At 41.5% G+C, this 144,179-nt stretch overlaps 1 long non-coding RNA gene and 1 pseudogene across 1 annotated transcript; both read right to left on the bottom strand.

The window, feature by feature from the left end:
* Positions 1–55,524: 55,524 nt before the first annotated feature.
* Positions 55,525–141,678, bottom strand: LOC149863619 (uncharacterized). Its single transcript, XR_016442730.1, has 3 exons — positions 140,754–141,678; positions 70,041–70,117; positions 55,525–55,705 (listed from the first exon to the last, which is right to left on the bottom strand). It is a non-coding gene; the product is annotated as an uncharacterized LOC149863619 (long non-coding RNA).
* LOC149863620 (U2 spliceosomal RNA) lies at positions 124,496–124,723 on the bottom strand (annotated as a pseudogene).
* Positions 141,679–144,179: the final 2,501 nt, after the last annotated feature.

The raw sequence follows: 144,179 nt of genomic DNA, 5'->3' as shown, positions 1-144,179 counted from the left end.
GCTTTATACAACATACAGATTATATTCAAAAGGGGTATTTACTTCCTTCATGCATTCCTAGCCCAACTCCAGGAGATGGGCTAGGGAGCATTCTCTGGGCAGAAAGCCCTAATCTCAGCTGTTCTCAGAGGACACACTAAGAGATTCAACTCTTTGCTATGCTACCCCAGGATCCCAGCAGCTCACTCTTGGAGCCAGGCAGCCAATAGCTCCAGCTCCGCTTCATTTGGAATGGGGGCAGAACCTGTACATTTCCCATACATTTTGATTGCACTGGATGTCTGGTTACAAATCCGCTAATTTCTGAGAAAAAACACACAATTCTGACCTATACTCCACTGCCTCCCCAAAATCACTGAGCCTCAGATAATTCCAGAAAGACTTCTATCTGCAGGTGCAGAATCTTGAAGAGACGTGTACTTCCCTTTTTGCTCCTTTTTTCTTTAGGTTTTGGATCTTTTGCCCCTATTTTCCAGCTCCTTTGTTTCTATCTGTGCCTCAGACCAGAAGGGAACATCTAGCTGTGCATGATTAATGTTTGTGCCCTCTAATATCCTGCATGCTTAGGAAGGCCTCAGATCATTTAATCTATGTAAGCCTTCACTTGCCAGTTCAATGCTAGTGCTGTAACTATGAACACTTCCTAAACATCCTGCAGACAAATGCCACTTTGTCTTTAGACATGAGAGTGCATCCCGTGAGGTCAAGATCCAGAGCCAAACCATTTTTGATAGTGAGCTGAATACTGGATAAAAATAAAAATTACCAGCTAACTCCAAAAGGTCAAACTAGATGAGCTGGATATGAACAGTTGTAATTATATAGGGCTACAAGGCAGAACTTCATGTCCATTTTTTAGATTCATGTTAGGAATCATGGTTCAAGAGCAGCCTCTTAGGTTTATGCAGCTTCAGATGTAAATCACTAAGAGACCAATAAACCAAGTAAATATAAACACTTAGTAATACACGTATTTCATAGCAGAAGAATCATTGGCAACCCTAAGATGTACTCTTTTATGCAGCAAAACTATAATTAAATGAGAATTTCATCACACATTGGCCAGACAAGTAATCTTCAAGTTTTTTCTAACAAGTTTTCAGTAAATAACTGATTATCTGAGGAGGAAATCATCCTTGGACAGCGTATTCTTATTTGATGAAAATGAAACCAACCGCTCAATTTCATAAATAAATGTAGCTCACATGGACATTAACGAGCTGAGTGCGTATGTACTATCAAGCCATGTACAGACACCTAAATATATGTGGATAAACAGAATTGTATTACAGTAAACAAAGTTTAAGGTAAAGTAATGTATTTTCATTATGGATTAGACAGGGATTAATGTAATTTGATATAGATATTGTATGATGAGGTGAGAATGTTTTCTAAGTGAAAATCCTGTGAGAAGGATTAGATTCTCATTCTAAAAGTTCAGGATGTTTCAGATAAGACTATATTTTCACTAATGCTGAATCTGTAGAAAGTTCTTCTGGATATCCATGCTGACCAGACTGATAACAAGTGACACACAAACTTTATAAGTGTCCTTTGGATTAATGGATGCTAAAGCGTCATTGTATGAATTCCTAACTTTTTGGATTCCATTGCAGTTCACAAGTATGAAAACTGTGGCATTGTATCCCTGAAACATTTTGCAGTGCTATCAAGTTCCTTAACTATATGAAATTGATCATTATATCAGAGATCCCAATGAGAGAAAAAATTTAGATGATGCACGTTTAATTTCATAGCTCTTGCATTGGAAATAAACTCAGTGTGATTGTTTGTAAAGATAAAATGCAGAGAACAAAATTCATGTAAGCAGAAAACTAAAAATAGTAAATGGTCCCATATTTATATCTCAGTAGTCAGAATACAAATAAACATCCTTGGTGAAAACACATCAATGCTTCCAATTAAGGCAATATAATTGCATGCTTTGAAGTGGAACAATGGAAAAATCTGACAATCCATTGTATTAATATGAAACACAGACTTCAGAGACATATAAAAATAACATTTAATCTGTATAAGGCATCTGCTACTATATACTTTTTGCATAACATTTATGCATTGTGTATAAACACATACATTAGATAGATAAATAGATATCTAGATAGATAAACATATGTTATGGAGCTAAATGAAACCTGCCATAGTCTTTTCATGTATTTTAGAAACCTAGCTTTTTTAACATAAATTTAAATTCTTTTAATCTTAAATTTTAAATCATTTTCTTTGTCCCTTTAAAGAGTGCTAAAGTGACAGAATTTGAAATAATGTCCTTTACTTATCACCAAAAAGAAAGCTAGTTTAGACAGCACCAGCGTTTAGACATAAGTCACTATGCCATCACCCAAAAACTTGTCCTAAAGTTACTTATAGATTACATTTTAGAATTAAAAACCCAGTCTCTGCACATTCAGTTCTTGTCTTCTCTTCAAAGGCTCATACAAACATAGGGTTGGAAGGGACCTTGAGGTTTATCCAGTCTGCCAGAAATTACACATAAACTGATGTAAGTGATCGGAAACCCATTCAAATCTGTAACACAACAGAAGTTCAGTTCACATAAACCACTTTCAAAATGGTCAAAACTGATTTAAAATAAATCTGGATGGATTTAGTATTGGATTTAATTGATTAAGGTTAAATCAATATATTGAGCTCCTGTCCCAGATCCCCTCCAAACTCAAGTTAACTCTCAGTCTCCCAGCATCACAGGATGCTTTGCACCTCCCCTGCAAACCCCCGCTTCACAGGGTTTGGGCTAGCCTTGGGTGGGCTAGCTTTGGCCCAAGCTGTCTGCTCCAGCAGAGCAAGGAGGCATACTCTAGCACCCCCTGGCTTCTGGCCTGGGCCATTGCAGGCATGTGGTTGTATTTCTGAAAAACTGAATGTCTGTTCAGTTGCTCATCAGTTCAATGTATGCAGTTTAGACTAACCTGTGAAGATTGAATCGATTCAGCCTCAGGCTTTTTGACTGGCTGTACTTAACCCCAGTGAGTAAGATTTCATACCTTACTATTTCTCTAGGCAGCTGATTCCATTATCCTATTGTTCTTCTGCTTAGATTTTTGTTTTCCTGAGATTCAGTCTAAATCTGCTGTGCTGAAATTTAAATTCATTGTTTCATATCTTGCCCTCTCTGGCAGGGACAAACAGCTTTTTCTCTATCTGGTTGAAAGAGGGGACATGATAGCAGTTTTCAAATATTTACAGGATTACCATAATCTCCTTTCTCCAAACTAAATGTACCTAGCTCCTTTAACTGTTCCTTGAATGGTTTGCTTTTAAGCCCTATCTAACTCACGTTTCTCCTGTTTATCTACGTGTATGTCAGGTGGGACTGTATCAAAAGCCTTACCAAGTCCAACCATATCATATCCCTTGCACTCCATTTCCATACCCATTCAGATCTACCAAGAAAGGATTTCTTCTTAACAAGTCAGCATACTGGTAATGACCACTCCTTCCTCCAGGTTTTCACAAATTTACTTATTTAAAATAATGTGCTCTAACAATTTCCCCGGTATTTCAGTCAGGCTGATTAGCCTAATTCTCCCAGCCCCCCTTTTCTTCTTTTTAAAGGTGGACACTGTATTGGCCTCTTGAACCTCACATACAATCTATGACTTTGTAAAGATATTACTGATGCTCCTAAGAAATTTTTAGGCACTTCCTTCAGTACTCTGAGATGAATTTAGTCAGGCTCTGCTCGTATGAGTTCATTCAAATTTGTCAAAAACTTGGAGATACTTATCATGATCAACCATCCTTATCCTTTTTGTCCCTGTGAAATTTGGTAACCAGAGGGTCATGGTAGAGAGAGCTGTTTTTTGAGGCGGGGGGGTTAGTGTGAAGACTGAGTTAAAGTTGTTTGTCATTGAGCAGCTCTGCCTTTTCCATTAGCTCAGTCCCACTATTGAGTAGTATTGAACAGTTTCCTTGGTCTTATTCTGTCTGACTTATTTATAGAACCCCATGTTGTTGTCTTTAACATTCCTTGCCAGTTGTATCTCGTTTTTTGTTTTTGCTTTCCTGATTTTGTCTCTTCAAGTTCTTGCTGTTCCTTGGTATATTTTCTTGCTTGCCCTTCTTTCTGTTGACTGTATGTTTTTCTTTTGATAATGAGGTAGTTGAAAAGCTCCTTATGTTGCCACATTTGTCTCCTGCAGTTCTTCTGATCTTCCCACCATGTTGGAATAGCTTCTTGTTGAACCTCCAATATTACATCCTTTACAAAAAGCTAGCCCTCCTGGCAAGAATGAAAATTGTGGTAGTGGCTGTTGTGACAAAGACACTTGTCTGCTAGGTAGTGTGCTGAGAACACAAATTTAATACAGGTTTGTATAGATACGGATAAATATGCCATGTTTATACATTTATAGGTATTTCTATGGAATTTTCTGTATGGTGTGTGTGTTTCACAAGGCATGTTTACATGGCCTCACTCATGACCTTGGGGTGACCACTGACAAATAAAGCCCCTCCCACATCATAGAAGAGCAATTAGGCAGAGTGGATAGCTCAGGAATGGCTCCAGGCAGTTTGGAGTGGACATGAGCGCAACACTCTCATCAAGGTCAATATCAGACTCTCCTGGAGCTCTGGGGGATGGCCATGCCTCTCCAAGGCCCTCATAGCTGCTCCTGAGTCACATACTCTACCTAACTGTTGGTCTTTGCCGTGCCTAGGTAGGAATTACTGGATGGGACTTAGGGTTGTTAATGACAGTCCTTAAATCAGAAAGAAGCAGTAGACACATTAATGAGTTTAATTTTATAACACTCGTTTAAGAAAATAAAGGGCTGTTATACCAGTTTTAAAGATGGGAATCTTATGGTTGAGAGAGAGAAGCTTATTAATGTAGTGAGGGGGGTGTTGTTTTTTTGTTGTTGTTGTTGTTTTTTTTTGCTTTACTGTAGCACATAAGAGCCTAACACATGGACCAGAACCCATTTTGCTAGGTGATATGCAAACAGAATATTACTTACCTGAAGTCATACAGGGAAGCCCATGGCAGAGCTAGAAACATAAATCCACCATCACTGACCCCAGCTTACTTACTAATATCTTCTTCACAATGACTACCAAGAGCTATTAATTAGCAGTAACTTTTGCAATGACCAGTCTGGAGCAGATTTGAATGAATGGACTAATAACAAAAGTTCTATATCTGTCCCAGTCACACTTCATGCTGAGGGACACCTCAGATACTTCATTAGGACAGCTTTATAACATCTAAGTGCTTTAGCATGGGACAGGGTCCAGTTCAAAAAGGCTAAAATACAAGTCCCCTGGGCATACTTTGAGATCTGCAAAGAAATTTTCTGTTCTTGTGTTCCATCAGCTGTTAAACAAATTATTGGTAAATAAATGTTACAAGTTTCTTATTAGTTCTGTAGATGGCAGATAAATTATGTATCATGATATAAACATTAGGGCTGTGTGAAGTTTCGGTTCCTGATTTGATTTGGAGGAGATTTGGCCCAATTAGATGGCCAAATCTCTGAATCTGAATCAAATCAGGAGACTCTTTAATGTCCCTGAATCAATTTGGAACCCTCCAAATCAATTTAGAGAGATTCAGAAAGATTTGGAGTTTTGAACATAGACACAGCTTTAAATGTCTTTTATACATACTTCTAGGTAGCAGGGGCCCGTGCATGCTGCAATGCTGGAGTGTTCCACAGGAGCATGGGGGGCTCCCCAGCGCACTGAGTAGCAGACCCAGAAGTGGATCAGAAGCACTCCTGGTCCACTTCCAGGTCCACCGGGGAGCACATGGGGGGGGGGGCCCTCTGCCCCTCCCTGACTTGGCAACTGATGTCTCCTGGGTCTGGGGGGGCACCTGCCCCCCCAGCCAATCACTGAGCCAGGGGGGGTTCTGGGGGGCCCTCAGTGCACTCCCCAGCATACCTAGAATTGGACTGGAAGTACTTTTGGTCCACTTCTGGGTTTACCACCGTGCACATGGAAGCCCTCCTCTGCCCCCCTGCTCCTGTGGGATGCTCCATGTGCAGCAATCATGAGCCATGCCTGCTACTTCAAGGTATGTAGAAAAAACATTCAAAGCTAAGTCTATGTCCGAATCGCTGATTCTCTGAATAAGCATCAAATCTTCAGATTCGGATTTGGCCTAATCAAATCAGAGACAGTGATCCAAACAAACTAATAAAATCACTGTCCCTGATTTGCGCCAAATCTGAATCAAATTGGGACTGCTTCACACACTCCTAATAAACATATTCTACTATAGGGTCATCTGTGTGAGAGAGGTATAAGGACAGAAGTGAATGTCTTCTCTACATGAGCTAGGTGGTAATATTACTGTTTAAGCTTTCTGACATGTTTGGTTTTGAATATAATATTGAGGGTATTTAATAGTTAAAAATATCTATCTAAGATGGTTGCTTCATAATAAATATTTCTGAAGGTTAGGTTTTAAAAGTTATGGACTATAGACATCCTTTTCTGATGCATACCCCCAATAAAATATTCTGTACTGATAGTATTGATTTGTTCACTGTGATATAGTACCTTTACTCTGGAAGAGAAGGCAACTTGCTAACAAAAATGAGTAATTGTTGTTTACTCTGCCTCTTTAACAGTCTGTCTGTTGAAGCAGTTTATGTCTAAAACAGCATTCAATTATCAATGGGAATCTGGGCTAGGAATGCTGCTCCAGGCATTTTGGTGTTCACTGCAGGCTTTACATTAGGAAGGTTGAGGAAGATAAAGTAAGTTCATGTGACTGGTTATGAGAGTCATCTAAATCATTGATAATGCCCGTGCAGTATGTGGCCCAGATTCTTCTTTACCCTGTACTACATGTAGGCATTTGTATTAGTGCAGAGTGAGTATAACAGGTATGTAAGATGGAGCACCTGTATCCTAGAGTCTATTCCCCTGCAATCATATACAATAATGTAATAAACCTTAAGCCCAGAAGAATCTACAAAGAAATCCATGCTGAGTTTCCAAATACCACAAGCCACAAATCCCTCTTCATTGCTCTATAATAAACTTCAAACGCATTAGTACAAAAGACCAGAAGCTCAAAATTACACCGTGCCACAAAAAGGAGAAGGGAACAAGGCACCACCAAACCCTTAGGTCCTGCCAATGGCACAGAGCAAGATCCAGACAGAGTAAGCACACTGTGTTTTGTGTGCCCCCCTTTCAGACCACACTGAAGGAGTGGCTGCTGGTGATTTTTTCAAGTCCCAAAGCAGATAAGAACTCTATCCTTCTCAGCATGTCTGCCTCCTTCTTCACGTTCCAGAGCAACCCCTGTCTCACTCCAGCCAGGCTGTATGGGGAGCTGGGTTCAGCCAAGGACAGTAGCAGTGGCAGGAGCAGGTGGGTTTCTCCTCCTTGCTGGGTCAAGCCCAAGAATGGAAACCCACCTGCTGCTGTCACTGTCCCCAGCCAAGCCCACTCCTTGCATCCCCTGGTGGAGCACAGTAGGAGTAGCTGGGAGAATGGCAATAACAGGTGGGTCTTCCTCTGCCCAGAGGCATAGGTAGAGATAGTGAGGAGGGGAATGGGAGAGTAGGGGAGGGGATGTGCTACTAAGCACATAGGGGACAGGGTGGCAAAAGTGGTGGTGGAAAGGGTTCTTACCTACTTTGGAGACTTTGAAGAGCATGAAGAGAAGAACCTGATCTATAGCAACTACCAAGTGAGCACATCTACATGAGATGCTTAATGGAAAATTAGCATAGTTTACTGTGAAGTAAGCATGTGGGTCTACATGTGTACATGCTTACTTCATGTATATCTCCCTAATACTGAGTAAATTTGCTACCTGAAAATCCAAGTAGTAAATTTACTTGGCTTTAGTAATGGTGCCATAATACTCATGTAGACTTTTGCCCAGCAGCCAAATCTGTTACCAGTCAGGCATCCACTGGGGGCAGGAGATAGCTGCCTGCCCCTGGGAGCTGCCTCCTGCTGGGGAGGGCTCTGCCATGGGAGCCTCAGAGGTGGGGGAGGGGTGAGGAAGGGACTATGCTCCCTTGCCTCAGCACCAGAGAGCTTCAAGCCCCCTGCTCCCAGATTGTGATCATGGAGGGGAGGCTGGGATACCCTTATCTCCCAGCAGCAGGACATGCTCCCAGCCACTGCTGGGAGATGCTTATAAGAGTCTTCCAACCCAAGCCCCATGACAGGAGGGCTCATGTTGGGAGATAAGCATCTCCCAGCAGTGGCTCTGCCATCATGGAACCAGTGCTGGGAGTTCTCTGCTGGCAGGTGCTGGGAAGCTTGTTCCCCACCTAGGTCTGCAAGTGTGGAGCTGTTGTGGGAGGGAGGTGAGAACAGACTGGGGAGCTTGTTCCCCCCTACCCAACTCCACAAGCCTGGAGATGGTGGTGGGAAAAAGCTCCGCTGTCTGTTTCCCTGACAGGTCTGCACTCAAGGAGCTGGGCAGAGAACAAGCTCACCATCCCCGACTTCATGATTGTAATTCCAGCACAGAGCACATGCTGGAAGCTCCCTCCATGAGGACAGTTCCCTCAGCCTGGAGCTAGCTGGAACCTTCCCCTGACCAGGACAGTTCCTAGCCAGCCCCAGGCTGTGTGGGGAAGCATGCACAGCCTAGAGGTGGCTGGGGACTTTTCTGTTTTGGGTAGTCCCAGCCAGTTCCGGACTGCACATGCAGACTCTCCTGCAGTGCCCAGGGCTGGCCTGGAGCTGTCACGGTCAGGGCCAGGTCCCAGCCTTGTGCCCTGATCAGGTGATTGAGGCAGAGGGCTTAGAAAGAACTGCATTCTGGGGCAGGTCCTAGCTCCCTATCCCAATCTCCCAGTGGGGCAGCAGATCATGGCAGGGGGCTGGGACCTGTCCCTCCCCTGAAAATCTTTCCAAGCCCCATGTCCCTGATCATCCCTAGCAACAGGCAGCGCCTCCAGGGCCAAAAGACAGTTGTCTCTTGGCCTGGTGCTCCCTGCCAGCCTCTGGACTAGCACCCAGGGGGAACCTCAAGCTCCCTCAGTAGCCACAGGGGCACAGGGAACTGGGAGAAATTCTGCTACCTAATCCCTGCATGCATAGATGCCTGTGCAAAAACACTTACTGTGCAGTAAGCTACTGCACAGTAGATCTAGACTGGAGTAAATTCAAGTGTAGATATACCCAGCCTGACCTAACTGATATGCACATACAAGCCATAGAATTTCCTACTGTCTGAAGTAATCAGTTCCTTGAAAACACCTCACATTTGCCTCAGGACTCCAAACTGACAAATGCATCCCACATGGCAAAAACCTCAGCAACACTCAACCTCCCCCTGCTATATCTCATCTCACAGTTAATTTTTTTAGCTTCAGGCTCTGACACCAGAACCTGTCATGCACCGTCAGCAAGGACAGAAGCCCTACACCACCATGCAATTTCTCACACACAAGCTTCCACATATCTATCAAGTCTCTCTTCAAACCTTTACCTACCTGCCCTCTGGTTTTCATGTGTTAGTGTATGCACCAGTTACAGTGCCAGCATGACAGACTATATAAGGAGCAATGTGTAGAGAATCAGAGCCTATGAGTTGAGTCTTTAACTTAACTTGGTATCTGCTGCCTACAGCTATAAGGGGGAGAATGTCAGGAACTCTGTTGGTACCCTGATGCTTGGCCCTTCTCCCATTTTAAAGCAGTCCAAGGGCATGTAAAGGCAAACAGATTATACCCAGCTAAAAGAAGCAAGGACTTACTGTATTTCAGCTGGTCTGCAGTAACTGTTCTGAATAGCTGTTGCAGTCTATAGGAAGTACAAAATAAACCTTGGTAACTTAGCAATTTTATTCAATTTAGTTTCAACTTACTAGATGATTGACCAGATACATAGAACAGTTATGTCAGATCTGCTGACTCTCAGTGGGCACATCTACATGAGCCACTGACTGTGCAATAGTCAAGAAATTCACAATAGTGTGTCACAGTATGGACAGTGCTAATATGGTACTGCACAGTATTATTAGGCTAAAAGATGTTTGCCAGCGCTACTGTGCAGTAACTCCAGTTACGGGGCATTTATTTAGTAATATTCTTGAATAGTTTAAACACCTTTTGCAGTTCAGTAGAATAACTGTTGGAAATAAACTAGGGCTGCCTATACACATGCTCCGATGGATTCTAATTACAGTGCTCTAGCATCACTGCAGTATCGTGTGTATTAAGCCCTCCCACATATCAAAATGGCTGTGGGGGCACTTTAACTATAGCTCATTGAATGAGCTTTACTTAAACCATCCCATGACCATTTTTAAGTTTACAGGGGCCTAATACATGTGACATTGCAGTGTTTTAATTAGACCAGCTCCCCAGCAACCACTTTAATAAACCCCCCACTCCCCTCCCACACACACACACCCCAGAGCATGTGGATAGGAAGCATAGCAGATTAAACCATCCATTTTGCAAAGAGGGTTAATTGGATTGGAAATAGCTTAGATGAGAAAAGAGCATTAGTACTAGATCCAGAAGTGCAAATGAACCTGGATGACTGCTTCTCTTGGTTCTATTCAGCAGAAGATGCAGAGCCTAGTGCTGAACCTGCTACCATTTCTGTCTCTGCCTCTACCACTGCTGATTCCACCATGATTCCAACAGTATCTGTTCCAGCTTTTTACTCTGCCTCTATTAATGTGAAAGATTTTTTATTGAGCCTAGACAAAGGTTTGTTTTTCTTGCTAGAAATGCCAAGTGCATTTTAAAGCACAAAATAAATTTTCTGCAACATCTAAAACATCCTGTATTAAATCTACAAAACAAAGACATATTTGTAATGTACTTTTAGGAGCAATTGCTACATATCTTTCTCTACTTTGTACAGATTTCAGTCCCTAATCAATTGGCCTTGATTTAGGTTGGCCTCCATTTATTCCTGATCATTCTTTTTTGCTCATGAACTAATATTACCGTGGCTTCAGGAGCTGCAGTAGCTCTATATAATGCAGTAATTCAAACACGATGTTCTGTTGACATCAGAAATATCACTTCCCCTGTTTTCTCTCCCTCTTTCTCCCTCTCTCTCTCTCTGTGTGTCTCATGACTGTCATTTAAAATACATATACAATGAATTTTAATGTTTGTGAAGGGACCGAAATCAGTAACCTGAGAATTAATTCCTGGGATAATAGTAGTTCTGAGCTTCCCTCACTGGTCCTAATCTTCAGAAACCTTATCTTCTGGGTGAGATGGTAGTTCAGTCTCCATGGCCTTAGGGACTGCACTGCAGCCTGCATTTTTAGACACTCATTACACATTGTTTGTAACAGACTTTCAGAATGAATTTAACCACTGACTCCTATTATATTACACAGAGTATGCCTGGGGGTGGTAGCCATTGTTCCCTACTAAATTTTACAATAGGGGCTTTCCTTAGCATGCATTGTAGGAGGAGAAAAAGATTACAGCATTCTGAATAAAATGAGAAGTGCTTACAAAGAATTTATTCTCAGCAATAATTTGTCAGGCAACACCATATTCTGAATACCTTTCATGTTTAAGTAACTGAAAAAAAAGGACCCCCCCCCGACACACACACACATCCTTACCCAGTTCTGTACATAGTTTCCATATTCAAATACAGCTTTGCCAAGGGTGGAGGACTCCGTATCAAGTTCTGACCACAATTAAACTGATGTACATCTGGAACAGCACCATGCAGTTAATGGAAATACTCCAAATAGATATCCTTTTTACTGAAATGAGAATTTGACTCTTTGTATTTCAGAATCAGCATGTGGTGGAAGAGTTCTGTCTGTTCTTTAGAAAACAGAATGGGCTTGTGAAAAGACTGTCAAAATACCTGAAGTATTGTAGAGGAGCGTGGCAAGAATAAAGTAATACATTTGAATGTAGACACTCTTCTAGGTGAAGCACTTTTTACAGTCAGACAGAAGGAATAAATAATAAACAGCACATAACCATCTTCTTGATCAGCTTTCCTCCCAAAAGTATTAGCATATTTACCTGAATACAAGATGATCCTGAATGTAAGACTCCCCCCCCAATAATTATACTCTATACACAGAACATTTATACATTTACTATAATTTTCCATGTATGTATCTTAAATTCATCCCCCACTACTGCAGGTGATGAGGGGGGCAGTAACGGAGTAGGTGATGGGGGACAGACAGTGAAGGAGGCAGTAGCGGGGCATGTGGTAGTACGGGAGGCAGTAATGGGGAGGGCAGTGGGGCAGGCAGTAGGGGCAGGTGGTAGGGAACAGGAAATGTGTGCAATGAGAAAGGCAGGCAGCTTGCCTCATTGTGCCAGCCTCCCTCCCCACAGCCTCAGGCTGCCCTGATTCCCTCTTCCCCGCCCCCCATCCTTCGTCCTCCATGCTCCTTCTGCTCCCTGCGGCCTCCTGTGTCCCCACTAAGTCTCTCCCCCACCTGCCTCACCACCTCCACGCAGCTTGCCCCTACCACCTGTCCCCTACTACTCGTACCCTACCGCCCCCGACTACCTGCCCCATTACTGCCCCCACCACCTGCCCTATGTGCCCCCTTGCTGTCTACCTAGTGTCTGTCCCCCAGGTACAGGGGTGCAGCAGGGGAGAGAGGGAGAAGCAGTGGGGGGGAGTGGTGGGGTGTGCAGAGGCAGCTGGGGGGAGGAGGCAGCTGTGTCCTCAGCTCCAGCCAGAGCTGCAAGAGCTGCCTGCCCTGCCTCTTCCCTCCTCCCTCCCCACCTTTTGCTCAATTGAATAAGGCAGTAATTTTCAACCAGTGGTCCATGGACCCCTGGGAGTCTGGAAACTATGTTTAAAGAGGCCATGAAAGATGACTACAATCAATCAAAAGTATGCAAATGCCCACACTGACAATTCAAAGGGGTCCACACCTCCTTTCAAAATGTTTTAGGGGTCTAGAAATGAAAAATGGTTGAAAACCACTGGCATAACCATTTGTAGTTATGGGGCTTTTTTCCTCATGTTAAATGGGGAGGAACCTCATCTTCTAATTCAGTAAATGCAGTAACAGGAAAAGAGTTTCAAGCAACTTTGGAACGCTACCTTGCAAACATTAAAAGTTCATAAGAATCTGTTACTTTTCTATCTTTGTGAGGAAAGAAAGGGGTGTTTTGCTGAGGATGCAATATAGAAGGAGTAGTGACTGTGTGGTAAATTAGCTATATAAAAACATTATATACAAACTGTTTTAAAAAGCAAATCTCATTTTGGACTGAAATGAGGTTCAGGTAGTTTAAATGGTTTTGTTAAATGGTCTCGTTAACACTGGAAGCTATTTTCTTTTGTTCATGTGCCAAAAAACACAGCTTAGCCTGGGCAACATGCTGTATTGTTGCTGGGTTCTGATCTACTGCACTTACACCAGGGTCCCACTTGAGGGAATTTACCATGTCATGTAACAGCGAGGAGAATCTCAAAGTTGTTACAGAGGCAGAAACACTCCTGGTGGTTTATACATGTCTATATGTCTACTTCTACATTTCCTGTTCTGGACTCACCCAGGATGTCCTACAACTTTCAAGGCAAGATGCTTCAATTGATTTTTATATTAACATTGCTAATTAACACAGACTTCAATTAACCCTAGTTGCATTTATTTGGAAATATCATCAAACTCTGTTAACTGAGCTTACTGGTCTACTTTGAACAAAGAACATCTCTGCTTTTGGCAGTCAGCTCATGGCACTAGTGAGAGTGAATACAAAACAAATCACTTTTGAAAGTCTGCTTCGTAGCACATTTCTCTAGGATGGTACTTTATATACAGACCTATGCTCTCTCCTGAAAATCCAGGTATACTGGATTTGTTTGTTTTGTAGTCATGCTTACTAGTGCCACGAGCTGACAGCCACAAACATAATGTTCTTTGTTACTATATTCAGCTTCTGGGCTACATAGATTTTGTGTTATGGTTTACATAAAAAATATTAACGCAGCAGTACTCCCAGGCGTGATATAACTCTGAGGTGCCAACAGCAATTGTGCATAGTTCAAACCATTAGAGCGCTCCCTGGGCTACAACTGGAACATCAGGGAATTTTAGGATAACCAGGTTGAAAAGAGGAATGCTGTGCCAAGTAGCAATGGATGAACATGAGGGCAGAGAAAGAGCACCCAGAACGGTGATTATCAGCTGACCTGAAGGTAACTCCTTCTGAAGCTAATTGGAGTCCTGAAGCAGGAGAATTGATTCTTAAGGGTTTGTTTAAACAGTTCCAGGATTCTGGCAGAGAGACAGGAGAAATCATACTTTCACAAGCAACAGATTTTTCTGATAAACATTTTCAAACGAAAACGATGTGGCCTCAGGAAAAGAAAAATCAATTATTAAATTACTTGACATTTTGCTTCATTTGTTCTCAAGGACCTCCTTGAATCATACAGTCTTTGCTTCCTTTGCAAAAGCGCTTCCATTGTTTCCAACCCTTATGGTTATTTTGGAAGAGAACAATGCACTAAGAGTATTGGTTTCTTTAGACAGTAAGGACAGTGCGTGCCTTTACTATCTTTTGAAACTTCCCTATTTATAGACATTTATTTGTGGCCTCTTTTCAGCTTTGTGACCAGTAAGTGACTAGGGGTTTGAGGTGACATATTGGAACTTAGATGCCAAATGTCTTTATAATGTGCTGATGGACCAAAAAAACATCTGAATTGAAGTGCAACATGCAAACTGCAAAAATACAAAACATGCAAGCTTGACAACAAAATGGCCAAACCAACCTCTCTCCTCATAGTGTTCTCAGGCAAGTGTTTGATGTTTATTGCCATGCTTCTTTGTCTTCCATTAAGCAGTCGAAGTAGATACTAAGACCTTGAAGGAGGAGATTTATGTTTATAAAGTCCCAACTAAATTTCTTCTGTGAGTCTGTGTCCTGTATTCTTTATAAAAGCTATTGGGTATGGCTCATAGGGATTCTTCCCTTCTCTTCTTCCCTGCTTTATAAAAGTACATCTGCTCTGCTCTCCCTAATCCAGTGGAGAGAGAATGCTTCTAGGAGAAACACAAGAATGCTGTCTCCTATGTAAAATTTCATCTAATGGCCTACAGTTATACCAGGATTGAGTTGTTCACAGCAACTACTAATGATGCCAGCAGCCTCAGTCAAACCTCCTTAAACAAATGTCTGAAATCTCCTGGGGTTTTCTTTTCTTTTCCTTTCTCCCTCCTCCAAATTTCATTTCTGCTCAGCAGGAGAGAAGGTTTATGGGCAGAAAAGAAAGTCTTCATCTACAAAACTACCACTATCCGAAAAACTGGGGTGAAAATATAAAATGGTCTGCGTTTTGCAAATACGGTTAAAGGGATTTTTTCACAGGCTTTACTGCTGTGAGAATCTTTTAACATCTCTAGAAAGTCTGATTTTCTTAAAGAACTATGAGATGCCTAAAGCAGATATTCATTCAAGGAAAAGATGCTTAAAATGCTTAAATTATCATGCTACCAAGATCATACTTGAAATCAGAGGCCTAATTTGAACTATTCACACTCTCTGCTGTACTCTATATTAGGCGTAACCACCAAGGAAAATGTCCCACACATCACAGTGGACAGCTGCATAAAAATATTGAGCCAATTCATAAACGTAGCAAAAAATGTTAGAAAAAACAGTATAGAAAAAATTGTTTGAAAATAACTCTAAAAGGTATTAGTTCAGACTGTTCACTATTATGACTCCAGGAATATTGATTGGAAAGTGAATGGCTCCCAAGTGGGTTAATGGAGGTGATTAGATGCATTGAAGGTCTTTTTATGGGGAGGGACTGAAAAGATTAGGAGTCATATTCTCTATTTGTATCAGTCTTTCAGCACAAAGCTGGCAAATCCCGCCATGGGAGAATTCTTATGACATCTCCAACAGGCTACTAGTATATAGGAGTGAGGCAGCTGCAGATAGGACTTTCCTGCTTGGAGGTCTTTTTATTCTCTTTCCTGCTTGCTTACTCTAAACTGCTTCTCTACTGTTATTAGATGCTCACTGGTGCCAAGAGTCATTTGTTCCTACCCCCAGAACATACTGCTGTTTTGCACACACAGGACTCAGCCAGATTATAGAATCTAGACATGGAAAAATCAACTGAATATTCCTGTGTGTGTTTTGATGGTGCTGGAAAACAACAGCTTCAAAATGCATAAAATGGAAGATAAAATGAATAAAACTTGGTTGCACACCTAATACAATTCACTGGTGAAACTATTTGCTTCAGGATATCACTGAGTGCAAGATCTTGACAAGATTCCCCAAAAAGAGGTGTGTAGGGTAAGGAAACCATCTACAGTTAGTCTAAATGGAATATATAATATTGACGAGTAATCTCTGAGCCAGAAAGAAACATATGTGTGGACAGTTACTTTAGAGCTGTCTAGGTTGGATTCTTGTTCTCGAACTGGTCACTGTCCAGTCTAAACCACCTAATATGGTGCTATATGTAACAATATTAAACTACTTAAAGTCTAAGGAGAGTTAAAATCCATCTGTTCAGTCTTGAGACCAAATTCGAACATGAGCAATCAAATCAAAAGCTTTATTGTACATTTGGGGAAAAGTCTCCTTATCAATGAAATGCTTTTATCCAATCGCTCAAGATTAAAACTAGTAAATAATTAAATCATTTTTGGCCCCTTTCTGATAAATGTGTATTCTTGACTGACCAGCTCATGTGGCCTGGAGGATAAATGTAGCAAAGGACAAATACAGGGATATTTAATTACACAGAAGTTTTTACTATCCTCTGCAATAGCACAGAGGATTGGGAGGGAGTTTTGCCATCAAGACTGGAGCCTGGACACTCTTGTGCTTGTTTTTTTAATTGGTCTGGAGATTTTCCCAGTGTAAATCCTTACAGAACTTGACTCGACAGCTTTTTTACAAATGTGCTAGAATCAACTCCTTGTTTATGAGCCTGAATCTACGCTTTTGTTTAGTGAGGGTAGACATTAGATACACATCTGAATAAACTATTGTGTATTGTAAGGACTGTTTAATTGGAAAAAAAAAATAACAGCTGCTTAATTTATGGATATGCACAACAGGACAAACAACTTCAACATGGCAAGCAGAATACTCATCATTCATAGAGTTGGCATTGCTTCCTCAAGGATTTCAGTTACAACATGAAGCTTTTTCTTTGGGAGTTGATTTAGGGCTTTTGAGAGGTGCTGGATTGTAACCCTGGTGACTAAAATCCTGTGTTTAGCTGTAGAACAGGTGCAGTAAATGCAGCAGCAGTGGAAGCTTTTCCCTAACTTTCCTACTATTTTCCTCATCCCTTACAGATGAAAGGACTTCAAGGGAGAGAGTAGTTTGATTTCTGTGCCACTTGATGCTTTTGCTGAAATTGTCACCAGTGTCATCGATGTGAAGATCGGCCCTCTCCTAGACTGAGATCACCAACCCTTTTTACATAGGCAACCAAACAAACAGCCATTAAACAACAGCGATATTTTTGTCACTGCACAGAGAACCACTTCCTTTAAGAGCTATACATTTCCTCGTGTATTTTTAAATAATCAGAAACCCTGCCTTTTGCAGAAATTATATGCCACACAAGCATGATCTCTAACAGGTAGGGCAACAAGACACTGGAGGTCCAAAAAAATGACTTAATAATAAGGTAGCCTTACCCTCTGTTTTATACAAGTTCTTCTACTGCACTCATTACTACAGTATCTAAATGACTTCTATTAACTTACTGAACAAAAGCACTCTCACTTCTATTGCAAAATGTGTTTTTGCACATTTTCCCAAAGGGGAGAAGTTTGTGGAACATTTTGTTTTGGTAGGGTTGTTGGGGGTTTTTTTGCTCTGAGTTTTTTGGTGATGTTTTAGAAAAGGCAAGGTCAAGGTATGTGTTGTATGCTGCTTTGCTAGCACTTGAGGGCATATCATTTGACCATTTCACCTCATGGCTGGGTATAAATGTTGAAAAGGAGGTGAAAGAATTGATGCTTGTGTGATTCCGTAAGTCTGCTGGGGGAGGTGCCATTTCTTATCACTCATCACTATGCAGTGATTGTTTCCCTCCACAAATAAGGCATGAACCCTGCTGAAGTGATGCAGCTGCCTCTCATGATCAACAGTGTGAAATGTTGCAGAGAGGGTCAGGAGGATGAGACTCTGACTGACAGATCATCCTTCAGTGTCACTTCCATGGTTTCAGTTTCATGTCTTGGTCTCAGTCCAGATTGTACTCGATTTCAAATGTTATCTTAAGTTACTTGAATTTGTAGTTCATCTTTGGCTAGCTTCTACATGAGCTTGCCGAGGAGCAAAACTTTTGATACCAGGCAGTCGATGGCTAGAACTGATGAATTCAGAGTGGGTTTTGTCAGATTCACTCAGAGTCCTGCCTGTCTGAGTAGGAATGTGTTGCTTTACCCTGGTTGCAGAAGCCTGTGTCCATATAATTCATTAAGGTGTTTTTGCAGCTTCATGGGAGTACCATTACATGCAGGCTTAATATAGGCATTGTGTGGTGTTTCTTCTGTTATTAAAAGTTGTGTCTGATGCTCTTGCTTGGTACTCAAAAGCAGCGGATAGATGTTTCTCTCTCAGAAACTCATTAGCCCGATCTTGGCCCATTGAAATCAACTGCAAAGCTTCTTTTGATTTCAGAGGCAGATCCTTACTGCTTGTGCTTAGAAGCCTATAGAGCTAAACTTGATACAGATATTTAGTTAAATTTCTTGTATTGATGTTAGCAGGCAAAATTCTTTGAGCAGATGTGATATCTTTTATTAGACCAACTGAGTAGTTGGAAAAAAGTTCTTAGCAAGCTTTGCGGCACAGTCACCCTTCTTCAGGCATAGGGAGTCTCTGCTGGTCTGAGTCTCCAAGGAATGAGAGAAGCTAAAAGTTGTATTGATGTTAACATCTTAAATTATTAAACCTGAAGGAATTTGCAAAGTACAAATTTACTCTTTGTCACTAGAGCCGACAGTTCATGGTTAGCACTCTGCTCAGCTTGGACAAAGAAGAGAGACTGGTCAGTGTAGCTTTCTGAACTAAAAGAGAACTGCAACACTGGATTTTCAGAATGTTAAGACTCAAACCAAATTTGTCTTGACTAGAAATGGAAATGAAAAAACCTACTACTCAGTGTACGTTGACTCACCCATTTAGAAGTGAAAATCCTCCTCCTGTGAAGGCCAAAGACCTTCTGTGAGTGGAACATGGGCCTTTTGTTAACTCCTCTGCATAGGAGTGAATTTCATTCTTGTGAATAGAAAGTGTTGTATAAAATGAGTTGTGTTATTCCAAAAGTAGGAGAAGATGGAACCAAACCTCACCCTAGATTGAAGCCCAGAAGATATGAACTTGTCCAGAATTCAAAACTGGACCTTCAACTTGCAATTAGAACCTAACATTAGTTCTGAGCATTGAAATTTTTAAAATATTTACATCCCATCGTTCCTAAAAAGAAATGCCACATTTTTTCACCTATTACATATTATACCTTGTTTTCTCTCATGTTATATATTATATCATGTTTTCATGTGTACTACGTGCCCCCAATAAGGCATGCGCCTTGTTTTTGAAGAGTAGAATGTAGGAAAATAGAATTCCAGAGTCATGGCCAACTATGTGACTTAGAGTAACTCCTTCTGGAAATACAGGCGACCCTCGTCATTCATGCGGGATACGTTCCCATGATCCCCACAAATGATGAAATCCATGAATAGGGCATCGCGTTCATGAATGCAGTCTGCATTCATAAACGCGGTGCTCCCAGTGGCTGGGGGGGTGGGGTATGGCTCCGGCGGCAACAGCAGGAGCCTGGTGGCAGCAGCAGGAACCTGGTGGCAGCAAGCACAGAGCTCCCAAGGAGCTCTGGTAAGTGTTTCAAGTATATTTAAAATGCGGGTTCAGCATTCACGAATATTTGAAACTGCAAATGCTGAACACGCAAATACTGAGGGTTTCCTGTACAGAGTGGCCAGGAGGTGTGGCATCCCAGTAAATAGTCTGAGTGAACATCAGGAACTTCTTGGTGCAGCAGGACAGCAACAAGTGTAGGCCCCAGACCTGTGCAAGAACAGTAGCAAGACTTGCTTCTTTACTGTAAATAGTTCTTTGCATAGGTTTCTGTAAATAATAAAGTGTTGTTTTCTTACCCCAAGCCTTATCAAGATACCACAGACTGCATGTAGCAGCTCACTTGCCTGGAGTCAGCTCACTGTAGCCTTCAGGCACAAGCTACAGTGCTCAGACAAAACCTACAGCTGTGAGAGGCTTAACAAAGGACTCCACTCCTTCTGTTTGCTGGGTCCGGAGACAAGTGGCAGCCTAATATTCCTCCCCGTGAAGAAAAATCAGCTTCCCCACTTAAGATATGTACCCCAATTTTGAAAGAAAAGCTTTATGCACAATGTGAATAAGTACAGTAGCATAGATTTATAAAACACTTCATTGTAAACAAAGTGGAGAATAATGGAAGGCTTCAGAATAATAATTATTAATACTTAATAAACTAGCAAACACACATAGATGAAATGACCTGCAGTTTGCAAAATATATTTTTTATCCATGTTCAAAAAAACTAAGAACAGACTCATGCTTAAACATAAATGAGAATTCAGTTGACAAGTTCTGCAATTATCTGGGTAACAATACAGTCATATAATTAGTATTACAATACATGTGCAAACCAAGGATTATTATAGAAAATGCAATTTTACTGCAACAAAGATGAGTGACAGGAAGATACTAAACTACAGAAGTGTACTGAGAGGATGCTCTTTAATCATTCTCCAAAGATACTGCATTTTTGCTTACAGGGAAATTCAGGTGGTTTGTTTTAACTGCATGTATGGCATAAATTAGGGGCATTGCTTGTAAATGGTCACCAATATGAGAGTAACTGTATAAGTATGTGCATTTCTCACACCACTGTAGACTGCATATATAGACACCATATATAGACTCTATATATAGACTGTAGACTGCATATATAGCCACCATGCAGCATAGAGCCAAATGTGCCACCATCTTAATGTTTGTAAGTCAGATAATAGTCTCAATAAATTAAACCCAGACAAAGCTTGACTGTCTATAGAAGGGCTTCTTGTGTCCCAGGGCTTAGTTCTCTCTGTCTCTACCCTACCTGGTTCTAATCAAATCTACCTGCCAGGTTGACTGTGAACAAATTTTTGTGCATAGGAAATTCGAAGGGAACTCAGAAGGACATTTAGTCCAACCCCCTGCTCAAAGCAGAACATCCCCAACTGGATCATCCTATCCAAGGCCTTCTCTAGCTGGGCCTTAAAAACCTCTAAGGATGGAGGTTCCACAACCTCTCTGGGTAACCTGTTCCAGTGCTTTTCTACCCAACACAGGAGACAGTTTTTCCTAATATCTAATCTAAACTTCCCTGCTACAACCTGAGACCACTGTTCCTTTTTCTGTTGTCTGCCACCACTGAGTCTAGCTCTTAGAATAGAGTCTTTCAAGCCTACATGCAATCCTAGAGATGCTCATCATTTCACACTTCAGCCTCTTCTGATCTGTATTATAAAAACATTACAAATGGAGCCCTTGCAATTGCTTTGACGTTATCTTTCGTCACCACAGTGATGGTTGGTGGTGAAATACAGAGTCTTTAGTTTAAGTGAGGATTCCACACAAATTCTTTCTTTCTTTTTTTTCTTTTTTACATCAGTCTAAAGCAGTGGTTCTAAACTGGAGTGCCATTGCACCCCAGGATGTTGTGAGATCATTTTGGGTAGGGACAGACATTACACACAAACTGGTTTAAGTGATCAGAGACTGGTTTAAACCTGTACTAGAACAGATGTTCAGTGCATATAAACCAGTTTGAAAATGGCTGAAACTGGTTTGAGATAAACCTGGTTGAATATAGTATCAGACTTAACCAATTTGGGTCCAATCAGTTTATGCAATATCTGTCCCAGACTCCTTCCTGGTTTAAGTTAAATCAGAGTCCACTAGCATCCTGGCATGCACTCTGGGCTGGGTGAGGCTCCGTGCTCCAGGGAGCTGGGCTGGCCCCTCCCCTCTGCTCCTTGGCTGCACCTCCAGCAGAGACTGCACATACAGAACATCTGCCTGGTTTCCTCCTGCTCCCTTCCTCCCCCTCACCACTCCCTGCTGAAGCAGGGATTCTCCCATCCCCTCTGCATTACACAGACCCCTCTCAGCATTAGCTAGCAAACCACATGCTGGCTATGGTCGATGCTGTGGCAGGCAGGACAAAGGCAGACAGGACTGTGCTACTTAGGGCTCTTTGGAGCCAATCAACAGGTAGCTGGTAATGTCCCTCTGTTCCTTCTTCAGAACAAGTTGTTTAAGAAAAGCTTGAACTAATGAGAGATCCTTCTGTTTGTCTGATGGTGTGATAAATGCTCCCTGCTGTGTAACTAAATCCCTGCTGGCTCCCTCATTGACCAGCAGGGGTGGGGACCCCTCCCTAATTAAAGCATCCTGCAGGGGGCCTTGCCATGCTCCCCCCAGCTCAGCACTATGGAAGGGTAGGGAAGGCTGCTCAGCCTATGAGACCCCCCAAGGCCAAATCTCTGAGACCCAAAGTAGGTTGGGTGAAGGAAATGCCCACTTCCCTCTGCTCTTACAGGACACCAAGGCAGGGGATATCGCTATGGCTATATCTACAGCTGAAATAAAAGAACAGTTTGTTGTTGTATATATAGAAAACATAGATATTATTTTTCATGTCCTGTAATAAATAAATTGATTTTTGAAATGGGGGTGCTGCTGAACTCAGAAAAGCTATGGAGGAATGCCTTGATTCTAAAAAAATTGAGAACCACTCATTTAAACCACTCTACACTAATGAAATAAGCATAGGGAACAAGCAGGAGGAACTTGCACTCATGCTCACAAGCAACAACTTTGACCTGGTTGGACTAACTAAAAACTGGTGGGACCCTGCTAATAATTAGGCAGTAGGCATTGAGGGTTACAGGTTGTACGAAGGCGATACAGTGCGGAATAAGGGGGCAGGGGGGTGTTGCTCTCTATGTTGAGGAACAATATGCATCCCCTATATTCAAGATGGGATCAGAGGAGGGCCAAACTGAGGTTCTGTGGGACAGGATACAAGGGGGTTAGGGGGAAAGGGACTTGGCAGTGGGGATCTACTATAGACAGTCAAACCAGGCAGATAAGATAGACCTGGAATTCTCCAGACAGCTCTCAGAGGCTGTACGGTCAAGATAAGGTTGCCATGGGTGATCTAAACTACCCTGACATCTGCTGGGAGGAACAGTCAGCCAAATCTAACTGCTCACATAGGTTCTTAGCCTGCACACAGGACCTCCACCTAATGCAAGGGGTATACAATCTCACTAGGGGGAATGCCTTTCTGGACTTGGTATTAGCTGCAGGGGATGACCTGGTGGGGAATCTACAGGTTCAAGGTAACCTAGAGGATAGTGACCGTCAGTTGATTGAATTCACTATCTGACTAAGGGTGGGTAAACTTACCAGTAGGACTTCAGAAAGGCTAACTTCAGTGTGCTCAGGAGATTAGTTCGTGAGGCATTAAAGCTCAAGAGCATTGGTGAAATAGGGGTCCAGGATGGGTGGTCATTTCTCAAGGGAGCAATCCTATGGGCACAGAAGGAGAAAATCCCATTACACATAAAAGGGGGCAAAGGGGCCAAGAAACCCTCTTGACTGAACAGGGAAGTCCAGAAAAGCCCAAGGGCAAAAAATGAGGTATACAGTCTGTGGAAACAGGGGGTTAGCTACGAAGGAGGAATATACCTCCCTGGCTCACACTTGCAGGGAATTAGGAAGGCCAAAACAAGAATAGAATTTAGGTTGGTGACAAAAATTAAGGACAACAGAAAGTCCTTCTTTGGTTATATAGGGAGCAAAAGGAAGGCACAAGGTAACATAGGACCTCTACAGGACAAACTAGAGCCATTGGTGATGGGAGGAGGGACAAAGCTGAGCTCTTCAATGAGTTCCTTGCATCTGTATTCCTAGACACAGACCAAGACAAATCTCCCAATTAGATCACAGATAGACACAGGAGGGATACCAGCTTACCAACTGTTAGCACAGCCTTAGTGAAGGGGCACTTGAAGGGGCTGGATGTGTTCAGATCAGTGGGCCTGCATGAACTTCATCCAAAGGTGCTGAAGGAATTGGCCAGTGTCATAACAGAGCTGCTGCCATAGCTGTTTGAGCACTCACAGTGCTCTGGCCTATTTTCAAGAAGGGGAGGAGGGAGGAACTGGGAAACTATAGGCCAGTTAGTCTCACCTCTATCCTTGGGACAACTGTGAAAAAAACAACTTTAGGGTTTCTTGAGAACAAGCAGCCAGGTTTGAATCTCAGGCTAACCCTGAACTATGGGGCTAATTTCAGTGTGCTTTACCAAGTGTTCCTGTTCTTCAGCCAAAGTCTTTTACCACAGACGGCTTTAATGTCAGTACCCACTGACTTTTCTACCAAATACCCATTAACTTTTCCTAAGCAATCAGGAGCAGTCAGCTGATTTAGTGGCCATCTTAAAGCCCATATGCTCTGAGGTCGCCTTGCATGCTATAGTGAGTAACGTAATACGTAACTTTACAGCTAAATTACAGGAACCCTGGAATTTAGATCCTCTGAGAAAGACAACCAGTCAGCTAAAGGCTGCTGGACTTACAGATTTCAAAGACTATCAGATGGGTGGTAGAATAGGGAGAGAAAGCTATCCATCAAGGAAATAGGCAGTTACTTGTTCCACGGGGATTCAGGTTAATTTTTTTTGATACAATGTATGATTTTTCACCTTTTGATTAGACAAAAAACAATTCCTTGAAGTATGATATTTGAAATGTGTAAAGCCAGAAGAAAAACCTTCTTTTGAGAGCAACAGACTGTTTAATTTTTCTAAAACATTTACCAATTGTGGTAGTGTCTAATTTAGTTTTATATTTTTGTTTTCATTTATTTTTTCCTCTTCAATTGATCTATAAGCTTAAAAAATAAACCCTGAGAAGACAGAATGCAGCTGATGTTTTCTATAGGTGGTTTTAATTCATTAGGTTTCTTTATCCCTCTTTCAACCCTCCCCCCTCCCCTGTTACATCAGCTTCCATCTTATGCCACAAGCAAACATAATTTCTGTTGTGCTTCTTTGCAATATCCAATTTGTTATGATGTATTATGCATGCAAATGTAATTGCAGAGGAGGAGTTAAGCAGAATGACATTTTAAAGAGGTATGTTCCTTTGGCTATGTCACTCACAAAGAGCTGCAGAAAGAAAAGTGGAACAAATTGATGCCCTGATGAAACTATTAGCCTGCCAAGGTGTCAGATGAAACAATGAGTCTGTCCTAATCAGACCATATCGTTTATAGACAAAATGACACAGTGAGACTCTGATATAGAGAAGGCTACTGTAACTCGAATGGCAATATCCATTGTACTACCTACTATACTCTCTGTGTACATACTACTAATAATTAAAAAAATGTGCTTGTCAGCAGCCAACTTAGTAGTAACCATTATTTCCAAGAAATATGCAAACCTTTATGAGATTCTGTATAATGAGTTAGCTTTATGCCATTTATTTTCTCAGAAAGCACAGAATAAAATATGTAATAATAATAAATAAGAGCAAATAGCAGGATAGGTAAGTGTCCCAACCACAGCCTCTTTAAAGAAAATGTAGAAGATTTTATACCTTTCAGTACAAATGAGGATGAAGTCTATAAACACAATAAATTACTCCTTTATAATTCCAGTGTTGAGGAGCATTATGTATCCATTAAACTAATGGTAAGAATGTTTTTCCCTCAGTAAAATGCAGTGATAGAAAAACAGCTTTTAAAGCCTGTCTTTTCCATGCCCCCCTTCTCTTTAAACTGTTGGGCAATGATGAGTTTAGTGCATTTTTAGAAGTTTTTATTCCAAACATTTTTGCATCACCTTGTTAAGGACTGAATCCCAAGCCCAACTCCTGCAGCCATATCAGATGCTAGGTACATGTACAAGAGTAGAAGGATTAAATATTTACCCACAGCCTTGTTATACCTCGCACTTTATGCTGCTCATGCTCAAATGTTGATCAGTGTGGCTCCATCTACATAAGACATTTACTGTGGAGCTGCCTAATCAACTCTGCAGTGAAGTCTCAGTTTCTATATGTGTGGCCCTATTAGGCCACAGTAAACTACTGTAGATTATTATTTGTAAACACAACTACTATCCTGTGGTGGTGTTCTTTAGCGTGCAGTGATGCATGTGTAGACACTAATGGGGTTTGCTGGGGCATGAGAGTGCTTAACGGGACTGTCTTCTGGATAGCCCCACACTGGGGCACCCTCATGCCTCAGCCAGCCCCTCCTAAACACACTGAGCCAGGTGGGTGCAGCCCCTGGCTGGCAGGCTGGCCCCCCTGGTACCCCTACCAGCTGGGACTGCTCCAACCCGGCTCAACATTATGAAGTCCCACATGCACGTAGAAACATGCCAACTGGGAGCAATAAGCTCTGGCACAATATGTGCCAGATTTTATTGTGTTGCATTAATTTCACATGTAGACACACCCAGTTAGTGCTAGCTTGAGTTTGGAGCAGTCACACCTTAGGGCTAGAAACTTTCTCTGATTGTCTCCCACCTGCACACCACTGACTTGCCAGTAGAGGGTGGGTGAGCAGCAGCCTGACTAGGAGCTTCAGCTGTAAGTTGCCAATACAGGGCTGGTGAGCCAGGACAGCCTTCTATACCCTTGGTCTAGGTGGGGGTGTGAGAGATGAATTGTGAGGGAGGGGGAGGGGGAGTATGAAGTTGGGAGGTAGAGACTTAATGGGATGGGGGTGGGTAATGAAATAGGAGTGGGAGAAGGGTGGTGAAATTAAGTCAGCCAGCCACTGAAGGATAAAATAAAAAAAAGTAAAAAAATAAAAAGAGATAAAGAAGAAGTAAATTAAAGGAGATCCCATGCTTTAATAAAATAGGATTTGGGATTGGGCTATGGGAGTTGCTTCTCAGAGTAGCTGGGAAGTGGGAGTTGGGAGGGAAGGCACTTTTGGGGGAGCTAATGCCCCTGGCCCAGGAGGGAAGCCACAGCTCATTGGGACCCAATCCAGACCCCTACCTTGTTCCCCCCCAACTGTTCTATATACCCCACTCCTGGTCCCCTCCTGGCCCTGTGACCTGGCTAGCTGGCATGTGCTCTGCAGGCTGTTTGCACCCCTGGGATTGGGAAGGTAACACCCCTAAGGGTGAGAGGGGAGTTGGCTTGGTGGTGGAACTGCCCCCTGGGCAGTAGAATTCAGGGAGTGGAAAATTTGTTCACACAGAAAAGAAGGGTGGGGTAGGGGACAGTGCATCCTGGAGTGCTGGAGGCAGTTTATCTGTGGGGAGTGGCCACACATTAATGGAGCACAAGCTGAGCAACACAGATCAGAGATAAGCCTGTCATGAAGTGGCATAACTTTAAGCTGCCTAAAGTGTGCTTAAAACCAGATTCATGTGTTAATCTATGGACAATCCAGGGGTTAAGAGTGGCAGGAGCTGCCTAAAATGAATGTGTAACAAGGCTCTCAAACTCTTGAGCTGAATTGTGATTATTACCTCTGTTGGCACTCCACATAGCAATGTAGCCCCAGACCTGCTTAAGTCCTAGCAGCCCTCTGTGTGTGATTCCACAGCTAGCTAATGCAGGAAGGAACTCCATGTGGTACAGGGGGTATGACTGTGCTCTGTTATTACTTCACATGATCGGGCTCAGGTCTGCTCAGGAGCTTTTTACAGTCATGGAGAAGATGGATTGATTTACCCTTAAGAGATCTATCCAGAACTGGTTACACCGCTGAACCTCAGTTGTCTTCTACATCCTTTACAATTCAACTTAGTCATGGCCCAGCTCTAAATATATAGTAAAGCCTTTTTAAAAATAAGTTTATGCTAAAAAGGTGATTTACCTAGACACAGATAACACAGGGGGAAAATAGCAGGTGCCTGTTTTGCAGTCAGCAATGGTGCAGCCAATGTAATCAAATTAATTATTAGTACAAGGAAAAATGGGAAATTATTTTAATGATAGCTATGTCAAATGGGAAAGGGGCAAAAGCATTATCCAGATCAACTATAGCTTTAGCTTAATATCTGATATATCCTCTCTGGGACATTTTATGCTGTCATTTCAGAAGGACGAATCTTGTCTATCTGTACTGACATCACTAAATAGAAATATGAAACATATCAGTCGCTCGGGGTCATTAATTTTCTAGGTAATTGTATGTGCAAATAAACAATTAGCTCACTCAGTCATGGTAACTGTATGTACAAGTTAGGCATGAGCCAAGGTATTATTTGTGCATGGTCCTGACCTCCTGCGATTGTGAAAATCAACCCCCTGAAGTTTTTAGATTTCAGCATGTAAATCCCATAGCTTCTGCCAAGGAAAGTTTGCAAAGTGAGAAAGTGTATGTGTGCTGGGACCCTCAAGCTCTGGTGAACTGGTTAAGAACACATTTTGTACCAGATAAGAGAATATTTTAGTTTTGCAGGTGCTGCCATTACAAATCTCCCCAAACACCCTGAAATGAAAGAAATAGCAATCCTGGCATGATTATGGAAATGTGAGTATAATGCTATTACCTACAATTCTAGGGGAGATTCACATTTTTTCCCTAAGATTGGGGTCCCTTCAGAATTGGCTCCCTGCATAGCTACAGATTGCACAAGTTTGTAATTCAAATAGTTTTACCCACTTAAGATCAACTCAGCAAAAGGCACAATACCCATTAACACATGCACTACACCTGATTCCCCCCCATCCTGACTCCCAGTTAGCTAATTCATTACAAATGAAATCCATTCATTATTTCCTAAACAATATACTCACAGTTATATTATAAAATCTTTCAAAGAAATTAGATTTATCTAAAAAGCATCTTTAGAAATTGCACACAAACATCCAAATTGAAGCAAAGCATAGCTATTTATGAAAATAATCTTTTTTACAGGGTGTTTTTGTACCAAGAGAAATATTTGGTGTTGTAATTTCTTTTGACAAACACACTTCAAGATTTGTAAATCTGTTATTAACAATGACAAAAAAAGGGAAAGGACTAGAAATTTTTAATTAAAATCTCATGCGTTTCAGTAATGAACCTTTCTTACAGTTACACAGTTAAGCGATTATTTCTCAGGAACAAAGAAGTCCACAAAGAAAATAACATATGGAAACGAGCTCCTAAAATACCAATTTAGTTTTGCTGCCAACGTTCAGTTAAAAAAACTTAAAGTATTAATATAACTATTACACATGTTTAAAAAAGGAATTGCCTGAGTTTCAAAAACACTTATTTCGCCCTCTGATATTAGTATGTTGCTCATTATTTCTGAAAATTAATTCATGCCACAAAGAATGAAGAACATATTAGCCTATACAGCTGCATTAGAAAGTCGTAGGGCCAGATGTCTGACCTTGCCTCCAGTGCTTTGTTCTAAGGGAAAGGTGATACTTTTATGCTCTAGAGACCTTCATGAGGCCATTCTAAATTGTCCTGGCACTTATCTGGCCACCAGCCTAAGGATCGTGGAACCACAAAGTTGATGTGCCACTTCTACCCATTCCCCTTGTCTCTTGCATGACATTATACACTGGGGGGGGGGGGGGCATTATACTGAGGAGCTGATCTCAACTGTAAAAATGAATAAGAAAAACGTTCCCTTCCATTTTAGAGCAGATTTGAGTCTCAGCTAGTATATGTTAGAGCCTTGTATTGACTGTCTGAGGATCAGTCCCCATGTCTTTGCACATATGTATGTCTTCTCTGAAGCACCTTGCATATTAGAACATCCCAAAATAACTGCTACTTTATTAAGAATGTTCAAACATTTTCTAGCATGATTTCCCACCCGTTACATTAGATTGCCCTAACCAGGTTAAATGCCCAATCATCCGGTTCAGAGGGCTTACGTTGGGCAAAATGGTGCATCTGATTGAAGTGCAATAACTCAGCTCGAGATCAGGTTCACTCAATCTAGGAAAAGGTTGATTCAATCTCTGTATGTAGCACAGGCCAGGGGCTGGGAAAGCCCATCTACTGCCCCAGTCCTGGGGCTGCACTATTCCCAACCCTGACTGCACTATTTTTAGCTCCTCCACCTCCACACACACCTTCTCTTGCACAGGGCAATACTCTTCTTCCCAGCAGCACAGAACCATCAACCCCCCTCCACCCCCATCCCCATGGATCTGCCAGCCCCCACCAAGATCAGCCAAATCCCCTCACGGACCTGCCTATGCAAATACTTGTTTATACCTCATGTTGTCAACCCTGGTCTTTTTTTTCTCTCCTGGTATAGGGTTTTTTGCTTTTGGACAAGATGAGTAACAATTATGGATTTCCTTCTAAAGGTCACTTTTCTTCACATGAATTCACCATGTGTGTGTCCTTGATTCAAACAATAATTCAGTGCACAAAGAAGCAGACAGGAAGGAAAGTATATAGAGAAGTGCCCTAAGCAGCAGTTAGGAAACCTGAGTGGGTCCAGCTCCTTACTGTGAAGAATAATCCCATTCTTACGGTCAATTCTGGAGAACAAAAGCATCACTTTTCCATGGCTAGATCCTCTGCTAAAGTTGAAATCCCCTCAGCAGAACAGAAGAGCAAAGGGGCTGTAATCTACTTGTACATTTCCCAAACATATCAGTTTAGTCTCTGAATCAACTTAAGGCTGCTCTGAATTAGACCTGAAAAAAGGCCATACTTGCAGCTGGAAATCACTAGGGTATCAGCATACCCTGATTATGTCTGCTTTTTCCCAGTTCCTTTTGTGAAGGGAAGGGGGAATGATTTGCAGTGTTATGTCAACAGTCATCTCCTAACAGTGTTCTTACATAACCTCTGAATAGATTGCGAGACCTTGCACTCTTTGTGCATGTTCCTATGTATGAGTGTGTGTGTATACACACACACACACACACACATATATACACACATATACATACACATATATACATATATATAAAAATAAAAGAATACTTCAGGTCCCCACGAAGCCACTTCAAAAGATGCCTTCCTCCTCAGGAGGAAAGCAAAGCAACTAGGACAAACTGGTGATGAGCCAGGCCACATACTTGCAAAGTTATAAAAAACAAGTGAGCCATTTTATAGGAACCAGAAAACTATTTACTTTATACCTAATTTAGTGCAACTTGAAGAAAAAGGCAGATTTTTATTTAATGAAAATCATTCAAATATCCTATTTACTGCATGGCATCTGAAAGTGTTATTTGCTATTCCAGTTTTCTCTAGTCCTCCCATATACAGGTAGTTTGAAAAAGATGTTTTTCCTTAATTTGAAATGTAACAGTGGGGTGCAATGAAAGCTCTATTTCTATACTCTATTTGTCTTAAATTACATGGATATGCCTGTTACATATTTAGGCATTGATTCACAAACTGCCATTGCATAAGGAAGAATGCTCAAGATGAGAGAGGACATGTTATCAAGAAAAAATATGAATAAGATGCTAAGACATACTTCAAGCCAAAATGAGCATCAACTTGCAAGAATTATATAAATTAATTTTGGATATTAAAGTTGAGCAAGGTTCTGTTTTTCCCTTACAAGAGTCAGCTAGGAAGAAAAATACGTTTGTATTTGTAAGTACCAAAACATTTTCAACATTTTTCTCTTTATGTAACAACCAAGTGCTTATGGAAAAATGGGATCATAACGATCAGAAATAGACAAGGCCCCTCTAATCAGACTCCTTGCCTGTCAATGCAGGGTTGTTCTCTAAAGCATTTTCCTAATGACTTGTCAAGTGGACAGTTTTGTACTGGGACATGGCCCCTCTCAGACTAATGCCAAGTCTAGGCACTGTTCCCTTGTTTAAGGGAATGTTCCCACATGTGGACAGCTGTTCCAGGAATGCCATATAGGATATCTCCCAATAGTGAACTCTACCCCAAAACCAATGGTAGAATAAGCAGGATTTCACAGCCCTAGCAGCAACACAGCAGATACTTTCAAATGTAAAACAGTTCATTTGCAGCTACAGCAGTTATAGCTTCTTACTGAAAGTTTGACCAAGAATCACCATAGGGTAATAAGAAAGGGACATGGACATAGTCTTCCTGTACTCACCATTCCTAGCTGGTAGAATGACCATTTGGGAGCTGTGGACATCAGTAGATGTCCCCAGATATAAGGATCTTAGAGCAGATATATGGATAAATACTGTATTTGTGGTAAGCTTTGGATATATGCAGTTACCTATGGCCATGTTTGGGCTGATCTCATTCTGAACTGTGCAGACATGAAGTCTGACACACATTGCTTAATGTCTTTCACATCCATGCTTCTTGATGTAGTGTTAGTACTTTAGGCAGACATTATGAGCATCTCTCAAACTCCAGTTCAGCCAGACACTGGAACATGTACCCAAATTCAAGCAAGTGGATATGTGGTTGCTCCCACTGAAGTCCTGTACCAGGCTGAGTGGGATTAAGACAAGACTAACTAAAACTGTTTGTATTGCCTCAGTCTTTGTGATTTATCTGAAGTTATTTTTTTGTTCTGAAATCTATTAAAAGCAAAAATGCATACAAAAATGTGGCATTGAGTAACTAGCTTTCTCACATGCGTAGCAGCCTCTGGCTACTTTACTATTCATTCCATCTAGGAAGAGCACACAGCAACTACAGATGCTTCCTCAGCCTGATGAAGAGTGTTTGTGCCTGAAAACTTGCAAAGAAGAATTTTTACCAACTATCTGAGTTGGTCTAATAAAAGATATCAGATTTACCCAAAGAACCTTGTCTGCCTTTATCAAACAGGAAACAGCCTTGAAACTGGGAGTCTCCCACACACAACTTTCTGAATTTCCAATATACTTTGTCCATGACAGATCAGGTAAAAATATGATTTTGAGGGAGAGAAGGAGCAGTGGCCTTCAAGTCTTTCCAGGGCAAATATTGTATATGTTTTAATCAGATGGGAAATGCACAAAGATTAGATTACCAACGAGTTTTGTTTTTTCTTCTGAAGAATCAATATAAAATAAAGCAGTTTTACCTTCATATTTTGTACAGATCTAGTTGTCAGACTAGTCAGACATTTTGGACCCAGGCCTTTGCAGTGATAAAGCTGCCTGTAACACTTTCATTCTTTTTGTATCACGTACACAATGAATTTGTATTATCTATTGTTTGTTCTAAACTCCTACCTTTATTTTCCCAGCCCTGTTTTTAAATTAGTAATTTTCACTACCTCATGCAATCTTCTAAATTACTTTTTGGAGTACTGGCTATTAATATTTTAGGTAGCTTTGATGTTTTACTTTATAGTCTTCAATTTTATTTTACATTTCACAGGTTTCTAGTTGCAAATAATCCTACAGGCAATTTTCTCACACTGCAACTATTCCTTGAAAGATATGCTAATGTAGCGAAGCACTTGCAATACTGGGGGTTAAGTTAATCACCCAAAATGAGTCGTATTACTGTCAGTGGTATATAAAGACATCCCATAGTGAATTACTAGGCAGACTAGCGTTAAAGCTCCTTTACAAAATACCCGAAGCTGAAGATGGGTGGAAATATGCATTCATTTCAAAGTCCATTGAGCTAAAGAATCTGTTATTTGTTATTCCTAGGTTTGATGATACCAAATATAAATAAAGTGATTGCATTTCCTTTCTTAAAAAATAATTATTGGGAAAACCCTTGTGGATCATATAAAGTTTCTGTGAAAGCCATAGACTGAATAGAAGTTCTTGTTTTTTATAATAAATAATTATACATAATTACTTTCTCTCTCTCTCTCTCTCTCTCTATTAATATGTGTACACAGAAAGGGAACGGATGGTTTTCTATCTATTTAAGCCAAACTTCATGACATTCTGGGACAACAAAATAGCAAATCAATGTTCTATAACAAATCTGTTTAAATGGCACTTGGAATGGTATTCGCAATCTGATGCTTATTTGCAAGTATCCAAGAGGATATATGTAGCAGTGAGATTTATTCATTTATTCCTGATACAGTGTAACTCACTGTATGTATTTTTGCTTTTCCTATAGAGAGGCTTTGGGTTCCTACTGCACAGAAGTCTACACTGACATTTCAGCATGCCCCCAAAATACCAAATAGGATAAACTCCGGTTACAATGCACAAAAACACAAGTGGCAAACCCTTTCTACAAGGAAGTTATATACTATGCTGAAAATGCACCCCCTATATTTAGAACCATCCAGCTGCCTTCAAACAAAATGCATCTCTATTCTTGCAGAGCACAAAGGATCATTTAGATATGCAGGCTGAAGAACATTGTTAGGTTCCTCTGCCAGCCCTGATTTTTATTGGTTGCATCATGTGCAATGTCACAGTGCTGTTCTGTATGGACAGTAGATTAAGGAGTTTTAGATAGCCTTAATCTGTTCTGTCAGAAGGGTACTCTCTCAGCAGACTGACTGCTTAGAGAGAAGCAGAAGTACAGTTTAGGGCTGCATTTTAGGAGTAGAGCAGTATTTATAGATATGATCTAGATTATTTATAATGAACTAGATTTCCTTTTCTTGTCTGGAAAAAAATTTAAATAAGATTTAGTTACATTCCAGTGATATGCATTTTTATGAGAACAAATGTATTTTGAAGCACAACTTAGTTACTTGAAAAGATAAGGAGCATGTGAAAAAGGTTTACGTGGAACATAGTATTTATTTGCCATGCATATTTGATATGAGTTCATTAAATACGCAATAGAAGTGTCAACATAAAGTGCTGTTTAGATCCTACTATAAAAACAAACTGCATTGGTATTAAAATTGGAATGCACTAATCTATGGTTAAATACAAACCTTATTTGCTATACGGTAAAGAAATATTTTGTTGACTATTATTAAATAACCATATACTTAGCCTAATTTAATTTGCCCTTCATTTATAAAGTCTGATAGAGTGAACACTATGTCAGCATAACTGGCACTTTTACATACCATCATTTGCCATTACATGGATTTTTCCTCTCTCACCCATTGACATTCAATCATTAACAATTATCACCAGCCCATGCCTAATTTGAAAGTATTTTCACAGTCTCACTGGACCATTGCCAATCCTTTATACAAAGAGAAAAAAAAATCTGCATCTCTTCAAAGAATACTTCTCATATAACATATATTCCTCTGACTGAGACATAATAAATAAATCTATTCACTGGTAAAACAAGGCTTTTCAAGATAGAGGGGGCTTTTCAGAGATTTCAGGGACAGATTTGCTTACACTTCTTTTTTCTAACCCTTGTAATCCTCTTGATTTTAGTGGAGTTACTTCTGGTTTTCACCAGTTTTAAGTCAGAATCAAGGTATGACTTACATAGCTCTGGAAATATTTTCTGATTACAGCATTCACTGAAAAGATGCATTTTTAAAGATCTGCAGTTGAGAACATAAAAACTACTATAATGAATTGCTCTCGTAACCTGAGGGCTAGGGACACACAAACCAGTTTAAGACATCAGAAACTATAATAGAACAGAAATCCACGGCACATAAACTAGTTTCAAAATGGCTGAAACTGGTTTAAAATAAATCTGATTGAATGTAGTATCAGACTTAACTGATTTGGGTCAAACCAGTTTATGAAACTTCTGTCCCAGACTCCTTCCTGGTTCAAGTTAAATCACAGTCCACCACCATGCTTTCCAGCCCTGGGCTAGGCTGGGCTGTGCTGTCTGCTCCAGCAGAGAAGGGCTGGAGCAGGAGGAGAGTAGGTGGGGATTGATCCCCACCCCCAGGCAAAACCTGGCTAGGGTCTGTGGTCAGGGAAGCAGGTTATACTTCCCTTCCCCCAAGTATGGAGTTGCCCTGCCCCGCTAAAAACTTACTGCTGGCTGCAACTGTAGATTACAAATCCCAGAGGCACCTGGAAGAAGAGTGATGAGCAACTCTTCAGAGTCCTACTGCTGTAATTCTGGACTGCAAATCCCAAAGACCTCAGAAGCATCAGGAAGAGGAAACGAACACACCGCCCATGCTGACTATGTGCCAGAGCCATGCTCTAGTGCTCCCTGACTTCTGGCCGGAGCCACTGCAGGCTGCCTTTCCTAAATCAAAAGCAAATATGTGTCCAATTGTTTCTCTGTTTAATCTCTGCAACTTAGGCTAACCTGCAAAGACTGAATCAATTCAGCCTCGGGGTTTTTGACCGTCTGTATTCAGCGTAAAAGTGGCTAGTACCAGGCATTTAAAAGTAAAATTCAAGAAACCACATAGCAGAGAAGTATGGAATAAATAGCCCATTGTCGAAATATCCTTCTAAACGCTACCTAATGGTTGGTTTATGCCTTGAAGCATAATAAAATGATGATTTCCTTATATCATTTATACATTTTTTAGTTTGTGTAACGTAACTTTGTGCGTTCCCATTACCTATAAAATATCTCATCCTTTTTTTACAATCCTACTAAACAGGTAACTTTGAATATGGATTGGATAAAAAGTGATCTCTATACTAGTCTTAGAATATGTTATAATAGGGAAAAGTTACATGTTACACTTAGACCATGCTAAATCTGTGCAGTATTAAGTGGTGTTAAAGTTAGAATGTGCTGTGAGAGTGTCGCACATTAAAGATGAGGGAGTCGGGAACAATGTATCCTAGGAAGCTGGAGGATTGCAAATTCTTCATTTTGCATATCCCCATGAGCAGGAATGTGCATTTCCCTGGAGACAAAGAGCTGCTGTTTGTCCCCGGGAAACACCTGTACACATGTGCTGTAGTGCACAGAATGTTGCCCTGGATGGGGTATGGGAAGCTGGGGTCAGCACCTGGACTGGCCCCAGAAGCCTTACCTGGGGTCCTGAGGACCTCTGGGGGCTGCAGCTATGATACTTCAGCCCATGCTGCCACCATGTGCCATCCCACTTTTTTCAGATGCAGGGGGGTTTTGACACAGGAGCACATGGTGTCCAACCCTCCCCCTCCCCCACTGTGCTGCAAATTAGCAGCATGGGAAACACCTGCTTGTGTGGCGCTGCATACTGCACATTCATGCTTATCTGGACATGCCCTTTTTCTCTGTGGAGCAGACTGAAGTTACCTAATACAAACTAGGTAGCAGAAGTAACTCTCTCCTAAAGTGGCATAACTTTGAGATGCTCAGAGAGTATTTAACACAAGTTAATGAACTTTAACATGTGGACACTTGTATTATAAATGTCCTTAGTATGGTCTAAGTGTAATGTGTATCCTAGGATGCATAACCAAATACTAAATGACTGCGCAGTAACTGGCATTACTGCACAATAGTGTTCCAGCATGGTGATCTAGTGTTGCTTACTGTGTAGTAGCTCATTACTACTGCACAGTGGTGTTGCATCATGGTTTGTGCCCAGCAATGCCACCGCACAGTAATAATGAGTTACTGTGCAGTAAACGTCTCATGTAGATGCAGCCACTGTCTACCTCTGAACCTATTCTGTTTCAGTTGTATCTTTTTGAGTTTGAAGTGATCAGAGTTTAGAGTCAGAGTGCTCTTTAGGGCAAAAGTGTTTGTCCATCTATCTGTTTTGTCCCTGTGTCTGTAGCTGCAGCATCTAAGTGAATTTCATTTAAAAATGATAGAAATACAAAGCTTCAGTAGTCTTCAGGGAGACTCAATTTACATAACAGCATTGTGATGTTCTTGGTTTTCCATTCTGTTTCATTCTCATTACAGCCAAATATCCTGCAGAATGCACATGCCATGTAGATTTCACAAGTACAGAAAAGAGTGGCAGGATTTTTATTAGATACTTTTAACAAATTAAAATGAAGAATTTATTTCTGAAATGAAATGAAACATCATGAACATTACATTTTTATTGTAATATAGTATTACAAAATATGTTTTCCAATAAATAAAATTATTTGGAACAAAATAGGAGTAATTTAATGTCATTTCTGATCAGTCATTTTGCATTTTTCATGCTCTTTCTTCCGATCATGATATTCCCTTTTCTCTTCGTTCCTTTCTTTTTCCCCTAGCTTCCTTGCAGCAGCATGACTTCTCATGCCATCCTGAATATTTAAAAATAGGCTTTGAATGACACACTATTCTTTTAACCTATTAACAATTACACAAAAGATACATATCACTTGTGATAACAAAAGATTCAGGAAGTGTGTTGGTGCATGTGATTGTCAGGAAAATGTGCTAATACAGATTAGAATAGAAGATGATCTTTATTTTTTAAACATCAATGCCTCGTTATTGTTTCTTTGGATTTTTTTTCTATTTTTAAATATTTGGTATTACAATGAAGGGGAATATGCCAGCTACGTAGGTAGACAGATAAATGAGCCTCTGGACAATTACTGAAAATATACATTAAAAAAAGGGATAGCATGCAAAGTATTTGCACAGGGAAGAAAACAGCTAAAAACATACTGTACATCGTAGGTTCATTACATCCTTCATTAAAGATTATAATGAAAAACAGGTTTTAATAATAAGGTCTGAATCAAAATAATTAGACAATTAGAATAAATACCTCATTAAAATAATGAGATTTGTGTGATGTATAACAATGATTTTTTTTTTCCTTTGTTAGGTATATAAGTCGCTATTGGGCACAGATAGCTCACCAGCAGTGCCATGGGCTCCACTTGTGATTTTCCTCATAGCCTGAAGTAGGGAGTGTTGCAGGGCTGTGCTGTGCAAGTGGAGCACTGGACAGTCTTCTGCTGCTGTTGAACAATACTCCAAGCCCTTCTTGGCATGCGAAGGAAACATGTCTGCTGAAACATCCATTCAGAGAGGGAACAGCATGCATTCTCCACCCCCACTCCCCTACCACCACCCTTACATGGTTAATTGCTATTTCTTTATTAGGTACCTTTGACTCCATGAACTTCCACAAGCAAAGAACACTTCCTATGATTTGGAAACTCTAGAGACTTCCAGTGTGACTGGCCTCTGCATGGAAAGCATTCAAGAGAGAGAGAAGGTTTTTTGCTTCTTTCTTGGTGTGCCCACACAGAGGTTCCTTGCCACTTGTTTGCTAAATTATGTCTATTTAATTAAGAGGGTTATTATAATATATATAAATGGTACTTTGTCAATATAGCATTAACATTATATTATTATTATTTATGCAAAGCTTCTTCTTTGATAACAACTTCACCAGAATATGTTTCTCAGAATTTTCCTCTGGGTCTGTGAGGTGTGATCCAGAGCTAGTTCAGTCTAAAACAATGGGACATTAACATTCAGAAGGACAGCTTACTCAAAGATTACTTATGATTTAGGAATTGGTCATAGTGCCAGTACGTTCCTTTGGGCTGACTGCGGATCCTATTGGATGAATTATCAAACCTATGGATGCTTTTAGGAGGGTTTGGATGAGGATTCTGGGGGGAGGTTGTTGCAATACACTTAGCTGCCCTAAAAGAAATTCCTTTCCTTTGGTATTCCCACGCCCACATACTCCATATCCTATCCCCATGCTCTGTGGTCTAACTCCCTCCTCTATATACCAAATACCAAAGCAACAAAGAAATAGCCTAAGCCAAACTAGGGAGGCAATCTGGCAAAGTCTAGAATGTCTCCATTCTAAGGAAAGGCTAAGCAGGTGAGTGGAGACTGGAAGAGTGAGGCTACCAGCTTCTTGCTTATCAGGAAGTACCTCCGCAAGAGGAGACTGAGGGGGGATCTTGTGGCTGCCTACAACCTTATCAGGGGCCACCAGCAGGGACTCGGGGAAAGTCTGTTCACCAGGGCCCCCCTTGGACTCACCAGGAACAATGGCCACAAGCTGAGGGAGGATAGGTTGAGGTTAGATATTAGGAAGAGCTACTTCACTGTAAGGGTGGCCAGAGCCTGGAACAGGCTCCCCAGAGAGGGGGTGCTCTCACCTGCCCTGGGGATCTTCAAGAGGAGACTGGATAGGCACCTGGTTGGGGTCTGAAGACTCCTGCCACCCCCACTGCTCCTTCGTGGCCAATGGCAGGGGGTTGGACTCGATGATCTGTCTAGGTCCCTTCCCACTCACTGATTCTATGATTCTATGATTATTTTCCCTAATTTTCAGACCCAGGCATCCACAAGTTCCTGGAAACTGGTTTTGCATTTGCAGATTATATAATGTGTGACTCTTATTTCTAGAAAAGTATGACTAAGTTTATGCACATAAACCTTGTGATCAACTAGAAGCTCCCCTCCCCCCCCTGAAAATTAAGTCCTAAATCCCTTATGTTCCATTAATATTTTGACTAGAATTACGTAGAAATGTAAAGACTGGTAATATGAAGGAATATATATTCTTGTCAAACAATGAAACTAATCAGTACCTGCCATGGCTTAAAGTTACGAGAATAGTAAAGAGTATATAGACATTTTGTATAACATAGAAAAGCTTTAGTCTCCTGTTCTTATTAAAAGCCAAGGTGGAATAATGATATTTTCTTTATAGGAAAATAGCAAATGTTGAATTTTAAATGATGGCTAAGAATGCACCTCCAGTGATACCTATCTTTTTCAGTCAATTCAGTTAACTGACACAAAGTATTTTTTGGCCAAAGTCAGCATTCAATGACATCATTTTTATATATTTCTTTGAATTTATACTAGATCAGCTGAGAGTAGAATTTTGCCCTCTGCATATTTACCTACATTCAATGAGAAAGTCATTTGGAAATAAAGATGTGAACTTTGTCAGTTTAAAAATTATTTTGTTCCAAATTACAAGCAAATATTGATCCTCAGAAAGAACATTCCATCTGCTAATCTTGGTTTCATGAAACAAAAGCATTTCAATGCTATTTGAAACCAGCAGACAGATATCTGTTTGTGTTCTCATATCTCAAACAGCTAATCAAAACTCCATGAGGGGAGAGGGAAAGCCATTACCAAGCTGAGCCCAAACATGCCAAGTTTTAGCCTGAGAGGAGTTTGTATCCTGAAGTTATAAGCCACTGAAAATAGGTGTTTGTAATGGAAGTGCCATCTTAACCTTATCTATAGTGGCACTACTGCTTTGCTATAATATCTCCTCTCCTAGCATCTGTGAAATTGTAATCTGTCCTATGCCTGGTAACTGAGGAGATGATGAAACCAACGGACACGCTCTGAACTGCCTTAATTTATCTGTACTAGGTTTTTACTGACACACGGAAAGGGAAGGTGAGCAGGGGGGACTGAAGTCAGACAGCTGAGTGCCTTAGACATGCTCGAAAGAAAGCAAAGCAGGGCACCGGATAAGTGTGTGCATCAGTCACCAGATTATGCTTCTCTACCTTAGTGAGTTTTTAACTTTTTTTCTTTTGTACAGCAAACAAGGAAACAAAAGTCTTCCTGATTTTTGGAGGTTTCATCTGCAATATTTCTCTTTCAGCCTAGTGGCTTTAAGAGAAATTCAGTAGAGGATATCTTACCACTACTGCTAAAGATGTTATCTTTATAAGCTCTCCAAACAGTACAACACAATGCCATAAGTATACTGATACTTTAAAGATGCTGTAGTGCTCAATTATAATTAGTATACCCCTTAAATTATAGCCCCTGATGTGCATGCTTGAAATGATAGAAGTGTCATAAGTAAGCCTATAAAATCCAAATGTATTTATTATATGACTTTTGAGTCACTTACAGCTCCTGAATTGGCTACCATCTTAGGTCACTGCAACTGGTGAATATTGCATCCTTATATTCAAGGCAAGTGGTACTGACTGGGGCATGTCTACACATGCATTTATGCTGACATAAATTTACTGCGTAGTAAATTATTGCACAGTAAGTGGGAATAAGCTGTCATCTACACATGCAAGTATTAAAGTGCATTAACGTTGTGCGTAGAATGACTTGGGAACAAAGTTAGTCATAAGTCAGTCCAGACACACAATGTTACTGCACAGTAAGGCATCTATACATGCATTGCTGTGCAGTAACTAATCATTGTGTTGATGAAAAGTCAAGGGAAGTGTAGGGTTTAAAGGAGTTGGCACAACCTGCTGTGATTCAAAACAACTAAAGTTAACATTGCCACACTTAGCATCTCATTATAAAACAAGTTTTCATTCATTTCATATATATCCCACAGAATTGCTTGAGTGAAGAGCCAAAGAGGAGCTCCTCTGGGCATCTGCAATTCAGCATTTACCTGGCTCTTCTGTCCTCATTCTTTCAGAAATTTTCACTTGTTAATTCTCAGCTTTATCCCTACTTTACCTTCTGACTTACTCAGAACTGTATAAGTACTGTCATCCCAGCTGGCACAGATATGTGACTGGCCGCCAATGATTCCTTAAAACTCAAAGTTTCTAAGATTCCTGCTAATTCTATGATCTGTTATGACTATAAGGTGTTATCCTGTGCCTGTGAGTATATAGTTTCTACATGACATTGGGGAGGGGCAGTGTAGGCAATACTGAAAGAGGAGTTCCTATTCTTGTTAAAATTTGGAAAGCGAAGCTCTTAGCCCATGTGAAAAGAACACTTGTGTTTAATGTAAATGGATATTTGTATAGATCAAAAATATGTAAAGGGGACCACATTTATATTGGAAAACCTATGATTCCATATATTATCCTCCACGCATCCATTATATAAAATAGACAGAAATTTTATAGCATTAATATACAAATAGTGCATTTTGTTCCACTTGGAAAGAATGGATTTGAGATAAGTCTCTTATCCCAGAGATGTTTGCTGGGGTCATATAAGAACTTTCTAATGGATAAAATAAAATTGAAAAGGACTGTCTGGCATCCCCCAGACTTCCACTAGATTGGACAGACATAACCTATTCAAAATGAGTCTCTGTGCAGACACAGATCTTGCTACTATTGCAACAGAGGGCTGCTGTTTCTTTCCCTGATAGAGTTATGTCTGCCTGGGATTAGCTGGAGTTGGGGATCCTTCCCACCCTTTTTTCCTCTTAACAGAAACAGTAAAAGAACTAAACAAAATTAACAGAAAGTGCCAGAAGTGGTGTGGACAAAGGAAAATGTGTTGTCATAAGTGGCAAAAAGCCAAAACCAGAATACAGGGTAGACATAGTTTAATTTAGAAGCAGATTTAGACTTTAGTTCTGGAGTGAAAAAGAGACATAAAGGGAAAACAGTCATTAGCTAATAGAAGAACTGAGGAAACTATATTGCCTTGTAAATTAAGGGCCTAGTTGTCTTCTCCCTGCCCTCCCCTTCTCCTCCCTACCACCCTGGGGAAAATTACACTTTTTAGTAACAGGAAGGATTTAGCTACTGCAGAAATGGACACCAACCAAATCCCTAAGACTGTTATCTGAGTTGTGGGTGCAAATAGAAGTTGCTTTTGCACTGCCTTACCAGTTCTTTCAGCAGCACAAAGGTAAGCAAAAAAGTGCCTATACTCTTTGTCACATCACAAATGCCCAAATTTATGGCTGTGACAGAAGGTAGCAATAGTTTCTACCACTTCATCATGACAGACATCTGTTGGCTTTATGGCACAAAAGCACATGCTCTTCAGCCCCCCAGGCAGTTGCTCCTGGGGCTTAAGGAGCACAATCCCATGCACCTCTCAACTCTTACACAGGATCATAGAATCATAGAGTAGTAGGGCTGAATTTACCTCTTTAGGTCATATAGTCCAAACCCCAACCTAGCCACACCATCCTGTATAAATCCATTATCTAACCTGTTAGCAAAACTACAAAGTCATCCCTGACACAACACAAGACATAATACACTAACCTGCCACAGGTAAAGCATGGGAACCACAGTGGCCAACATCCTGCTCCTGTAAAGATTGTAAATATCCACTCAAGAGATCCCATGTTTCCCCTCTATAAAAGAAGGGAAAAATCCCCACAGTTCATACCAATCTGACCAGAAGGTAAAATTCTTTCTTGATCCCAAATATGGTAATCAATCTGATCTGGAGCAGAAGGACAGAAGCCTCCAAGTTTAAGCTCCAGAAGAAACATTGGCACAACCCAGTCAAAATCTGCAGTCTTGGCTTCAGTGAATACCCAATGCCTCTGAGGAAAGCGTAAAAAAAGCCCCAGACACATCTAGCCAATCCAAAAGCCAAGAAATAGAGTAGAACACAGGAAAAGGTATGCCTAGATCATCACCAACCAGTTGCTGTCCAGTGATGCAGAGTCCACAACTTCCCTAGGCAGTCTATTCTACTGCCTCACCTTTCTGACAGTTTTTCCTCTTATCCAGTCTAAACCTATTTTGCTGCAACTTCAAAACATTGGTCTACATCCTACCCTCTGCAGCAGAAGAGAAAAGGTGTTTCTTTTCTCTCTTCCTCATGTTAACCTTTCAGGTTTGAAGACTGCAATCATTTGCCCTCTTAAGCTCCATTTCTGCAAGCTGAACATGCTGAGTTGCTTCAGCCTCTCTTCATATAACTTGGTTTCCAAGTCCTTTATCATTTTTGTCACCTGCCTCTGGATACTCTCTTACTTCTCCACAGCCTAAAATGTGGAGCCCAAAACTGCGCATAATACTTCATATGATACCTCTACCAGTGCTGAGAAGCTATCCTGTGCTTTATCTTGCACCTAATGCTTCTACCGATGAATCTTAAAACCACATATGCTTTTCATACAGTTTTATCACACTGCAGCCTCAATTTGAGTCTTTGATCTGCCAAGACTCCTGATCCTTCTCTGTTGTGCTGCCATCCAGCAAGGTGGTACCCATTTTGTATTTGCACTTTTGATTGTTTTTCCTGAGGTGTTGCACCCTTCATTTGTCAGCACTGAACTTCATCCTATTAGCTTCAGCCCAGCTTTCTAATCTGCCAGGCTCTGAAGCCCCAGAGGTGCCTGCCCAGCCTTCCTTTCTTACAGAGACATGGGAATCGCCAAAGCACTTCTTTGTAAGTAAGAAAATCCAGAGTTTCCTTGCTTGCAGAGACATGGCCCAGCGATATCTGAGGTGCATCTCCATAAGCAGGGAACACATCACCCATTGTCCCACAACATCAATGGGCAGCACAGTGGGTGATGTGTTACACACAACAGAGTGTATTCTTTGTGCCATAATGCATTTGTCCATATTTTTCTAGCCTCTGTTTATGAGTTTTGATTGGGCATATCTGATCTGTGAGATTTTTGCTGCCCTCTGATAGAATAAGTGCACAACTTATAACCAAAGTGATAGAGTGAATACCTATGTTTTCGATGTAGTATGCCTTTCCTCCATTTTTCACTTAAATTTCATGCAGTAATGCCAACTGTCACAAAATTATCATGAGAGTAGTGATGTCTAGGTAAAATTAAGCTTGACTCATAATTTCACAATAGAACTCAAATCTCAGGATTTTTTTCTTCTACAGCTTGTAGGGCAGCACTCAGCAAGTAAGTCTGTGGAAGGGAAGAGGTGGGAAGATAGGGAAGGGGGGAAGATTGAGGCTTCCACAGTGGGGGGGGGGGGAACAGGGCAGGGGCTGGGGGTGAACAGTCATGCAACAGAGCCATGTGTAGTTCACCCAGAGGCACAGGGTTGGGGAGGGTGCGACCCCCTGCTACAGCACACACCCCTGGGGAAGATATGGGTAGCGTGTGCCCCCTGGATTTGTGTGTGGGGCAGAGGTGGGCTGCCCAATGGGAGCTGGGGCTCTGTGCCCTGCTGCCTTTACCCCAGGAGCTACATGCTGCACTGTGGCCACAGTGTGCATCCCGTCTGTCCAGCAGCAGGAGGTACAACAATTTCTTTGCAACAGTTTTCCTGAAACCAGGTGAGAACTGGTTACCAGATCAGGGGCATAGGGTACTAAAGGCGCTGGCGAACATCATAGCCCAGCCTCTGGCCTGGATCTTTGAAAACTCCTGGCACTCTGGTATAGTGCCTGAAGACTGGAAGAAGGCCAATGTGGTGCCGATCTTCAAGAAATGAAGGGCAGTGGATCCAGCTAACTATAGGCCCATCAGCTTGACTTGTATCCCAGGAAAGGTCTTAGAAAAGTTTATTAAAGAGGCCATCCTTAATGGAGTGGCTGATGCCAAGATCCTAAGGGATAGCCAGCATGGGTTTGTTGCGGGTAGGTCTTGCTTGACCACTCTCATTTCCTTCTACAACCAGGTGACCTATCACCTGGACAAGGGAGAAGAGATTGATGTCATATATCTTGACTTCAAAAAAGCCTTCAGTCTGGTATCCCATGATCACCTCTTGGCAAAATTGGCCAATTGTGGCCTTGGGTCCAGCATGATCTGCTGGCTGGGAAACTGGCTCCGTGGTTGGACCCAGAAGGTAGTAATTAATGGAAGTCATTCGTCATGGTGCCCTGTGACCATTGGGGTCCCTCAAGGCTCTGTCCTGGGACCCATATTTTTCAACATCTTCATTAACGATGTGGACATTGGAGTCAAAGTGGACTGGCCAAGTTCGCTGGTGACACCAAACTTTGGGGCAAAGCATCCATGCCAGAAGATAGGCGGGTGATCCAGATGGACCTGGGCAGGCTCAGCAAATGGACGGACAAGAACCTGATGGTGTTTAACACTTAAAAATGCAAAATTCTCCACCTTGGGAGGAAAAACCTGCAACATCCTTATAGGCTTGGCAGTGCTACGCTGGCTAGCACTACGGAAGAAAGAGACTTGGCGGTCATCATCGACCACAAGATGAACATGAGCCTGCAATGTGATGCTGCGCCTAGAAAAGTGAACAAAACACTGGCTTGCATCCATAGATGCTTCTCAAGCAAATCCCGGGATGTCATTCTCCCCTTGTACTCGGCCTTGGTGAGGCCACAGCTGGAGTACTGCGTCCAGTTTTGGGCTCCACAATTCAAAAAGGCTGTGGAGAAGCTTGAGAGAGTCCAGAGGAGAGCCACGCACATGATCAGAGGTCAGGAAAACAGACCCAACGACAACAGGCTGAGAGCCATGGGGCTCTTTAGCCTGGAAAAGTGCAGGCTCAGGTGTGATCTGATGGCCACCTATAAGTTTATCAGGGGTGACTACCAGGATCTAAAGGAACATTTGTTCATCAGAGCACCCCAAGGGATGACTAGGTCAAATGATCATAAACTACTGCAAGACCATTTCAGGCTGAACATAAGGAAGAATTTCTTTACTATCTCAGTCCCCAAGGTCTGGAACAGCCTGCCATTGGAGGTGGTTCAAGCACGTACATTGAACACCTTCAAGAGTAAATTGGATGCTTATCTTGCTGGGATCCTATGACCCCAGCTGACTTCCTGCCCTTTGGGCAGGGGGCTGGACTCGATGATCTCCCGAGGTCCCTTCCAGCCCTGATGTCTATGAAGTCTATGAAATACAGCAATGACAGCGGTTCTTATAAGATCAGTCCAGAACAGGTGAAGACCCTCTTAGATCATTTGGACATTTTCAAGTCGGCTGGTCCAGACAACCTTCAGCCAAGAGTGCTGAGAAAGCAGGCCAAGCTCATAGTGATGCCTCTGGTGGGGCTGTTTGAGGGGACGTGGAACTCAGGAGTTGTCCCTAATAACTGGAAAAAGGTGAACATGGTTCCCATCTTTAAGAAGGGAAAGAGGGATGACTCTGCCAACTATAGACCGGTTAGTCTGACTTCGGTTCTTGGAAAGATTTTGGAAAAAATTGTCAAGGAGTCCATCAACCACAAGCTTTCATCTAGTGGGGTACTGAGAAGCAACCAGCATGGCTTTGTAGAGGGAAGGTCATGCCTAACAAACCTGGTATCTTTTTATGACCAGGTAAATAACCACCTGGACATGGGACAGGAAGTGAATGTCATCTACCTAGCTTTGAACAAGGCCTTTGATACAGTTTCTCATGAAATCCTCTCAGTTAAGTTCAAGAGTACTAACCCAGACCAGGCTACAGTGTGGTGGGTTGGGAACTGGTTCAAGGGCTGATCCCAATGAGTTGTAATTGATGGGATGGCCTTAGCCTGGAAGGCTGTCTCCAGTGGTGTACCCAAGGGGTCAGTGCTCAGGCCCATTCTCTTTAACATCTTTATTTATTACCTGGATGAGGGAATGAAAAGCGCAATGATTAAGTTTGCGGATGATACCAAGCTGCAGGGACAAGTGGGCATATCAGAGGACAGGTCAAGGATTCAGGAAGACCTTGACAGGCTGGTTCTCTGGGCTGAACAAAACCATATGAGGTTTAACAGGGACAAATGCCAGGTCCTTCATCTTGGTAGGAAGAACCCTTTATCTATATTTATACAATGGATGGTGCTTCACTGGCTGGCACTGCATCTGAAAGGGACATCAATTGACCAGAGGATGAACATGAGCCACCAGTGTAACAAAGTCACCAACAGAGCAAATAGAATGCTGGTGTCTATCAGCAGATGTCACCAACAGATCCAGAGAGGTTCTCCTCCCCTTCTATTCAGAGTTGGTGAGGCCACAGCTGGAGTACTGTGTCCAGTTCTGGGCACCGCACTTTATGAAGGATGTGAACAAGCTTGAAAGGGTGCAGAAAAAGGCCACCCGCATGATCAAGGTCCTGGGGGATAGGCCCTATGAGGAGAGACTTTGGGATCTGAGTTTGTTCAAACTGAGCAAAAGAAGGCTGAGAGGTTCCTTAATAGCCACCGACAAATAAATCATGAGAGAACACCAGTATCTAAGAGAACAACTTTTCAGAAAAGCACCCCTCTCCTTCCTTCCCCTTCCCCCAGGGAAGACATGGACCGATGGACACAAGGTAGTTGTGGAAAAGTTTCAGCTGGACAGAAGGAAAAACTTATTTTCCATATGAGTAACTAGAATTTGGAACACACTTCCAGCAGAGGTGGTACAGTCGCCATCATTGGCAGTCTTTAAGAGGAGGCTGGACAAATACTTCACTAAGCTTATTTGAACCCAATTGCCTCCTGCCCATGGCAGAGGACTTACAGGTCCTTCTTTCTATGATTCTATGGCATCACATGGCTCCAAGGGTAAAGGCAGCAGAGCACAGCGCCCCAGACTGCAGTGGGCATCCTCCCTCTGCTCTGCACACAAATCTGGGGGGTACATGCTCCCCCCATGCCACCCCTGGGGATGCGCGCAGCAGCAGGGAGCCGTGCCTACTCCATACCTCTGCATTAGCCACCTGTGGCTCTCTTGCAGGCCCCACCCCAGGCCCAAGGCCCCATTCATTTGAGCCCCTGCACCACTCCCTCCCTCACTGTGGGGGCCTCAGTCTGTCTCCCCACCCCTTCCTTCCTCCCCCTGCTCCTTCCCCTCCACAGACTTACCTGCTGGGTGATCTCTGTGTCTGCATGGAAAGTGCTAAATGCATAACAGTCTAACAGATGTCCCAACTGTAACAACAGGCAGGAATTTATAATTTTTTTTCTAAAGCATTATCAGCTGTAGTAATATAGTTTTTGTATAAAAGTTTTTGTATTCTCTGATCTATTAAAAGTTAAGTGCCTAATGGGATTTATAAACCAGCGATCAATATATCTATATTGGTTTATATCTCAAAAATAGTATCTCATGATTTACATACCAAATCTCTTGATTTTTAAGAGTTTCTCTCTTGATTTTTAACATGGTGTGGTTAGCAATACTGGATTCGTGACTTTTTTGTATTCAACAAATGTATTAGACTGTGGAAAACATGCAAAAGGAATGTGTAAGGAGCCCTATAAAATGGCTAGATAATATGGAGAAATATAGGAAGTCCTAAAATAGATACAGGCAAAAAGACAAGATGGAAAATATTTTTAGATATTAACTCTAATCACCAGTAACATGCAACAATAGAGGCATAATTCATTGTCATCACAGGGCTGTGTATTGACCTTATTCTCCACTGTATCTGGAAATACTCTTCGGCCAATTACCAAGTAATTTGTTCAAATTGTTTTGATTTTCTCATTAGCATTACAATATATTGTTTGCAATCAACTATAAGAGATTGTAATATTGATGTTATGGTACTAATAGCAATAGGTAAGATAAGTTAATAGCCCTTTATAGCCCTCACTATTTAATGTGTTATCTACATCTTCAATATACTTCCTCCTTTATAGTACCTAGTTCATTGCATGCTCCATTCCTTTCTCTGCTTAAAGTATTCCAGAAACAGAAAGGTAGGGATTGGAGACCTTTCATATTTCACATCTGTTATTTTTCAATGTAGCATCGTATTTTGTTTCTAGATTCCAGTTTACTATCAGGCTGACTAAAATGAACTATTTGCCACTTCCCTTCCTGCATGTCTTCTACATAACCATAAAATAGGACCAAATATTTACAAATGTGTAATTCGACTCAGAAAGAAAAATCTAAATGGGCTCACATACTAAGCTTGTTTGTCGACAGGAAATAAATTCATACAGTTTCCTTGTCAAGACTCTATTGTTGTGTAAATATAATTTAAATAAATAGACTTCTTGTCCACTATGCTCATTTCTGAACAGTTGTTAAGACAACTCACAGCAGTTGTCATTTAAATTGGACCTAACTCCTCTTATCTGTCCACTTTACTGCATTTACTGATACTTTCCTTTTGTCCTTTATCCAGATGTCCTTCATTACAGAGATGATTTTCTGAACAGGTGCACCCATGCCTACAAATGCCAACTGAAATTCAAGGAAAAGATGATCTTTTGAGAACTTGATTTTTATTAGCCTGTAACAGATTGGATTCTCTTTGACTACAACCCCTTAAACACACACACTTTTATTGCTTTGATAAACATCCACAAACTGCTTTGAAGCACCACAAACTGCGTGTGCACGCTCATCAGGACACACCAATGATAAGTTTGTGTCACAAATGCAATAATTAAGTGAAATTAAGAGTGAGTGGATATATAAGTATGTTGTTTGCCCCTATAGATATTAGCTTTGGTTGCAGCAATATCAAACAGAACTAACTGGGTCTTCAAATTTATAGCCTGCCATATTAGAACTTCCTCACAGAGGCTTTTCTTGAAAGAATCAGCTTGATATCACATTGATGCCCAGCATCAATTAAGGGTGTGGTAGAACTGTGTATATTTTACACATTAAAACCTTAAAACTGAGTTCAGCTACATTTTGAGAGAGAGTCTCTGATCAGACCTGTGCCAAAGGACCCATATAAACTAGAATATTCCTAAATTCATATTTGAATCAAAAAGTTTTGCCTTAGCAAAATAGGGTTCCTATTCAGAAGATGCAGAAATTATGGGAACAGAAGCTACCAAAAATATTCTTGAAATTCATTCCCATGGATATTGATGTACCTACATTACTAATATATACCCGCAACCTGGTGAACTGAAGCCATCAATTTTTAAATGATACAGTCCCTCATTTTTTTCCTGGAAATTAGTTTTTAAGTTAGTTCCCTTGGTTTTACATAAAGACCTCCCAGCAGTAGTTACTTTTTAATCATCTAAGATTCTTCTAATTTTCTTACTAAAAAAAATCTGGTTTTCATGTCCAGTTTGCCTACTGAAAACTTGCTCGCTTGCTGGCTGAGAACTAAAGCCTGAGCTCAGAATATTGATCTCCGAAGAAATTACCGAGGATTGTGGGGGATTTTGCTTCTGACAAAAAGAATGACTTTTAAGGCCTCAAAAGATGCAGAATTCTTTCAATAGCATGCATTAGTGATAATCAGTACGTGTTGCTATGGTTTAGTAGATGTCGGCACTGAACTTCACAGAAGTCTTTCAACCTTTTCTGTCTAACTGTGTAAATGTGAAGTAACAATAAATCTTGTTGACAATTACTTCCACATCTATTGGCAGTCAGTCAGCTGCAATGTGAACAGTATTGTGCACAATATGTGCATTGCAGCCAACACCCATTAACTATCTCCCCAGTTTCTCCTATGACTTATAGAACATGTTATTTCTCCCCAGTGAGCAGCCCTTTCAAATGCTGAATTAGTAATATTAGCACCAAATACTACTAATTTGTCAGCTGGCCTGTGTTTTTCCATAGTGCTCGCAATGGGGTCTGATAACTGCTTTACAGTTCAACAGAGCAAAGATGAAAATTCAGAAACTAGTTTAGATAATATATATATGGCTTAGCAAAGCACAATAAAATAGACCTGCTTTTTCCTGTTATCCTTGAAAATATTCATTATGCAACTGCAAAATAATTTCATCCCTCTCCATCGAAGCATTTAAGGGCATGCTTAACTTTAAGCAGATGCTTAAGTGGTTTGTGGAATCAAATTCTAATGCCTGCTAGAAGTGTGTGCATGTGTGTGTGAGTATGCATGCATGTGCACATGTACGTTTTTAGATGCCATGCTATATTTGTTCAAATGGGAGGGAGAAACGTTCTTAGGAACAGCTTTATTTTTTTTAATTTTACTGACGAATTTAAACTATGCTTATGAAGGGCAAAATTAACCTCTCAAATGTGCAAAGGAAATCTCTATTGTATATCATGCTCTTATTGCCTGTATGAAATTTTCATTGACATCAGTAGGAGATCTGTGCGAGAAACTAGCACAGAATATGAAACAGAAAGGAAATTTTTCCCTAGTGTTGAAATAAATTTTCTCAAGCTGTTCATACGGGTATATACAAAAACTTGCAGGTATATGTACACATGCTTATGCGCTTATATATATTTCTATATATGTACAGAAGTTGCATCAGGCAACAAGTGCATCATATAAAATGGATATTTTCCATGTACATCCAAGAGGTTAATTTTCTCACAATAGAGATTTACTGTACACAAGTGAGAGGTTAATTTCTTGCAATGAAAAAGCAAAAAGCTCCTTTCCCTTCATGAAATCTTCCTTTCACTCCTATTCATGCTTTGTCAAGTATGTCATATTGAGTGTTTTTATAGAAAATAAGGGTCTAGAACAGCTAAAATTATCCATACCATCTCACAAAGCAGAATTCACAAGAGGTCAGCAGCAGGCTGACCAATTTCATAGAAAGGGTGGCAGAATCCACGTGAAGTGGCTAGGGAGGATGACTAGTAGCAAAGGTCCATGACACTATGATCTAGAGCTGAAAGGGAAGAGTATGTTGTTATGTATGATTAATCAAGGGGTTTAATCCACAGCTGCACATTCATACTTTTTAGACAGATTTACTGTTGCCCAAGACTGCATGGTCTTACAAGAAAGACATTGACTGGGGGAGCTGGACCCACCACTGTGAGGAAATCACATGGACATTCATTATGTAGCACCCCTTTAAAGTGTTTGGTTATCAAGATGGAAGAAACCAAAGGGCTCCAGAGACAGCAGAAGCATGAAAGCAGCCTTGTATGGTTGCCAGCCGTTTTCAATTAGCCTGGTGAATCAGCTGTGAACTCTGAAGCTTCATATTCTGGGAGATCTGTGGATGCATTCTGGCCTGGCTGATACAGTATCTTTGCTACACTGTCACCAGAACCACCTTGTTTGTTAAGATACAATCTGAAGTCAGGTTTTTGTGTGGCTCTTCCACCTTCTCTAAAAAGCTTCTCTCCAAAAGAATATGGGACAAACTGCATCTCATTCATTTTATATATAGCCCTTGAGTGAAAGATATTGAAAGTGAGGCAGAAATCCCAGACTAACAGTTTAGTGCAACGGATGGAGCATCAGGACCCTTGGGTCCTTTCTATTCCTGCATTTGTCACTGCTGGAATTTGGGCAAGTGTCTTTGCCAGCATTTGTCTTATGTAAACGTGGACACCAAAGCCACGTTAGACAGCTGACCAAAAACGTCATGGTTGTTCAAAGTTTTTTTAACAGCCACAACTCCCACTGAAGCCAAGAAGCTGCAGTCTTCCAAATCAAGTTGATGAATTTGGTTCACTGAAAATCAGGCCTTTTTATTTAGGCAGCTAAATATGATTTAAGTGCATCAAGATAAGAATCTCAGTTTGGGCCTTAAACTCTCTGGCCCTCATTGTTTAAATCTATCAAACTTGCACAATATATATTTCTTGGAGCTGGTATGCTGCTTAGTCAATAGTTGCCAAGCATTTTGCGATCCTCTCCTTGTCACATAAGAGAAATATGTTACTGTTAATGGTTGTAGGGTGGATGCTATTCATTTCTCTTAGTTACTAGAATTCATATCAAAAGAGGAAAAAAGCAGAATTAAAGCATGAGTCATGGCAGTAACAAGTACTACATATGCCGGAGTTGGCGTACATCTTATTGAAGCGAGCCCTGTGTTTGTTCAGCTATCACCCTGTATTTTACCTCCCTTGTGAGGATTACAAATAAATAAATACATAAATAAATAAATAAATAAAAAGATTACAGTGTGAACACTGTAAACGTCATATTCATGCAATTCCTCCCCCTCCGCCTTCCTTCCCCAGAAATGGAAACTGCTGGAAACGTTGATTTGTTTTAAACCTTTCAACAATCAGAGATTATTGAAATACTAAATTACTGGCACACAAGAGGCCTAGATGATTGTTGTTCCACATTTACAACACAAACCAAATGATGGCTTGGAAAAAAAATAACAACAAATATTTTGAATCTTATTTATCACAGAGAAAAGCCTGATACGAACAAAAGAGAGACAGCAATTCAAGGGGAAAAATAGAACCCTGAACACAAGAAGCAGCCCATTTTTAAAAAAAATTTAAAAGCCTTTGTCAGGCTCAAAAAGAGAAACAGACTTAATTATTATTTTCTGTTTATTCCATTTTGGGAGTTTTATCTCAAACTATAACTTACCAAGAGCAATTAGAAACAAATGGAACCCAGCATGAATACTTCTCTGGGGTTTGATTGTCTCCTCCTTGGCTCTTACATCAGCACAGTGATACATTGCCCATTGGAAGCCAGCATGACTAGGAGCAAAGAAGAAAAGCCATGCAGTGATTTAAACTCAGGGCTTCCTTTGTTTGTTCCATATGTAATTGCGACCTGGACAATAGTGTCTGTCCATTATAATAAAGGGTTTCCTCCAATGGAACCTGGCTAGATTAGTTAGATTATTCTGCAATTTGTTGAAAAGGGCGGAGGGAAGGATAGAAATAATTTCTTAGAATAATCCAGAGAATTACCTTATGTCTCTGATATAGATCACTGGGGAAATAATTTAAAGGCATTTTAAAACATCTCCCATTTTCTATTATGAGCCTTTGGATTTCCACAGTTTGAGAAAAGAGAGACATTGCATCTTAGAAAACTAATTACAAAACATAAAAATGTTCAAGTCTAATGGAACGAATCAGACAGACAGAAAAGATTTCCATACAGAAAGATCAATGTTTGGAATGGAAGTTACGGCTTTTACCTAAGTGTCTTCCACTCAACATCTTTGTTATACATTCTCTTTGTTCCTGTTAGCTTACTAATTAGCTGAGATTTTTTTTAATGCCCCTTACACTGGGTTAATTTTGTCTAACTCAACAGCAGGGGTTTGTGTAATAATAATTCACATAGCAATGTCAATGATTAAAATCCTTTCATTAACATGGTACCTTAAAGATAATGAATGTGAAGCTTTTAGCTAACCCAATCTCTGGGCTCAGAAAGGCAGTTTTTGCAGGGGGGGAAAAAAAAGTCTTTGTACAGATTAGCTGGTGCCAGCAGAACAAATGAGATCTTCGTTTGGGTGTATTACAAACACAAAGTCACACAAATCAAAGAGCATTTATTATGAATACAATGATGTAGCATGCCTCTTTTGACAAAAGAATTCTAATAATGTACTTGAAGAATGCAAAACAGGCATTCAGAAGTGCTAATTTTCTGGCATTTTTTGTAGACAGCACTGTCAAGTCACAGATAATCAGCTGAAGGGTCAGAGTGCCTTGAGCTGAATGTTGTCAGAGATGTGGCGGAAGGTGCTTTGGGCTGGATATGCCATTTCTCTTCAGTCTCCTCAAGAATTTTAAACAGGTTTTATCTGTCAGGATACAAGAAGTGTGGTACAGTAATTAGGGACACGAGATAAAATTTCATTTTGGAAAGTTTTAATAAGTGTTGGAACAACTGTTCCACTGAACTCTCCCTCTCTTCCAAGAAATACCTTTCCACCTACACCCTAATGATTCTTACATTTCATTTTGCTAAGTGCAAAAGATATTTGCCTTATGAATTCATCCACATACAAACAGTATAACTAATAAAGAAAGATGCCTTAGCAACAGCAGCAAGGTAACATCATTGACTACACACTGTGATTAAAGTACCTGACAGCATTATCCTCTTAATTTACTACATTCAATCTACAAAATTGTTTCTGTACTTTAATGTATAGTCTATATGAATTATTTTTATCATCTAGGTATATAGTATATAACTGAATTTGGATTTCAACTCAGATCTACACAGTAGCCAAAGACATGAGAAAAACAAGCTCTGACTTTCACAGCTCTGTTCCAAAGGATGAAACTAGGAAAAAAAATACTATAGAAACCACCTCTCAAATCTAGGACTGTGATTTCATTTTAACCAGTTTTCCTCCTAATGCAATGAATACTGAAGTCTCAGCTGAAGGACTAATCCTTCAAAGACATAAGTGAGTAATTTTATGCATGTGAATAGCCTTGTTGAAGTTATTCGCATGCTTGTTAAGCCTTTGCATGAGCAGTGCTTTACTGCATGAGCAGTGCTTTAGTTTTGTAATCAGCTAGTCCATGTAAGCAAAGCTCCCCATCAAAGTGAGCTTAGTTGGCATTTTCAGTAGGGTGGTTTCTGAATAGGTCTTTAGAAAAGTCTTTGCCCACTATGCCATTCATTCAAGTAAACAGCCTGTCCAATTCAAGAAGGGGGCCAATGGCAGACTAGTTAGAGGAAACATTCACCGAGTTGGAGCTGCTCTATAATTTGCCTATTGATAATTTCATATTTTTTGTTTTTAGTGCACTTCTGTTCCCATTGCTCTCATAAGCACAAATAATTGGTCCCATTTTTTAAAGGAGAGAAAGCAGGAGATAGCTCCCCTAGAAAGCTGAGTCATTGAACTAGCTACTAAAATTAATATGGAGTACTACTAAGTAAAATTTGGTACTGATAAGGACATTAATATGAAAGCAGCTAACAAATGACCTTATTTAGGAGTATCTAGGCAAACTTTGTGTGTTTTGCTGTGCCTGGCCAGAATGCAGGAAACAAGAAAGCTCTTTTAAGGTATATTTATATTAGGATCACTGTGTGCTGTAGCTAGGAAGTTCCCTAGCAAGCTCTGCCCATGTGTTACTTCTCACATTCCCCAAATATGGAATATACTGACCTCATCTCAAGCACACCAGAGACTGAGCTCTTGACAGTGGCTACAGCCGGATGCCCTGGAGCAGCCTGATGGAACTATGACTGTTCAGGTGCATCTACACATGCCCCCATGGCACCATTGTTACTGTACCATCATTTAGTATTTCCTTTTGGTGGCACACAGTTATTTTTAGCCGCTAAGTCGCCATAGCAACGCACTATAGCAAGGGACCGCATGATGCGACATAGCTGCGGCATCATGGTTTGTGCCCACTGATGCTACGTCACCATAACATGTTGCTACAGTGCCGTAACATCTCGTGTAGATATGCCCAGTGAGTAGGACCAGATGAGTGAGTCTTGCCTGATAGCATCCCAGCCACAGCATACACCCGGTGTCATGTAGGCGAGCCCTTAATTTTGTGTATATCATTTAATTTGGTTCCACCTGTGGATTAAAGGCAAGGAAAGGGTGGCAAATATGGCTGTACAAGTAGCATACACCAAACTTGATTATGTGGATGCTTTATGACTGTGGTACTTGATTACTTGATACTAAATTTACTCTATTTTACTGTGCATTAGCATAATTGCAGTTTTTTACATGACACTTTTGTGCAGTAAAATGGGTTACTGCACTTTAAAGCATCTATAGTGATGATATAAGTTTTCCTGCACTGAACATACAAAGGACTGAATTGAAGGTGGAAAGAAAAAAATGGAAAGGGAGGTATGGATAGACAGTATATGTAGGCCTGAACAAGGCTGGGGTTTTTTTGCTGCTGTGTAGATCAGAAATAGCCTGCGGGGAGTTGTCATAATTTAGAGTGCATTCTGGTGCTGAGAATCATTTGAGCCCTTGCAGAAACTCACAATCTAGAGGACATGAAGGTGCCATAAAACTACCTTTTCAGCCCCACATTACACTGAATCTTATGTGCTGGGCCTTGATCCCATCTTTATTGCCCACCATCTGATCCTGAATACTTATTTTATTATCCTTTAGATTTTGTTGCAGTGTCTCCTTGAATCTTCGATCTGAAGAATAGAATCTCAAGTTCATTATGGTAATTATTCATTCTTTTATAGCAAAAGCTTCTTAGGCACTTACTAAGATCATTAATACCAGAAAGGAATCCATTAGCACAACTGCAGTCATTCCTGCATTTTTTTTCTGGCAGAGAAAAAAAAGAGGCCAACACAGGGTCCATGAAAGCCTTCCAGAAGTAAACCTTTAACAGGCAGCTTTACACTGTGTCAAGCCAGTACTGAAATAGTATCTTCTAGAATAAGATTTTGTTTAATGTTTGGTAACTTCTAGACACAGAGAGTAATTATGAAGGAATAGGAGCACTGGACATCTTAGTATGGCTCCAGCCTTCAATTATATATCTCATTGAGGCATTTCCTTCTCCACCTTTACTCTTTGAGACCTGGTGTTCCCTTTGTGAAGTAGTGTCAGAAAATGGTCATTAAAAACTCTAATCAAGTCTTGATGATGCAAAATTATAATTAATCTTGGAAGAAAAGGCAGAGATGAGAGGGACAGCAGTATGCTGAGAAGCACCCTGTTACCAGATCAGGAATGGATATGCAGTTGCACCCTAACATTGTGTAAACCTATCCGTAAGATGTCATGCCCACCTTAGGCATGTATCAGAAAGGCAATACTTGCATAACTCCCCACAGAAATAATTAATCAACAGCAAATAAAAAAATGCTACTCTCGTCCATGTTCCCATGGGTGGGAAGGTAGGCTAAGACTAAAAAGGTGAGGATCTGGCTCCCAACTCAAATGCTGCAATATTCTGAGAGACATTTCCAATTATCTTTGGCTCTGTGGAAAGTAAAATGGAATGTGCTTGCAGTTCAAAGTGGGGAGAGTGAAATTTAATGCATGCAGTATATGTATGGTTTAACTTCTGGTGTAGAGATAGTAGGTCAGATTTTTTCCTCCCACCAAACATTTCACATGGACTTTCTGTGTGCATTTTGGTAGAGTTCCATGCTTTATTTGAGGAGGAAAAGATTGATTTTCTCTTTGCTGAGCACGTATCTCACACATCAGCTTAGGACAGGTAACAAATGCAAATATAAATAAATTAAACCAGCTGTGTATAGTTTAAAAATGGTTTGGATTTTTTCCCCTTGAAATGGTTGCTTTTGTTGTATGAACTTATGGTTGTCTTTGGGCTTCTTTTGGCTTTCTCATTGTGGGCTTTGTAAGGGACCCTATTACAAATAGCATACCATTGTCACTGTCCTTATTGTCTGGGCTGGGATTTAATTTCAGTACATCACAAGCAACCAAGACAACCCTGGCATTGCAATTTGTCACACTTTTTTATGAGCTATATCTCACTGAAGTGCATTCTCCCCAGCCTACTGCCATAGGCTACTAGTCTGGAACAAAGCTCTTGAACATAATGAGAAAGGTAAAATCATACCAGAGAAAATTAATGACCACCACTATACATTTCTCATTCCTACCAGCTTTGTGAAGACTATTACATCAGCCAAGCTGAGTCAGGGGTCATGCTGCTACTCCTGCCTGAAGCTGTGCAAAATTTGCTACTTTGAGAAATATGGCCAAGGAAAACATATGTTTATGCAACTAAAAACCAACAGAAATTCTGAGCAAATACAAAAGATCAATCCCAAAAGAAGGAGGGAAAGGAAAGTGTCTGAAAGCGTTGGTTAATCTAAAGTGATGTACTGTCAGCTCCAATTCTTGTCTTCCCATTGTGGTGCATCTTCTTACCTGTTTCACTGTGATGTAGTAATGGTGTACCTTTTGGTGCTTGTTGCTGTTTGTATTAAAGTGATGCCTGGATGTCCTAACACAGATGAATACATCATTTAGACAGAATCATAGTAAATAGGGCTTGAAGGGACCACAGGTGGTCACGTAGTTCAAACCCAGCTCTAGGCAAAATCATCCCCATCTAAAACAAAGGTTTGTGTAATCTGCATTTCAAAACTCCTAATACTATAGCTTCTGCAGGCTCTACAGCTAATCTGTTGCACTGCTTAATGACTACATAGTTAAAAAGTTCCTCCTAATATCTAACACAGATCTCCTTTGTTTCAATATAAACCTATTGCATCTTGCCCTGTCCCCTGAGGACACAGAGAACAGTTGACTTGCGGTATACCATCTCATACTAAAAGAAACATCCTGCCCCAAGTACCTTACAGTCTAAGCAGCGACAAGAAGTGATGGGGTGGAAGGAAAGATAAAATGACTTGACCAAGGTCATGAAAGTCATTCTTTGGAAAAGGTAAGGACAGACCTGAGTTTGCCATAAAGTGATGTAAGCAGTAATTCCTTGTCTCTTATCTACAGGGTCATGCGACCTTCTGTCATAGGAGATGATGTATGAGACAGAGCCATGTTTTTAAGGGCCACTTGCCTGAAATGTAATAAAACTATGTTAACTGTAGACCTACTTGCTCACAAGGAAGACAGGTTTCTTTTAACAGGACAGATTAGATCCTGAAACAACAGAATAGCAAATCTTCATTCTGGAAACAACAAGATTCCAGATATGGTTTGGACTGGGGGAGGTGAGGGGAAAATATTTTCCATTAAACATGTTTCCTGGTGCTTTTAAAACTCCTTGAAAAGTACAACTTTGCCTAATTTTACAAGCAGTTCAAATTTTCTGTTTGCAACTCTCCTGTGTATCTGGATTAATTGATGTGGTGTTCGGGAGACCTGTACACAGTGAAGAAAATTATAGGTGCACCACCAGTTACCAAGATAAAAAAAAGTTTTCTCTACATTCCAAAACCAGTATTCTCCCTCACTCCAAGAAGAATAAGATATCTAAATATTCAACCCAATCATGTTGCATGGCTGTTCCTTTGAGCCAGCAAGTGATGATTTTATATCTTAGTCTTGTGCTGAAACCCAAAGTCCATAATTAACTGAGCAGTGTAGTGTTAAATGGGCATAAATAACCTAAATTCATTTTAACTAACTCTACAACTTATCCAGATGGAAGGTTAAGGACTCCCAAGGATCTTTTGAAAATAATAGAGGATAAGCTCAGTGTGCTATCAGACAATATTTCTTTTCTCAGTATAAATTATCACAGTAATTATCCATGGGTGACAGATGAGGGAAATGTAGGTGAACCAACTATAACCTAAATGATGCAGTCACTATTAATTTACAAACATCCTTATATCTATACAAGTAACAAGGAAGGTATTTCCTACCATATATTTTTAGGAAGATAGTAAGGCAATAAGGTAGGAAATAAGGGAAATTGTTTTCAAAGAAAAGAGCATAATTATTGAAGAGAAAAATGCTAAACCTCTTGTAGTGGACTTGATTTGCATCTGTTACAGACTTTAGAAATCCACATGTTAACATGGAAAACATTTGTCACATAAGACTGGGAGCCAAGTTGTTGGTGTCTTTTGTTATCTCATCTGACCCCTGAAACTCTCACCCTTATTTCTTTTCACTTAAGTCTCACCCTTATTTCTCTCCCCCTTGATACTCTTCCATTCTAGGCTTCACATGGGCCATCTTCTGAGGTGCAGTCTCACTGCTCTTAAATTAATTAGGCAGGTCACCATTGAGTAATACAAGCAATACTGAAATCCCTTTCAACTTGGTCACTTTGCAGTACTTCCAGACACTGTGTAATGTGAATGTAATGTGTGTAACAGCAGGAAGAACCAGCAGGCAGTCTGCTGAGCTGTGATGTCTGTTAATTTGGACCACAACTCCCCAAAACCCCTATGGGGGGCATCTACATGTGCGATTAATGCAATGCAATGAACTCTGGAGTGGTTTTAGCCACAGTAAACTGCTCCCAGGTGCAGTTTCTACATGTGCACCCAACACAACAGCAATTTGCGCTGTGGCAAAGCAGGCCCTGAATTGGCTGGGCTGACTAAGTGCAATTGGCATCCCTGGTCAGCATCTACACATTCATTTCCAGCACAATAAATTAATCCCCCATAAAATAATACTGTGCCCAACATTGCTATCTTACCATGGAGTTAATTTACTGTGCCCTAATCCTGGTGCATGGGTAAATGATGACACTTTACCATGGAGCCAATTAGTCTCCTCTGCAGTAAAGCAGACATGTTGTTGCACCCAGGGGCTAGGGGACAAGGGAAACTTGGACTGGAGTAAAGGGAAGAGAGAGCAGTGTGCATGTGGAACCTGGTCAGCCCTATGCGAAGGAGTGCACAGTGAAGCTGGAGATCTCACTGGCTCAGGCACCCAGGACTGTGGACTGAAGGAGCGGGACTCAGACCTGGGGGAAGCTGCAGGCTGCTGCTGAGCACTCTAGGAACTAAAGGCTTATTTGCAGACACCTCTGGAGGTATGGGGGAAAATTAAGGTGCTGAGTGTATGTTACCAGAGTGTTGATGCTTCTTTACCTTGTACTTGTTCCCTCCCTTTGGGCCATTGCCTTGTGACCCTAACCCCTATGATTCTCCATATAAAAGTGGGAACCCCCCTTCCTTCTTGTGCCGGTTTCTGGGTTTGCAGGGTTGGCAGAGATGGTAAGGTCTGGGATGATTAGACTGAAACTTTCCACAGAACATTGCAGAAACTTAACTTGTCAGTATTTCAGAAACTTTTAACACTTGGGGCCAGAATCAGAGACAGCATAAAAGGTCCTTCCATTCAGGCTTGCATAGATCTACTCCCATCCATTTAGTCTGTGAGTGTAATATGGTCATATAAATTCATGAAAGGGAGATGGAATAAGGCATTAATATGATATAAGTGAGAAATACAAATTGACCTGCTTTTAACTTACACCGTCCTATACCTTGACAGAAATTACTCTTCTTCTACATGTTTCTCTTCTTTGAAGCTGGTATTTCTCCTTCTTTAGAGGTTTTCAGGGAGAGGCAGAATAGGCAGCTATCTGAGACAGTTTTGGAATAGCACATCCTGCATCTGGGCAGACCTTTGAGGTTCAGAGCTAAACTAGATTTAGAAAACCAAAACCAGAGGTGATGTTTAAAATCATAGTGGTAAGTGAGCATATACATAAATAATTAGATTTTGAAGAAGGGATAAATATATGACTCTTTTCCTAAACTTCCAAATTTGATGCTATTCATAATCTTTTCAGAACAAGTCACAATAATGCCTATCGAATTCCTTTACTGTTGGCTATATTGTTCTGAAACCAAACTATGTCAGTCACTAGGTGGTATCATAATGGTCTTGATACTACCTCCCTGCAGTTAGGATAGAGATGTTATAATGATGGACAGCAACTAGGGGATAAGGAAAAGGGACCTGTAAGTCATCCCTGAGTGTAATAAATGCCTAAGAGTTTGACAATAACAATTTGAGAGTCAACAGGGAAGCTTGGCACAATGAAGTGCAGTGAATCAGGATGATCAAATGATTTTATTAGTTTTCGTTTATTAGTCAGATGTATTTCCATTTTTTTTAATATGACCAGGGAAAAAAGAAGTAATTGTAATCAGTTTATCAAATAAGACCCTGGCAGAAAGTATGCCACTGGTAACTTGATTTTGTTCAAACTGAGCACGCTATGTTTTGACTAATTGATTGCCTCCAAGATCATTCATCTCTAACAGGCAGGAAGGTGAGTAAATTGGATAGTTTATTTTGAAGGGTTTTATTAAAAATAATTTCTAAATGTTAGAGAGTTGATCTGAGGATTTGTCTTTAAGAAGAATATGGGACAGATGTTGCTTAAAAAGCCGAGAAAAATCTTAATTTATCTTCAAACCACAGGCTGCAAGCCTACCACAGGCAGTCACAGTGTAAGCTTTGCCAATATTCCTGCCCTCTCCACCTGTCATGTGAACTTCACCTACAATAATCACATACTCTGTGGGAGAGAAAGGATTCAGTAACCATGATAGCTAATTCCCAAGCCTCCCCTAAGCAAAGATGAACAATCATTATAAACTGTTCCAAATTATAGATGGTAGTTTCTGTGATGGAGACTTTTGTAGACTGGGCTGAGACAATTACCAAATGAAAGAAAATATTATTATTTTAGGAATTGTAACATTTTAATACAATGTGAAAAATGATGAGGGAATAATAAATGGAGAGCATAAAAAGAGCTAATAATAAAAAGGAGCTTGGTGAGAAATCCCGCTGTCATATTTGCATTTACCCTGAAACTAATGCCGTGCACATTTTTGAATGCAAATAATTCACGAGAGGAAGCAAAATGAGGATGTTAATAATCATTTTTCCCTTAATGAGAAGCTGTACTTTGATTGAAAGGAGCTTTAAGGTGGCCTAAACTAGGCCTAACAAAGGAGTCTTTTTGGAGACAATTTAAAAGAATGTGTTAGAATATTATTCTGTCACTTAAAAGCCCTGGCATTAACATTGTTATCACAAATCTTACTTCAAATTAAAAAAGACATGTTATAAAAATGATTCATTCCATGTGGGACTTCCTTTTTCACTCTGACTCTTAACTTGAAAATGGTGTTTCTTTTGGGACCAGTTAAAGGTTTTAGGGTTCTACACTACCTGGGACTTGCAGCCTTCATGAAGATGCTGGAGCCATCTCCTTGTCTCCAGGCTTATCATGAAGGCCACAGGAGTCTGTCCCCTATTTCCTAGTGGCTGAACGCTTGCCAGTCAGACAGTCAAAAGGAATCTGTTGACTTGAACTAAATGGAATCCTGCTTTGCCTGGTACACTCTGTTCAGTCATGCCCTTGTATATCCCAGCGAGATATTTTGATTTAACTCAGACTCGGGAAAGCTCAGGATTGAAAAACAATGCCATTCACTATCCAGAAGCACAGGCCTAAAAGCAGGATATCTGAATGGCTTTACTGAATCAGATGGTGGGTCCTCCAGTCCTTGTCTCCAGGGATGGCCAGCAAAGTAGTTGCGGAGTAAATGCAAGAAACCCAGCAGTAGGCAGATGTGGGATCATCTGCTTCCAAAATTTATGTTAGAAAGAACTTAACTCTGGATATTCTTGTTTCCCAGATAAATATTCAATCTCTCTAGTGATATTTATTTGCTGGTTTCTGACAGACTAAGGCTTGCCCTGTGTGGAGGTGGTATGCGTATTCTTCATTTGGGCCTGTTATGCAGGACACCATGAATCAATCTGATCCGCGGCGCAAGAGGATACAATTACACTGAAGGCAGTGAAGTTGCATCAGGGCTGATTTTAGCTTGTTTTTACTTTAGAAGCAATCTGCTGTCTTAGCCCTGTCAATCAGCCCCTGTATACATTTCCTCCCTTGAGTCAATGTCAGTGCACCAGAGAGCTGATCAAATTATTCACTGTGAATAAATCTTCCACTGAATGTAGCCTGTTTTCTGCTATCCGTCATTCACAATTCAGTTTTGATCTTTTAACGTATATATGTTTTTCACTGATATTCACCAAATAGTTTACTACACATGGCAGTTTATATGTTATTCATGAACAGTTTATTTTCTGCATGGTATGTGATTGGTCATTGCAGTCCAAGGAAAAGTTTCCTCCTATATTGTAATGGTTTTTCTAAATAGGAGAAACAGACTAGTACATTAGAAGCAGCAAGACCAAATAAGCAAATGCTCTTATTCCCGAGTTATCTACCCACACATTTCTCTGATCCAAACCCATTTACGTGAATGTTTATAGAAACTAAGTGGGACAACCAGGAGTACGCTGAACCATCATTCAGAATTCAGAGCGAATGTTCACAAACTGTTGTTTCTGCAATCCCCATTCAACTGTGTTTTGTACTCCTAGGCCAGGTACAGACATTACACTTTTACTGGTAAAAGTGATCAGAAACTAGTCTATACCCATAACAGAAAAGAAGTTTTACATGCATAGACTATTTTTAAAATGGCAGAACCCGGTCTAAGATTTCCCTCCCAAGAGGCAAATGTGTGTTCTGTTCAATACCAATCTAAACTACGCTGCTTACAAAAAAAACTATGTAACAAATGAATTCTGCCTTAGACTTTTTGAATGTCTGTACCTACCTCCAAAGCATACAGTAGATCTCCTACCATCATGGAGCATCATCTTCCTAACATAGGCAATAGGACATGTAGCTGAAGGCTTCCTACTACTTAGTGTTTATTGGGGCAGTGTAGGTGCATGGGAGGTGGAGTTATTAAAACTAAACTGTCATTTAGCTGGTTTTGCTGACATTTTATAGGTGAATCAACAAAATAACATCCTTGGCTGCCACAAGATTGGAACCAAACAAAAATAATGTTAAGTAAATAAGACACATTTCATTCTGTAAGCTTAGGCCTGTGCAATGTGCTTTTAACATCCCACATTTCAGCTTTTAAAAAGACTCTTAGTCTTATTTGCTCCATGATAATAGCTTGGCTTGGTTAAGTCTCCCAAACAATGCATGAAAATAATTTGATTATAATAATGAGTAAAGATTTTAACCTTTTTTTTAATTAAAGAAACATCTCTTTGATTTTTTTCCCCAAGAGTTTTTCCGTTTTCTCATTAATGTTGCTTCATTATGCCTTCAGGTTGATCAACCATAAATTGTACTCCCTAAGGGCCCAATTCTCCCATCTTTAGTCATGTTGTATAGCACTTATTCATACAAGTAGTCCCATTTAGTCATACTCATTGGGATTACTTGATTAAACTCTACTCAACATGATGAAGGGTGCCTGAGAATCCATTTCAAATGTACGGAGTAGCTCTCTAGTCATTTGAGCAAGTACTATTTAGGTCCTGATCCTACAACAGCTATACATATGAATAGCTCACTTAATTCCATGTACTCATTTTATACATGGAACTGTTCATGCACATAAAGTTAAGCACCTACATAAATCTTTGCAGAATCAAGGCGTTAGACTAAATGAGAAGTGAAATAATTTGTCTTCTGTCAGATCCATTGGTTATTTATTTCTGTTAACAAGCACATATGACTTTTATGAGCTAGCTTCTGATTATGTACGAGAATTAGTAGAAAAATCCTATTTCATATGGTTGTGAATGATCTAATAACTCTTTTCAATTTATTTTTTCTTATTGGTGGTACAAGACAATCTGTATTTGTGGAATACCCTCCCCATATAAGACGTGGAAAGTTTGACAACTTTTAAATCAAATGTAACAGACTTTGATTTTCTAATGCATGCTCAGAGTACGGTTTGCTTCAATTACATATATAGATAAAATTTATATAGGGCCACATGAATGACAGATTGTGCATGAAGAGCTGTTTAACATCTGTGTTGTAGATATTATACATTGAATACCTATATATATTAAGTATATCTAATCATGGAAAAACATTTCAGTTTGAAAGAAGTACTTTTGACCCCATGGTTCAGTCACTTCAAATGAACCATTTATTCAGAACAAAAATGCTCACTTGCAGTGTTCCCCTCTTTCCAGGGAAGTTTAATTAAAGCAAAGACATCTTAAAATGATGACAAGTAATGAAGGTGATATATCCAATATATTTGTTTAATTGATATAAATATCAGTGTTAGAAGATTTATTTCAGCACTGCATATGGGTGAATTTACCTTAAACATAAAGTTGTAAAAGATGCTGAAAAAAAAAATCTCAATTTAATTAGTCCTATTAAATTCATTAAAGCTTCCAAAAGAGTTATTTCACTGATTTATGAATGTTTGTGTGTGCGTCTTCTCAACATTTTGTCATCACTGGCACCGATAGCTTGGATTCATTATACAGCTACCAACAGCCAAATGGAAAAATGTCTGTGACTGCCACACATTAATGGTGTCTGAGAATACTGTCATTAGTAATTTGCTTTGGTTTCTTTTACCCTGTTCTAGTCCCTTTCCTTTTCCTCCTCCCTTTGTAGCTTTGCCTCCCCTTGACATCTGAGGATTTCCCTGCTTTCCTCTCCTCCAGATTCTAGTCTTGCAATTAGTTTCTATGGGAAAAGGAAAGAGACAGGAGCAAATAATTATTGGATAAAATGCTCGAAAGCTGAGCCTTGAACTCTGTGATATTCATTCTCGGTTCCTCGTGTCACTGTGCATCCTTATCTATGAGGTCTACTACCTCCCCGTGAACACGGAATCAATCTATAACACATTTACTAATTACAAATATTGTTGCAGGTTGTGGCATTGATAATTGAATGTGATGGAAGTTTTATATTCTAAGCCAAAAAGCAAATGTGTATAACAGCCACATGTGCAAACAGCATCACTGTGAAGTAGTATTTATGATCACCCTCTGCTGCAAGCGCAGAAGACTGGCAGAAGAGCAGTGATAACACATGCTCTAAAATCAATATGTATTTATTCATGCATGTGTAGGACATGACAGTCTTTGTCCCTGGAGATCACTATTCACAAGCACTGAAGGCAGGGAAAAGGTTAATGAATCATTCTTTCCACTGCATTCTCTTTCTTTATATGTATATGATTTGCTGATTTCTATTCAAACAATGTATGACTAGATGTTAACAAATGTTATAGCTAAAACTGTGTGAGGCTTGTAATACCAGAATCCAAATTGAGCTCTAGGCTTTCTTGGAAAAATGCAAGCTTAATAATAAAGTATTTCTAAGGCAGCTTACTGGCTTATACTTATTACGATATGATTTTTTAAAAAATCTGTCCTGGGGTTCTTGAAATTTAAAACCTGGTTATTTTAGTCAAGGTAGACAGCTTCTCTTAGAATGCTAATAAATTACACTATGTTAAATATAGGTATATAATATTTAGAGATATATTTGTTTGGAAATACATAGAAAAATCAATATTACAGTTGCAGTTCTGAAATATAATTTGCCACCCAAATAAAGCTCTGAGTTTATCAGGATTTTTGTTTTCCTTCTGACATTCATTGGCCAGGTAACACCAGAAGAGACCAGATCACTACAATTTTACTGCCCCGCTGGTCCTAGAACAAGAAAGGGAATCATAGCATTAACGATCCTGACAATGTTTTCATTTTAGCCTGGAAGTCCGTGGATGGAATTTAGATATGCACTGATGTAGCTTCTAGATCTTGATTTCTCTGCACAAGGCATCATGCTGAACACTTTGCATTGGATCCCCATTGGGAGTAGTAGAAATCAGACCTTTCATGCTACTTATGGTGGCTGCAAGATAATGACTTAGGAAGAGTCACTGATATAGTTTAGGGAGCTTTGGTGGCTTTCCCATTGTTCTCTACACAGCAGGCATTAGGGCAAAAGCTATCAGGGAAAAAAACCTGAGGGTTAAATAGAACTAAAAAGAAATTCAAACATGTTTAAATAAAGTTTTCTCCAGGGCTTTATCCCAGATTTGATTTGCATACTTCTACAAAAATTAAATGGTGTTTTAAACTTAGCAGTCTTTTTGTATCCCTTATTTAATCTTTAACTCCTAACTTGAGCATTATTAATACCATTAAATACTAGGCTTACAATAAAAGGTGGCTAGTAAATGGGAAAAAGTGTCTTAGAAATCTTATTATTCTACTTACTGGAATCATTTCTCTTAATAGGTATCTAAAATGTACAAAAGATATTCCAGCATTCGTATGCTCCTTGTGAAGATTAGGCTATTCAGTGTAAATATACTGACTACAGAGTGGGTAAAAAAGGATGTTTTCAGGGTTTGAATGTCGGGTCACTTTGTCTCCAGAATTTCATGAGAAATGATAGGACAAGTCATAATAATAGTTTCCCCAATTGCTGCTTCAGAGTTCTGAGCCCAGTGTTAGTCACATGAATTTTTTAACATGCCCTTGAAAACACCATGATCTAGGATAGTGTTTTCTAACCAGTGTGCCGTGGCACAAAAGTGTGCCGTCAGAAATGAACAGGTGTGCCGCAGAGTTTTGCCATGGCAATGAGCTACAATAGGTAAGAGGATGGGGAAGGCCTTAACAGGTGTGCCATGGAAAATTTTTATTAATGTAAGTGTGCCTTGGGCTGGATAAGGTTGGGAAACAATGATCTGGGACAAGCAAAATACTCACAATTAGTACATATATTTCTGGATAAAGGAAAATAGAAAAGGGGAAAACAAAAGAAAAATAAAAAAATAAGCAAGCTGTAAACAACACTTACTTCAACCACCATCTCTCCTGTCTATTCCTTTGTGGACTTCAAATAAATGACACTTCTAAGAACAGTTCCAGTCTTATCTAGGTAAGATCAGACAAAAATATATTATTTCCTTTGTTACTAAAAAGTCCCACATCAGTCCATGTATGTTCCTGAAATGTATTATGGATGAACAAAAGACATTAATTTGATCAGTGAATCCTGCTTGGTATATCATAGACAACTTAGCCAGGCTATCAAGAGATAATGATTTTAACCAAGGCTTATGACCTGAAGAGGGTATTTAACTCAGTTATTTTTAAAAAGTTGTTCAAGATTTACCCAAATGAATTATATATATTTTTAAATTTGTCATATCACTTAACAAACCATTTTAAGCCATATGAAGTAATGACTATTAGGAATTATTTCTTCTTGTATATCAAGGTTTCTTTTATCTCTAGAATTACAAAATTTAGACAATCCAGGGTATAAGAGAATTTGTGAACTAATAATGAGAACTCATTGGCTGGTTCCAGATGAGAAGAGTTGTGTGGTATATGGCGTTGCAGACACATCTACAGGGCCATATACCGCATGTTCTGTTGTTCTCTGTGCTGCAAGAGTTATCCAGGGGTCAAAAAACCCTCTGGGGGAAAAAAAGGAGAACAATGCATGAGCAGGCAGTGCATGCCACCCAAAAGTGGACCTGCGCCTCCTGGAGACACACTTCAACTGCCAGCCAGGTTCTGCAATGCACAATTGTCACTGCTGCAGCCCCGGGAGTCCCCCAGGAACCCAGGAAAGGCTGCTAGAGCCAACTCGTTGCTGGCCCCAGTCTCCTCGAGTAACCGACCTCATGTCAGAGCATGCATGGCATGGGCATTCCCCGAGGACAAGTAGCAACAGCAACAGGTGCGCTGCTGCTAGTTGTCCCCAGGGAACCAAATGTCCACACCATGTGTGGACGTGGCCATTAAGGCCACTATCTAGGCACATCTTTTCCAAAGATCATTTATCAGTCATTCTGATATCTTGTTTTTGTTACATCACAGAAGTAGTACCGGACTAAGATGTTGCTTCTTGATGCTGTATTGTTGCTTCGTTGCTCTTTGTCTTTTGCTGCTGTTTATTTGCTTGAAAGAGGTAAGATGAAAGTGTTGCAATGAAAGTGCAAAGTTAGTATTGCAGTCAGAGAGAGATTTATAGACTTCTAGCATAAAATACCTGAAGGTAGAAGATAAAACTCTTTTAAGGGATTGGCAGGTTCCAAATACTAGTTGCTGTCACCCTTTCACTGACTCAGCACCTTTCTGAAAGGTTCTAGTACCATTCCAGCATGTGACAATGTTTACACCTATGCAACAGGATTGTAAATCTTGTTTTGGCTTAATTATTATATTAACTCTGTCTTTGTTAAGGGGAAAAATCAAAGTATATATAAAATTACAGACAGATCACGTTTTACCAATATGCGCCCACATGTGATCTTTTTCTAACCTGCTCAAGTACCAGTAAAACTGTTAATACAAAATGTGCACGCCCCTTCTGCTTGGTTACTTGGAAACCTGCTTAATGTTAACATGATCAGGTGTTATAAAAGTTTATGCATTAATGGATTTGCAGGGACTAGAACAGTGTAGAACAGAGTCTAGTCTTTACAGTCTTAACTTTTTCTTTTATTACATTTTCTGATATATTTGTTTCATACCACAGGGGTACATAATAGGAGTTAGAAATCTGTTCAAATGAGTCCAAACACTTCTATTTTTTTCCTGTCAGAGTAATTCACTTTTTAAAATACCCCAAAGAAAGTCTTTCAACTTCAGTAATCATCAAATATGGCATAGTCTCTTCTTCTCAACAAGCCTTGTACAAGTAGGGTGCCTGTACACAAGCCTGGAGGTGGCTTCTACACGCTGTAATTATAGCATGTCGGAGCAGACTCAATTACTCAAGTCTGCTGGAGTGTTGTAATTACTGCGCTCTAGCCAGCCAGTATCTTATATTTCAGCACTTCAAAATGGCAGTGGGAGCTCTTTATCTAAAGCTTGTCTGACAAGCTTTAGATAAAGCACCCCGCCACCATCGTGAAATGCAGGGACACTGATACACAATCGCTCTGCATGCTTTAATTAAAGTAGTTCTTAGAGCCTCTCTAATTAAAGTGCCTCTCCTCGCCCCTCCTCTTCCCTCCCTGCTCCCAGAGCCTGTGTAAAAAGGCCCATAGTTATTATTTTTCTGAGCTTGATAAGAAAGTTGCTTAAGTACAACCTCTAATTAATATAAACAATATATATGACTTTTTACACCTGTATTGTAATGTCATTTGATTTCGCACTGGTAGAAAAAACATCTTAGTATTTACATAGCAATAATATTACACAGGTATTATCTTTTCTGTTTAGTCACAAGACATTTGGAAAATAGCATCACAAAAATATTTGTACTCTCTTAAGCAGTTAAGGAATAAAACAAAGTTCTCCAACTTTAAATGGAAACATAATTTTAGAAATAATGAGAACATTTTCCAATTCTGTATGTTCTCCTTAAAGTTATTTCATCATATTTAATTGAATTAATTTGCTAAAAGAATAAAGAGTTTTTGTTTGCCAGTAAATAAATTACTGTAGTTTCAATAAGAACATTTCTAAAATATTCTTGGGTAAATTTAAAACTTATGTTTTTCTCCTTGAAGAAAAGGGGGAAACGGATTATAAGAGACTAGGGACCTAATATCTGTGGCTTTGCTAAATCAAGTGCTATGCAAGGTCTTGAATCTATTGGTATTTCTCTTTGAAAACCCCCCCAAAATCTTCATATTCCTTAAGAAGGTAGAGGTTGTGTACTTCCTGAGAAGACACTCCTCTTGGTTGGTCATTAAATACTACTGTAGCTTCACCTACATTTGACAATTAAAAACTCCTACCATACATTCAATGCAAGACAAAATCCACAATAAATAACATTTAGATATATCTTAATATTACATAAAATTTGCTGCATACCGTATCAAAGAAAAATACATGTTGAAAAGCTACGTTCCAGAGTCTGTGAAATTGAAGTTGGAGGTGATAAGTAGGAGGCATTCCCTTTGAAGATTTTTGTACCTGTCACTTACTAGGAGAAAGCAGAGATTGCGTCAAAATATCTTTAATTACCCTGCATATTGTATTTATTAAAATAAGCAACCAAAAGTATAAGACATGAATTGTTTTTATACAAGTATAATATGTAAGAAAATAATTATAAATATGTCCTAAAATATAATAATGAGAAAGGTTTGTAAAAAGAAATCACAATAAATTATTTCAGTTTTATTAATGACTATTTTGTCATCAATTTGGAAGTTTCTTCAAAATTAACAAATTAATGAACTAAATTATTGATTAGGTAAACAGTTGTGTAAGCTGAACACTGTGTGTGAACGAATCAGATATCTGTTCTGTTTTAGTGTTTGTGCCAGGCTTGTCACTATGATGCTAGTGCCAAAAGAATCAAATTGATCATTAAGTTATATTTAACCTATTTGCACAAAGCCATGCAAGTCTACATAGTCACCAACCTGTCAGAAGGCACACAACCATGGAATAGAGTGTTCAGCTCTGAAGTAAGTAGTCAAAAAATCTCTAAACCGTTCCCTCCCCTATAAATGCATTTTAACCTAAGTCCACAACTTGTTAAACATTCTAAACTAGCAGTTTTCAACAAGATCCTTCCTTTTAAAGGTGCCATGGGGTGCTGCACAACATTAACACTGTTAAATGTGAAAACATCTACAAATGATAAAGATGTTTGCACATGATGTGTCAACACTACACATTTTTACAAGATAAACAAGAGACTCCAAATAGGATTCTATAGTGTCAAAAACATTCTGACCTGCATGGTCTTTCTGACTTCTCTGCAACAGAAGAACTGCTCTATTATTTTTCCGCAGTTAAAAAAAAAAAAAAAGTGAAAGCTAAGAGGTGGCATTTTCTGAGAGGTGCCTTGAATATAAGAAAGTTGGCAACCATTGTTCTAAGCCAAATGTGACCCATGGAGCCTTGGAATCTGGCCCACAGGGCTCCCAAAGGGTTGGGAAATTTGGCAGCGGGGAAGCAGCGGTAGTTAATACTGCCACCCCTTCCTGCTGGCAAAATCCCAAGCCCCGTGTAGTAGAGACACAACCTTCCCCCTGTACAGCTAGAATAATGCCGGGCCATGCCTCCCCCCCTTACAGAGCTGGTTTGGGGCCAACTCACCCCCATGAGTGTGGGTCACACCCCTTCTCTGTGCACTGTCCGGTTCAGGCTGGGCCATGACATCTTCGCCCTGCAGAGCCAGTTCATGCCCCATCCCCTGTACGCTGGTTTCATGTCAGGCCACACCCCCTCTCCTTCCCTCTCCAGGACTGAGACAGGCCCCTGCCCCACCAGGTTGGAGCTGAACAAAGCCCCTTTCCCCCACATAGCTGGGTTAGAGCAGGGCTGCCCTCTGCCCCGCTTCATGCACCTGGATGGATCCCTGCTGTACCTGCCCCAGCCCTAGATTGGGTCCACCAGCCGGATCCAGCCTATGGAGGGACTAAGCATTGCCCTTCCAGCCCTCTGGGCAAAAAGGTTGAACACCACTGTTCTAAGCACTTTGGCAACACATTTAAGGCTTCATGCAACATCCCATCTGTGTAATGGAATAGTTGCAGCTGAAGCAAATTGTAGTCCAGTGTGGCCAATGTGTAATAAATAAGAAAATTTAAAATTCATATAATGAAACACTTATATGGCTGACCCAGATTATCTGTCATAGAAGCTCCAGGCTTGCCCCATCCAGAGCCTGTTTTGTAGTGGGCTGTAATAGCTGCTAGTGATCCCAAGGGAATTACAAATGCTTCCCTGTCTATTATCTAGGGTTCAATAAGGCATTGACAATACCCCTTTTCTCCCTGCCACACTGTCTATAGCTAAAAAGTGGCAGGTCGAGATATGACATAGAGATTGCAATACCACTGAATGCTACAGAGGGTACATGTGCACTGTGATGAACCTCCTTTGGATGCCTATGCCAACTTTGAGCCATAGAAATAGACAGGTCCTCAGTTGATCTAAAATGTTATATTTCCTTTAACGTTGATGGAACCCTGACAATTTACAGGACCTAAAGATCTGCCCCATTATCTACTGGTGTTATAACATGGTCATACTGCAGGGCAAAATGTGGGCCATAATACATTGCTGATTCATTATATACAGAGAGGAGATGCATGAAGCCTTAAATGTGTTGCCAAAGTGCTTAGAACAGCAGTGTTCAACCTTTTTGTCCAGAGGGCTGGAAGGGCAATGCTCAGTGCCTTCATGATGGACCCAGTCTGGGGCTGGGGCAGGTACAGCAGGGACCCATCCTTGTGTGTGTATATACACATACACACACACACACACACGCACAATACATACATACACATATATTATTCATTCTTGATCATTAAAAGTCAAAATTTACTAACATACCTCACTGCAGCTTCCACAACTATTTTCTATTTTAGGAGTAGTGTGAAAGCATTGTGGTGTCTCAGACACTGTTGTGGTAGCTCTTGATAAAAGCTAACTTTAATAATACATTATTCGTTGTATTTCTTAACCTGAATTTATTAAATGATTTTATTACTAAATTGATAGTTCTTGTCAATGGCTATATTAAACATCATTACATCAATTGTGATCTCTCATCTCACTGTCCTATTACTTGCATCACCACAGGAGATGGCCAGTCCAACCACTGGATTTTTTTTCTCTGCTTATTTCAAAACAGTCTTCTACTATTGGGAGGAAAAAAAATAAAACCCTTGCCATTTCTGCCTCATTAACTAACTTACTGCTTCCAGTCTCCTTCTCCTCAACATGTTTCCTCAGCACAGGGGGGATCTTTCACCTCTTTGACAAAAATACATTTTCCTTGGGTGCACCTACATGCAGATTAACACACTTTAGTTAATGTGCATTAAATCTAATACCTACATTTGGCATTTTTACATGTGCTGGGGAACACCATACCAGGTGCTTTGATAGAGAGCTGTGCTAATTATAAGTGCTCGTGTTTCAGGTGCATCAGCATCACTGCCTATCCCTGCACTGAAAAAATGATGGCAGGGTGCTTTGAATTAAAGCTCATCAAACATGTTTTATTTCAAAATGCACCACCACCATTTTTTCAGTGTGGGGATGCACAGCAATGCTGGTATACATGACATGGAAGGCTGCCAGAGAGCATCAATTTCCACGATCCAGCAGACTCAATTAATCAAGTCTGCTCCAACACATTAGATTCCCAGCACATTGGAGTAGGATCCACATGTGTATAGTAGCCTATTGTGAAGTACTAGGAAAATGTTCATTAGCCTATCTTAATGCTCATTAACTAAGGAGCATGGCTTTTTTAGTGATCCTTAATGTGCATTAGCCTATTTGAATGTGCATTAACTAAATAGCACATTTTTTGTGACAATGCTCATTAAAATATGCTAATACACATTTAAGCACATGTAGCTGCACCCCTTAACCATTTGTACATCCATTCCAATTTATTGACTTCTACCTTTGATGAAACATGTTAAGAACCAGAAGCATACCTGGGCAGTTTTATAACCTGGGCAGCAGCAGCATATGGGGCAGAGGCAGTGCCTGAGTAACCACTTCTGGAATTAGGGCCAGGCCAGCTGCAATAGCAGCTGCTATTTTTGCCCTTCCTCCTTCTCCCAAGTCAGCACCCAGGGCTGGTGCCATGCTTGGCCCCTCTTCCCTCTCCCCATTTACACTATTGTTACGTGCTGAGGAGTACTATAACTGATACACTGGGAGATTTGTCAGTCTTAAATGTTTATGGTATTCAATCAAATCTTGAGTTTGTCGTGGCAGAAATGAGTGCGCTTAACACAGAAAAAATAACACAGCGTAACATGATAGGATGTGCTCTAAGAAGATACAAAATGGTAGTCCAGAATGTTAGAGATCAGGACAGAGGTACATTGACAGACTCTCTGAATTGGCTGGCTGTAATATTGTTAGGTCATTTTGACCTCATACTAAATTTATTCAAAAATTTAAGAACCCATGTTGAAATTTTAAGGAAAAGTGTATTTGCACCCAAGACATTAGAAAAAGAATTCCAAAACATTTCATTTTTAGTAAATATTATGCTAGAAGTCTGGCAAGGACAAGGAGCCCTTGTGTTATTTGCTGTGTAAGTGTCAATTGTATAAATTACAGCTCACTATAGCAGCTTTAATTTGTACATCTGAATTTTTCAATTTTTTCCCAAGTTTTACATTCAGCTGAAATGAATTTTTCAGCGTTTAATGGGCTCTCTATGATTTGCTCCTTTCCTTCAGTTTCTCAAAATTTCTTTAAAAATAAAATGTTTACAACTACTAGCACTTTTCAAACCTATGCCAAAGCAACTCAAATTAGTACTAGATAATTTCCCTTTTTTTCTTTGCCTCTCCAGAGGGTATTGTGACCTTTTGCTTTGCCATTAAATGATCTCATATTTTCTTCAATAAATGCCGTTTAGCTAACCCAATAATTAATAAAAACAAAGAATGTTTCCTACTGTGAGCCTTGCTTACATGCTTTTAAGCCCATTTCTCTGTCATTTGCAATTTATCATAAGTGAGGATATGGCTATTACTGTCTGGCATTTAATTAGGTTGTTTTGATCTTTTGTTCAACTGTTTACATGTATTAATTATTATACCTATGAAGACTAATTCAATTGTTTGATATAAGTGTTGATTTTTTTATAATATAACAAGGCTTTTTGTTCTTATGTGCTATAGCTATTGTGTAGCTATGTGATCACAGGATACCAACTGTTTTGCAGCACACAAGAAATCCATGCTCATGGCCTGAGTTTAAGATACTTTGATCATTTTTCTTGTGGGGCACATCTCATTAATTTGGAGATGGGAATTGATTCTTTTTAAAATGGCTACATGTGATATAATGGGTCCAAGCTCTAGGTATGTAATTCTTTAAAAAATTAAGAGGTAAGCCCTGCTTTTCCATATATATGATTATTAAGAATTCATTTGCAAAATTAATTTCACAGAGATACATTAAAGAAGGGTGGAATGGATAAATGATCTTTTGAAAAATTAATTTATCCTTATTCTTGTAGGAATAATAACCATTATCCAAAACATCTCTTATGAGGAAGGTTCATATACTGAATGCAATTCTAATTCTACCCTGCTGCTAGGCCTAGACATTTTTTAATGTATCGCTCATGAAAATGAGAAACTGAGAGCAATGGCTACACCTTTCTTTACACTGATCTAAGCTTGTTGCATCAATCTTGATTTGCACAATGCCAGCTATTGCAGTCCTACATGAAGACTGCCATTCACACCAAATTGTATGACAAACAAATATTTCTACAGTCATTTCGTCTTGCAAACTAGAAGAATTTTAACCCAGGTGGCTAAAGTTGAAGGTTATTGTGTTGAACTACTGAGCCTCCACTTTTAAAAAAGAAAATGAATCTAAGTGGTACTGTCTGCTCAGTAGATGAAAATGGTTGCATTTGTATTTAATTGGTTTAGTAGTTAGATAGGATAACACTTGCTTGAGGTAATCATTTAGTTTAATTGGGAGAAGTTACTTATCATTTGAGATACAGATACAAATATATTTTTTCAGGGAACTTTTTAGCTAAAGAGAAACACCAGAAATTGGGAGACTGTGGATTTAGGTTCTTCCTCACAGGGTGTAAAGCACAAGAGATTCATGTGAAGCAAATCCTAAGATTCTAGTGGAACAGAATTCCCATTGACTCTGATTTGGTTCAGAAGCAATCATATAGTGCTTGATTTTGGCCCTAGTTTGGTAAAATGATTAACTATGTACTTGATGTTTAATAGGGCTGTGCAAAGCTTGGGTTGCCAATTCAGCTTGGAGATTTGGCCTGATTTGGCTGCCAAATCTCCAAATCCAAATTGAATCAGGAGATCCATTAATGTCTCTGAATTGAATCGGAAGCCTCTGAATCGATTTGGAGAGATTCGATGATTTGGCCATAGACACAACTTCATATGTTTTTTCTATGTACCTCGAGATACCAGGCATGGCTTATGAATGCTGAGATGGTAGGGTGGATGGTGTCCCATGGAAGTGTGGGAGAGTCCCCCATGTGCTCAGCGGTGGACCTGGAAGTGGACCAGAAGTACTTCACGAGGCTGTTGTGGATCTGACAGGCTGCAACCCGGACTCATGGCCAGAGTCAGAGCTGCAGCAGCTGCTTGTCCCTTCCCCTTCTGCTTTGTATGTGAATCTAAGACAAGGGGCTTCCCCTTCATGCTACTTGTGAGAAAAAAACCCTCATCTTAGATTCAAGTAAAGACAGTATATGCTGGATGTTCTTGATATTCTAGCTCCTACTTTGGGTTTATTCCTCCTGATCCAAATGTACTGGAGGTAGATTTAACTGTGGTTTTGGAGGGACTAGAGAATCTCTTACAACTTTTTCAAAGATCAAGTAAGCATGCATTGAGTAAGAGCTTTTGCATTATTTGGGGCATTCAAGTAATGATTCTGAGGAATGAATGGCAATCCATAATTTTTGCTTATTTTTCTCAGATAGTTTATCCTCTGTAATATGAACTACTCCATTATACTGTAGCCACCAAAACATCTAGTCAAACTCCTCTCACACTCCAAAGCCACAAAAAGTTCTATTTCAAGTAAAACTCTACAACCTGCCACAGGTAAAGATCATGACTCACAAGGAAAATAGCCCTTGCCAGTCCGACCTGAGTGAAAATTCCCTCCTGCGACAGAGTCTGTAAACCAGTCATGTAACTGAGAGGGCGTGGGGCAATGCAGTAGCAACCCCATGTGTTGCCTTTGAAGCATAGAGGAAGGGACACAAAAATAGCTAGTTGTGCTGCCACTGCCAGTATTGCTCAGCCGCTGCTGTCCCCACCACATCTTAGAAGTTGCTGCTGCCCCATGCACCACCACTACCCAGGGTACAGAGCTGCCCTTTTATACTTCTGATGCAAGACACACTCACCAGATCAGCATCTGAGGTTTTTAATAAGACTGGAAGCAACAAGCTACCTCACCCAAATTCTTTCTTCCACCCATGGCCAATGTTTATGCATTAGACAAAGGACAGCAAAAAAAAAACCCCAACAGCAAAACCCACCACCACTAATAAAAAACCAAAATAGCATCAAAAAACCCAGACAAATATTTTTAAGTGGTCTTTATATACAGTTTATTTGCAATCTATTAGATTTTAGAGTTCCTCTTGCAGCCTAAATTAATTAATCTGATGTATGGAACAAGGAATTCCTTAAGTTTCATTAACATGGCCCAGAGAGATCAGGGTTCAGAGAAATCTCAGAGGATCTTCAAGGGCATTTCCTATGCAGGGAGGAAACCTCCAGGGTCTGCAGAAATGTATCCTCTCCAGCTTCCATGGTGTTGGGGAGTCAGTCATGTAGGAGCCACAGTCCTCCATCCCGGACTCTATGGCGCTTTATATAGTAGAGGAGATTTCTCTGTGATTTAGGTAGCACTACTAATATTGAAAGAGCTAGTACCTAAAGTTTCATTTGGTTTTGGGGTGTAAAATGTCATGGTATTGCTATTCATTATTATTTGTACTGTAGAAGTGCCTAGGAACTCCAACTTTGAATGAGGGCTTCTTTGGGATAAGCAGGGTACAAATGCCTAGCAGTCTCTGTATATTCAATCCACATCCTACTTCCTTCCAGATTACTCAGAAAAAATCTTTCAGGATCCCTAGGGGAAACTTTTCTTGGAAGCAATAGTTGGAGAGAACAATGTGTTCTCTCTGTTCCTAATGCCCTTATCTACCATGTTTAAGAGTCAGAGAGGCCATTGGAAGAATATTTCCACATTAGGAATTAATATTTCCATATTTATTTTCTGTAATTGAGGTTTTGTACCAGTCACTCTGTAGACAACAGTGCTCTTATGGTCTCTCACAGAAATCAAAAACTTGTCTAAGCAACTAACAATAATCACCCTTTTGCAGAAAAAAACCCTAAAAATAACACAGGGCATATCACTGGCGAAGAAACACAGTCACTAGGTACTCTTTTAATGTTGATGAAAATATGATCTAATGCAAGTCACAAAAGTTAAATTCCAAAGCTATGAGAACAAAATAGAGAGATGATTGGATTGGCAATTTTTCATAATGGAGGAACAAGCTGTTGTTGTAGAGCTAAAAATAATATAAAGAAATGACCTGAAAATTGATCCCTTATGTACAAATCAATCATGTAGCCTTTCAACAAGTTGGAACCTTAGTTATAAAGAAACAGAATAATTATTTATTCAGCTAACACAAAACTAAGTAGGATTTCATCATCTGAAAGAAGAAAACTAGATGGCAGGACAGACTGCTCCAGATCTAGATATGGTGCAGATTGCTCTGCTGAAGACAAGAGAACTACCTATCTTCTTTTGCAGCAACAGGATGGTATTACTCTTCTTACACAGTGAGGGAAAACCCAACAAAATGGTGCCTCTCTGGCTCCCTTCATTCCTTGCAGACACAAAATGGAGACATATGGTGGGCAATTCTGCTTTTCCCCCAAAAGTGTGATACTGTTAGGAGGGTGTACGTGGGACAAATAGTATTACCTATTACTGCAGTAGCCCAGCACTTTCCACTATGCTTATTTCATTCGAAGTTTACAAAACATTAATTATTTTCCTGATTGAAACCTAGTTAAATTAAATGACTGGTGTCATCAGGTGATTTTACTTGTATGTGAAGATATCTACATTCAGAGAAGGAAAAGTAAGGCCATATCTATTAATAATATTTATCATTTCAACAAAAGCTTTTTATAAAGAAAAGATTATCTTCTGTCTAGAGCTTCAAACAACTGAAAAGAACAAGATGCGATTTTTAGCACAACATGGCACTCTGATATGTTAGACAATGCAGAATGCTTATTATCTGGGGAAGGGAATGATTTAGAAGTCCTGATAAATGGATTCAGAGAGTCTAAAAATGAGGAAAGGACTCTTTCTTTTGTTAAGAAAAATGCATTATAGTGTATGAGAGATAGAAATGGTAGCCTATTTTACATATTTTAGGCACAATCTCCCAATGCCAACATGCCTTGAAGTCAAATCAGTTGACTAGTAACAGACAACTATTCATTATCTAGGTCAGTTGTACCATCATGGGATTTTATGCACCTTTTGGAAAACAGAATTTTGGTAGCAAGGTCTGAATGGATATAAATGCATTTCAGAGTAAATTCTTTTCCTTTAGAATGCTTTCATCACTACCCACACCTTCATCAGTCAATTAAACTCAGGGCCTTTGCGTTTGGTCACGGCTATAGATGAAGTGAAAATTGTCACTTCTGTCTGTGCCCTGAGAGCAGTTCTAGGTAGGCATAACAGGAAAACTCTAGATGCCTGAGGAAGATTAAAATCAAATAAGGTGTCAAATGAGGTTATATGGCAGATAAGTGTCGCAGTCCTGGAGTAAGGTGCTGCTGTTCCTCCTCCATCTTTTACTGGATCTCAGCCTCAGACTCAGCAACATCGAGAAGTTTGGGGAGTGGCACAGCTCAGTGGAATTAGGCCAGATTTAGTGTATTTAATGAAACAGACAATAACTATGCACTACTTGTGAGCAACAGGGGACTCTGAATGCAAGGACATTTTACGCGAAGAAACATGAGTCAAGACACTGAAACAAATTGTAACCATATGCACAGGAAATAAGTGACTATCCTGCACTCCTGAAAAATTATCAATGTTTAGCTGTTGTTCTTCTCATATTAGTCATAAATGTAATTGGAAGAGGAGGAGAATATACATCTTTTTGTTAAGGGAATTTCAAATAATATTTCAATTTTTGGAGCAATTTTTATTTTAAATGATCTAAGGCCTGATTTAGCAATGCAAGTTAGCACAGCAAGTCACTTAAGCATGTATACAACTTGATGCTGCTGCTTAACTGCTTAGGTCCCAATTACTTCCTTTGGTTTTGGGTACATGCTTAACTGCCACACTGCAACGCAGCTTAGCAGATAGTGAAATTGAGGCACGGGGGGAGAGGTCACAGTTTCACAATCTCTGTACGTATGCTTCTAAATAAGATCTGATTTTTAGAAAGGATCCATGATTCTCACTAGCTTCATTTTCCTTTTATTCATATTGATTTGGGTTTTTTTAAAGATATCTGTATCTCTTTTTACTGGAACCTCAGTTACAGACCACTGCTAGAGTCAGCACAACAAACATAAAAGAGTAATGGCTTGGCAGTGGAAATTCAGTGTTTTAGCAGCTGCAATCTATTGATTTAATTGCAAGAGGTACTGATCATACTTTAAACCAAGTAATTATGCCTTGTCTGAAAATATTTACAAACACTTGATATGATGAATGGAAGAATTGTTTTAAAGAGAGATGCCTTGAATGTTTCACCCTCACTATATTTTTACTTTGTTCTCCTCCCTCCCCAACAGTTTTACAACTGATAGCATCCTTTTCCTAACATGAGTCCTGATCCAAGGATCATTAATGTGAGTGAATATTTCCATTTACTTTACTTGGGCTTATAATGACAAAAGAATACAAACTGTTAACAGAACCACATCAAACCCAAGTTTTGAATTTAGTGAAACTAATTCAGATATAAAAGCTGCTGTATTATTCTGAGTATACCCACCTTTTTCTTTTAAAAGAACCATGAAAAATCACAGCATTTATACAATAGGTTAATTTAGCTTCCTACAGTCTTGACTCTCACACTTACAGTATTTTTGTACTTCCAACAAAAATATCAAGTCAGAATTTTTTCAGTGCAGTTTTGATTTCAATATTTGTAGTGCATTTTAACTCCTTGGGTCAGAAAGAGAAAGAGAGAGGACTTCTGTGACTCAATCACTTTGCAAACCCCAATCCAAGATTTATCTACATATGTATCAAATAAGAATGAGAACACAAAGGGAGAGAGAAGGTAAGATTTTTGGCTCATTTGTTACATCTTATTTCAAGGGACAGGGCAGTCTCTGTATGTTTTAGTACACTTAGTACAATGCACTTAGTATGACTAGAACTGCTGGAACTACATAAAAGTGAATAATTAAAAACAAAGTTAAAATGTATACAAATTTTATTTATGAAAAGTATTTGCTATGGGGGAAAAGTATATGGTATAATACAAAAAGAAAGAAGCTGATAGTTTTTACCTGAGCTGATTTATATATCAGCTTAGTGATACTGAATGACATTTTTACAGGAGTAGTTTCACAAAGCTCAAGGATAGTACTCAATGTAGGTAAGGGTATGAGCATATACAGCAAGTTAAAAGAAAATAAGGCAAAGCTGGGGACATTTGCACTCTGAAGCTGCCTATGTTAGCACTTTTACTGCAACATGCTGTGGGCAGAAGATTGTATACATGTACACACACTCACACACACATATGTGTAGTGATAAGACTACATTGTTGAGCCAACAGTGTGCCCTTGTTGAGGCAAAAGTGTGTCCTTGTTGTGAAAAAGGCTAATGGCATACTGGGCAGCATTAGTGGGATCCTTAGCAGGAGCTAAGTGGGAGACCCCCTTTGCTCATTAGGGAACTCATGGACCTTCTGAATCTGAAAAGAGAAGCTTATCAGGGATGGAAATTGGGAACTACCACCAAGGAAGATTATGCAGCACTGACTTGCACGTGCAGGGAGTAGACCAGAAAAGCTTAGGCTGAAACCAAACTCAAACTGGCTACAGGAATCAAAGACAATAAAAAGTCCTTCTTAAATTATGTGGGAAGTAGGAAAAAAAAACAAGGGCAACATCAGACCCTTGCTGAACCAACTGGGGCAGCTGACAACTGACATCCAGAAGAAAGCTAATCTCCTCAATGATCATTTTGTGTCAGTTTTCCACCAGCCCAAGGGGATCACCCTACCTGATGAGACACAGGACTACTAGGGTAAGGGCAATCATACACCTATAATTGGTGAAGATCTTATGAGGGACCAGCTTGAGAGGCTGGACATCCACAAGTCATCTGGCTCGGATGGAATGTACCTAAGAGTGCTAGAAGAATTGGCTGACATCATAGCACAACCAATGGCAAGGATATTTGAGAACTCATGGCACTCAGGAGAGGTTCCTAAAGATTGGAAGAGGGTCAATGTGGTGCATATCTTGAAGAAAGGAAGATCCAAGCCAATCAGTTTGACCACAGTCCCTGGAAAGAACTTGGAAAAAAATCATCAAAGAAACCATTAACAACAGGCTAACAGAAGGCAACATTCTGAGGGATAGCCAACATGGTTTCATTGTAGGTAGGTTTTCCCTGACCAGCCTCATTTTCTTCTACGATCAGGTGATGCATCACCTGAACAAAGGAGAAGAGGTTGATGTCATATGTATTTAAATTTCAAAAAATTTATTTTGACTTCATCTCCCATGATGTGTTCATGGTAAAATTGGGGAACTGTGGCCTTGGCAACCTTACAGTCTGATGGCTGGGGAACTGGCTCCGTGGTTGGACCCAGAGAGTGATAGTTGATAGAACTGAGTCAACACGGTGCATGGTGACCAGTGGCATCCCCAGGGCTCAGTAGTCAGACCAGTATGCTTTAACATATTCATAAATTATCTGAATTCAGGTGTCAGAAGCAGACTAGTTAGGTTCACAGACAAAACCAAATTATGGAGAAGTGTGGTCACGCTAGAGGATAGGCTGGCAGTTCAGGCCAACCTGGACGGGCTTGCAAGGTGACAGATGTCATCAAAACCTGATGACATTCAACACTGAGAAATGCAAAGTGCTTCACCTAGGGGAAAAAAAAACAACACATCATACTTATAGGCTCAGCAGTGCTACACTTACTAGCACCATGACCGGAAGAGACTTGGGGGTCATGATTGACCACAAAATGAACGTTAGCCACCAATGCGACGCCACAGCTGGCAAAGCAAATAAAACTCTGGTTCCCTGGTGAACACACATTCTCTTAGTTCCTGATGCACACCCCTTATATACTTATAGGCTGCCACCAAGTCACCCTGAGCCTCTCCAGGCTGAAGAGTCTCATGCCTCTCAGCCTCTCCTCTTAAGGCCTGTTCTCTTGACCTTTAATCATGTACATGGCTCTTCGCTGGACTCTCTCAAGCTTATCCACATCCTTTCTAAAGTGTAGAGCCCAGAATTTGATGCAGTACTCTAGCTGCAGCCTCACCAAGGCTGAGTAAAGCGGGAGGATGACTTCTTGGGCCTTGCTTGAGATCCATCGGTAGATGCAAACCAAGGGAGGACAAGGTCTAATGGTCACAAACTCCTGGAAGACTGTTTTAGACTGGACATAAGGAAAATCTGTACCGTCCACGTCTCCAGAGCCTGGAATAGACTCCCTACAGAAGTGGTGCAAGCACCTGCTCTGGCTACCTTTAAGAATCACTTGGATGCTTATCTTGCTGGGGTGATCCCATGGGCAGGGGGCTGGACCCGATGATCTCACAAGGTCCCTTCCAACCCTAATGTCTATGAAATCTATTAAATCTACAAGCATTGCTAGCAGACCAAGGGAAGTGATTATTCCCTTCTATTCAGCACTGCTGAGGCCACATCTGGAGTATTGTGCCCAGTTTTGGGCCCCCCCAGTACAGAAAGGATGTAGATAAATTGGAGAGAGTCTAGTGGAGGACAACAGAAATGGTTAGGGGGCTGGGGCACATGACTTATGAGGAGAGGCTGAGGGAACTGGGCCTATTTAGCCTGGAGAAGAGAAGACTATGGGAGGAATTTAATAACAGCCAAAAAGGATCAAGCTGAACCGTTCTCAGTGGTAACAGATGATATAAGGAGGAGCAATGGTCTCAAGTTTCAGCAAGGAAAGTTTAAGTTAGATACTAGGAAGAACTTTCTCACTAGGAGGGTAGTAAAGCACTGGAACAGGTTACCCAGGAGATTGTGGAATCTCCATCCTTGGAGGTTTTTAAGATTCACCTAGACAAAGCCTTGGCTTGCACGGTCTAGTTGGGGATAGTCTTGCTTTGAGTAGGAGGCTGGACTAGATGGCCTGCTGACATCCTTTCCAACCATAATTTTCAATGATTCTATGATTCTTAGACCCAATACCTAAATGCACTGTCTTCACTGTCTTTTGTCTTTGAACAGAAGAAACTTTTAGAATAAGATCCTGAAAATAACTCAATTAACAGGTAGTACTCCAGAATCAATTATGACCATGTCCATGTCATGCCTATTACATTTTGACACACAGTGCAGTGTCATATTTCCAGGAAGAGCTCCAGGTATGCTTATTCCTATGTAAGCTATCTAAGTACAGTCTGTTCCCTAGATCCCTGATGTTCCTCTATCTTGTGTTCTAGAAGGTGGTCTTCTTAGCAATTTCTATCTTCCTTTCTCATCCTGTTCTCTATTTAGAAAATGGAATACTTCTTTTACCCTCTTTCACAGAAAACCTGCCATAGGGCCAGGAATATTCTAGTCCTAAACTAGATGGTTTATTTAGGACAAGTTCCAGCCAAAACACTGTTGACACATCTTAAGAAAACCTAATAGTGAGTAACAAAAGAATTTGTTTTTAATCATTTCTGTGACTTTCCCCACAGCTCCCCCAAGAACTACAGATGTGTTTCAGCTGGTTAAGAAGCTAATAGGAAACCAAACGAAATATACCAGAGAACTACAACTTTAGCCATGTATTTTTTACATTTTATTTTCTTTGGGTGAAATTCAGGATGGGCGTGTAAAGAATTTATATGGATCATACTTAGGAAGCAACAATTTCTTCTTGCTGTTTCTTTTCATGTTCTTTTAGACCCTATTGCTGAAATATTAAACAAAGAGCTATAACAAGACAACATCTTGTAAAAAATCCATAAAATGTATGAGTCTATAAAACTTATATTGGCTAGTGATTAATTCCCTTCCCTTCCCACCTGCCCCTCACCCCCCATATTTTTAAAAAACTTTATTCCTACAGGTTAACTGGATTGTCTAGATATTGACATGTATTTCAATATTCTCATTCAAATTATTATCTAATAATCAAACGGGGATACAGCAAGGTCACAATTCCTTGGAGAGGAATTGCAGTGTCACACCTTTGACATAGCTGCCAGAGAAAACACCCTTGGAAAGTTATTAATAGTGTGGTACAGCTCTGAACGCCTGTTCAAGTGTCACGCTACAGCTTTGTGTTTCAGGCATAAACTGATGGAGAGCATCACTTTTTTGACTCTCCTGGTACCAAGTGTTTATATCTATAATTGTGTCAAATTATGCTAATTAAGCACTGAAAAGACACTAGTAAGATGAAGTGTTCAAAAAGTGCATTACTTAAAGAGTCACCCAGGGGCTCTTCACAGCAGACACTTGGGGGAATTTTTTTTCCCTACCAAGCATCGTTAGAGCACTATGTCTTAAAGTGTCTTTCTGGTTTTAATTAAATAGAAAAGCAAGTGCCAGTTAAGTGCATATGATTTACCCTAATCTTTTCAATTTTAAATTTGAAAACAAAATGGCCACCCTTTCTCCTGTTCTGCTCTCTTGTTTATCCTCCTCAACTCTCTTTCTCTCTCACACTATTTACTATTTACTCTCTTACACTATTTACTATTCACACCTTGCTGGGGTCGTTTGACCCCAGTACTCTTTCCTGCCATGGCAGGGGGTCGGACTTGATGATCTGCTCCCTTCTGACCCTACCTACTATGAAACTGTGAAAATGTATTTAATTGCTAAATCATGATAAAAGATAGGAATTATCCCCATGTGTGAGAGAGGGGCAAGTTCCTTTCAGGGAAAAACATCACAAGAAAATTCAATAGTTCTATTAAGATTCCAGTTTATACTGGAGCTGCCATGGAGAACTGCACTACCCCCAACATGACTGCACTTTCTTGTGCCCTCCATACTTACCACAAAGGAGAAAAGCACGATCTGGTCCATGCTGTAACTTGTCCTAGTGCTATTCACCCATAGGACTCAAAGCATTTTTCAGATGCAGTATCTCACATTACAGGTGGGAAGCCAAGGCACAAACAGGGGAAATGACTTGATGAAGGTCTTGTAGGAGGGCCACAACGGGACCAGAGCTTCCATTTCCTGGGTATAGGTACTATCATATAAGGGGCCACAAATTTAATGTGTATTAGCCTACCCATAGATAAAGAAAAGCTACACTGCTGGAGGTTAGCTTTCATGAACAGCACAACTGAGCAGTCACGACAGAGCAGCTGATATTTAGGAAGGCCCAGCTGTCCTTTGCCCCACAGTTATTTATGTGTGTACCCCTGCCCTGACTCCTAGCCCTGTGCCTTGTAGACTAGACCACATCACTTCCCCTATTGGATTGCATAGCTATAATGTTGTTGTAAGGTGGATTAATTTATCCAGCATTGTAAAAGTTTATGAAGGGGGTACAGAGAATGCATCATTTCTGAAGCAGGGTAGTTTAAAGGTGAGATTCGAGGGAGAGACACGACAGCACAAGGACGCGGAAATTAAATATGTCTCACCGAAGAATCAAAAATCACTTGTAAGTCTGATCAAAAATAAACAGACACTTTTAGAAATGATATTACACAACATTTGACTGCAAGGGCTGTCCTGTTCCAGGACAGAATGTGCTTCTTTAAAGTGTACAGATAACAATCCTTATGTTACCTAATTCAGACTAGACTCTATTAAAATACGTTTTTTCATTTTTCTGTGAAACTGTATTTAATCCCTGTGTCAGTGTGCTGGGAAAGATAGTAAAGATATATCTGAACTCTACTTTAAACTTCTTTAATCTTTCTCTTTACCTTTCATTTTTGTAGCACAGCCTAGGCAATCAGATTTCAACACTCCATTTCTCAGGAAAAAGCTAGCAGACTCAGAAGTCACAGTAAGCAAGGTCTCTCCTCTGACCCAAAGACAGATTCTTCTAAGTGTCATCTTCTGACGGTCTTTCAAATAGTCATGTCAACTGAAATTCTCCTAATAGAAGTTAATTTGGCAATGTCTAAACAGTAACCTACAGTGAGCTGAATGCTAAGAATAGTTTGAGTTACAGAACCTTTCACCTCTAGGTCACAGGCTCCTGTCCAGTCTTTGTTGGAAGCACAATCTGATGGGTCTACAGTATATAAAATGACTTGCTGTTAGCCTAGGTTTCAGTGGAAAGTTATCCATATCACAGATGTCACTGTCATTTGTAGCCTGAGCAAAGAAACCATGGACTGTTAAATAAAAAACGGGGCTTAAATTCACACGTGGGAAAAAGCTACTTCTAGTAACAGACTAGGCTTCAAATACATGAACAAGAAATACAGAAGTATTTTAAAAGAAAGAGACTGCTTGCAGTCAAAATACCTCGTAATTTAAGAAAACACAACATTTCACCAGTCCATTACTCCCTGAGACACTCAAGTGCAAACCATCATGAGATTATATAATTTAGTCCTATTATTTTTTAAGGGCAGTATATATGCAGGACTAATAAAAAAGAAGGTCTGAGATAATGGGTGCCTTAAAAAAAACCTAGATAAACTAAAATAGAATGGTTGGGGAGGCGGGAATGTATTTTTGCTTTTGGAACACTTGACACAACTGGGGGCGGGTTCGAGAGGACTGTTTTTCTTTGGGTAAACCAAGGCTGGAATGGTTGGAATTGAGGTTCTATTAGCACAATGCCCTCACAGTTTACAGGGCCCTCTGAACATTTGGATAAATGGTTTGGGGTGTGGTTAATTAAATGATTTGGAAATCAAAGCATCAAAGAAATGGCTTCCAATATCATTAATGGAGTGCATGATGCTAATATTCACTAATTCCAAGATACCGCAGATCTCGAAATACCCAAATCATCTGGCAGATCTGAAGGCATAATGGGGCTCCTTCAAGTTCCTCCACATGCCTCTTCCCCCAACCACCACTGATTGGCAGAGGGGCCCCACCACTCTCTCCCGATTGGCAGGGAAGCAAAAATCACAGTTTTAAATATGGCATGTTTTTTGCCTCCCTGCCAGTCAGCAGTTAACCTTGGGGCCACTGCAAGTATGGCAGAGACCAGCATAGCTTAGCAGGGAAGTCTTCAGTGAAGTAAAACACAAAAAGGAAGCTTACAAGAAGTGGAAACTTAGACAAACAACTAGGGAGGAATATAAGTGTATTGATTGGTCATGCAGAGATGAAATCAGGAAGGCCAATGTATAGTTGGAGTTGCAGCTAGCCAGGGACATGAAGGGTAACAAGAAGGGTTTCTACAAGTATGATAGCAACAAGTGGAAGATCAGGGGGTCCCTTACTAGATGGGGGATGTAACCTAGGTACAGAAATGTAACTCATTGCCTTTTTTACTTCAGTCTTCACAGGCAAGATCAGCTCCCCAACTCCTGCACCTGGCAGTGTGGTTTGGGCAGAAGGTGAGCATCCAACAGTGGTAAAAGAACAGGTTGGGACTATTTAGAAAAACTGGATGTGCACAAGTCCATGTGGCCAAACGCAATGCACCTCAGGATGCTGAGGAAGTTGGCTGATATAATTGCTGAGCCACTGGCTTATCTTATCTTTGGAAACTCATTATGATTAGGAAAGGTCCTGGACAATTGGAAATGGGCAAATATAGTGCCCATCTTTAAGAAAGTGAAGAAGGAGGATTCAGGGAACTACAGACTGATCAGCCTCACTTCCGTCCCTTGAAAGATCATGGAGCAGGTCCTCAAGGAATCTATTTCTAAGCACTTGGAGGAGGAGAAGAAGGTGATCAGTATCAGTTAGCATGGATTCACCAAGGGCAGGTCATGCCTGACCAACCTCAGCGCTTTATATGATGAGATTACTGACTCTGTGGTTGTGGGAAGAGCAGTAGATGTGATATACTTCGACTTCAGTGGGGCTTTTGATATGGTTTCCACAACATTCTCGCAGGTAAGGAAGTACAGGTTGAATGAATGGACTATACAGTGGATAGAAAGTTAGCTGGATCATTGGGCTCAAAGGGTAGTAATCAATGACCCGATATCTATGTAACCCTTCTGCTGGGCACTGGTGAGCAGAAACAAGGACTGGGGTCAATTTTAGGGTACTACATATATTTTACCTTGGCTCAAGCCACCACCCAGACCCCCTGGGAAACACTAAATGAATTACTAGGGTGTCTCACATAAACAAAAACCCCCTTCTTGCAAGCAGTGTAAACATAAAAGACAGATTTATTACAGAAAACGGAGGAAAACACCAAATGCAATTTAAAACATTACTAACTGCAAGCCATAGTCTATACATAGCGCTACACCAGGGGAATCTGCTAGAGAGTGTGGGTCCTTCTGTGGTGCAGGGGGGCCTTTGTTGCTCTTGGAGGAATGGTTGCATGCCAATCTTTGCTCCCACAGAGAGGCTATATTTGCGTGTGGGGAGTGACTGCAGCTCTAGACTTCTGGGCTAGATTATATGGCTTGCTGAAACAAAACTGCAGGAAAGACTCCAAAAGAAGCCAGGTTGATTAATGGCTACAGTTGGCCCACATGGCTTGACTAGAACAAAGGACCATCGAAAGAAACAAGGGGAAAGACCAGGCCTACCCTCTAGGCCTAGACTACATGTAGTTTGGGGTCAAAGCTCTACTGGGAGAAGTTGCAAACTTCAACCCAGCCCATAACTGGAAGGATTAGGAACTCCCAGGTTTCAACTCCATTTAAACTGCCAGGTCTAGTTCCTGGCCAGCCAACCCAAATAACCAATACCCTCCTCCCTGGTATTAATGCCTTAAACCTTAGAAAAGTGGGGAAGAAAAGGAAGAGAAAGGAGTTCCCAACCACTGGAACAATTCTCCCTCTCTCTCCCCCTTATGTGAGTTTCCCTTTTTGCTATCTGCAAACTCCTTCTCCTTTGGAGGAGACTTCACTTTTCAGCAGTCCCTAGCAGCTTCTCCCCCAGCAAACCAGCCTAGCTTACCTTATATCCCTTTGCACGATATCAGCCTGGCCTTGTGCAGTCAGGAAGTGCCACACTCCAATTCCTCTCTCAACCAACTGGCCAATTGGCTTCCCCAGGCCAATGAGACCAGAGGATTTTACATATTTTTCCCAGATACAGTCCCCAGCTTGCCACGTGCTGAGCACATGGCCAAAACACAAGGGCCATCTTGCCCACATAAAACAACCCCCCCTCCCCCCATAATATACAACTCAAGTGCATTTGTGGGTGTTACATCTAGTTGACAGCCGGTATCTAATGGATTGCCCCAGGAGTCAGTTCTGTTTAATATCTTCATGAACGATCTGGAAGATGGGATGGTTGCAAGTTTGCAGATGACACCAAGTTGGTGGAATAGTAGATGCACTGAAGGGCAGGACTAGGATTCAGAGACCTAGGCAAATTGAAGGAATGGACCAAAAGAAATCTCATGAGATTCAATAAGTGCAAAGTCCTGCACTTAGGACAGAACAATCTCATGTACTGGTACGGTCTGGGGACTGACTGGCTGAGCAGCAGCTCTGCAGAAAAGGACCTGGGGATTACTGTGGACAATAATCCAGATATCAGCCAACAATATGCCCTTGTGAAGAAGGCTAGCAGCATACTGGGCTGCATTTGTAGGAACATTGCCAGCAGATCAAGGGAAGTGGTTCTTCCCCTCTATTCAGCACTGATGAGGCCACATCTGGAGAACTGTATCCAGATTTCATGCCCTTCCCCCCCACTAAACAAGGGATGTGGACAAATTGGAAAGAGTTCAGCAAAGGGCAACAAAAATGGTTAGTGTAGTGAGCTGGGGTACATGACTTACAAAGAAATCCTGAGGGAACTCGGCTTATTTGAGCAGGAGGTTGGACTAGAAAACCACCTGAGGTCCCTTCCAACCCTAATTTTTTATGATGCTATGAAGAAATATCTCTGTGGGGGCTGGCAGAGCAGTTGCTCAAGCACCACAGTACAGGGTGCAATACACTGTGATGGCCTTGAATTACTACCTGATATGGAAAGGCTTCACTGTCAGGACATACCTCATCCCTTCTGGGGTGATTAGTACTACTGGTGGCACTGGTTCCATCTTTCAACTCACTGCAGCAGGAGAAATCAGTAGTTATTTATCCCCAACTTCCTCTCTGTGGCAAAAAAAACCTAGGCAAAAATTCAGCTTCTGGCCTTAAATGACCAAAATTAATTTAATGAAAAAAACGTATTTGCTAATTAAATTTCTCACTGAAATCTATAAACCACAGAATTATTCAGCAGTTCCTCTCCATCACTCCAAACTGTTAGATTTATTTCCCTTATACACCCTTTCCCGCAATAATATCATGATTCTTTTTCCCTCAATAGTCATGGTAAATGACATCTCTCATGGGAATGAAAAGAGTGTATCCTGGGGCAAAACACTGCCATGCAGAATTAGAAAACCAAAGCAGTGTATCTTTTAATTTGAAGAACCACCCTAAAACTGACTTGTTGCCGGTTCTGTACCTTAAACTATTTAAAATACGGTCAACTATAAAGATTTATCTTGGGTTATGAAAGAAAATTAATATTGTAGTAAGCATTGGTTTCTCTACTGAAAGCTCAAGGATTAATATTTATTACAAAGGGATAATATATACAGTAAGAACTGATAATATCTTAAGGTTCAAGTTACAGCCTTGGTCATTTAGGCCTTTCATAAAGATACAAACATGGGTACTTCATGAAAGCTTTGCCCTCTTTTCCCTTCCCCGCCTCTCAGATAATACTGTATTGAGAAATTCAAATGTAAGACAACACTTTACTGAAAGTAAATGGAAATCTACTTCTTTGAAAAGTTGGAGAAATCTCTTCTGTACCGAATCCTAGCACATAACCCCCAGAAGTATGACGTCTATAAGGTAACAACAGAATACAGGAAATGCATGAGGAACACACCGGTGATCCACCTGAAGTGACGTCTTCTCTTTGCAGAGGCAAGTTTAAAATGCTTTAATGAAAGACACCCCGTGGTTAAAAAGAATTAACATTGAACGAGTCACTCTCACTGCACTAACATCTCAAAGATGTTCATTACATACCCCCATCCACTTTTCTAGCCTTATTCCTCTGAAATGGTTCTTGGTCCTACTAAGTCTTTTTTTCTGATGGCATTTGTTCTTTACATGGACATAACTTCATATTCTTTACGATATATGGTGTCCTTCTCTGAGACATCATTTATCATGGCATAGCATTGCATATAATTAAATTTTCTTATCTGGGCCACAGATGCCTTGGCCTAGATTCTGCTATTTCATTTTCCCCAGCTACTAATATATCTAGGGTGTAAATGGGGTGACAAAACTCCATACACCCTTATTGGTTGTATTTTGTAAATCCTGGGGATTTCTCAAAAATCCCTTCTTTTCCCCATGCCCTTCTCTCTTAGGGTATGGCTACACAAATGAGCTTGCTCCTCGCTTGCAGTGGGAAATGATTGTTCACATATACTGCAGGCAGGTATTGCAGAGAAGCTAATTCAATGTAAGATTACACCGTAGCTTCCCTCATAGCAATGTGTTTGCGTAGCCAGGCTCTTACTGTATGCAATGGAATCCTGTTCGTGTGAGATGCTCTTCTAGGAATGGCTTACAAGCCAAATTCTGGATAGCGTTTTCATACGAGTTTATATGGGTAAAAGCAAATCTGTGTGGTGAAGTGGGATGCAGCTATTGTCTCCACAGTTCCTTTAAAGCTGTTGCCATTAAAACTGAACAGGGTTTCTTGGCCCTTACTCTAAATTTCTGAGGCAGAACTAAGAGGCAAGTTCACCATTTATTTCCTTGGGAAAAAAAAAAAGACTTGGCTCATAGGTTCATAATATCTGAAAGAACTTGCTTAGGACACAGCTGGCAAGCATGAGGCAGGAGAAAAAGATCTTAAAATCTTGCTTAAATTTTGACTGTCATAAGTACATAATATAAACCTGCAAAGGGAAGCCATCCCTTTGATTTCAATAATTTGTTGCTTTATATGGGATATGCATTTTTTGAGGGGAAGTTGTTTTTGCACTATTTTCTTAGGGAATTTCTAGTTTATCAGTGATTAACTAGAAAATGGTATGAATTTATTGTGCTCTGAGCTTAAAGGTCTGGTTTAGCACTGAAATCACCTCCATGGAACAACTGACAGCATGACTGTTACTTGCTTCTCAAGGACTAAAATGAAAAACCTTCAGTCCCAGTTTAAAAACAAAAAGACACTTGCCATATTTGTTGGCTTTTCAGCAATGAAAATGAGACTCTTCAGAGCTATGTTTCCTATTAGAAGCTAAGACATGACTTTTTTAAAGGGTTCCCCTTTTCTTTATGAATGGAACAGCAGCATTTCCAAGGGATCTGTAGCAGGCATCCAAATGTTCTGCTGTAGGAATGCCAGGAATAGAAAGGGAGGGATTTATTTTTAACCTGTGAGAAAAAAGTAATTATGTTCTTTGACTCAGTGACATCTGCCTTTAATATATACAGGGGAACAAAGCAGGATAAGATACACTCTGAATGTTTATACTCTCTAAGGAAATTCAGACCAATGCACTTTCTAAACAGAATAATTAAAGAATATGTTCTGTCTGTGCATGGATAAGAGTGGTGGGTGAAAGAAGCAATGAGCTGAATGGCACCTTCTCTGCTCTCAGCCTCCAGTCCCTTTCCTGTGACAAATACAATTTAATGCAATCAGACAGTCCCTTGGAGTTGCTTCTCTGCATTATAGGGAGATCCAAAGGTCCCTTTTCCTCCACTGCAGCAAAGCAGGATCCAGGGCATTGTGTTCCTCCTCACCAGCCCCTTCACTATTGAACACCAAGCTACCTGGGGTTTTTTGTTTGTTGGGTTTTCTTTCTCTAATGCAAAAATATGCTACCAGGAACTGGGTATCCCTATGCTCTCTGGGATGGATTATCATGAGTCATACTTTGATGGTTCATATTTTCAGCTACTTATGCTCCCTATGCATTTAGGTACCCAGGGCTATCAGGGACCGAAGCTTCACACAGCCCTAGTAAATATAGCACCTATAGCTTTAGACCCAAATACACCTCCAACCTAGGTGGCTAGATAGTTTTTGGCTGCCACTCCGCCTGGGTATCCAGTGGACCAATTTTAACAGAGGGCTAGAGAATACTGTAAGCTAGGGTGGTCCACAGGCTACATGCAGCCTGCAAGTGATTAAGTTGTAGCCCCTGGGCTCCCACTGGACTGTCACTGCCCCCACCACTCCAGCTGTAATCACCACCAGGATCTCTCTCTCTCCTTCAGCTTTGACTGTCTGTCCCTATCCCAGGGGCAGAGCAGTGCAGTGGGTACGGCTAATGGTGCTAAGGATGAGCCTGGGGCTGATGCTGCAGAACAGCAGTGATGGGAAGCACCCACTTGGTGCATCAGGGAGCTGGGAGACATCTGCATGACATATGTCCCAGGGTGGTCATGGCTCACTCTAGTGTGGCCTGTGTGTGGCTTCCACTGGTGCAGCCCACAGGGCATTTGACCTGCTTACAAGTTGGAGAGCGGTGCTGTAAGCAATAGCCAGCTAGTGACCTAGTGATTAGGGTCCTTGGCTGGGATCTAGGAAATGTAAGTTGAAATCCTTTGCTGCAAGAAGAAATAACAGAATTTGATTTTTCACTTGCTGGGTAAGCATCATCCTCACTAGTCTATCAGGCTAAGTGGTGGGAGGGCTATTGCTATCTGGGACCTTTGGATCTCCCTATAATGCAGAGAAGCAACTCCAAGGGACTGTCTGATTGCATTACATTGTATTTGTCACAGGAAGGGGACTGGAGGCTGAGAGCAGAGAAGGTGCCATACAGCTCATTGCTTCTTTCACCCACCACTCTTATCCATGCAAGTTATGCAAGAATGCCTTCACAGGGTAGAGGAGGAATAAGATGTAACATCTCCATAAGGGGCTACATGGCTAATTAAGTCCTTAGTTACTTGTCTAAAGGTGGAGTTGATTTCAGACTTAGTGTTTGAGCTTTCCTTGAGGGCTGCAGTGAATTATACAGGTATCCAAGCTAAGTTTGGGACTTGTGATAAATCTAGCTGTAGAAGTATGGCACTCTGATAGGCTAATTTAGCCTGCTTCCTAACAGTAATGGTAAAATAGCCTGCGCTGTGCTCTATAGTATTTTGGCTAGCCTGTACCTGAAACCTGAGCTAGATCATGTAAAGTGAACTCAGGTGCCTCTAAGCTATAAGTCTATATTGTAGGCTTTAGGATAAGGTGATAAAAGGAGAACCTGAGCGTGTCTCAGAACTTTAGGCTGGATCCCCAAGAGGACTCCTCTCCAAGGTAGCGGGCATCACCTGCCTGAAGCTCAAAGGAAGGCAAAAGACATAGGTTTTAAAAGGGGCAGGGAGTGGGGTTGCTGCTGAGGATGCATTAGGTATCTTCGTGTAACTGTTATATCTGGAGGCTCCTAAAGGAGTCAAGGTTAAGTTACCATGGTTTTGCTACACTTACATTATTATAGAAGCATATAAACACAACAGTTACATCATAAGCCACAGCTGTAAACCAGTTTCTATCCCTCTAAACCCTCAAGCACTTACAACCCAGGAAGGGGAAGAACTTAAGAACATTTACTTCTGTCCTCACCGTCTCCTATTGGGTATCTCTTCTGGTTATAATTCTCTGGGGGCTTCCAAGGAGTACTGTGTCCAGTTCTGGGCTCCACACTTCAAGAAGCATGTGAAGAAGCTTGAGAGAGTCCAGAGAAGAGCCACTTGTATGATTAGAGGCCTGAAGAGCAAGCCATATGAGGAAAGGCTGACAGATATGGGACTGTTCAGTCTAGAAAAGAGATGACTTCAGGGGGATTTGGTGGCAGCTTACAAATATATAAGGGGTGAGCATCAGGGGCTAGGTGAACAACTATTCGTCAAAACACCCCAGTGGAAAACCAAGAGCAACAGTCATAAACTCATAGAAAAAAGGTTTCAGACTGGATATAAGGAGAAACTTCTTCACAGTCCATGTGACCAGACTCTGGAGTAGACTCCCACCAGGGGTGGTGCAGGTACGAATGCTGGAGATCCTCAAAAGGAAACCAGATGCACACCATTCTGGGGCTATTTGACCTCAGCAGTCTTTCCTGCCCAGACCAGGGGGGGCTGGACCCAGTGATATCATGAGGTCCCTTCCAGTCCCTAACTTCCATGAATCTGTGAAAGGACAACCAAATGGAAACTGCAAAGTTCTTTGAGTATTTCACCAATAGCTTCTGGACTGAGCTTTCTGTGATTACCAGACTATCAAGAGGACAGGTCAGTTTTAGGTCTGTAGCATTGCCTCCTTGTGAACAAACACAGTCCCCGCTTCCAGTCCTGCCTTGCTGCAGCTCCTGGTTCTTTGGTCTGTGATTGAAACTGGCTGACTCACAAACAGCAGACCACAACAGGCTGTGTTTTCACCCCAGTCTCCAAATGGCTCACAGAGAAGTTTCCAGGATTGTCTCGGGGTTGTCTCCCAATAGTAGTCCTAATTATAATCTCTCTGGTGTATGAATGGGCTGAATGGAAGCAATGTGAATGTGCTGCTGTTACTGAGACAGACATTCAAGCCTCCAAAACAACAGAACTCAGAGTGCAATTCCCGTCATCCCCAACCCAAAAGCACTATCCAGACTGGTTACAGCATACTCTCCATTCTTCCTATGAGGTGAACACAGGAGCCAATCCTCCTAAAGCTTTGGGCCTTCCCGCCTGCTCTGACTACCCTGAAGCTATATGGCTACACACATTGCCAGTACATACACTAGATTTGGTATACAACAAGTATCTGGGAGCCCGTGACTGGCTGGAGGGAGGGAACAGGCCGGGAGAGTGTGGGAAAGTGTGAGTTTATTACTGTTCACCACTAGGTTCCTGGCAGGCGGTGGGTGGGTTGGCTGGGTGAACTGAGGACAGGACAGTCTGATGAAATGTAGCAAAGAAGTAGAAATGTACAATGGAATGATATGATCATCTCTGGTGAACCCCCCAGGACATCTCCTTATAATAAAGGCATGCCACCTGTGAGACACCTCAAATGCACTGACATCTTGAGCTCGCTTGTACTGAGCCCTCAAAACCTTCTTGTTGGCCTAGCAGTGATGCTGTAGTTTCCACTATGATCCATACATAAACATCCTGACTTAGCTTTTACAAAGGGATCCCTGAGTGCTCTTCTCACCATACATGGAGAATTTAAGAACCAGTTCTCATCTCCAGTTGTTGGAGTGTTTTGCAGAACCAGACATTCACCATTACACATCATTCATGTGGTGTGTAAATGAGTGAGTAAGAGACCTGGCACTACTCTCAAGAAGCTACATTTGTGGTATGGTAAACCAGCAGGAGCTGCTGTGCTACTTTTCACAGCTGGCTTTTAAAAGTTCAGAGCAGTAGTGTTGGGAGTGTTGGAGAGGAGTTAATAAATGGAGGGTTGGGTGCTGAAGCAAAGCCCTTTGAGATGATGCTAAGATGACCATCTCCCTATTATACACTGGTAGGCAGGAAAAACGTAAAGTAAGATGCCTTGGAGTTATCCCTGTTTCATCCAAGGTTATTTATGTATAGTTTGGATGATTTATAGTGCTATATCTGTTCATTCTCTTTTTATAGTACTCTTAAGATATGTAGAGTGTTATATAACATTTCTTCATGCCCTGAGTCCAATTTCTTAATCTAGTCCCATATTCCTCATGTTATTTTATATTTTCTATTATAAATACACACTTACACATGCACGCACACACACACACACGTGTGTGTGTATGTAATAGTAGTACCTAGAATTAGAGATCCCAGTTGTGCTATGCAGCATATAGACAGCAGATTGAAAAGATGGCTCTCACTCCAAGTAAATGCAATCTTAAAGAAAAGATGAGAGACAACAGCTGCATGCATCAAATAGATGGGGAAACATGACCTGAAAATGAAGCAATTAGGATTAGTATAACAACTTGCATTCACTGTACACTGGGTGCATCTACACGAGACACTTTGTAGGAGATTAAAGCAAATTACTGCACAGTTAGTGTCACCACTATATGTGAAGATGCTTACTGTGCCGTAATTTGCTCTAATATTGAATAAATGTCCTATCTGTAAATACAAAAAGCAAATTTACTTGGGAGTAATTACTGCACAGTATGGCACATGTAGATGGCTAACTGGGAGCAAATTTGAATGAGGCAAACAGAAGAATCAGGCAGCAGGGGGCAGGAGGTTGCTCCCTGCCCCTGGGAGCTGGAGCCCAGGCAGGGCCATTGTCCCCATGCCTCTGCAGCAGGGAGCTCCCAGCCTCTGCTCTGTGATCACAAAGTAAGGGCTGGGAGATGATTGTTCCCAGCCCCAGCTCCATAATCACAGAACAATCATCTCCCAGCCCCAACTCCGCAACTGCAGAGCAAGGTCTGGGAACAAGTAATCATGGAGCAGGGGCTGGGAGCTTCCTGTCCAGCCTGAAGCTAGCTGAGACCTGCCCCTGACTGAGAGAGTTCCCAGCCAGCCCCAGGCTGCACGGGGAAGTCTGCATTTGCAGCCTGGAGGTGGCTGGAAACTGTCCCATTTTGGGCCCTGGCCTGTACATGATGACTTCCCTGCACAGCCCAGGGCTGGCTAGGAACTGTCTCAGACAGGGAAGGTCCCAGTTCCAGGCCCCAACTGGGCAATCGAGGCACAGGGCTTGGAAAGAGCTGCAGGGGAAACGCAGGTCCCAGCCTTCTGCCCCAATCTGCTGGTGGGGTAGCTAGCAGTGACCCCTCAGCTGGGAGGGCTTCTCCACCCTGCTAGGGGCTCACTGCTAGCTGCCCCACCAGTGGATCAGGACAGGAAGCCAGGACCTGTCCCTTACCTGCAACTCTTTCTAAGCCTCCTGCCCCTGATTGGGGAGCTGGAGCCAGGAGCTCACTACTGCTGGGGCAGAAGGACACTGTCTCCACCCAGGGTCTAGAGGTGGAGCCCGCCCCAGCTCCTGGGGGCAGGAACCAATCTCTCAGCCCCTGCCAGGAACCAGCTGTCTCCTGGCCCAGTGCTCCTGCCAGCCCCTGGGCTAGTACCTAGGGGGAGCCCAGAACTCCCCCTGGCTGCTGCAAGAGGCCAGTGAAGGGCTGGTGGGGACAGGGGCAGACTGTTGCCATGAACAGAAAATCTAGTTTTGCTTCTCCACACATATAGATGCCTGCCTGGGGTGGGCTTACTCTAGAGTAGTGACTTTAGAGCAAACCCACTCAGGAGCATTTGCACATGTAGACATGCCTACTGACATCTAAACAATGGAAGGGATACCTAAAAACCTTCAGTAGTCTCACTTCAGTGGTAGAATTTTAAGCTTATGAATGCAATGTCTGAATCCAAACCTATGCTTTTTTTGCATAAGGAAGTAATTGTGTTTTCTATTATACATGAGCATTTTGGCAGCACCCATGAGAAGGCCAAACAGTAAAACAGCCCGTGTTCATCTTTGCCAGAAAGTTGATTTTATTTGTTAAATATAACAAGCCAGAAAAATATAAATATCCACAACAGTCAACTGAAGTTAGAGATTTATTAGAGACTGTGCATGAGTAAATAAGGATTATAAAGCAGAGTGGATCTCACAGATTCACAGAAATGTAGGGCTGGAAGGGACCTTGTGACATCATTGGGTCCAGCCCCCCTGTTCTGGGCAGGAAAGACTGCTGGAGTCAAATAACTCCAGCAAGGTGTGTGTCCAGTCTCCTTTTGAAGATCTCCAGGGTCAGTGCCTGCACCACCCCTGCTGGGAGTCTAATTCCAGAATCTGGTCATACAAACCATGAAGACATTTTTCCTTATATCCAATCTGAAACCTTCTTCTAGGAGTTTATGACTGTTGCTTTCGGTTTTCCTGTGGGGCACTTTGGTGAATAGTTGTTCGCCTAGCCCCTGATATATTTGTAAGCTGCCACCAAATCCCCCTGAAGTCATCTCTCTTCTAAACTGAACAGTCCCATATCTGTCAGCCTTTCCTTGTATGGCTTGCTCTCTAGACCTGTAATCATATGAATGCTTCTTCTCTGGACTCTTTTAAACTTCTCCACATCCTTCTTGAAACGTGGCACCCAGAACTGGATGCTGTACTCCAGCTGCAGCCTCACCAATTCTGAGTACAGCGGGAGAATAACTTCCCTAGTTTTGCTTGAGATGCTTCGGTTGATGCATGCTAGAATATTGCTTGCTCTGCTAACAGCAGCATAACAGTGGTGGCTCATATTCATTTTATGGTCAATTAAGACCCCCAGGTTGCGTTTGGACATGGCCTAGCATAGCACCACCAAGCTTGTAAGTTTGTTGTAGATTTTTCCTCCCCAGACAGACCACTTTATACTTCTCAGTGTTGAACAGCATCTAGTTCTGGTCTGCTCATCTAACTAATTGGTTTAGGTCCTTCTGGATCAGCCCACCCTAACGTGTGGCCACACTTCCCCACAGCTTACTGTCATTGGCAAACTTTGCCCATGCACTTTCCCCCCCCCACATCCAGATCATGATGAAGATGTTGAAAACCACTTGGACAAGTACCAAACCCTGGGGGACCCCACTGGCTACCTTGTGCCAAGTCGACACAGATCCATCTATTAGTACTCTCTGAGTCTGACCCCCCAGCAAGTTTCCCACCCAGCTGATCATTGAATTGTTGAACCCATAGTCCCCTAGTTTTATGTTGAAATCCTCATGGACACCAAGTCAAAGGCCTTCCTAAAGTCCAAGTAAATAATGTTGACCTCATCTCCCTTATCCAGGCAGTAGGTAAGCTGGTCACAGAAGGAGATGAGGTTAGTCAGACATGATCAATCCATGATAAAACTGTGCTGGATGTCTTTCAGAATTTTGCCTTGTACTTGCTTATCACATATGGACTTCTTGAGGAATTTTTCAAGGATTTTTCCTGGAATTGAAGTCAGGCTGATTGGCCTGTAGTTCCCTGGGTCCTCTCTCCTCCCCTTCTTGAATATGAGCACAACTTTGCCACTCTTCCAGTCTTCTGGGACCTCTTCTGAGTGCTATGAATTCTTAAAGAGGTTCACCAGCACTCCTGCAATAACTTCGGCTAGTTCATTCAGCACTCTTGGACTAGTTCATCCAGTCCTGCTGACTTATAGATACCCAGCTTCTCTAGTTGTTCTTTCACTGGCTGTACATTGACTGTTCATAGGTGATACCATCCCTTCCCAGAAGACCTCTGTCTCTAAAGTGTGTGCTGTGGTCAAGGAAGCCAAAAACCCTCTCAGTAGCACCATGGCTGGAGCCTTCATTTCACCTCATCTCCTCTTCAGTCATCTGAAAAAGAATAACAATATAGGCTTTGAACCTATAGTAAGGATATAATTTACATGACTAATTAGTCAATATTAAATGTAATGGGCCAATTTACGTGGACACATTTACAGATACATAGAATCATAGGTTTGTAAGGGACCTGTTGGACCTTCTTGTCCCACCCTAGTGCATAAATGCAAGAATTCTGTTTCTAAATCATCCCTGTTAAATGCTTATCAGCAGTTTTCCTCTTGAAAACATCCAGTGAAGAAGAACCTACAACTTTCCTGACTAGTTTGTTCCACATATTTTCTGTTCTAACAGCAGGGAAATTTTTCCTGAGATCTACTTTAAATCTCCTTTCCTGCAATTTAAAGCTATTTCTTCATGTGTTGCTCTCTGCCACAGTTATTCTCCCTCTTCTTTATAGTAGCTTTTCAAATATTTGAAAACTATTATCATGTTTTCATGATGCATGAAAATTTAATCTCCTTTTCTTTATGCTAATCATACCTAGTTCTCTCAGTCTTTCCTCATTCAGTTTTCCTCTCAACCCTTTTACCATCTTTGTTGCTCACTGCTGGACCCTCTCCAGCTTCTCTTATCCTCCTTAAAATGAGGGGCCCAGAACTGCATGCAGGACTCTAGATAAAGCTAACCAGTGCTGAGTAGTGGTATTGTCATCTCCCCTGTCTTAAACCTAATACTTATCTTGCTGCAGCCCAATACTACCTTTTTGTGACAGCATCATATTGCTGACTCAAGTTGATTTTTAAATCCACCAAAAGCTCCAGCCTACTGCCCAGCCAGTCTTATCCCATTCTGTATTTGTGCATTTGGTTATTCTTTCCTTTACATTTGTCGGAAATCAACTTCATTCTATTGTCTCTAGCCCATCTCTCCAATCTATCAAAATCCTTTTGAATGCCCCTCCTATCTTCCAAAACATTCACAATACTTCCCAGTTTTGTCATTTACAAACATGATCACTTCTGTATCCAAATAATTGATAAACATGTCAGACAGCAGTGGACCCAAGACAGACCCTTTGAAACCTGCCAGGACACCTGAGGAAGGGCAATGTGTTCCCATAAGTTTGTCAAACCTCTCTCCCAACTGCACAGATGGTCCAATAAAAAATATCATAAAAAACCCTCACCCATCATTCTGATTTTGATTGATTTATAATTACACTTTATTTGCAGTAATTGAGCCAATTAAGTATCCACCTTAGAGTAATTGTATCTAGCCGCATTTCGCTGGTTTACTTATGAGAATGTCATGTGGGATTTTATCAAAATCCGTACCGAAGTACAAATATACCATGCCCACTGCATTACCTTCATCTGCCTAATCGCTTTGACAATGGAGATCAAGAGTTAGTTTGGCATCATTTGTAACAAACCCATCCTATTACATGTGATCAACCATTGAATAGCCTAGCCTTCACTGCATCTTCTGCTAAAAGCTCACCGTGGCTGTTAAGCAGTGGATCTATAGAATTTCATCTCTTTTCTGTCCAAAGTATTTATAGAATCCCTTCTTGTCATCTTTAACTTCCCTCATCAAGTATAACTAATTTTTTATCTTTGTTTTCCTGATTTTGTCCTTGCAAGTTCTTGCTATTTCTTAGCATGCTTAGCTAAGGTCCTTCAGTCTGTCAACCCATGTGACCTAAGCAACTCTGAGTCAGTTGAATGCTGCCCTTTTGAAGTCCTGAATCTCAATTCTGCTAAACCTTAGAATTTTTAATTCTATCATATCATGAAAGCTGCTTCCAAACTTCCAATCACCTTCATGCTCTCAATGAATTTGTCCTTATTCATCAGAACAGATAAACAAAAAATTGTCAGCCATGCTTTAGAAACGTGCTGACTGTTTTATAATTTATTTTTCTTCTAGCAGATATTGGGAAAGTTAAAATCTTCAGTGGCTCCATCCTATAATTTTTGGATAATCTTGTTATCTCCCTATAGAGTGCCTTGTCCACCTCTTCTTCCTGACTTCCAGCCCCTACCAGTCACTGCTGTTCTTTTCACCCTTTATTTTTAAGGATACATATTTGGTGCTTTCTTCCCCCTAGACCTGGACCCATCATTTTTCAACATACATATCCTGCAGTACCACCTTCTTTTTTTTCTAGCCTATTGAGTATACACCTCAATGCTAATATTCCAGTCATGGTAGTCATCCCACCAAGCTTCTTTAATATCAATTAAGTCATAGTTTATTGGACAGTCCTGCTTGTTCCCCATATTCTTTTTACTGGCATGCATGCAACACAGGTTCTCTGTATTATAGCCTACTTACTTTTCTCTTGAAGCTTTTTTGGCTCTTCTATGGCTCTCAAGCCCTTCTCAAGGATTATTAGGCTTCATTTCCCAGTCTCTTCCCTTCAAACTGGGAAAGATATTGTTTCTGTGTACACCTCTCCATACCAACTTAAACAGACAATGCTCAGAGATATTGTTTCTATTCTTTGTCAGGTGGATCTTATCTGCCAATAGCAATGCTTAACATTGAACTTACGCCCATTGTTGGTGAAACCATTTTGAGTTATGGTTAGTTGGCTGTAGGGCTCAGGAGACATAGTTATCTGAATTAGTCTGTAGTTAACCCTGCTTTCTAGGGCTAAAGTAGGGTTAAGATTAGGATTAGAACTACTAGAGATTGCAGAACTAGGGTTAGGGGGCATTTTAGGCTAAGTTTAGATTTGTGGCTGGGAGGCCTCAGCAGACTCAATTTAGTTTGGGTTTGTAGGCCTGCTTTGGCTAAGGTTAGCGTTGTGGCTAGGGTGAAGTTTCCAACTCCTACAGCTTAAAGAACAATGATATAGGATAAACTGTTATGAAACCATGGCAGTTCAGTTCATGGCAGTTCATTTTCAGTTCAGGTTTGGGTTCAGGCAAGAATTAGGGCTTGAGATTCTAAGGGCTGCCATGCTGGGTAGGATAAGGATATAGCTGTTTATGTTTGACTTGCTCAGTATTAAATAAATGTCTACTTTTGTCTATATTAACTAATGAATTTATGTAGTAAAACCAGTGAAAATATATGCTTGTCTGCTTTTTGTATACAAATTCTCTTATATTTCTCTTTGCTTTGAACATCTTTTTCTTATTTGCTATTCCTTTTGGCTTGGGAGAAAAGCAATATTGATAATTATATATACAGATCATTATTCAGAGGTTGTAAAATTATTCATTGTGGATAAATTATCTGACATATTTTGTTCTTTCTCTTCTGTTTGTAATCATCTCTAAATGATGCTGAGTTTTGCAAATGGATTTTGCAACTATTTTGACAAATAATATTTAACATGAGTAATACTTTTAATCAACTGTCCCTTTTTGACTAGTTGATATTCACTTAGCAGAATCCATGCATTTCTTTGGGTTGAAGTTGCTTTCCAAATCTCAGAAAAAAGATTTAATCTATATATAACTTCCTATTTATGGATTACTAAAATGCAGTCACATCAGGAGTGAAATGAGATAACTTTTTATACTTTTATCAACAATTTGGGAACAGAGGTCAGAAATACCACATATGCTTGAAATTGGTTGAAATATTTTGATTGATTCCCAACTAACCAAGTTGTAATTTGGCCAAGATATCAGTTTCTGTTTCTGTATTATATTTATCTTTAAACTTTCTAAGATGCACTCTTTGCAATTATTCTTGGATACTTGTAAAAATAGTACTCACAAAAATCACCAATGCAATTAACAAGCTACACAGATGTGTCCCAGATGCTTAGCTTCTCCATGATCCCACTTTTTCTGTTACCTTTTAGACTCATTTAAGGATCACTAATGTGTTACTTCACCATCCTTCCATAGTGATATTATAACAAGTAACTTCCTCAAGAATTATTTGGGTTTAGTATTAATCTATACGATTTGTCATCACTTTGATAATACCCATTGCACACACTGGTCCTGATGCTAGAATGATGTAGCTATTCCACAGCATAAACACAAAAAAGAGTTTACAAGCACTAAGTTGCATGTCTTACTTTGTCCCAATTCAACAAGCATCTAAGCACAAGGTTGAATCTATTCTTGTTCAGCACTGTACTAAAGTACATTTCATTTTGAAATTAATAAGGCTTATGTGCAGGTTTAAAATGAAATACTTTCAGAAAAGACATAGATTGATAAACAGGGTTTTTATTTAGCCCATCCATTTTATTTGTATGTCATTCAGAGTTATGGGGAAGAAATGATCCAAAGTTCAAAGGATGGAAGCCCCCTTTTAACTTCTTAATGATTTCCATGAAGAGACTGCAGGTTCTTACCTTCAAAACACAGCTCAGTCATTTGAACAGCAGTCATCCAATTCACATGTCCTTTTGGATAATTAGCCATCAGCCCCAATAAAGGGAAGCCCTCTCTGGCATCTGTACAATCAATGTTAAAAAGCACTTCACCTTACCAGGAACAGTCATGCCCACTCTGGTGAGACCTTTCTTCATTAAAGAGGCTTTAATGTTCATGAAAGGTGTTAAGTTTACTGTCTTCAATTAACCATACCTCTTTTTAGTTTCATAAATGGTACCACAGTGTGATAGAAAGGTCAAAATTCTGCTGGCTTTCCTGCACATTCCAATGTTCATTTCAATGCTCTCCAAAAACTGGACTTGAAATCACTCTACTCATTCATACTTTCTTCAGGCTCATTCAATTTGTCCCTTCTGTTCAGACAACCAACAAACCTGCTTTTTAAACATGTGCCCTCTAGTACCAGTAATTCTGAAATGGCAGACCCACCAATTTAGCAAACTACCCAAGGCCAACTGAAAACGAAAGTTTATCATTCATCAATATTTCTAAGGTTTGCTATTACTTTGCACCACAGGTTTTTATGATCATTTAAAAGCAGGCAAGGAAAGAAGGTCTTGGTTCCTTACAGCTTGCAATCTAAATCTGCTTGAAATAGAAGCTCAATTATCCCATTATCAGTTTCATTGGCTGGTATGACTCACAAGCTTTAAGTGGCCAGCTTTGTAAATGCTGTGTGAGCAGCAGAGAAATAAGGACTTTGCAAGAACATTCTTTGAGATCACTTGCAAATATTAACAAATACCTTGCTTGAATCAATAGTAAGGACCAGCAGACATTGGGGGAGGACCAGGAGTGATGAGAAATAATGGTCACAAGCTGGCAGAGGGTAGATTCAGACTAGACATCAGGAGGCGCTACTTCACTGTCAGGGCAGCTAGGATCTGGAACCAACTTCCACGAGAAGTGATGCTGGCTCCTACCCTGGGGGTCTTTAAGAGGAAGCTAGATGAACACCATGCTGGGGTTGTTTGACCCCAGTACTCTTTACTGCCATGGCAGGGTTCAGACTTGATGATCTGCTCAGGTCCCTTCGAACCCTACCAACTATGACTATGTTCATCTCACATTAAACCCAGGCTTAAGTAATTAGTAACATGCAGCATGATGCTTTCCCCTCACTGCCTTCCACTAAAAAGTAACCAAAACCATCTAAGTCTTTCTCTAAATATCATGTCCATCATATTTAATGAGAGAAACATATGATATTCTTCCATTATTTTATCATTATTTCTTAGTTCATACTGTTCTACCCGGTATACAGACATTTTCTTCTGAAGTGGCTCAGTATAGGATCTTAGGAAAGTAGAGCTAAAAAGAACCTTACAAAGTCATCAAGCCCAACCTCCTGCTCAAGGCAGGATCTTCCCTAACTAAACTGACCCAGGCAAGTGTCTGTATAACCTGCTTTTAAAAACTTCCAAGAATGAAGGTCCTATCATTTCTTTAGGTAGCCTAGTCCAATGCTTCCCCTCATAGCCAGATGTTTCTGCTGCTGAAGCTTCAAGCCATTGCTCCTAGTCCTGTCCCCTACAGTCCTGGAGAAAAGCCCATCTCCATCTTCTCAGTACTTGCCCTTCGGGTATTAAATCCCTATTATTAAATCCCGCCTCAGCCTTCTCTTCTCAGCTAGGGACAGACACTCAAAAAACCTGAGCCTCAATTGATTCAATCTTTGCAGGTTAGTCTAACCTGGCTAAGCTAAATCAATTTTGTAACCAGACAGACATCCCAGAATTGCAAGCACATGCCTGCAGTGGCTTATGCTAGAAGTCGGGGAGGGGAGTGCTAGAGTAGCCCTCCCCTCCCTTCCACAGGGCTGAGCTAAAAGGAGGTGTGGCCGGACCCCAGCAGGATGCTATGATTAGGGTGGGGACTCCCCACTCCTGTCCATCCCAGCAGGGAATGTTTATCACCCTTAACTCAGTGTTTATCGCTCCATTAAGAAAACAACCGAAGGACATTACCAACTACCTGTTGATTCTGCCTTTGTCCAGTGTGCCACAGCTCAGAGGTAGCCAGCATGTGGTCTGCTAGCTAATGCTGAGAGATGTCTGTGAGGGAGTGGGGAATTCCTGCTTAACAGAGAATGGGAAGTAAAGGGAGTGGAGGAAGGGGGGAGCAAAAGCCAAGCTGATGCCTGCAGAGACTGCCAGGGTTGCAGCCAGAGCAGATGGGAGGGACCAGCTCTGCTGTGGAGCAGAGAGCCCCGCTCAGCCCAGAGAGCATGCTGGGATGCTGGGGGAGTCTGGTTTAATTTAAACCAGCAAGGGGTCTGAGACAGACTTTGCAAAACCAGTTTCAGCCAAATCAGTTAAGTCTGATACTATATTCTACCAGGTTTATCTCAAGCTGGTTTCAGCCATTCTCAAACTGGTTTATGTGCACTGAATATCTCTTCTGTTACAGGTTTAAAACAACTTCTGATCACTTAAACCAGTTTATGTGTAATGTCTGCCCCTAGGCCTCCAGACTAAATAACCATAGTTAGGTTATGGTGAGGAATATGATGAGGAAAAGGAAAAACATAAAAAGAGCTAAAATCATATCAGCTACAATTAAGCAAATACACACATTAAAAAGATAATGACCCTGCTAAACATCTTCAAGTCTTTCCCCCCCACAATGTAGCACTAGAATGGCCTAAAATGTCCCCTCTATCAATTTAATACGTCTATTGTTCATGAACGTTTGTGCCAAATTGAGATTTATGCTGTGCTGAATGATAATATACTTGTACAATTGTTGGCTTAATAGATATAATGGTCTTATTAATTATATTAAATTAGAAGTCACTACCCACTGATGCATATTTTATTTTACCACTAACAAAATGAATGACAGCATGTTAAAGAGCTGTTGTCAAATTGCAGCCTAGTCATTTTGTAAAAATGAGTTAATAGCAGGTTCAGATACTATACCTGCTTCTGTCTCTCCTGCTAAGTATTGTGGTTTTACCAACACATTTTCTCTTGTTTGTAAAAATTCTTTTCCCTCTCTTTTTTGCACTATGAAAGATTCAGAAAAACACAAGAGGAAACTGACTACACAGGAGAAATACACTACACATGGAGAAGGAAATCCTCAAAGCAGTGGCAAAGATCCAGCAAGGCAAGATTTCACCCAAAGTGCAGGCAGGTGCACAATGTAAAAGCGCTGAAAGTACATGCTTGTGTTCTTTTTTTTCTTTGTTTGTTTAATTCTCTCAGCTAAAATAATCTGAAGTCTTACTTGGAATGACAGCAGATAACACATTTTGAAATGACAGTGCGAGTTATAAATTGATGAGGTCCCTTTGATTACCAAAACAGCGTTTCCTGTCACTTAAAATTTGTTAAGGCAAATGGAAGTGTTTACCATGGGGAGGTTTTTCATTTTCAACTTTTTTTTTGCTGAAGTATATTGTGTCTATCTGTATTCGCTGAATTTTTCCTTTTGTTTAATCATCATGTTTGCACCCTTCTTCCTCCAGGCAAAACAAAATCCTGGAACCCAGCTCCATAATTTCAATATGCATATAATTTTACACAGTTGATAACTCTAACACACCATGGTAAACAGCAGGGAGGGGCTCAATGGAAAACTCATTTGTTAGTTTTCCCACTTGGAGACTGTTATTTTTATAAATTACTGATATTGGACACTGTAGGAGTGCCCTTTTTCATATACACAGAAGTACTGCACTGGCCCCAGGAGTCACTAAGACTAGTGGATTTTAATAGTTATAGATCTTAAATGGAGGGTTAGAAATTGTTTCTTTTCATTACAATTACAACAAGGAATTAACCCCAAGGGTATCCACTTAATTTCATAATATATAGACTGGAACGCTAATAATGTGGCTCTTCTAAAATGTAATAAAGAAGCAACTGGCCCTTTGCTCCCTGGGGTAGGTTTCTGTAAAATGTATTGCAAAAATGTAAAACAAAGAAGATTTTAAGTTAACAAGCTTTGTAATGTCACTAGCTCCAGTGCTCAAAGTGATCAGAAGCTCACAGACTCCGAGTATCGGCACTGTTTTTACAGCAGGAGTTCAGTACCAGCACTTCCTTTTGTGCCGCTTCACTGGTACAAGGAAAAACTAAAATAGTGATAGAGTGGAATGGAGGATAATTTATAATTAAGCCCATAAAGACATGAAAGAGAGGACGAAGGTAGAGTGAATGCAGCAGTACAAAGTAATTACTTATTTCAGGGTCCACTTGGACCTATACTGTGGTCCTCCAGTCAAGTTTCCTGTATTATTTTAACCTTTCACACCCTATTACAAAACAATGCTCAGCCTTGCAATTGGCAGTAAGTGGACTCCAGTACATTTTCTGTTCCATTTGGAGGACAGAGTAGCACAGTAGCCTTTGACCTCTGACTCATTATGGGTTGTGACTGTGGAATAAATTCCTGGCAAAGATCTGAAATACTGGATTGCTCCATGGTTTTAAATCTAGCTAAGGACATTTCTGTTTGCTGAAGATTTTAGTAGTGTCTGATTGGATACTCTTTCCTTGGAGATGTTTGCAGAAGATGGAACAGGACATACAAGTCCCATATTTCTTTTATTGTAGAGGAAAAAAAAGAAAATGCAGGGAAAAGTAACACTGAATTCTCTGTTTTATTTACAAATTATAACCACTCCATCATAAGATTCTTCTCTCCATTTTCACTGCAACCCATTGCAAGGTATTTTTGGCTTTGTTTCATAAGAGGCTTTGTGGTGATGGTGTGCATGATGAGCTGGCATGGACAATTTTTAGGTCGTCTGCCATAGAAGTGGCCACTTGCAGCATCCATACTGTAAGTGGCACGGGTAGCCTCTGTATGTGGCACATGGCAGATCAGGGAATGGACAGGGAGCACAGTGGTACATAAGACAGAGAGCAGATTGAGCATGGGAAGAGAGTCAAAGTGGTACTCGGTGAGCTTACCACTCTGAGTACAGAGCTCAATTTTAAGGGGGTGCAAAATGGGTCATCGATTTGGATTTGGATTCAGACTGGATCAGGGACAGTGATACAATTTGGCTGAATCCAAATCTAAAGACTCAGTGCTGATTTGGAGAATCAGCAATTCAGCCATAGACACAATTTAAATGTTTATTCTACATACCTCAAGGTACCAGGTGCGGCTTATGAAAGCTGCGATGCTGGGGCAGATGGAGCAGCCTACAGGAGTGTGGGCCCCCTCCTCCCCCACATGTTCAGTGGTGAACCTGGAAGTGGACTGGAAGTACTTCCAGTCCACTTCCAGGTCTGCCAGGGAGCACACAGTGGGCTCCCCAGACCTCCGGCTCAGCAATTGGCTACTGGGGGACCCTAGGTGCCCCCCCAGACCCAGAAAGCATCAGTACCAAGCTATGGAGGCACAGATCCCCCCACTCCCCCCCTCCCCCGCATGCTCCCAGCAGACCTAGAAGTGCTTCTGATCCACTTCCAGGTCTGCTGCTGAGTGCACTGGGGAGCCCCCTGTGCTCCTGTGGGACGCTCCATCTGCCCCAGCATCTCAGCATTTATGAGCCTCCTGGTACCTTGAGGTATGTAGAAAAAACATTTAAAGCTGTGTCTATGGCTGAATCGCCAAACCTTTCTGAATCTCTGAATCTATTAGGAAGGTTCCAGTTTGATTCGGAGACATTAAAGGGTCTGCTGATTCAATTTGGATTCAGAGATTTGGCCACCAAATCAGGCCAAAACTCCACCAAATCAAATACGGGAGTGAAGCCTCACACAGCCCTACTTAATTTGTTTTGTGTCAGCAATAAGGCAGGTCCCCACTGTACCTGATCAAATTCTGGATGATATACTTTGAGTTCAACAAAAAATCATCCCTTTACAACTGATGGTCCAGGAGTTCCTCAGCAACCTATCAGAGCAGCACAGAACTTGCATCAAGCTGGTTGCCAAGAACGAAAAATAGAAATAGCGGCTAGAGAGACTGGTGGAGGAATGAATGACACCAGAGCAGCGGAGCTGGGAATTCTGAGCACCCGATATAGCTCGGGGAACCATTTGATGGGCCAGAACAACAACATCCAGGGAACATAAAAGCTCAAGGGACCAGATAAGAATGATTAATGAGCATAATTAATTGGAAAGTAGTACAGGCACCAAGGGTTCAGCTGGCAAAGAACCTGAAATAGTTAAGTGTTTGGGATGATAAACAAAAGGAGGTTCAGTTGCAGTATGAAATATCCTTGCCAAATAAAAAAACTACTACCCCTTGACAACCTCACTTGGCCATTTCACCTATGACATCACTGAGTCTCCTCCTTGGCTCCTTACATGTAATCAGTCCCCTGGACATTACTGTATTTGCATGCACAAATCAATACTCTTCCATATGAATAAAATCTTTTCATTCTGACTTTTGCTGTCTTCTCAGTTATTCACTTGTCTACAGTCACCACTACCCCACTTTGCTGGGAGCATCCTAATATTCAGCAGTTCATTAGACATTTCAGACTTGACTTAGAAAAGTTTGGAGTACCCTAAATAGCCACTTTAAGTGTTCCTTTAATTATGTTAGCTGAAAGCTTCCATGCTTCATGAACCTGAAGAGCAAAAAGCAACACAAAGTATTGAGCTGGCCTCCACATCTGGGATTTTTGCAGCATCCTGAGAGAATATAGCATCACCCTGAATTTCAGTAGGTGCTAAACATCCATCTATGGCTTACAAAATTTTGCCCTACAATTTTTTTCTTATTTTTCCCCTGGGTTTTCTAAAGGGAACTGCATTCCAATTTAATTTAATTTTTAATGCCCTTAAAATTATAATTTGAAGAAGTAACCACATTTAGATTGATCATATTTGTGCCTTTATTATTATCTACCAATTAGGGTACAGTGAAAATTCAGGACGAAGTTTTGGTACCTTTACACAGGAACAGTAAAGAGCAGTATACCTCTTCAAGAGTCCAAATGATGTCAGTGGGCGCATCTGCATGAAACATGTATTGACTAATTAGCTGTGTAGTAAATGTCTCGGCATCTAGATATGCACCCCTATTAGGCCACAGTAAACTAATTTAATCCTCTACAGGATAGTACTTGTAAACACAAGTACTATTCTGCTGCAAAATAAAAAACTGCAGTAGCACAAGTGTAGATGCTGCCCTGACTGGCTGGGATACAAGGGGACTTCAGTCTGGGGCTGCCTGGTGGCTAGCCTTGCACAAAAGCACCCTTGTGCACCAGCCAGCCCCTCTACAGCATGTTTAACCCCGGGAGAGCAGCCTCAGGCTGGCAGGTTGACCTCTCAGACCTTCTGCCAGCTGGGGCTGCTCTGAACCAGATCAACATGCTGCCCATGAATACACTTCAGAGCTCACTGTGCTTATTGCTTCCAAACAGCGCGCTAGGGAATAAACTCTGAAGTAATAAGCTCTGGAGTTTATTCATGCAAAGTGATTGCTCATGTAGACACACCCAGTAAAGTCTTCCAGGACAAGTTTGTGTTCATTTTAGGTATCAAAATTTGGCTCAGCATGTATGTGGATTAAACGCTTCTTTTTCTGCTACCACATACATGCCCTTGCATACATGCATATGTATTTACACACAAACTATGTTTTGCAACTTTAACTTTCAATATCAAATTGATTTATGAACACAATCTGGGTTCCATTAAAGACTGGGAGATCATCTAAACTCTTTAGTTTGCCTCATCATAAATTATATTAAATTAGCTCCTACAGATGTACATTATATTAACGAATATTTACTTTTTACTCTCCCCCTCCATTTTGGGGGTTATTTTAGTACATATGAAGTATCTAAAATAGATGGGCTGGAGTTTAGAATTAGTGAGAATTATAAAATTATAATTCTTATTAAATATAAAATTAAGATTCACAAAAAAGAATTAGTTTATGTAACAGAATTTACAACACAACGACTTTTATTAACTTCATCTCACACCTTCTTTAAAGTTAGCTCTCAAATTCACCCCAAAGCTACATAACTCATTTAATACAACTCATTACATTTTAACAGCAGAAATTAACGTCAGGCTATGAATACAAGCTGTAAATCTGGTCTAAACTCAAATACTACATAAATAGATAATTATTCCAAACAACTGCTTATTATTTTCAAGGTTAAAATACTAGAGCCAAACTGGGGACCTAACATCCCCACTAGTGAGCTGTTATTCACACGAGCAATCCCAATAACATAAGCATTCATGAGAGCACGTAAGAAATTTGCAATCTAAATTTTAACCTAGTAGTCAAAATAGCTGTGAACAAACACAGGTCCTGTCCAGTTTACTATTTATAATTTTATTCAGAAGTTGTTGATGAAACTAGGTCATGTTTAAATTGATCCAGGATAAAATGGTACAGAAATTTTATGGGAAAAATAGGATGAGACATTGGCTCCCTTTGATGGGTTTGGTAAAAGTAAAAGGAGGTCTATAAAGTGAACTACAGCAAAGTACAGAGGAGGGTAGAACTAAACAAACAATCTTTTAATGAGTTATCTTGAATATCAGAAGCAGGCTAGCCACATTAGCATGGTACTCTGCTTGAGCTGCTAAGCATATTTGCTAAGGCAGAGCACCATGTTAATACCCGACTCCCAGTACCCTATCTAACTTGGGTATTTCTGCAAGGTACTGTTATGTAGCCATTAGGGAAGTGCAAAACAGGCCCTATTTGATTTGGATTTGACCGGAATCAGGGACAGTGATTCAATCCATAGATTTGGATCACTGCCCCGTTTTGATTCAGCTGAATCCGAATTTGAAGATTCAATGCTGATTCAGCAAATCAGCGATTTGGACACAGATACAGCTTTAAAAGATTTTTTCTACATACCCTGAGGTAGCAGCACAGCTTGCAATCGCTGTGATGCTGGGGCACATGGAGTATCCCACAGGGGCACAGGGGGCTCTCCAGCATGCTCGGCAGCAAACCCAGAAGTGGACAGCAAGTACTTCAAGGGTTCTGAATTGATTCAGAGAGACTAAAGGGTCCTCTGATTCATTTCAGAGATTCAGCCACCGAATCAGGCTGAGTCTCTGCCAAATCAAATCAGGGCACAACCTTAATAGCCACACTTTATGTACAACTCCAATGCTGTTTCCAAATTAGCAATATTCGACTGATGCCAAAAGTTGCAGTTGAAAAAAATAGAAATGAAAAAAACCCTAAAGGTAGGCTGAGAAGTGTCTACCTCAAGTCAGCGCATTATGTCTAGAGCCCCATGACCTTGCACTGGAACTGTCAAAATTCCTGGTTTGAGCGTGTGGAGGTTGGAAGCAGAACACACTGTCTCAGAGTTAAATTAATAAAGTCATGTGGCTTGCTACTTAAATCCTCCCCGTGTCTGTATTCATTTGTTTGTGTTCCCTGATCAAAGCTGAGTACTGTCCAAAGTGACAGTACCTCAGATAATCAAAGAACTGAAATCCTTATTTAGCCTTGATTAATTATTAAGCAAAGTTTCTACTGAACTTGTTTACAGTAATATACTCCATGACACAGCTGTTAAAATGGATAGTGCTTTGGTTTGGACTGAAAAATTTAACAGGATATTTGAGCAGCTCAGAAATGATTAAATCCTTCTATAGTGCTTGTACATTTTGTTCACAAGTGAGAACTATTTCTCACGTGTGATGCCTCAATTGGAGGTACAGTGATGAGACAACATCTCACATAAAGTGCCTTATAGGATTAAGTGGCCTGTAGCTTGCACATCAAAAACCTTAACCAACCCAAAGAAAAAATGTGCTAAGCTAGAAAAAAAAGACTGCAAAAAGCCCTGATCCTTCAGACAGATCCACCAGTACAAATCCTTCTTCTTGAATGGTCCCATTAACTTCAACTGGCACTTCAGAGAGAAGCAGAATTTCCTTTGGCGTATGAATTCACAGGACATCTGCAAATGGATATCTGATATTTGAATGTTTTAGCAATTCCTGGGGAAGCTTACAAGACTCCTGTTAAATGACAGTCTTTGACTCAAAATAAGCATGGTACTTTAGTATTTTTCTTTAGTAACTAAAAATATGGAAGTCTGGCATGTTATGCTAGTTATCTGTGAATTGATTAGATGTGGAAAATCCACCCCAACAAATTCTATTATCCCAATTTCCTTTTTGAAAACACTTCCTTTTATTACAAAGTAAATTGCAGTGTAGCTTCAAAGACTATAATCTAGGCCTTTTGTCCAATTCTGCTCATCTTATGTTGTTCCAACACCAGAAAAACCATTGGAGAAAAGGAGACCTAACCTTGCCGAGTTTTCACTGAGTGCCTCCCTGCCAGAGAAACATTCCTGGAGAAAGTGTGGCACGACTCAAGTCCTTGGTCATTTCTGCTTGTTGCATGGACTGCTCTAAGTTCTAACTGAGGACTTGCAAAAGTAATTTTAAAAAGAGCTCAAATAAACCCCTGGTTTGAATAATGAGCACAGCGAAAGACGTGTTAACACTAGGAGCAACAGTACATCATTTGTTGTTTGCAACCAAAATTGTTAGTCAAAATGCATACAATCCCACCCTAGAATGGTTAAAATAAAAGCTGGTAGCAGTTAACATTTAAGTCATAAAGGGTGTTGGTGAGGGCAAAGCATGGCATTGTTCAATACCAGCTTTGCATTAGGCCTGTAGTGCATCTGACACATCCTGTGTCAGAACATCAGATAGTAAATTCCTGTTGATTTTGTAAATGCTTCTCAAAGTAAGATAATGAGTAGTTTGCTATAGATGGTGTTGCCTTTAGCAAAGTGGCTGAAATTAGCACAGTCACTTTCAAAGGAGGAGATAGTGGTCTTCGTATTGTCTTAAGAATAAGAGAATTAAACTGCTTATTTGCTGCTGTGCATCAAGCATGGCATGAGGATTTTTCAAACATTATAAAGAACAAAAGAGGTAACCATGTTGGGATGTGATCTCCATCCCCAGTCTAATTACATTTAGCTAGAGAAATTAGTAGTAACTTCCCTCCTCCACCTCACCTCTTCCCTCCCTGCTCAAACAAAATCAGAAAAGCTCAGCTAAGTAGTTTTTCAAATGCCACCTTGACCCTATATAACACTGTGTAGATGAGAGAGAGAAAAAATTGCAAGTAAGTTAAATGTGATCAGGTACTCTCTGCTGAACAGGTGTGAGAAATGACACAGAGGAGAAAATAATGATGCCATTCATTTCAGGAGAACTTTATCCAAGGACTTATTTTACAATTGTAAACTGCTGACATTACTGTTTTGTGAAAACTCTGTAAATGCCATTTACAATTTAAATTTATAATTAAACCCAGTTCTTACTGTTGGCACAGGATTTATGAGTCAGATACCTTATTCCAGGCAGACCCAAAACCTCAGACCAACCACAACCTTTCCATTTGATAATAGATGAATGGTATTGATACGTAGTGATAGCAGACTAGATTAATGCAAACAATTCTATAACTACCAGTCCAAGAGTTGTCATCAGTCAAGGTACATCTGGCCAGTATGAGAGTTTCACCCTGAGGTTCTTTCTTGAATGTCAGATGTCAGCAGCCTGGAGGTCAGAGGCCAAGGCCCCTCCCCACCAGTAGGGTGTGTAAGATGGGCTGGTGGTGTGCCCCTCTGTCCACAGTGGTCTCAGGTTCCCCTCTTGGGGACCCTTTGCTGCTCCAAAATCCTTTCTTTTGTATTCTTTTCCCCTTCTCATGACTCTTCATCCATGGGCATCACTGACTGGTCCCTCTGTAATAGTCATATTGTCGACGTTCTGTCCTGTCAGCATATTCCCATTTCACAATCCCATCACATGCACACATCCTAATTTGGGCTTTACTAGTCCTCTTCCTAATTTGATCTGTTCCCCAAAACTGGAAATCTCAAGGGCTCTGCAGTTGGGCACTATGACCTAATGCCACCTTATCTCATGTTATGGAACAGTGTGGAACATGCCTTCAATTTTCCAGCCTGCGTGTCTGCTTGCTGCTGCTTACCCGTTGCAGACAGAGGGCCTTGAAAAAATTTGTCACAGACAGGCTTTTTAGAAATCAGTTAACCCTTGCTGTTGCCCTGGACCATTATTTTAATGCACATATACTTTACCTGTAAGTCAATTCCCAAAAGCAAACCTCTAAACCATTTTCTAGTCATCACTTACTAGCCTAGATAGGGAGTGTCTATGACAATGCAGGAACTTGGCAGCATATAACAGGTTCTGAACTTGGATGATAGCCTTTGCAAGGCAGAAGTTTCGCTGAAAGACAGTAATTGACAGTGGCCAGTTTTGCTAAAAAGAAAATGGAAACACTTCTGCATATGGGAGAGATGCCCTGTGCATATATAAGTTAGCAGTCTTTCTGTGCTCCTACTGGCTGGAGGTGACCAAGAGTAAAGAAAATATGACACATTTTGTATCAGAAGTCCTAGCTTTCACCTGCATTATATTAACTAGGAGGTGGATCTGTGCTGAGACTGAAAGCTGCTGTCTAGAAGACAAAGACAAGTATGCAAGTCAATAAACTGGAAAGATTATTATATTGATCTCTGTCTCTTTGTCATTTTTTTTCTGTTTAACAAACTATAGCACCACTTTTATTAAGGAAATCCAAGAAGGTGTTTTGTAATTTCACCATGAACAACATCTGAACGCATACAAATAGTGTTCTTGCCACAGGATTTCCTTCTCTGCTGCTGGTTCTCCCAGCCTCTACTGAATTGACCTCTATCTTCAAAACTCACAAGCTCTCAGCCTTCACCTGGGTTAGGTGTATAATATATGCAGCATGTTTATGACCCTGGGAAGTTAAGAAAAAAACCAGAAAAAATTCAAGATATCAGCTGATGCAAGTGCAGCGGACTCAGCCAAAACTGCTAAGAACTCAGTAACATGGACATTTTTACAAGAATGAGAGAGTGGCAGAGAGAAAGAAAAAACTACAGCTTAAAGAATCAAAAACTAGAATGTGTGGTCAAGAAGAAAAGCCACAGAGTTAAGGGTGCTGGACTTTTTGTGATCAGGGAAGGAAGAATCAGGAAAGAGATAAAGAAAGAGGGGTGTGGAGAGGCTGAAAGTTATTGATAACCTCAGATAATTTGTAAACTAAGCAATTCCATGAAGGTGACTAGCCACTTCACCTGTTCCTGGGCTATGCAAAATGCACTGTGGAATTCAGACCCTCAAAAACAATCTATTTTCTCCAGAATTCAGACAGAAGCCTGTTTTTCAGCTTTTAAGGATCCACATTTACAAACCAAGTCTTTTGCAATACAAAGCTATTGTATAACAAAGTTGATGTCTATGACCTTGGGAACAAACTGATGCATCTGAATGTATGTGCAGGTGCAGAGAGTTCTACAATTTAATTTTTTACACCATTCAGTCACATTTAGCTATTTAATTATGTCCAGGTTCCTGAACAATTAGCCAGGACTTGGACCTCTGTAGAGAGTTAATTTTGGTTAGGAGAGAAACGAGTTAATCACACCCAAAACTGTCTTTCAGAATCTATTTCAAATGCCTTCAGTAAAGACAGATTAAAGTTAGCTGGTGTGTACAAGCACTGCTTAAGTCAGTGACTTCTGGCCGGACTATGTTGGGAGAATCACGAAGTTCTGTGTTCAAACGCTTCAGCCAAATAGCACCATATACCCTGGAGAGAGGTGTAAATTATACCTTCCTGCACCAAAGAGGCCATTTATATTTTTAAGCGAGTTACCTCAAGAGACAAACTGCTTGCCTTTAGAAACTCCCTGGAGGTCAGAAGCAGTTATAGCTTCAGAATTGTTGTGATCAACTATAGAAAATAAAAATGCTTTTGAAATTCAAATTAAAATGCTTTTGAAGAATGGATCTTTGGTCCATCACCCAAAATCCAGTACTTTTATAAGACTTTTTCTATAGGAGCCTAGATATTTAGCAACCAAGCTCTTGGCCTTCTTAGTTGATCTTGTTTCACCTATTAACAGAAGGAGGTGTTTTAACTTATTACCTCCTAAAGGAACAGTGCCTTTGAGACTATAGGTGACCCAACATGATAATTATCATTGGATCTAACCCCTGGAGAAATAAGGGCAGCCTTAAATATGAGCTATTAAAATGAATTTGTTGTTTAACTGTTTCCCACTTTGTCACAGAATAGATTTTCTGATACTGGTGACTAGCATGGCTAATCACCAAGCCATTGTAATTCTGTTGTGGAAATAACTGTTTATATCTTACTTGCTCTCACAGTGAATTACCCAAGTTTATCATTAAGGGCTATTAAATTCCTATTAGTATTTTCAAACATTTGTTAGACGCAGCAGAAACTCTTTGCAGAATAATTGCAAAATATTTCTTATCAGTCTTTTCAGTGATTTACTTCTTACCTGTTTTACTCTTATCTTTTTCCACCCTGTGTTGAAGGGCAAACCTAAAAGTGGAGGAAAGACTTTAGCTTTTTATAGTATGACTTGAAGATTTCAGACTGCAGGAGTTACAAAATGCTCTGAACTGAACTCCTACACAGCCTCTATCCAGAGGTAGTAAAATGGTGGATCCCTGTCCCCGGGAAAGAAAGTACTGGGACTTACAGCATTTAGTAACTATTCTCAGGAGTATTCATGGGATACTGGCAGTTACCTTGTCCCTTCATAAAACAGGAATATGTATTAGTACCCAGATCTGTAAATGTCCCAAGTTCCACATTGGATTATTAGCTTTTTACAGAAGATGGGCTTTCCACATTAACTCCCTTTGCTCTCTCTCCGGATGTTAGAACAAACTGTGAAAAAGAAACCTGTTATGTAACTATGCAACTAGTAAAACAGTTTTACAAAAATAAACAAATAATCAAGACGCTCAAATAATTTAGTCACTTCAGCCACACAGGAGGGAGAATCAAAATGAACCAGAAGAATAACAGTGCAGCTCTGCCCCCTGAACAACAGCAGTGCATGGGGCAGCAATGTCTGTTGTACTGATGGCAACAGTACACGCAGCCACCAGTTGCAGGGGCAGCAATTTTGGGGCTCCCCACACAAAGTCAGTGCTCAAGGCAACCAGGGGAAGGGGCAGTAAAGCTACTGCAATGGATTCTTTGCACACAGAGCAAAGTAACACAAGTATTCAGTGCTCACTGAATGAATTTGCAAAGAACACAGTAAACTATATGGCTTATGCAGATCTCTGGACAATTTTACAGTCATTGAGCCTGGGATTGATGATTTATAAGAGGTGTATGTTGCCACAGTTTAAAAGTAACAGGTAACCACATAATTAAGGGCTGTCATTCTACAGAACTAATACGTTGACAAAAATCAATGCTCATGATCAAATGCTATGACTTGAAGTTGGAAATTCCTGCCAAGAAAAAGAAACTCTTTTTGCTGAGAATGCTGCAGAAATATAGGGCACCGAACACTCCATGTATGAGATATAAATAGAGCACTAAGTAATAGAAATTATACATATATAGGGGCGAGGAGGGAAAGAAAGAGAGAGAAGGTACCCTTGTTGGTATCATTTACCTCTACAACTTCAGGTGTGTTCTTTAAGCATTATTGCAACTATCCCTTTGAATTGCAAAAAGAAAAAAAAAGTTGGAGGAAAACACTCATACCAGAAAGCAGATTTTTGCCAGGACGTTATGGATATTAGTTACATATTTATGATAGCAGTGGATATGATACTATATTTTTGTCACACACTTGAATTTGAAAAAACTATGATTCTTTATGCTTTCCCAACTGCTCAGTCAAAGAAAAATAAATGTAGCAGCATTACAATTGCACCTACCTGAAGGGATAGGAGGGGCTGCCCTGCAGAGGGTCAGTGTGTGGAGAGACAGTGGGGGCAGACGGTTTGCCTTGAGGGCCAGTGAAGCTGCTTTGGTGTCAGCCCTCTTTGAAGTAGGAGAAGTGATTTTTTTTTTTTTTCCTGTTTTTTTGCACCCGTCCTGGAAGCACTGCAATACCAGGTCAATGCATGGAGTGGAAGGAGCATGCTCCGGTTCCACCACCCAATACCAAAAAGAATCTGCTCAATATAGACCTCCTACGGAGGACATATCAGAGACAATTACCCTGGGGAGCTCGCCTACGTGGTCACGCTGCTTCCCCTGCCAGGTTGCATGACATTAGTCCAAGGCCAAAGGCTTGTAGAAGTGATGTAACCCCAGCAGGGTTTTGAATGAGATGAACAACATTAGCAAAAGCCTGGGAAGAGTCCTGGCCGGGGGTTGGCTGAGAGGGCTTCTTGAAAAAGGGTGAGCAGTTTTTTTTCCCAGGGAGGAGAACAAAGGGGAGAGAGAGACAGGCCGGAAGCCAGGAAAAGGACCTCACCATGGCCATCCCTCAGCAAGCCCCTGTTGGAGCCCTGCAGCGGTAGGAGCTAGAGAGTGCACTGGAGAGAGAAACACCATGTCCTCTCTTCCGTCCGTCCCCCATTTTGAAGCCCTGCCCAGGCAGGCACAAAAGGGGAGCTGCCTGTCAGGAGTCTCTGAGCCTGGGAAGTCCCTCCTACAAGCCCCTGTGTGGCATGAGTGAGTGCAGGAGGGGAGAGGGATGCAGAACCAGTGGCAGACTGCTCTGCTCTGGTTTGCTCCACGAAGGCACTGGGGAGGGGCAGACTTGAGTGTCCCGGGGGACCACTGGGCTAGAAGGGGCAGGGGACTGTTCCAGCCTACCAGAAGCCCCAGAGGCAGGCAGGGCTCAAGGAGGGGACTGCATTTGCCAGGTGGTGTGAGGCATGCTGGGCAGGGGGAACTGCTATAGCCTGCAGCCCAGACATCGCTCCCTGCTGTGCCAGGCGGCGAGGGTCTGGACAGGAATTAGCTGTCTTGCAGGGGAGGAGCCACCACCTGCTGCACTGAGACCCCTGAAGCACATACGAGGGATGCCAGCAGCTGGGACCACCCATGGGCTTCTTGTAGGAGGAACACCGAAGCAGCCCTGCTCCCTGAGAAACCAAGCTGAGGGGCAGTGTTCACAGGGTCCTTGAGCATACACTAAGTCATAGACTGTTTAAATAAGTTCTTGATGGTTTATTAGTTGTTGTATCAATTTATTTATTTATTGGTTCCTTGTTTAGCATGGGTAATTTGTATGCCTTCACCTGGTGTAAGATATATCAGAGAAACTTTAACCCTTAAGCCACCATTACCAGGTTATGTCTTGTAACATTGTTTGTTTTATTGAATTAGGTATATGTTATCTTGTAAATAATTACATTCTGTAAATAGTTTTATAATGGTCTGCAAGGTTGTGTTGATTGTCAGGGGAGGCTCTCCACTCAGGGACCCTGCAACAGCTACTCAGGGAGCTGAGCAGGTCCACCGGCTACCAGGTACTCCAGCATCCCACTGTTCAGAGGAAGACGTAGGGTTACATAAATATTGAATCATGGGGAAAGAGGTTGGCCTGTAGGAAGGAATAGAGCCAAACTACAACTCTTATGATGTAATGTACCACAGAAGAGAAATAGTCTTGGCCAGGTTATTGTATAAATATGTGTATTGTATATACGGGTCTTATCTATGGTTTATTGAGGTTCTCTCAAACCCACTGGATAAATAAAGGTGTTTAAGAAGCCCATAGCAAAAGTTGTATTGTACAAGAGCCCATAGCTCTTTTGAGCTTTACTCTAAGTGCCCTCATTTAGGTCAGGAAAAAGCAGAACACACATTAGCCCTTGTCTGGGGGGTAGGAAGGATAGCAGCCTGCCTGTATGACCTGAGTGAAGCAGGTAGAGAGGGCTCTTGCATGCCTTTCAGCATGCTCCACAGGCTCCCCAGGCTGCCAAAGACTCTGGGCAGAGACAAATGGCTGAGCCATCTCTGATTGGCTGGTGGACCCACCTGGACCCAATGCTGCAGTGGCTCATCATGGCATGGCATTCGCTGTCATGGCCACAAGCCAGGGGGCATGCTGAAGGAGATAGGTGCACAGGTGGCATTCTCTTCCGTCCTACCAGTGAGCGGACATGGAAGGCGGCATGAGATGTGCATCACAGAGACCAAGTGGTGGCTTCGGGAATGATGTCTTGAGGTGGGCTTTGCCTTCCTTGACAACATCACAACAAGAGACATGCTCGGATGGGGTGGGCTCCACCTTTTCCCTAAAGGTAAGCATGTGTTCTCTTCTAGGTTGGCGGGTCTCCTCTGGTGGGCTTTAAACAAGGCTCATCAGGGGAAGGGGAAGACGAGGGAGGAGGAAGCCTTGGACTGCTAAACCAAGCAGCACTCACAAGTACAGCCCAGCCTAGACCAACAAGCGGAACATATACACAGGTAAGCAACAGGGGCCAGGGCAATGCTGAGATTAGGAGGCCAGTGCACACATCCACAGAAGGCCTCAAATGCCTCTACACAAACGCTCATAGTATGGGAAACAAGCAGAAGGAACTTACCCTTCTGCTAGCTGACACCAACCCAGACATAGTGGGGCTCACTGAAACATGGTGGGACCCAACACATGACTAGGTGGTGAATATCAAGGGCCATATGCTGTACAGGAGGGACAGGACAGGGAGGAAAGGTGGGGGCATGGCACTCTTCATTAAGGAGGAATACACATCTTCATCAAGTAGCACAGGGTCAGGGGAGGGGCACACAGAAGTGCTCTGAGTTAGAATACAAGGCAGTTGAGGGGAAAGAGACTTAACGGTGGGGGTCTACTACAGACCACCCAACCAAGGGGAAGAGCTAGACCAGGAATTCTTAAGTCAGCTCACGGAGGTAGTTAGGTCATCATGGGTGACCTGAACTTTCCAGACATCTGCTGGGAAGAGCAGTCAGCCAGGTCTGACCACTCACATACATTCCTAGCCCAAATGCAGGACCTCCATCTAACCCAGGAGGTGCACAGCCCCACCTGGGGAGATGCCTTGTTGGACCTGGTGCTGGCCACAGGTGATGACCTGATGAGGGGGCTGCAGGTGCTCAACCACCTGGGCAACAGTGATCATCGCCTGCTGGAATTCACCATCAGATTTCAATGAGCTAAGGACAATAGTCGGGGAAGCACTGAGGTCCTGGAGGGTAGGGGAGCCAGGTGTCCAAGAAGAGTGATTGCTCCTTAAGGAGACAATCCTCCAAGCCCAAAGGCAGGTAATCTCAACATGGATCAAAGGGAACAGGAGGGTGCAAAAGCCCCCATGGTTCACCAAAGGCATCCGGGAATGTCTTCTAGCTAAAAGGGAGGCATACACCCAATGGAAGGGAGAGGCCATCACCAGGGAGGACTATACTGCAGTTGCTTCATGATGCAGGGGGGCAGTCAGGAAAGCCAAGGTGGAGGTGCAACTGGGACTAGCTACCCAGATCGAGGACAAGTCCTTTTTTAAATACATAGGGGGCAAAAAGAAGGTACCAGGTAATGTGGGGCCCCTGCAAGACACACTAGGAAATTTGGTCATCACACCAGATGACAAAGCTAACCTATTTAACAACTTCTTTGCCTCCATTTTCCTGAGCAGGGACCAGATCAGCCGCACCACCAGGCCTCCCTCAGGCCCCGGGGGAGGCGCATCTAGGCCAAGGGTCAGGGAGGATCTAGTCAGGGAACTTCTGGAGGAACTGGATGTATTTAAATAAGCTGGTCCGGATGATCTCCACCCCAGAGTGCTGAGTGCTGAGGGAATTAGCTGAGGTCATTGCGGGACCCCTGGCATGGCTTTACAAGCACTCGTGGTGCTCTGGTGTGGTGCCAGAGGACTGGAAGAGGGCCAGTGTGGTTCCCATCTTCAAAAAAGGGAGAAAGGAGGACCTGGGGAACTATAGGCCAGTTAGTCTTACCTTGATCCTGAGTAAACTTTTTAAAAGAATTATGCTGGCACATGTCCGCAAGGGGCCAGTAGGGGAGATTATGCTTAGGGGCAACCAACACAGGTTCTTTAGAGACAGGTCCTGTCAGACCAACCTGGTGACTTTCTATGACCAGGTCACAAAATCCTTAGATGCAGGGGTAGCAGTGGACATAGTCTTTCTGGACTTTCGGAAGGCCTTCGACACTATCTCTCACCCCGTTCTCATTAAAAAACTGGGGGACTGTGGTGTCAACACCTACAAAGTCAAATGGGTCACCAACTGACTGGAAGGCTGCACCTAGAGAGTGGTGGTAGATGGGTCATTTTCAACCTGGAGGGATGTGGGCAGTGGGGTTCCACAGGGCTCGGTCCTCCGGCCCGCACTGTTCAACATCTTCATTAGTGACTTGAACGAGGGGGTAAAAAGCACCCTGTTTAAATTTGCTGAAGACACTAAGATGTGGGGGGATGTGGGCACACTAGAAGGGAGGAATAGGCTACAATCGAACCTAGACAGGTTACAGGGGTGGGCGGAGGAGAATAGGATGGGATTCAACACTGACAAGTGCAAGGCGATGCACCTGGGGAGGAAGAACCAGCAGCATACCTACAGGCTGGGGAACTCCCCTTTTGTCAGTGCAGAGGCAGAAAAGGATCTTGGAGTTATCATTGATGCCAAGATGAACATGGGCCGGCAGTGTGGGGATGCAGTCAGGAAGGCCAACCGCACCTTGTCATGCATCCACAGATGCATCTCAAGCAGGTCCAAGGAAGTGATCCTCCCCCTCTATGCGGCACTGATCAGGCCGCAGCTGGAGTACTGAGTCCAGTTCTGGGCACCACCCTTCAAGAGGGATGTGGACAACATGGAGAGGGTCCAGAGGAGGGCCACTCACATGATCAGGGGGCAGCAGGGCAGGCCCTATGAGGAGAGGCTACGGGACCTGAACCTGTTCAGCCTCCACAAGAGAAGGCTGAGGGGGGATCTAGTGGCCTGTTACAAACTAGTTAGAGGGGACCAGCAGACACTGGGGAAGTCCCTGCTCCCCTGGGCACTGCCAGGAGTGACTAGAAATAACGGTCACAAGCTGGCAGAGGGTAAATTCAGATTAGACATCAGGAGACGCTACTTCACGGTCAGGGCGGCTAGGGTCTGGAACCAACTTCCAAGCAAAGTGGTGCTGGCTCCTACTTGGGGGTCTTTAAGACCAGGCTAGACAAACACCTTGGTCAATACTCTTTCCTGCCATGGCAGGGGGTGGGACTTGATGATCTGCTCAGGTCCCTTCCGCCCCTACTAACTATGAAACTGTGAAGGCACCCCCACATCCACTCAGCATGCCCTGCACCCATCGTGTGTGTGTGTGTGTGTGTGTGTGTGTGTGTGTGTGTGCGCGCGCTCCGTCCCTGACACCTGGGTTCTGCGTGTGTGAGTGTGCACTCACACACACACACACACCCCAGGCATCCATGGCACAACTGGGCCACCAACTTTCACGTGACCAGTGAGGACAATGCCTGCCTCTTGAGCAACTCCCTATTCCCCAGGCTTATGGAGAACAGGCACTATGCTCCCAGGGCCCCCAGTTTTGTCATTGGTGATATCGCCCCCCCAGCCCCCACCCCCATCTGGGGGCCCGGCCTACCTTTCCCTGATCATTAGGCCTTTTTCTGGGGAACATTTCAACTATGGACCTGGACTGGCACCACAAGCACACAGAGCACAGGCACAGGGGAGAAGGCCAATCTACTGCCAATGTATGTGGCCCCATCTGCACCACCACAGGCTGTCCAGATCTATGAAACCCTGGCCAACAGCTGCCTCAACTGTGTGAACCGGGAAACCTCCCCAAATGAATAGGACCCAGTGGCTTTGAGCATCTATGCCCTGACATGGGTCACCTGCCACAGGATCCTCTGGCTCTGCATCATGGGAACTGATGCCCACAACCCAGGCTGCCTGGGCACTGTCCCCCTTCCCCACCCCAACCCCAGGGGCACACACCAAAATATTGCAGTTGCCATACTTTCCCTGCATTTAATAAAGAAAACCTGTGGAACACTGCTCATGTCCTAGCCTACTCCCCAATTCCCAATTCACACAAAACAGCAAAACTTTGATAGCAGTGGGGTGGGGAGCGAGGGGCATTGAGAACAGACGATAGAACATAGAAGGGGGATTGGTGTCAGGAGCCATGGGCCTGAACTCAACAACCATGAAACCTTGGAGAAGAGGCATGGCATAGGGGGCTTTTGACCAGGCCCCCTATTTTCAGGGCTCCAGAGTCAACACTAGACTAGGAGTGTGCGAAGCAGGACTTATTCCATTCAAATTCAGCCTGAATCAGGGACAGCGATTGGATTCATTGACTCAGATCACTGTCCCTGATTCAATTTGGCCAAATCCAAATCTAAAGATTCAATGCTGATTCAGAGAATCGGTGATTCAGATATGGACACAGCCGTAAATGTTTTTTCTACATACCTCAAGGTACCAGTGTGGCTCATGAATGCTGTGATGCTGGGGCGGATGGAGGCATCCCACTGGAGTGCGGGGGGACCCCACACATGCTTAGCAGTGTATGCCTCACTTGGTGGGTCTGCCAGGGAGTCCATTGGGCCCTCCCCCCACACTCCTGTAGGACACTCCATGAGCCCCACCATTGCAGCACTCACAAGCTGCCTGCTACCTAGAGGTATGTATCTATGTCCAAATCACTGAATCTTTCCAAATCTCTCCAAATTGATCCAGAGGGTTCCAATTCGATTCAGACAGAGTAAAGGGTCCTCTGATTCGATTCAGATTCAGAGGTTCAGCCACCAAATTGGGCTGAATCAAATCAGGGACTGAAGCTTCGCACACCCTAAGTAAGAACTGGACAGCTGCATGACCCTGGAGCCAATATCTGCCTGAGAGAGAGCACTAAAGACTGCTGGCCCTCCCACACTGGACCCCTGGTCCCTCATACCTGAGGTCACATTTTACCCTTCAAGAACCATGGACCTGTGGCCATTGTAAACACCTGGGACCCATGTCATGCAGCTGACCCAGCCAAGGGACTGCCTATCACTGCAGAGGCTGCCTATCACTGCAGTGGGACCCAAGCCAGGAGTGGGGCCATGGGGAGTGGAAGAGTTCTCCAACTACGCCTCCCAGTGCGGTGGGGTAGATGAACTGGGGCCACCAGGTCTGCTGCCAGAAGCTAGCCCAGCAACCTGGGTGGTCAGAACAAGCGGTTTCTGAACTGTTCGGAGTGCTCAGGTGCCCCTTCAGGACTGACCTGGACCTGCTTGGGGGCCCTGGCCTACAGGATGATCAGCAGTGGTCCAGGACCATATGCATTAACTCCCTGTGCTGGGGTTGTGACTCTCTCAGCTCTTCTCCAGACAGCAGGTAGCAAGTTGGAACCCCCAGGCATGCAACCCAGCAGCCGGGTGTAAACACCCCTTGGCCTGTCCATTTCCCCCATACACGGCCTGATACATTGGTCGTGATGGTCTAACAGCCTCTGGTGACAGGAGTCCACAGTGCATGGCCTGGGCTCAGAGGCTGCAACCGGAGCTTGTAACATTTCTTCTTCATTTTGCCAGTGCCTTATATACACAACTTTCATTCACTCAGCAGATCTTCAGCCACTCATCCTGGACTCACCAAGCCAGCCACTGTGAGCTGGCCTTCCTCACACATATGCAGAGCCTGCAGAGAAGGGAAGGGGTTGCTTATCTTGCAGGGGAGGGGGAAGGTTGAGGGGGTATGCCCAGGGCTGGGATGGGCCCACAACTGTGGAAGCGGCAGTGGGGGTTTCCCTGAGGGGACAGTACAGCCTGTGCCAGGAGGATCTGAATCAGCCAGCACCCATTGGACCTCACCCATGCACTGGATCAGAGGGGAGGGGGCAAAGTGCTGTTGGGCTGCTTGCCAGCCTCTCCAAATCCACAACCCAGGAGTCACCCTGGCAGCAAGAACCAAGTGGCTTTGATAACAGTTTCCACATGGGAATCCTTCCATCACATGTGTCCCTTTCCAGGAGTGGCAGGGAGTGAGGAAGATCTGGGGGCTTTTTGACAAAGGGGAATTTTTCTCATTCCTGCAATAGTTGTCAGATATAGCTGCATGATCTCTCCAGTCCCTGACCTGGGGTTCCTGTCTGAAAAAACCCTTTTGCCTGCTCAGCTCAATAAATGTCACCAATGCCTTTCTATAATCACCTTGGGGGTGGAGAAGCTGTTTATGTGCAAGTGCTTAGGATATCTGTGTGTAGGTTCAAGTCTCCCATGGAACACAACATGGGCCTGACAGAAATGGCAAGGGCATGTGAATTAGGCAGATTTAGGATCCCACTGAATGGGACATGCTCTGTTAAATGCCCAAGAGCTCACGGGGGAGAGGAACTGGCATGTTAACAGGGCTTCATGCTTCAGCTGGGGAGGACAGGAGTGGGGGAAAGCAGGTGATTCACCCTTCCCCTTATGCCTCAGCATTCCTGGACCCTGCCTTCCAGCCCCAACCCTCTGAGAGAGGGCTATGACTGCAGTGGCTTCCTCAGCTGCCCCTTCCTCCTCCCACCCCAGGGGCTATGCTTTTCCCCTGAGGCCTGGGCCCCCATCCTGGTCGTACACCTGGGGTGAATCTTACCATCATGGGTTGCATAGCACCCATGCACATGGTCTGACTTGAGAGAAGTGCCAGGAGAACTGGCCACAGGTCCTGAGGATCATGCCAGCACAGCAGCCACTGCATTAGGACTGGGGAGGCTGGTACATGCTCCATTTTTCTGGGAGGGGTGCAGAGATATGTGAGATGACTTGATATGGAGTAGCCATAGCATCTGTGTAGGGAATGGTATCACAGGGCCGGGCCTTGCTCCATCTCCTCCTCCTCCAGCACGGTGCCTGCAAGCCACTCTTCTGGAACATCCCTGGTCCCATGGACACTGGGGCGGTATCTGCCCTGTTCTTGCTGAGGATATGGGATAGGTTCTGGTAGATCAGCATGATCTGCTCCCAGATCCCAGACCACTTAATAGAAATAAAGCATGTGATAATAATGTCTTCTCATCAGTGTGGTCTTAGCAAGGCACTGCTCCCAGTTTCTGTTGTGACCCTTCACCTGCATCTGCTGGGCAATGCACTTCAAGACATCTCTGATTCGATGCCCTATCTGGAGCTGGTACTGGATGTCTCCCTCACCCCAGATGGTGACAAGATCCTTTATTTCCCCGTAGTGCCAGTTCTGTGCCTGGGTTTGGCTAGTGGCGGTGGATGGGCCAAGTTCACCCATGGTCTGTAGCAGTGCTCACTGGGGTCTCAGTATCCATGGGTGAGTGATGGTCTGGTTGCAAGGGGGTGGGTTGAAGGCTGGAAGGGTGGGTAGATGGATGGATGGAAGCAGCAACGGATGCACAAATGTGCAGTTGTGTGCATGTAGCTCTCTCTCACACACACTTCAGAGGCTTGGGACCACTGCTTCTGCTTCACCTGCTCAAGTAATCTCAAAATTCCCTGGGGCTTTCTGCAGATGCCCTGTGATTCTGGCAATGACACACACTCAGTCCAGGCTGTAAAATTCAAGGGTCCTAATCCCCTAAACAAGGAGGTGGCTGGCCAGTCCCCACATGGGTCCTGAAGGTTCCAGGATTGTCTGGCAGCTTATCCTGGCTTGGAGATTCAGTGCCTTCCCTAACCACATCCCCCCATGCCAGGGGTGGACAAAGTATGGCCTGCGAGCAACATCCAGCCCATCAGGTCATTCTGTCCAGCCCACAAGGCCCCTAAAACATTTAGTAAATTAATGTTTATTTGCTCCTGGCTGCCTGTCAAAGATGACAGGAGCTAGGGGCATTAGGACGCAGGGGGAGCCAGCAGGACCCAGCAGCCTTGTCCCACCCCACCCCCAGTCATTTCCCTGCTTTCCTGCCCATTCACTGCTTCAGCACCATATGGTTCCTGGCTGCATCACTGGACCACAGGAGCATGAGGCAGCACTGGTACCGTGCGTGTGTGTGTGTGCACGTTTTCATAGGGGTGTGTGTGTTTTCATAGGGTGAGTCCCACATGCTCAGCCCACCATACACATGCACCCACACCCCCCTTGCACTGTGCACATAGACCCCCCCACACCCCCTCACATGCCCCAGCCACCCTTCCCCCACACACATCTCCCACAAGCCCCATACCCACCCACATCCCATATATCCACACATACCCACATGCTCTCTTACCCCACAACCCCACACCTATCCCCCCCACACACCCACAGCCCCCCACAAACCTATACCCATCCCCTAACACACACATTATACAAAAGTAAGACTTCATTTTAAACTATTATATACAATCACCTCTATGCACACTACACAAACACATGTAAACCAGGACAAAAACCAGAACAAAAATATTTTTTGAAATCAATTAATGAGTTTTTTTCACTTTTTTTCTTTCTCCATCCCTTAACTGACACTGCTCAAAGTCCCTGTTTTGAGGAGATTTCAATATAAGTATACATGTCACAATTTAAGAGACACAAGGCAACATACTGTCAAGTGGTTGTTTTGCATTATTATGAATTCATTTTAAAAAGGAAGGATATTACAAAAGAGGTACGAGGCAGAGATAAGCAGAGATCATCTCCTCTCATTACTTTCCATCACCCAGAGCTGTAACCCTTCAAGAACGGATATAAGCAGAACTATTCTAGTGTTGGAACCAAACCAATTTGCTATATTCAGATCCAACTCTAATGAAAACACTCCCCTACTCACTGAAATTGAAATTTCATATTTAAGACTTTATCCCTTCTCTGTGTGAAAGTATTGCCTGAATGAACTGAGCAAGTTCAGAGCTGAGAACCTAAGTCTCAGACAGACACAAACTTGGTTTGAACAAGACACTTTTTGCATCAGGACATTACAAAAGATGTCTATGTGTTAGTACTTACTGTATCAGATGCAACTGAAAACCCTTTGGGGAATGCAAGATAAGGAGAGTAGATATTATGGATTGTAGGTAATGGAAACAAGAAATACAGTTTACATTTCTGTTATTCCCCCCCCACAACAGCCTTCAGATGGAGAAAGAAAGTGGAGTGCTATTAAAATATTTGAGACAAGATTTGGTTTTCTGATTTACACCCACATGTATAACTGGCTCTTATTCTTACTTTCTTTACAAGTGTATAGAGCTCAGCAGCTTCACCTGCTAAGCGTTGGTTGGCTTTATTCACTGAGGAATGTGCCATCTTCTCTCTCCCCCTTCCCCCAGACTGTAGAATTTTTGCATACTTGTAACTGTTCTTAATGATTACACAGCTCAGGCAATTTCTCTAATGCATTGCAAGGAAACCAAACAAGGACAAACTAGAGATGTACCGTATAGAGTAAATAAACAGTACAGTACAAAGACCCAATCCAGCTCCACTTAAAATCAAGGGAAAATTACCCCAATTTCAAATTTAAGTATTACTACATTTCAACAACTTGCATGCAACTAAAGAACTGTGTGATAAACTTAACTCCCCTCCCCCTCAAAGTTCATTGCCCTATCCATTAGACCACTTCAGAAAACACACACTTGGAAGCGTAATTGCCCTGAGTGCAAACATTCAATGCTTTTTAAAACCTTCAAACAGTTTCTTGGTAAACAGTGTATTGGCCTGGCAGTGACCATGGTAACCACATTGTCAGATTGGTCAACTGCCTGATAGCGGAGTTTGGGGAGAGACAGAGATGGCATTCTGCCACAGTTAGGGCACTCTTCTAAGCGGTGGGAGATGCCAGTTTAAGTATAGGCTTGCAGAAGAGGAAATTGAACCAAAATTTCCCATAGTATTCATTTATCTGCTTATTAGATTTATATGTTGCCCTCCCCCAAAAGAGGCTCAAGGTGGTTTACAATAAAGAAAACAGATAAAAATAAAGACGGATGCCAATATCAAAATAAAATCTTATATAATAGAAAAAAACTATACAGCTAATGCCTCCAAACTTAACCCCATGACCTTTACAATGCTTATGAAAGATAACCTGGCTCAGGCTCTGATGGACCACAAAGAGGAGGAAATTCCAGAGCTGTAGAGTGACTACCAAGAGTGACATCCCACATGCTTTTTGCCAAGCAGACTTAGTGCACAGAACATATTTGAAAGAAGTAGGTCTTGGCTAATCTCAAGGACTGAGGTGAAACATAAGGGAGAAAGGGGTCCTATAGCTGTGTCCTTTAGGTACTCTCTTAGGTCTAGACGATCAAGAACCTTATAGATCCAAAGCAGGACCTTGGGTTGCACCCAGAATGCCCTTGGAAGTCAGTACAGACTCTGGAGCACTAAAACAATGTGTTCCTGGTGACCCACTGCATCAGAAAGTAGGCCACTGTGTTCTGCACTAGCTGCAACTTCCACATGGTCCTTGCAGGCAACACCATGTAGATAGAGCACATTGCAGTAGCCAGCCCAAAGGTTAAGAAAGATGGTTGTGAAAGATGGTGGCTGGATCCGAATCTGGAAGAAATATGGTTGCTCAAACAGCTTGTGGAAAGCAAAAGCAACACTTTCTCTTCTCTTCTCTTGTCATGTTTTATGTGAAACCATAGCTGGTTGGCTTCACTGAGAGCACCTAATGAATCTGCCAGACAGATGAAGGCCTTGTGTGTGAATCCTGATGGGGTTTAGACATGCGTTAGGCACCCAGGTGCTCAGAATTATTAAGAATTAGGCAATTTGGGGCTTGTCCATATGCAGATATTTAAGCTCCTAGTGTTTTCTGGTGGAAACTGAGCAAGGATTTTGAAGTTCACAGTTTTAGATTTAGGTGCCTAAAGTAAGCATTGCCCTGCTGAGATTAGCCTGCATGCAGCTCTCTGTTAGCTCTGTGCAACATACAGCTCCCTAAACCTTTTTATAGATCTAGCTCTAGGTGCCTGGCTCCCACTGATTTCCCCAGGGCCCTTCTGAAATCTAAGCAGCTAAATATCTTTAACAATCTGGTCCTTGCTGAATAAAAATAGATACAATAGAGGAAACTATATATAGAAGATATATTCATGAGTCTCAATATCACCTCTTTATTCTATGTATTGATCAAGAACCAGTATTATAACCCAGTATCTCTGTTCTTGGCTTTGTTACATTAAACTTGCCACCGATCCTTTCTGTGGCCATACTTAGTACTCTGTAAAATAGAAATAATGATACCCAACGTGGAGAAGTGTTGTGAGGGTTAAGTCACTAATGTGTGCAAAGAGCTTTGAGATCCTTTCATGGAAGGTACTACAGAAATTCAGTGTTAATTTATTATTTCTTTATTATTATTATCAAATTCAATAGCATGTGAAGTATAACTCCTTTGTTTTTAAAAAAAATGAACTAATCAGGAGTCCCTTATTCATGCTGTCAAATGCTGGTAATGACCAAATAGTCACGTTTGTGGAAGCAAAAAAACACTTGGGTTGTTGAAGCAGCAATTAGCAGGCATTGTGGGGAGAAGAAGTGGAGCTAGACCAGAAATGAGCCTTGATGAGCCTAATTGCCTTTAATTATCCCTAAACATTTTCTTGTCATCTTATGGAGGCAAAAGAAACCCTGTAGATCTAAAACGAAATAAGCCTGAGTTCTGTTTTCCTCTTTTAAAGAGAGCCATAATGGCCACTATGGAAACATGTTCTTAATCAACGACATTAAACTCCTGGCTGCACTGCTTGTCTTGAAATTGCCTAGTTTCATTATTATCAGGGGGAAGGAGGAGGTATAAAGGGGTTTAATCGCTATTTAGCTCCTTTCTTGGTAAATTAAAATATTAATTACAATACACGTTTATTTTGTCTTTGCTTAAGTTATTTGTAAGTATGGGGGAATAAGAGGGCTCACTTTTTGTAAACTAATTTACTCAAAGATTAGTCAGACTTACTTTTTAAATTCCTCAACAAAAAAAATCAAATCAGGATGTGAAATGCTGCATTTTGAGAGCCAAAATTATACAGCAAGGGGGTTTTTTTTGTCTTGAAGAGAAGTGTGTAATTAGGAGTACTTTATCCATAAACTGATGACATGTAAGACCGAATGCTTGGGGGGGGGGTGACTGAATGCCAGACATTGTCTTAGGGAAGGAGGAATGTTTCTCTTTCACTGACACAGCACAATGCAGTAATCGACCTGATATTCTTCCATTCAAATGCTGAATGAGTAAAAATGAAGGCGAAAAAAGAGGTTTTAGCAGAACTGACCTTTTGTATAAAATTTCATTTTTTCTATGAAAAAAATACTTTTATATATTTACCATGGTGATAAAAACCTAGAAGTATGAGGAAAGCGCTGTGGTAGCAGGAAGGTGACAAAGGTCTTGTGTAGCTAAAGGCTGCTATACATTTTCTGTGAATACTCACATTTTCACTGAGGATGCTCATTCCACTTCTATACTTGATTGTTGTGAATAATCTCATGTGAAAATCTGAGGAGTGATGTTTGCAGGAAGAAAGCAGATTTTTGAGCATCATACTGTAGGCCAGCAGGGATCCTTCACATTCTTTTTAATACAGATTTTTCAAAAACGTAAAATATAGGATCTGACAAGAAGTGCTGAAAATGAGGCCCTGCCTATGCATGTTTGTTGTTGCACTTGTTGCTAACAAGATAGTTAACTATGTAAAAAACTAGAGATAAAATGAAACATGGCTAAGGCAGCTTCCATCTATGCTCAGCTCTAAACTTACCCATTCTCTTTTTTCCATAGCATCAATCTTTTCCCTGGACTTTGAAGAGTTACTTTGTTACTGTAAACACTATAGTGGGCAGAAGGGATCAACACAAATGACTGCTATTTTGAATTATAGCCCAGGGACAATGATCTCAGAGGGTGAACCATGGGGTGAAGGTACTTTCACTCTTTACTTGCAGTACCCTGATTCAAAACTTCCCCTTAATAATGATTTGCCTGCATCACACTGTGGGTCTGAGCTATTTCTTGTGGAACTTCTCCCTCCAGTCATGGCTTCATCATGTTGGATGTATATTCATTGCTGCTGTCTTTCTTTCTATCCACTGTTTTAAGTACTTCTGTTCTTTTATTATTATTATTATTATTATTATTTTTAGGTACAGCTCTCAGAAGAGAATGAAGTATAACCCTCTGAGGCCATGGACACAAACAGCTAAGACAAGAGAGACAAAGCTTGAGGCATAAACCTGAAGCAAATTGCATTGTGGCAGCCACGCACAGACAAACAGGCGACGTTCAGTTGATATATATAAAAAGAACATGGATAGGACTGGGCTTGCCAAGTATTTGCCAAAAGTAGGGGAATTAGTATCCCACAGTCCAGTATTGTGCAATCTCCCTGACAGATGGAGAAGGGTGCCTACAAGCCAGCTTCTGTAGATCAGCTTTGAAAAAATACTCAAAGTCACTTGGCCAACTCTTTGTAGGAGACTGTGCCAGTCGAACGGTAAGTGTAGTAGTGTGCGTACTTCCCATTTGGATTTTCTGAACTTGTTACACAGGTAGCCATTACTAGATCCCACATTACATCTGTTTTCTCACTGGTGAGTATACCATTCACTGCAAGTCCTCAGTTTCCTGAGCAAAGCTAGCACCAACTGGGTCTGTGCTTGGTGGTAGCACAGAGGAGATGGGAAATGATGCATATCCACTGATTACAGTTTATTCTATTTTCTTGCATACAGCATGCCCCAGAATAAAATATGCACATTGGTTTTGAAAGTCAGAATGAAGAAAAAGAATCATTCCTTGAACTAAGGCACTGAACAGCCGCAGCCAAAGAGCCATTTCTGCTCATTATTTTGCTCCTGTAGATCACTGCAGATTTTACTTTTCCTTTTTCCTGGTAAGTGGCAGAAACTGTTCTTTCCTAATTCTTGTATATAATGCACACTCAAGTTTCCAACAGCTGATTTTTGGGACATAGGCATGTGTTTTATGTGGGGAAATATGGTACATCTGTTCACCTGCATTTTTTTCAGGAAAAAAAAAATGAAGAATGGTGCTTTCTGCTCTTTTGCTTCTGCTAATAACTCTAAGGGTACATTGCTGTAGTAAACAGTTTCCTGCAGCAAGAAACTCAGCCTTTTGAATCTGGCATGGCTGGAGCCAGGGCAGGGGGTGCATGAAACACAGGAAGCATGATGCACATGCAATTGCACCAAATTCATACATGAAGCCACTGGGGTTCATGTCTGAGCCAGGCAGTAGTCAGGGTGGGGAGAAGGGTGGACTCTGCATATAAGGCTTGGCTGCTATTTTTTTTTTCGCAAGTGAAGAGAGCAGTCCAAGGAGCATTCACTCATCTGTCCATGATGATGGCCCCTAGACACAACAGCAACATAAACACTGGCTAATCACAGGTTGACATGCACAAACAGCTAATCCAAAAAACCATGCACACTTACCCTTATAATCTGTGCCCTTGTTGCTGATCAGGATTATGTCAAGAGGAGGAGACTGAGGATCTTTGGGAAAATGCCCGGACTTGTGGCTGGCAAAGAAGTCCTGGCTCTCTGGGACTTCAACTGTGTAGCCCTTGCTATTATTAACCACTGGCATTCCCTGACAAGATCTGGTCCAGGTCCTTGTCATAGAGAGCTGAGAGACATGGCCAGTATCTGAGCAGCAGTTGGTCCCTTGACTTCATGCAGCTACAGTTTAGATCCTTGGCCTTGGAATGGCACTGATGGTGGCTGCTTGCTGTTCTCTGAGTTGCTATGATTTCTAGACATCTGTGTTTATCTAATTCTGCCTGAATATTTGCTGGATGTTTCCTTTTTCCCAGGAAGTCCAGAACTTTTCCATCAAGCAGCAGGCATTCTCCATGATACCAAAGTCCTTAAAAGGATGATAAAAGGGCTGGGCTTCCAAGGAGATGACATCCAGTCACTATCACCCCAGAGAAAGAGAAGTCAGAAAAGTAAACAGAGTAAACTGGTCTGTGGGCCCAAAGCAACGTGGAAGGCAAGTGGTAGACTAGACCAGTGGGCTAAGTTTCGTAACCCCTTGCATTTAAAAGCATGAAAAGATTAGTCCTGACTTTGTCCAAGAGTAAATTAAGCACTACGGGAGTAGAGTTTTACTTCTAGCAGTTGTGTCATGTGCTCATGACTCTTATTTTCACTTACAGCACCTTACCTTTTCATGGATTACCCAGGTCATATGCCCATTGCCTGTTACAATTAACCTTCAGCTTTTATCCTTGTTTTGGGGAGACCCCAGGCACAACCTATAGCTTGTTTCTACCCAGGCCAATGTTGTGTCAAATATGCTGAGCAAACCACCCTGTGGAACAAAGGCTTCACTCATTTACCACCTGCCTGTTGTGAGGTAGTAATGTAGCACCTGTTTGCTCCTGAATGTCCAGATCCATACACCTCCCACCAGGATATAAGGGTCTTATTGTCATATTTGTGTGTGGACAGTAGGGGTGTGCAAAGCGGAGTGCCCCCCCCAGACCTCTGGGGAGCCCCCACACTCCCATGGGACGCTCCATCTGCCCCAGCATACCAAAATTCATGAGCTGCCTGGTACCTTGAGGTATGTAGAAAAAACATATAAAGATGCGTCCATGTCCGAATCATCGAATCTTCCTAATCAAACTGGAGTCTTCCGATTCAATTTGGAGAGATTAATGGGTCTCCGGATTTGATTTGGAGATTCAGCTGCCGAATGAGGCCAGATCGAATCAGCAACCGAAGCTGCTCACAGCCCTAGCGGGCAGCATGTTGTTTGCTTCTCTGGCATTCAGGTGCCCTGGCTTCCTGGTTCACTTTTCCAGCTGAAGGCTGGAACGTGCTACTTTGCACGGGGCTTTGCCCTTGGCAACAAGTGAATATGAGCACAGAGGAAGTGAGTTTAAAGGAAGAGTTTGAAGGCATACAACTTTTTCCTACCCCTTTTATATAGTTCTTCTCTCTTCCCCCCTAATCCCCCCGACTCCTTGGACTAGCCAACATAAAAAAAAATGAACTATGAAATTAAGCCCTTCGTAGATTGTTGGTAAAATTAAAGTCATACGGTACCTGTAATATGAATGTCTGATGATGATGGATCTGCAGTTCTGCGTAGGATTAAACACATCTTGTACACAGATGTTTGACTACTTTGGCCATATAGTATGTGTGTGTTTAATGTGGGAGGGGGCTTGGCTTGCCTGCAGTTGTTACAGACAATTTACAGTACTGGGATTTAGATCAAGTCTTAAAGAGAGCTCTGCTCTCTTTTTCATTCTCCATAGCAAGGCCAATGCTACAGACAAAACTAATGCTTCTATATCCGCCCCTTTCATTGTGTCACCACAAATTCTCCACAAGGAGAAGGAAATCCAGGAAGGAGATCATTCTTTTTACTTGAAATTCATAGGCACCATATTGTTGGAGCTGCTTGATTTGTAATATTTACTTGCTCTATGATCCTCACACAGTGCGTCTCAGAGAACAGGGAGAGTAAAGAAACCATGCAAGTGCTAACCAGCTGGCTCCTTAGGCTGGCATTCAGCACTGACACTGCACTCTTCTGCAACAATTCTCTCACCAGTCTTGTCTTTGCTGCTGGAAAAAAAAAAAAGCTGTGTTTTATTTTTATTCTTTACCTCGAGGTAAGTAATATGTGTGAGCTTTCCTAAGGTAAAAACATGCTGAAGACAAGTACTTTAGTTTTACTGTGAGGTAAACTAGATGAGGTCAACCACAGGCAGGTCGAGGGGAGAGAAAGGCTTGTGGTGCTGACCTCACCTCATAGTAAAACTAAAGTGCTTGTCTTCAGTGTGCTTTTACCTGGGGATAGCTCATGCACATTAGTTACCCTGAGGAAAAAAAATACAGCTTTTTTAGCAACGAAGACAAGCCACTAGTAGTGCTCCATTGCCCTTAAGTGAATGCAAAAGAACAGCCAGCCACGCTAGGAAGACATCCCTTTAACACGAGTTTGGTGGCTGTTACAGTCTTAGGGCTAAAGTCTTCAGGGTTGTGAGCACTCTGGCAACAATCCAAGAAAAACACGTATGCACATTCTTTATTTTTAGTGCATGCATAATCTCCCTGCAGTCATTTGGAGAACATATGCAAGTATATGCTTCTTGCTAGATGAGGGTTAAAGTGATTAGCTGGAGTTGTAGGACCGAACCAACAGTGCGCCCACAGGGGTCTTCAAATGACAGGACTCCTGGTTATTTCCCCTTCTGTCTGGCTGCAACCTTTTCCTACTAAAAGTGTGAGAAACCTCAAAAATCTGAAATTTTTTAAATTAATGATGCATTTGGGATTTTTTACATATTTGGTAACTCTTGATGGTATATGCTGAATGTGGTGCAGGATACAGGTTGATCTGTGCATGCTCTGTGATGGATTGGCTATTTACTTCTGCCAGTGGACACAGAAATACTGTAAAATGATTCAAACCTTCGCTGCTCTCAGGCAGTGAAATGATGAAATGGCAGCTTTTCTTTTTATTAATTGGAGAATGAAGGAAAAAAATAACTGGTTGCTTTGTTAATCACAACAACTTTGAGCTAAATATAGGAAGAAAAACCTCGGTAACATTTTTATTGCAACAATGTTTTTACCCTTAAATTCTTTATTTTACCCCCCTGCCACAACATATCCTATGAAAGCGTGAAGGCGTCATCCTCACCGGTATAGTTCTGTTAGCTTCAGAGGAACCAAGATGCAAATACTATTGGGGAATCTGCCCCATACTTCTTTCTCATGCAATTAATGTCATGAAAAAACTTGAAGTAAAGAAAGGGTTAAGTGAAGAGTGTATGAGAAAGCTTAGCTTAAGAGGGTAGCCATGGTATTCTGCAGTGAGCATTTACTGATAAACTTTTT

Source organism: Crocodylus siamensis, chromosome 5 (assembly GCF_052110815.1).
Source record: "Crocodylus siamensis isolate JL-2025a chromosome 5, ASM5211081v1, whole genome shotgun sequence".
Classification (NCBI taxonomy): domain Eukaryota; kingdom Metazoa; phylum Chordata; order Crocodylia; family Crocodylidae; genus Crocodylus; species Crocodylus siamensis.
Note: the sequence above shows the minus strand (reverse complement) of the source record. Positions and strands in the feature narration are given on the sequence as shown.